General features: G+C 35.5%; 11 protein-coding genes across 21 annotated transcripts; 9 read left to right on the plus strand and 2 right to left on the minus strand.

Moving 5' to 3' along the window:
- Positions 1-1,503: 1,503 nt before the first annotated feature.
- LOC126699460 (probable pectinesterase 48) lies at positions 1,504-3,584 on the plus strand. Its single transcript, XM_050397293.1, has 4 exons — positions 1,504-2,004; positions 2,262-2,465; positions 2,926-3,170; positions 3,417-3,584. Exons 1-4 carry the CDS (start codon positions 1,504-1,506, stop codon positions 3,574-3,576), a joined length of 1,110 nt encoding a protein of 369 aa, XP_050253250.1. The 3' UTR covers positions 3,577-3,584.
- Positions 3,585-6,756: 3,172 nt separating this feature from the next.
- On the plus strand, positions 6,757-44,706 carry LOC126700246 (uncharacterized protein At5g08430-like). Of its 8 annotated transcripts, none has more exons than XM_050398292.1 (11): positions 6,757-6,913; positions 7,325-7,439; positions 9,303-9,382; positions 9,801-9,988; positions 11,108-11,927; positions 12,165-12,259; positions 16,144-16,203; positions 16,288-16,338; positions 16,539-16,609; positions 17,136-17,566; positions 44,697-44,706. In XM_050398292.1, exons 2-10 carry the CDS (start codon positions 7,336-7,338, stop codon positions 17,269-17,271), a joined length of 1,605 nt encoding a protein of 534 aa, XP_050254249.1. In that variant the 5' UTR covers positions 6,757-6,913; positions 7,325-7,335; the 3' UTR covers positions 17,272-17,566; positions 44,697-44,706. The 8 variants fall into 8 exon arrangements, with proteins under 8 accessions (XP_050254249.1, XP_050254254.1, XP_050254253.1 ...); XM_050398297.1 differs by lacking the exon at positions 44,697-44,706 and adding an exon at positions 16,845-16,961 and having other exon boundaries at positions 16,539-16,624; positions 17,153-17,243; XM_050398296.1 differs by lacking the exon at positions 44,697-44,706 and having other exon boundaries at positions 16,539-16,624; positions 17,153-17,600.
- On the minus strand, positions 23,005-27,062 carry LOC126700248 (uncharacterized). Of its 2 annotated transcripts, XR_007647090.1 has the most exons (5): positions 26,933-27,008; positions 25,398-25,525; positions 23,844-24,516; positions 23,648-23,735; positions 23,005-23,265 (listed from the first exon to the last, which is right to left on the minus strand). XR_007647090.1 is itself a non-coding variant. In XM_050398300.1 (4 exons), the coding sequence occupies exons 2-4, from the start codon at positions 24,207-24,209 to the stop codon at positions 23,249-23,251; spliced, it is 471 nt and encodes a 156-aa protein (XP_050254257.1). In that variant the 5' UTR covers positions 24,210-24,516; positions 26,933-27,062; the 3' UTR covers positions 23,005-23,248. The 2 variants fall into 2 exon arrangements, 1 of the variants encoding a protein (XP_050254257.1); XM_050398300.1 differs by lacking the exon at positions 25,398-25,525 and having other exon boundaries at positions 26,933-27,062.
- A 1,545-nt stretch (positions 44,707-46,251) lies between the features above and the next one.
- LOC126700247 (metacaspase-1-like) lies at positions 46,252-51,555 on the plus strand. Its single transcript, XM_050398299.1, has 5 exons — positions 46,252-46,954; positions 47,857-48,187; positions 48,416-48,536; positions 48,618-48,827; positions 51,191-51,555. Exons 1-5 carry the CDS (start codon positions 46,615-46,617, stop codon positions 51,248-51,250), a joined length of 1,062 nt encoding a protein of 353 aa, XP_050254256.1. The 5' UTR covers positions 46,252-46,614; the 3' UTR covers positions 51,251-51,555.
- Positions 51,556-58,358: 6,803 nt separating this feature from the next.
- Positions 58,359-60,190, plus strand: LOC126700249 (probable pterin-4-alpha-carbinolamine dehydratase, chloroplastic). Its single transcript, XM_050398301.1, has 3 exons — positions 58,359-58,837; positions 59,406-59,598; positions 59,752-60,190. The coding sequence occupies exons 1-3, from the start codon at positions 58,484-58,486 to the stop codon at positions 59,841-59,843; spliced, it is 639 nt and encodes a 212-aa protein (XP_050254258.1). The 5' UTR covers positions 58,359-58,483; the 3' UTR covers positions 59,844-60,190.
- A 2,469-nt stretch (positions 60,191-62,659) lies between these two features.
- On the plus strand, positions 62,660-67,756 carry LOC126700250 (superoxide dismutase [Fe], chloroplastic). Of its 2 annotated transcripts, none has more exons than XM_050398302.1 (9): positions 62,660-63,031; positions 63,117-63,169; positions 63,902-63,973; positions 65,855-66,043; positions 66,481-66,652; positions 66,778-66,896; positions 67,058-67,084; positions 67,203-67,226; positions 67,352-67,756. In XM_050398302.1, the coding sequence occupies exons 1-9, from the start codon at positions 62,959-62,961 to the stop codon at positions 67,559-67,561; spliced, it is 939 nt and encodes a 312-aa protein (XP_050254259.1). In that variant the 5' UTR covers positions 62,660-62,958; the 3' UTR covers positions 67,562-67,756. The 2 variants fall into 2 exon arrangements, with proteins under 2 accessions (XP_050254259.1, XP_050254260.1); XM_050398303.1 differs by having other exon boundaries at positions 62,667-63,028.
- A 5,690-nt stretch (positions 67,757-73,446) lies between these two features.
- Positions 73,447-74,849, plus strand: LOC126700252 (protein PLASTID TRANSCRIPTIONALLY ACTIVE 14-like). 2 transcript variants are annotated; one of them, XM_050398304.1, is made up of 3 exons: positions 73,447-73,633; positions 73,722-73,880; positions 74,377-74,849. In XM_050398304.1, exons 1-3 carry the CDS (start codon positions 73,577-73,579, stop codon positions 74,575-74,577), a joined length of 417 nt encoding a protein of 138 aa, XP_050254261.1. In that variant the 5' UTR covers positions 73,447-73,576; the 3' UTR covers positions 74,578-74,849. The 2 variants fall into 2 exon arrangements, with proteins under 2 accessions (XP_050254261.1, XP_050254262.1); XM_050398305.1 differs by having other exon boundaries at positions 73,458-73,633; positions 73,725-73,880.
- Positions 74,850-78,244: 3,395 nt separating this feature from the next.
- On the plus strand, positions 78,245-79,809 carry LOC126700254 (histone-lysine N-methyltransferase, H3 lysine-9 specific SUVH5-like). Its single transcript, XM_050398309.1, has 2 exons — positions 78,245-78,410; positions 78,594-79,809. Exon 2 carries the CDS (start codon positions 78,637-78,639, stop codon positions 79,693-79,695), a length of 1,059 nt encoding a protein of 352 aa, XP_050254266.1. The 5' UTR covers positions 78,245-78,410; positions 78,594-78,636; the 3' UTR covers positions 79,696-79,809.
- A 906-nt stretch (positions 79,810-80,715) lies between these two features.
- Positions 80,716-85,360, minus strand: LOC126700255 (cell division cycle 20.5, cofactor of APC complex-like). Its single transcript, XM_050398310.1, has 8 exons — positions 84,846-85,360; positions 84,633-84,731; positions 84,021-84,212; positions 82,492-82,758; positions 82,292-82,394; positions 81,861-82,177; positions 81,437-81,598; positions 80,716-81,069 (listed from the first exon to the last, which is right to left on the minus strand). The coding sequence occupies exons 1-8, from the start codon at positions 84,918-84,920 to the stop codon at positions 80,926-80,928; spliced, it is 1,359 nt and encodes a 452-aa protein (XP_050254267.1). The 5' UTR covers positions 84,921-85,360; the 3' UTR covers positions 80,716-80,925.
- Positions 85,361-120,970: 35,610 nt separating this feature from the next.
- On the plus strand, positions 120,971-121,634 carry LOC126700917 (uncharacterized). The gene is made up of 2 exons (XM_050399081.1): positions 120,971-121,284; positions 121,502-121,634. Exons 1-2 carry the CDS (start codon positions 120,971-120,973, stop codon positions 121,632-121,634), a joined length of 447 nt encoding a protein of 148 aa, XP_050255038.1.
- Positions 121,635-131,237: 9,603 nt separating this feature from the next.
- On the plus strand, positions 131,238-133,236 carry LOC126700260 (uncharacterized). Its single transcript, XM_050398325.1, has 2 exons — positions 131,238-131,896; positions 132,757-133,236. The coding sequence occupies exons 1-2, from the start codon at positions 131,510-131,512 to the stop codon at positions 132,781-132,783; spliced, it is 414 nt and encodes a 137-aa protein (XP_050254282.1). The 5' UTR covers positions 131,238-131,509; the 3' UTR covers positions 132,784-133,236.
- Positions 133,237-143,221: the final 9,985 nt, after the last annotated feature.

A 143,221-nucleotide genomic window follows, 5' to 3' on the forward strand; every position in this document is an offset into this window, starting at 1 on the left:
AGTTTGTATGCAATGGTTTCACAATAGAAGAATCCACGGATTCGGAGCTACGTGTGATCATGTCATTAAGTACTACACAAAATAACAGTTGATTTAAGGTTAAGTCTATTGTACAAACTTCAAACCTGTTAGTAAAATATTGCATTGATTGTTTAGATTAAATCCTCCTTAGATTTTTTACTTTGAAATAATAATTTTAAAAGTTTTCTTGAGTCATCATTCTTGGTGCTCATGTGATCTATGCTTGTTTAATGTTTAATTGATTCAGATGCATAATTAATCTAATTAATTATTCGGCTAAGGTTTGGTAAAATTTGGGACAACTGGGTCTAAAACCCTAACATCTCCAATTGGTGCATTCACGTCTCTTGTTTCTTGCATGCCAATATGAAGTGAACTTGTGAGATAGAGCAATATTGAGGCATGCATGCTAGATTTACAAACATGAAATTTTTATCACTATATACACCACGTAAAAATAGTAGGGTAAACTATGTATTTGGTCCCTATTTTTTACATCATATTTTAATTTGGTCAATAACCTTTCAATTGTGTCAATTTAGTCTCTAACCTTTCAGTAATGTTATATTAATTTAATCCTTGCCGTTATCTTTTAAATGAAAATTGTTGATGTGACAAACGGTCAAAATAAAAAAATTAGTTTATTGTCATATCAACGGAAAATAATTTTTTATTTTGGCTGTTAACCACGTCAGTAATTTCCATCCAAAAGATAACAGTAAAAACTAAATTAACACAGCACTGAAATGTGAGAGACTAAATTGAAATATAGTGTAAATTATTTGGACTAAATACATAATTTACCCAAAATAGTAAATTACCGTCACAAATTTCAACCTGAGTTACAAGAAGTGCATTAACGATTGAATTGAAGAGATTAAATCAAGACTTTATGGTCAAATGTCATTTTGTGTTTGAAACCTATAATTTGAATAAATTCATCATTTCACCAAATAGCTAAAAGTCAGATATGCTTCAAGTAATATTATCTTTTGTGTTAACATAGTTGATCGGGTTCTACAATAGTTAAATTTACATTGTGTTATGACTGCCTGACTTGTGAACATTATCCCAACTTGGTGGAGATTTGAGATACCTATTAACCGTTATTATTTTAGGTCTAAAGATTAGGTAGCTATATATATATATATACATATATACACATACATATTACCTCTTTTTTGTGAAGACAGCACTGTCCGTACAAGACCTTGGTATATCGATCCAATGGTTTAGGAGTGTGTACGTAATTATCTCACAATGAGCCCTTGTTATATTTGCCCAATTTCCATCTTAAGGATTCAGATTCCTGGTGCATACATGCTACATATGTATAGACAGGAAATTTCTAACTAAAACCACAAAAGAAAGCGAGGAACTCTCTAAGTCTCACATGTATTTAAGATTCTCTTACCTCAACTGAGGCTTATAAATTAAACATACGCTAGCTTATCTTCACAAAAAAAGCAATCAAACACAAACATGGCTGGAAAAATGGTATCACGCATTGCCGTACATGCTGCTCTGGTGACATTCTATCTCCTTGTTTCTACCTTTGTCATCGCGAATGATAATACCCCAGTTCCCGGTGACAGTTCACAAATAAGCAATTGGTTTCAAAACAATGTGAAGCCGTTTCAGCAGCGTAAGGGTTCTCTAGACTCAGAACTTGTTCAAGCTGAGGAAGGTGTTAAAATCATCAAGGTTAATATACATGGAGGAGGAGATTTCACCACCATCACCGACGCCATTAAAAGTATTCCGGCTGGGAATACCAAACGTGTCATTGTGCATATTGGACATGGAGTATACAAAGAGAAAATAATAATTAAACGTACCCAGCCGTTTGTTACCTTACACGGAAACCCTAAAAGCATGCCAACTTTGACATATGATGGCACAGCTGCGAAATACGGAACTGTAGATAGTGCCAGTTTGATTGTGGAATCTGATTACTTTGTTGCCGCAAATCTTATTATTCAGGTGCATATATATATATATATATATATATATATATATGTGTGTGTGTGCGCGTGCTTCTACAAACTCGTTCATTTTATATATGTGTATGTTTTTACACTTGTTTACGTACAATATTTCACATCAATATCTACAATTGACGTAGAAACGTTCACATTTTAACACATGAAAATAAAAAAAACATATACGAGAAAACGAGTACAAGAGTATAAACGCTCTATACATATCTTTGATAACATGTTGTGGATTTCTTATTACAGAACTCTGCCCCAAGGCCTCATGGGCAATCCGGAGCTCAGGCATCTGCATTGAGGATCTCCGGCGACAAGGCAGCCTTCTTTAACTGCAAAATAAAAGGATATCAAGACACTGTCTGTGATGACAAGGGCAACCATTTCTTCAAGGACTGCTACATTGAAGGCACCGTTGATTTCATTTTTGGAAGTGGAACCTCTATTTATTTGGTATGTCCAAACTTTTTCTAGTTATCATGTTAATGACACAAATTATTTCACAAATTTTTCTATACATTTCAACAGGGCATAAAGATTCGAATCATACATTTTAATTAGAAGCATGCATGTACCATTTGACCTAAAGTTCAATGGCAAAAATATTTCATAGTTTATTAAGTTTCTATAACATCATTTTTATATGGACACACTTGCTAACACAACTTTTATTAAAACAAAAAATAGTTTAATATTTTAGATTAAATATTATAAATTTAAAAATGTGCAAACTATTACGTCATTTAAAATTTCAATAAATAAAATCTTAATCAAGAAATAGATTATTATCACATCAACAATTTTGAAATTTTCATTGAGTCTTATTTTGTTTGTTTTATTTATTTATTTATTTATTGTCAATCTTGGTGATAAAAAGAATAATAATGGACAAATATTGTTTTGGTGCATGCAGAACACTCAGTTATACGTACTCGGGAAAGGTAATGAAGTCTCGTTCATCACAGCACATGCAAGGGACTTTCCCTCGGAAACTACTGGATACTTATTTATACATTGCCATATTATTGGCACTGGACATAGTACATACTTAGGCAGAGCATGGAGGGCGAGGCCAAGAGTGGTCTTTTCCTACACCGACATGAGCGGCGAAGTTAATCCTCTTGGATGGAGCGATAACATCCACCCCGAACGTGACAGGTTGAGCCATCTTTTTTCTATTTGTTTTCAGTTAGTAGTATTCATCAGAATAATGATTATTACATATTCGCTACTGCACACTCACCATACACATACTCCCGTCACATGGGTTAAAATCCTGAAGTGTGTACGGAATGTATACTGCTTTGATACTATAACAAATTATCAATTATCTCAAAAATTTAAATTGTTCGAAAATGGTAAATTTAATCATTGAATCTAACACAGTGATTATTGGCATTGCAGCACTGTTTTCTTTGCAGAATACAAGTGCACCGGACCAGGTGCAGACCCTGCTAAACGAGCCAAGTTCGCCAAGCAGTTGAGTGATGCTGAAGCTAAACCATTCCTCTCCCTTGGCTTTATCAAGGGTTCCTCGTGGTTGCTTCCTCGTCCAAATGTGTAGCTTCATTGTTTAGGGAGTAATATCGTGCAATCAAAGCTAGCTGGCATGAATGCGCAGGATCGCTCATGCAAATTAAAGTCGTTTTTGTTTTATACTTTATTTTTCGATTTGTAATAGGATGATTTCAAACTAATGGTTAAGGATTTGGTCATTTGAAATAGTATTGAGAATTTATTACCACATAACAAATGGAAGCTAAAAACAAGTGGAAAATTGTTAGTTATTATTAGAGTAAGAGTATACTGGTATTCCATTTTCTTATGTGAATTATCTCACTCTAAATTTAATTAAGGGTTCTATTAACGAATGTCTTTAAAACATATGTTAATAGATAATTTTAGAAAAATTTTAATGTCACTTTCTTAAAAAATATAAAAAGATGTTAAAAATTTTAATTACTTTTTTTACCATATAAAAAGTTTTTAAACATAGTTCTTAGATCAATACCCTTAAAGTAGTTAACTTTTCCTTTTAATTAATAGTCAAAAATGCAAAACTGACCCTCTAACTTTCACATTTTTCATTTCAATCTTCTAACTTTCAATTTTGTCAATTTAGTCCTCTAACTTTCAATTTTTGTCAATATAGGGCTCCGTTACATTTCTGTTTTTAATTTGAAAAAAAAAAAAAAAAAAAAACATTTTGTTCAAAAGACCCAAATTCCTAACCCATCACCGATTCAAAATCCTACACCTATTGCTGCTACCACTCCTCCACACAATCCCAATCCTCTCCTCCTCGCCTTAACAACAACAACAACATCATCAGAATCCTCCAGCAACGCGGCCTCATCAAATCCCTAACCAACCCTGACCTCCACGACACTACCATCGTCGTTTCCTCCTCCTACGGCCTCAAAGTTTACTGCGATTTCGACCCCACCGCTCAATCTCTCCACCTCGACAACCTCCTTGGCCTCATCGTCCTCTCCTGGGTCCATCGCTTCAGCCACCAACCCGTGAAACTCATCGGCGGTGCCACCGCTCGCGTCGGCAACCCCTTTGGCAAGTCCCTCGAGCGTCCCGACCTCGACCTCGACTCTCTCTGCCGCAACACCCTCAACATTCAGTCCACCATCGCTAGAATCCTCTCCGAGAACTCCGTCATCCTCAAGAACTATGATTGGTTTTTTTTTTTTAATTTCGAATTAAAAAATAAAAAAATAAAATGCAAAACGGCGTCGTTTAAGTGGGTTTAACGGCAGCCACTAACAGAAATGTAACGGAATCCTACATTGACAAAAATTGAAAGTTAGAGGACTGAATTAACAAAACTGAAAGTTAGAGAACTGAAATGAAAAAATGTGAAAGTTAGAGGGTCAATTTTGCATTTTTGCCTAATTAAATAAGATCAGCTAACCATTATTAATAAGAAGAAGGATTACTTCATTGTACTTTTGGAGTATTAAATAATTACTCATCATAATAAATTCTTAAAACAAATAAAATTATAAATGTTGGAATATTACCCCATTTGAAAAAGTTAAATATTTCAATTTGAAAACAATTATGTATATTATATATTTCCCTATAAAACTTTCACTCACATTGCATACCTAACAAACTAAAGTAATAAACATAGGAAAAAGAAATAATCCAAATGATACATTTAGTACAGATCTTTCAATTGCTTATTAAACTACATCAAATTTAGCTACTATTTTTGCGGTTGCTAAAATAGATGTTTACAGTGAATAGTCCTAAAACCTAATAATATTATTGTAGAATGTCTTTTAGATCACACGATGATGGAATGGTTTAACTTGCACCTTGATTGAACAAAGGAAAAAAAATCCCACGTCATTCTTTACCAATATTTTACAAAATACATTTGCAAAGTATTTTCTTTCAATATTTGCAAGATAGTCATGCAAAAAAAAAAAAAAAAAGAAGAAGAAAGAAAAAGATACTCGTACAACAAATGCCTAGAACTTGTGATCGTAATAGGGGTGGAATCTTAATTAGCGAGGAACTTTTGAGTTCATGCCAGGATGAGCGATACGGATTAAGGACTGATGAAGGGAAATATTGTTGGTGACAACTGAATTTTTATGTTATGCTTGAATCTAATATTTTTGAAAACTATAGTTCAAATATATCTCCCTACCCATGGTTGTATTATACCAATCGGATTATTATTAAAAAAAGAAAGTAATATTACAATATTTGGCAAACTTCTATGATTCTTTTTTATTTTTTGACAATTTGATAATTAAGGAAGGAAAATTTGAACCTTAGACATCATTTTTTGAAACATTATGAGATACTAGTTGAGTTACTAGACTCTTATTCCTCTAACGGAATTTTAATACAAAAGACTTACAATTAATTGGTATGATAACGAAAATAATTAGTTGCACTTCTAAAATTATGGGTTCTAATAACTACATCACTTATGATCAAATAAAAAATTTAAGGTCAAATTCCGTCATTTCAAAAATCCAATCGATATCTTCCCTAATAATAATTTCTTGCAATCACATATAATTCTTTTTAGTACAAAAACAATGGATGTGATAGAATTGCATGTAAGTTAAGTGTTATGTCCCTTCTGTCAGGGAAAATTTTCTTCATGAAGTGCCTTCCCACAGGCACGTGTGGAGCCCACATGTCGGTGAGAGAGGCATTCTCCACACGTCGGTGAGAGAGGCATTTCATACACATGACGCACAAAATACCAGCTCCTCCTATCAAATCTCATTTTGATTGAGGTTAACCCAATCCAAATCCCAAAAAACACCCAATAAATTTGTAATAAAATATTCAAAGATTTTAGACAATAATGAAAAAATTTATAATCACAACTTTTCTATTTTTTACAATTGTGACCTGACAAATTATAAATAAGAAAAATATAATAAATTTATATAAATGTGATGTAAAATTACTCACAATTTTCATTATAATTGTGACAAAATTGTGACAAAACAGGTCGGTCTTCTAGAACAGACAACTATGTACTTGGCTGGTTGAATATGAAAGTTGAAAGGAACCCGTGGAACACGGTGTCCTGTACTGTTGTACACATCACATATGGGACGAGGTAGCATGCAACAGGTGCGCAAGTTAATGCACAAGATTATTTCTCCGGAGTGACGGTAGAACAGTGAGGAGAGACTTGTGCGGACGAGAAGAAAATGCCAAAGTCAATGCAATCTAAGTTAGTTCAAAATTAACGAGTTTTTTCCAACATAATCAAACAAAGCACTATGTGACATGATATAAATAAGAGCACCAGTGGAATATGCAATAATGTTTCAACAATTGTTTAGACTTCTCTGCTGTCCAAACCATGCATGTTACAGTAATCTAAACCAATCCCCAAAAAGAAGAGCCAGGTTATTTTTTTTTTTCCCTTCATGTAATTCTTAGTGTCAAACAATGCTTTTAGTTATGTTTTGCTTCTGAACCCCATTTTGGGTCTGGGCCAGTTTCTTCAAAAATCAATTTTCTCTAGTGGGTGTTAATTGCTTTTTTTCTTTTTTTTAATTCTGTACTGGGTTTTTGTGTGTGTGTGTGTGTGTTTTTTTTTTAAACCTTGCTAGGCTATGCTTTAAGCAGTAATATATCTTCTGTCTATGCAATGGTAGTTCTTGATCATAGCTTTGTTGAAGACCGAGTGAAAGTACTTGCATTTTGTTTATAATTTTTTTTTAACCAGTGATCAAATCTTTAGTGGGTTTTTTATTCTGGGTTTTAGTTCAAGAAATAGTCTGTAAGTTTTCAATTTTTATTTGAAATTTTTTTAGACATAATCATCATGAAGAAGCAAAGGAAGCAAAAAAAGATAATCAAAGACAGGGATTCAGAAGACTGGTGTTTTGAGTGCAAAGATGGTGGAAAACTAATGATCTGTGACTACAGGTGAGTTGACTTGCTCAGTAATTCATTCTTGAAGTGTGGGTGAGTCAGTGTTTTCTTTTTTTTTTTTTATTCTGATGAAAATAGACAACATTCATTATCTTTCCTTGCGATCAAGGGCATTTTGGTCTTTTCATTGTTGTTGGTCTTTGAAAATGTAGTTCTTAACTCATTGGTCTGGCTTTGCATGTGCTTCCATTTCTGTTTGGCTATGTTTTGTTGTTGATGTATTCTTGGGAATAGTATATAGTAAGAATGTTTTTGTAGCATGGAAAGGACAGGACAGGAGGGTGAACCTACTTTTTGGCGTTTTGTAAAAGATTCTAGTACAAGATTCTGTAAGAAATTGGTTTTCTTTCTGAAAGCACCCTTAAAAATTCAAAAAAAAAAAAATCCAAAAAAAAAATCTCCTTTTGTTGTCATTTTCCCCTTTTTTATTGCTATGGTCTGAATCATAAAAATTTGAAATTCAGGAAAAGGATACCTGTTGACCAAAAAGTCGAGATTGTAAGTGTATGTGTGGCTTTGGCTGTTCATGTACTTGTACACTCCCTTTGTTTCCACAGAATATTTTTTTCCAGAGAAAAAGTTTGCAATGGAAAACATTTTCCGGAAAAAATGACTTGTTTTCCTGTGTTTGGTTACGGCTTTGAAAATGTTCTTAGGAATATTTTATAACGTTTGGCTTGTACAGAAAATCATTAATATTAAATGTATGCAAGATGGTGGTGGTGATGGAGGCTATGGTCGAGGTGGATTGGTGGTAGTGGTGGTGGTAGTGATGGCAGTGGTGTTAGTGGCACATAGGAATATAGGAGATGAGGTGAGGACACAAGGGAATGGTGGAAAATGATTTCCAGATTTTGTGTTATTTTCCCTTGACTTCGAAATTTTTTTTCCATTGACTATGATTTTTTGTCTATAAAAGTGCCAAACATCAGTCCTTCCTTACTGATACTTGATTGTTGGTACTTTTTATTGTAAAATTTGGACTGATGTTTTAGGTATTTTTGTAGCTAATAACATATGAAGTGATACATCAACTGTCTCCAAAAAAAATTATCACTTTTAGTGTTGATCAATGAACACTCAAGAAAGGAGCTCTCCATTCATTGGTACCATCAACTGTTATGGATGTGTAGAAAAAGGCTATCTGGGGAAGCAATTGGAGGGATCATTTGTAGAAGTTCTTTGTGGATTCTGTCCTTGGAAAAGGTCAAATGTCAGTTTAAATAAGTATTTTGGGGCTCATAGATGGATCATGTTTGTGGAGTTTCTCTATCTATAGACAGTTTAAATTATTTTCTTTTTTATAAGTAGCAAATAATCTCCAGTTTAGAAATTTCCTTTTGGTCCAAAGTCCCACTGATTTTGAAATTGCCTCACTTTCTATCAAGTCTGCTGATTTTGTAACCTTCGTGGGGGTGCAAAGGGGTTCACAGCTATTAAAGATGATTGAGGATAAAAGCGAGTCTTGAATTCTAATAGTGAGGCCCCCTTTTATTGACTGTGCTATTTTATCTTCTGCATTAAAGAATGTGACTCTTAATGAAGCATGTTGTTTGTCAATCTCTTGTATAAATGAGCATGTACACTTGGATTGTTTCCATATCTGCTTGTAGATGCTAAGCATATACTTTTGTGATTTTAATGATATAGCATTTTTAATTATTGCGACTTAATTTGATAAGAAGATTGAGGGTTTACAGTTGGTAGGGTTCAATTCTTAGATCCATGCCTCCCAAAACACTCATGTGTGCTTTGTACATCTGTTCAAGGTTTTTTACAACTAAATTTAGCATTTCTCTGTGCACCAAATTAGGATTTTATCTACCTTATTCTGGTAACGTATTTACTCGATTTCAGGGATTGCCTAAAAGTTTATCATCCAGAATGTGTGGGAAAGGATGATTCATTCATGGAGAATGAAGAGCCCTGGAATTGTAGTAAGTCAATCATAACTATCATGATGATATTTAGTCCACTTGTTAATAATCTGTCAGAATGCTTTATAATCAAGAGAACACAACATAAAAGGGGGAACTTTATTTCTCTGAAAGGTCCAACCAGAGGACTCACTCAAAATCATACCCTAAACTTCTCTGGAAAGCTCTTGAGAAGGCAAAAGGCCTGTCCTATACAGTTACATGCCCAAGAATTGATAAGCAAAATGGTTTGTTTTCATAAATAACTCTTTGCAAGTATAAGCAATATACTGCCAGGAAGCTATATGATTACAGCAATCAAAGTTCTGACCTTGCAATCGACATCAAAGTTCTGCCATTAATTTTCCTCTTCATGTTTGTTTTGCATTGGAGAATTTATATACACCAGATTAAATAATTATAAAGATTTATGTTTCAGATAGACATTCTTGCTTAATATGCCAAAACACAGCAAAATTTTATTGTGTTTGCTGTCCAAATGCGGTATGTGGATGTTGCATTGGTGAAGTTGAGTTTGCACCTGTTAAAGGGAAGAAAGGATTCTGTGACAACTGTTTGGAGCTTCTTCTTCTTGCTGAACAAAATGCCGATTATGATTCTGATGGGGTATGTATAGGAATTTTACAACTTCCATTAGAAAGTTCTGGAAGTCTTATTATTGCAATATGTTCTATACCAATACCACCTGGATGTTATCTCTCTACAGTTTTAATTTGTCTTTGTGCCTTTTGTTTTCTTAGTTTTTAATACAGACCCCCACCATATGTAGTCCCAGAATGTTTGTGTTGTGAGTGTTGAGTCCCACACAGAGGAAAAAGTAAAGAAAGTGAGTAGATGATATACATATTGGGCATAACCCTTTGGCTTATGCTTTTGGGTTGGTGAGTGGTATCCCAACATGTGTATCAACACACTTTTAGTGGACTCCTTAGGCATTGCTCTTCCCCAACATTATGGCTGCTTGTACCTTACCTCATGATTGATGACACATTATAGAATATAGTGCTGTCAGCTTAGTAAATCATAAAGAAAGGGAAGAAAAGTAAGCGTATTAACTATCTAATTGCATGTATTTATTTCACTGCAAAATAATTACATGTTTATTTGAGGGATAAGGATAATTCATCGATGAAATTAGAAAAACAAGAGGAAAAAAGGGGAGAAAAACTGCATCAGAAGTTAATTTGATGCAGGCGACGTAAGAAGATTTTTATTTAGTATTATTTATGTTTGCAAGCCAATTGTATTTTTATGTTTTAGGTCCTAGTAGTTTATTAGACTATTAATATTTTAATTTGGAAGTAAGGTTATTTTCGTAATAAGGCAATTAGGGTTTCCTAGCCAATTAGAATTAGGGTTTAGCAATCCTTTATAAACAACCTATTGTACTCCTTGAGGAGTTAGTTGATATTTTGATGAATGAAAAAATGGCTGTTTGGTCTTTCTTTAGTCTAGTGCTGACTCTAGGTCTACCCTAAGTGTTGACTCTTAGTGGTTTTCTTGCTTGGTGCTGACTCCAAGCAAGGCCTAGGTGCTGACTCCTAGGTCATATCCCTTTATTTTATTGTTGTTTTCAGTTTTGTTCTGGTTGTCCTGCGTCATAATTACCTCTTGTTGTGTAGTTGTTCATTTTGAGGGGCTTTTTTTTCTTTAAAATTTTCATTCCCCCTTTTTTTAGTTTGGGGAGCATATGCTTGTTTTGATGTTTGTTTCTTATGATTGCAGGAAAAGGTGGATTTCAATGACCGAGAAACATATGAATGTCTATTTAAGGAATATTGGGATATAATAAAAGGAAGAGAAGGCTTGACTGTCGACAATGTGTATTCTGCAGATGCCCAGTTAAAGAAGAGAGGACGCTGCTCTGATTCAGTTAGAATAGGCAAGGCCAAAGAATGTAAAAAACTGAAAATCTCTGAGAAGGCATTAGGAAAAAAGAAGGTGTCTAAAGCAATAGAATTTATAGGATGGGGATCAAGCCCTCTCATTAAGTTCCTCACATCCATTGGTAAAGATACAACCAAACAATTATCACAATATGATGTGGAGTCTATCATCTCTGGATATATTCAAGAGAAAAACCTTTTTCACCCAAAAAAGAAGAGGAGGATACTTTGTGACCCAATGCTGTATTCTCTCTTCAGAAGGAAATCAGTGGATAAGAACCAAATATATAGTCTCCTGGACATCCATTTTGTTGCTAACTTGGAGCAATCAGAAGACGATGAAAGTGAGGATGAAGATGAAATCATTTTAGGAGAGAAAAAGAACGAAAATATTACAGCTGCATTTAAGAAACAGAAAACATTGAGCTCAAACAGAACATGTCAGGAAGAGGAAGTGAATCGTACTGTGAAAGAGAGTGGTTTTGCATCTATGGTTGCTGAAAATTTCAAACTTGTCTACTTAAGGAAGAGCTTGGTGGAAAGGCTACTGAAGCAGCCTGAAAGTTTTGATTGCAAGGTAGTGGGAAGTTTTGTGAGAACAAAAACAGACCCCACAGATTATCAGCGACGCACGTCTCATCAGCTCTTACAAGTTAGAGGTAATTGTAGCAGGCAATTTAGTCTTAGCAATTTTTTGATAACGGCAGATAAAATAGTGGTTTCTATGTACTTTGGACCATTTAGATTCTCTTTAAAGTAAATCTCTTTTTTATTTATTTGATGATGCAGTAATATGTTCTTCAAGTCATTTTAGTACAGTTTCATCAAAAAGTGTTCTCTTTCCAAGTTTCTGTTTTCTTTTATATTAAGTTATGTTTTTCTCTTTATCCCGTTAGGCATAAAGAAAAACGCAAGTGAAGTTCTACTGCAAGTCTCTAATATGCCAATAGACCTTAACATCGCTATGCTTTCTGACTGTGACTTCACTAAGGTAACAGAACTGTTTGGAAGTAATCTTTCTTAAAGTTATGATATGATTTGTAAAATCCTATTTTAAAATCAAAGATTGTTGTTTTTCTGTCACTCTTCACATGCATCATTTGATCTACTTAAACTTAAATGCAACTCTTGCTGGCTTAGTGTTGATCACATTGACTACAATCAGAAAAATAAAGAACAAATTTCTAGGAGTTGTGTTTTGAATTTTTAGGTTGGTTGATTAGGTTCTTCTAGGACATGGTGTCTTCTGATGGTTGGATTTGCTTGTTATTGATCTCTTGATCCACATTTATTTTATCACAAATTCTTGTTGACAATGGCATACTGGCCTCCTTATCACTTATCAGATTTGTTTCTTAGACATATGCTTATGCATCCCTAAAATAAAAGTCAGGGAGAGAGAGAAAGTTACTTCTATGTTTTGCATGCAAGCGTGCTTAAACAAGCACAAAGTTGAGAGATTTCAATTTTGTACGTTAGGGAATATCTATTAATTTCACAATAGTAGGAGAGCAGAATGATCTTGAGTTAACATACTGCCGTCTCACTGTCAGTTTTCTGTTTGGATTCATCATAATTGTCATGAGGCTCCCTTTTTGTCCTCCAAAAAGCCCTAGTAGGATTTTATTTTCAACTGAAATTTACACCAAAGAATTCCATTTAACAAAATATTGGACTTGGTTTAAACTAATATGTAACGCCCCAAAATCATAAGTAATAAAAGCCTATTTAATCTGAATAATCCATAAAAATATTAAATAAAAGAAACTAGCAACCTTGAATCTGATCACAAGAGTCAGAGCTCTAATTCACCAAATACAAAACATCCTCAAAGATAATTCTCCAATACAATACTTAATGCCATAAAATAATAATAAAAGCCTCAGTTCCACAAAAATAGTTTGTAACTTCTGTCTCTCAAGAATCTCTACTCTAGTAATCCATCTAATGTATCTGTAATGGGAAATAAAGGGGGGTGAGATAACTCAATAAGTGGAATTCACTAACATTGGGGTGGGAGAACAAACTTTTTAAATAAATAATTCTTTCAACAAATTCACAACTTGTAACTCATCAATATTTTGTCATCAAATATTTCATGTAAAAGAAAATAATATCTTTATATTGTGAGCCATCATAATATATACCGTCATATAAACATTTTCCTAGGCTTTTCTCATGGTCAACGTTTACGCCCCGTTAACAGGGTTGTGCTGTCTCCTTTTTGGGACTGGAACCTCCTTTTCATCCCATTTCTTAAGGATGGTTCCTTTGAAACTTAAAGATGCACTCCCTTGCTAAGGAGCTTCCTTTTTGGATCCTCAATAGTATATTCCCTTGCTAAGGAGCTATCAAATGTGCATTGTCCCCTTTTGGGACCATCCCTTGCTAAGGACTAGCTGCAGTATGATTGTTCCTTGCTAAGGACTAAATACCATACTGAGCTTCTAATCACGACTTGCCATAGGTTTTCAAAACATATACAAGATGCTCACATAAATAATCTATTCAAGATACTCACAAAAATAATCCATTCATAATTCTCGAAAATATAAGGATATATTCACACATACAAATTTAAATAAATTTAGGTTGTTCCACAAGTTTTTCCCTTGCTAAAGACTAAATACCATACTGAGCTTCTAATCACGACTTGCCATAGGTTTTCAAAACATATACAAGATGCTCACATAAATAATCTATTCAAGATACTCACAAAAATAATCCATTCATAATTCTCGAAAATATAAGGATATATTCACACATACAAATTTAAATAAATTTAGGTTGTTCCACAAGTTTTTCATAAAATGAATAATTAATGTGCACATCAAGAAATTATAAAATATCCATTTATATGTATAAAATAACAATATATTTCTTATATATATATAATAGCTTAATAACCAACACTGTTTTGGTCCCAAAATTAGTAAACACCACTTACCTCTTAGTTGCAAAAATAAAGGAAATCAACCTCCCTTGAATCACAACAATTCAGTAGAATTAGAACCTAGCAACACCAAAAATAGATTCATCAATACACAATTTCCCACTTCAAAACTTATTTTCACACTTAAACAGTTTTATCCTAGACAATAATGATATATCTAAAATTCTCCATTTATTCACGTAACTATCTAATTTACTATTGGAAGCCACGTATTGCCTTAAGTTATTGCTTAGCATTCCCTCTTGATGCACGGGATGTCCATTGACTTTAACATTATATATATAACTATATATATTCAACTTAACACCGAAGGCCACATGAGATTGCTTTAATCCATCAATCTAGTGCTAGAATGCTCTCTTGATGCCGCTGGATATCTACTGACCTTAATATTATATATATATATATATATATATATTAAACAAAAGTAAAAGCTATATAATCAATAAAAGCTTGGACCATACTTTGTAGGGAATAGCATGGCAATACGTGATGTAGCATGGCAATAGCATGACAATTAGTTAGAATGTATTCAGTATTCATAGTTTTTCAGCCTCAATGTTGGACTTAGAACTACTATTCCACTGCGGCTATATAAACAATTGCTATTATAATATTGTAATCATCACTCCAAAGACCCAAAATCTATTACACGGTTGAACTAGTGTGAATGCATATAAACCGGTCGACAATTGAGGCTTAGTGTGAAAGCAAATAAACCACAATTGAGGCTTAGTGTGAAAGCAAAATTAACCACAATTGAGGCTTAGTGTGAAAGCAAATTAACCACAAACTCTATTGGTTCAATTCAAAGACTTCCTGACATACGGCCATGATACAATTCTTAATCAAATATAATAACAATTCTAGGAGCCTTTTCTCTATTAGTATAATCATAAAAACCGTACCTGTAATCTCTACTTACAGCCACAGTGAAGAGAAGCAAAGTTCAGTAGTCTAATGCGGCTGAAGCAAAAAGGAAGCCTTATAAGAATATGCACGTGTAGCTTAAGGGGTAAAAGACTAGGGTTTTCAAGGCCCATATATGTACTTATGTCACCTCACTTGGGCTTCATATTCCATAGTATTTATCTTCTTTTTAATACCTTAGGTCCAAATTAATTTAATCCATTTTAATTATAGGCCTCCATTAAAAATTTACGTATAATAATTTAATTAGTATCAAAATTATGGGGTGTTACATAATACATCGTTGTTAATCTAATAATTTCATACTTTATTACTTTCTTTGGATATCTTTAAGGATTCTTTTACTGGACTTGCAAATTGACATATCTACTTTTCTTTGTATTGCCTTGATAGGATAAATTTTCAGACAGGATGTTTGCCAGTATTTAGGTTATCTTTTGGAGTTGCTGACACCAAAATTTAGACTAGAGTGGGCTTGGTTTTTGTTATCTTGATGCTTGCTATTTTAGCTCCAACAGATTTCTAATAAGTTCTAATCAAATATTTATGGCGGTTCAATATGATGTTTTCCTGTTGTGAACAGCTTAAGTCTTTAATGACCCTTAGTAATAATGTAGCCCTTATTGACTTGTTGTGACGAACGAAAAAAACCCATAGGGCATGATGTATAACTTACCAATAAAAAAACATTCCTTTAATTTCCCCAATATTTACGTTGATAGACCTTCACACAATGCAAAAATGTGAATGTAGGCATGCATAGACGCACAAAGATGTGTTCGTGTATGTAACTCATCAAGAAGTAAAATTCTTCATCAACTACCTGATTTATCACATTTACATTAATAAAATATGAATACCTCATGACCATATGTACTAGATATTGCAAATTTTCCCTGCCATTTTTTATCTGCTTAATTGCTCCATTCATATGAGCAGCACCCTCTTCCCCAACAACATTGTTTTCTTTAATGCATGGTACTTTTTTGCAGGAAGAATGCGAAGATTTGCAACAAATGGTTGAAAATGGCCTTCTAAAGAAACCTACTGTTGTAAGTTCTTTCATGCATAAATTCTGTTTTTTCTTATACAGTTGGAATTTGAAAGGTTTTAAACCCATATGTATCATTTGATAGGTGGAGCTCGAACAGAAGGCAAGGAGTCTGCATGAGGATATAACAAAACATGTAAATTATCCTGATTAGTGCTATTTTTTACATCTCAAAATACATTCTATTATTCCTAGAGTACTATACTTCGCACTCCCCACCCCCCCCCCCCCCCCTGCGCAACAAAAAAAAGGATTAGTTACTATAATCATCTACAGCTATTACTGTCTCTTCATTCATGTCATCTTTCCTGAATTATTTGGAAATACTTTTGTTAGTGGATTGAGATGGAGCTGGTCAAATTACAAAAATGCATTGATCGGGCAAATGAGAAGGGCTGGAGAGCAGAATATCCTTTCATGGAGTAAGCTATGTTATAACTCATAAGTCAGAACTAGTAATGTATGCCAAATATTGATGAATCTGTAACAGATTGTTGTACTTCAAATACTCATCCATTATAAACTAGGGAATCACTCTTGAACCAGCTGAAAATTCATATTCTTAAAAGGAAAATGGGATTTCCCATGTGATCTAAAAAATTTTTATTTATTAATGTTATGCTATCTTCTCCCACTATGTAGGTTAAAGTATTGAATTCAACCTGTCCATCTAATCAGACCTTCTATGAATTGGGAAATGCCAATTTTTTGGTTACCTTAACTTAAGAACATTTCAATTTCATTTATTCATTCATCATCGTAAGTCTATTTTTCTTGTTTTGTTTCTGCATGCATCATTGAAAATCTAATTGTTGTGTGCACTTACACATGCGTAAATGAGCAAGCAAGTGTTCAAGCCTCTTTGTGCATGTTTCAAGGTGCTTTTTTCTTTTTATCAAATTGGAGTGGACCTTAACCAATTCTTTTGTGAACATTATTTCAATATTTAGACAAAATAGAACTTCTCAAGAAACCGTCAGAACAGGAACGATTATTAAATCAGGAGCCAAAGGTAATTGCAGAGATGGTAGAGCTCAGATCTGATTCTTCAGACTCCTCTGGAGATTGATGAACAATAAAGTTTTTGCTGCAGTCAATCCTCATTGGCAATATCAAAACATTCCAGCAAGTAACTAAAAATATGATGGAGCTTTTCTTGCGCCTTATTGATCTGTACATAAACACTGTAGGGCGCGAGATTTGAAAACTCTTTCGGTTGTTAGAGGTATCAAAAAGCAACCATCCATTTCATTTTGAATGTCTGATCCCTTTTGTTTCTGATCAGCCAAATGTGTAGTAGTTGAAGGTCTGTACCATGTAATGTAAAGATGGAGGTGTACTTAGCTTTTCCTTACAAAACATGTGTTATAAAACCAATGGAAATTTTCATTTGCATAATGTTTGTTTGCTTATATCCTTGCAAGATTTGAAGAATGCCTTCGTTGTTATTTGTAGAAATTTAAGTATATTGGTTTCTCAGGCGCACATTGAGGGGCTTTATAAAAATTTAAGTATCTTGTGCCTTTGCAATATCTGAAGAATATATGCTTGCACGGTTGCACCAAAGCATTAGCTGTTAGATATTTTATATGATATGACCTCACTAGTTGCTACAATTTTTTTTGTTGAGAATCAAAAGTGATGTTTTAATACTAACTAGATCTATTTGGAATACAACCCTCAAAATGCTTCCTAAGATTCTTCATGCTTCAGAGCTAGCTAGTAATCATTGGCGGGATACAGACTTCATAATGCAGTCAAATCTTAAACATACTAATCTATAAATTAGGAGCAATTCCGAGATATAATAACATGATAATCTTTTCACTCACGTAATAGTGAATTTAATTAATGTAGTGTAGTAGTGTCTCTTTTCACCTAGAATATTCGCTAATTAAATTCATGAAAAAATTCAAAATTTTTTTTTTAATACTTTGATTAACATAAGACCAAGGCAAATAACCCAGGTTTACAAAATTGCTGGTTGAGCCGATCGAGCTGTGGTGAATTGGCATCATAGTAGCAAGAGAAGCCACGTTAATAACATTTAGATTTGGTTTGGGAACAGCAATGAACTGGAAAGTCATTCCCTGCTGTTGGAGAAAGTGAAGATCAGTTAACATAGCTAGATCACTCCGCTTCTTCTTGTTGCGAATTTGTTCCAAGTTCTTGCTAGCTTCTTCCAGTGATTATGATGATGTGATGAAAGACTCAATTTTTAATGCTTCCTGAACTGCTAAGTTAGTAGTACGAGCTCCAACTTTACAAACATTGTTGTTCTTAGCTTCATAAGCATATATTATTCTCTTCTCCTAGGTTCTTTTGTTTCTCTTCTAGGTAAATAACCGGACAGGACTCTCCACCAGAAACTGCTCGAATTCACGAAACCACTTACAGTTCGGAGTTGTTTTTGGGTGCGTGTTTTAGGATCATCATTTCTTGGCCCATGACGAATTTCAATCCCTTTCTTTTTATACATCATTGTAAGTCTATTTTTCTTCGTTTTGCTTCTTCATGCATCATTGAAAATCTAGTTGTTCCATACGTGCGCTTTGTAGGGAATTTAATCAAAAATCTCAACCTGTGAGAAACAAAACAAATAGAGAAAACACACGCTAAAGAAAACAATCACACGCAAAAGACAATATTTACGTGATTTGGCAATTTGCCTACGTCTACAGAGTTGCAGGGATTTCACTATTATCAGGGAAAGAATAAAGAGTACAACTTGCGGCTATAATATTTCTCTCTTACCCACAAGACAAGAAAATACTATTCTTTCTTCTTATGCGGCTGCTAGGTTATTAGGAATTATCTATCACAACTACACTTAGAGCATGTTTGGATCCACGGCTGCATTTTTGGATCTGCATTTTTGTTTTGTTTTTTTTTTGTTTTCACGCGTTTTTGGAGTATTGCGGTTACTGTTCATTGAACAGTAACCGCAAATCTTGACTTTCTGCAGTGAATAGTGCACATGTGCACTGTTCATGGACCCACAAATTTCATTTTTTATCAATTTTTTCATTAAAAATTGGTCCCACAGCACTATTCACACATTTAAAATTTATTTTGCTACAGTGTTTTCAGTTTTCAGTTTTCAGTTTCAGCAAAATAAGTTCTATCCAAACACACACTTACTTCTCAAACCTAATATATATATGTCAAAGTCGGCTGGAGCATTCCCTTTACAACTAGAATTCTATCAACTTATGTTGACTTGGGCTTGGCAATTCAAGTCACACACACGGCCCATTTCAACACGCTTGTATATATTGTATGTGCGTAAATGAGCAAGCAAGTGTTGAAGCCTCTTTGTGCACGCAATTCAAGGTGCTCTATATATGTTCAACTACTTCAATTCAACAAATTGAAGTGGACCTTACTAACAAGATTTATTGAGAGCATTATTAGAGCGGTTGTTGCTGGAACCATTTTTCTGCTCGAGCCTCGGCCAAGACGGTTGGAACTTGGAACGGGCGTTGAGGTACGGTTTTTCATTTCCTTTGTTTGGAGTTTGAGGTATAAGCGGTCACGTTCTGACCGGTTCAACACTTAACTTTAAACTCTGTTCCCTTCAAATCGCTTTGGTTCGAATGCTAAGATAATCAAAGTTTTTTTTTTTTTTTTTTGATAGAAAAATCTATGTATATTTTTATTTTAGGCTACGGGTCATGGTTGGACCAAACCATGTAATCAGAGACTTTACCAATTGAGTTAACTAGAATTCAAATCTTTAATACACCAATCTATAAATTAGGAGCAATTTAAATTGAACTTGATAAGGCAGAGTCAGTGACTGACTGGGACTAGGACTTTGAATGAGAAGCAAAAACTCGTAATTGTTTAAATTGTAATACTAATGCTCGTGAAAAGATAAGGGTAAGGTTTGACCGGTCAAGAGGTTCAACTGTGGGTCAAGAATCAAGGTGGTTGTTATTTGATTCTTTTTCTTGGGTTTGAAGGAGTGCGATCAAACCGTTTTAATGTAAGATAGGTGTGGCGGTTGAACCAGTTCATCGCTTCCATGGCTTCAACGGTCAAACTTTTTCCGGGATTTACATTAACTAGCCAAAGACTTAAGACTCTCTCAAGTTGAGATTATACATTATAATGTGCCTCATCCAATCTAGAATTCAGAAATCGCTTGGGATAGAGCAATCCATTTTTTTATTAATTCAAAATCATGGTTTTAAAAATCAGACCGAACTAGTTGGTTTAATAAAAAACCAAACACCAATCTAGTTTGATTATCATAAAAAATTAAAACAAAAGTATAAAAAAAAAAAAATGCTAGTTCAATTGAAAAAACCAAGAACCTGTGCGGCAATTAAACCAATGGTAAGTGGTAACATGGGGGGAGAGATTTAAGGGGGGGAAAGTAAATGTGTCATTGGGAATCGAATGACCCCTTTTTTTTTTTTGGAGGGAATGGAATGACTTGTCTAGTTATTCTGATGTTTTAGACCTTTGACGATTTATTTTTTTGAATAAACAGTTATAATTTAAAATTTAAAGTTAAACTTGTGGGTGCTCGAGGACCGAGAATGAAGTTGAAGGGTTGTAGCATTGGCCCGAGGACCGAAGATGAAGTCAAAAGGTTGCAGTATTGACGTGGTAATGCTGCAAGCCACAGGCCCGAGGGAGGAAGCTGCCCGGGGAAGAGAAGAAATGAATCATGGTGCTCTGTGGTATTCTAAGTGGGAGCTAGGATCTGAAGAGAGTGGAAGTTAGTGGCCAGTAGGGAAGTTTTTGGCCTGGTGTAGCCTGTTGCATCCCCATTAAATGATAGACAATAGCTTTATCAAACGCATTGATGAGGAAGTGACCTGAACAGTATAAGCCACAGCTAAAAAAATTCCTTCCACCATCTTCTTCAGATGTGAAAGGTAACAAATGTCAAAAAATGAGGGAGGTTAGGTAGAAATGAATGGTGAAGATGTGATGGAGGTAAAGGTATATAAGGAAAGGAGAGAGCATTGGAATTGGAGAGGAAAAAAAGAGAAAAGAAACAGAAGGAAGAATATTAAGAGAAGAAAGTGAACAGTACTACTTTTTATACAAACTCAGTCTCCTCGGGAGCACTTGTGTAGAGCCTGATACTCATTTGCTTCTGAATACAAACCTGATTCTTCCTTGTAGCTGTTCTCGGGTAGAGCCCATTGTTGTTATTCTTTCCCTCCTCTTACAAATTTTATTGATTTGAGCCAGGTTTGAAAGGCACAACCCATTACTCTAAGTGGGCTTGGGCTACAAACTTTTAGGTCCTTACAAAACTATTAAACTATTATTTATAAAAATAAAAATATAGAACTTAAATAGCAAATTATACTTTGTCAACAATTACAAATTAAAAAAATAAAATCTATTTTCTATGTTTTCATAATATAATTTATAAATATTCAAAATTAACCTATTTGGTGGACACACACACACACACACACTAAATTAACCTATTTGGACCACCCTGATAAAAATAATACACACATACACACTAAATTAACCTATTTAACGCACACACACACACACTAAATTAACCTATTTGGACCACCCTGATAAAAATATTGACTACCCTAACTTGAAAATTATAAGAATTTTAGTTCAATAAAAATAAGAGTGATGCTACATTCACAGCATTTTTACAATAATTTCACAACAAATCTTATATATTAAGCAGAAAGCGGTTACTAATTCTAATTTTGTAGATGTAGTATTACTCAAAAAATAATTCTATCCCCACAAACATAATCCTTAACCCCTTAAACCCAAAAAAAAAAAAAAACAAAAAAAAAACACAAAAAAAAAAGACTAAACCAAACAAAAATGAGTTAACAAATTATTCAACAAAAAACCCTCTTCAAAAAGAAAAATAAAAATAAAAATTCAAATTTGTAACTCTTTCAACTTATTACATAAAAATAATCTCTAATTTCATTTTTCTTTGAAAAATGGACTCAAGAATAATATTATAGTTCATGAGTTTTCCTTGGCAGTGCCGGTAATTATGCTCTTTTTGGCTTTACAGTTTCAATAATTTTGCTTTCCTTAATGACTCAACTCGTAGTTACAGCAAATATCATCGGTTTTTCCTTCTCTTTTATATTATTATTTCAATTCTCTTACTTTATTACTCTTATTTCAGCATTCTCAAATCCTAATTTATCTCTTATCAGTCAATTTTCTTTTTCTCTTTGCTAGTAAAAAAAACTTGTAATACTTTTTTTTTTTGGTGATGTTGATATATTTAAGTTATCTCTTTATTAAATTTTATATAATTTAAGTTTCTTAGTGACCACCCTAAAAAATATTCTTGGAGCCGCCACGGCTAGTAAGCAGTTTCATTTTCAGTTCTTTGGTCTTCCCGGTTTTTAAAATCATGTCTAAAAAAAAAATAAAATAAAATAAAATAAAATAATCTTGGGGTTGGATTTGGAAGACCAACTAAGGGACTGACCAGTTGTTGAGAGTTGACCCTTGATAACGGTGCGACCTGCGAATGGTTCCACGGGTCGAACCAGGCAAATTTGGACGACTTTTGTGTGCAACAGTGTAGAATAAGTTTTAGGGGTTGATCTATGTATTATAATTTATGCAATGGGTCAAAAACAATTGTTTTTAAACCGATCCAAAATTATTGTTTTTAAACAAAAATCTTGATTGATCACTGTATATATAGTTATTAAACCTAAACTGAATATATATATATATATATATATATATATTTATTTATTTATTTTTTATGTGATTTCTAAATATATTTCTTATTAATCATATTATCATATATATGAAATCCATATCACAATAGCATAAAGTAGCATATATTACAGAAATGAAATCCATAAAGTCGCATTACACTTTCCAAGTATCAAGATACTTCAGCGTACTAAGTTAATAATAACTAACAACAATTTCCAAATTGTTTGTTTAAAAAGTTCGACATTTGATTCACCACACTAAATATCTACAATAACAGGGGAATAAAAAAAGACTTGTTCCTACATTCATCAAAAAAGGACTTGTTCTTTGACTGATCCATCTTCATTCCTCTAGATTGTCTTATTACCTGCAACAACAACAACAAAATCTAAAATTACTATTTTTGTAGAAATTAATTAAACATGCCAAAATACATATCCAATCTCACCCGAGAATAGTAGCATCATTATCTCTACTTTCATATATGACTGTACAGATCACAAGTATTGCAAAACCAATGTCACCAATACTTCTCAACATCATACAAACAAAATATAAACTACAAACAACATATCACATGCATAACACTCCCAATGTCACCAACACATTTCAATATCTAAACAAATCAATTTGAATACCTCAGCTATTGTTGTCATTACACAAGCATATATAATACACCAATACTTCTTCATATATATTAAAATTAAGTACATTTCAAATTATTGATGAACATAAAGAAAAAATCTTACCCTGCTGCTCATTTTCATGACTAGCAACTGATGATCCTTGTGTGTGTGGATGTTGTTTATCCTGAGCATCACTACCCACGTCTATGCCCTAAATGATGAAGTAAAAAAGTTAGTGTACTAAACATATTCAATAATAAATTAAGAATAACTAAAAATATAGATTAAATTAATTTATAAACTATTAAATATTAATAACCTGGAAACCAGTACGAGATTGTTGTTGCATTCCTTGAATGAAGCTAGCCATTTGTTCCATCATATTAGACAATCCAGCCTTCGGCTCACATATCTCTTCTTCCTTTCTTTGTCTGTATTCTTCAGAACTTATTTGTATCCCTCGCAATGAACTATTACTCCTGCCACTTTTGTTAGAAGAGGTTGATCCATGTAAGATCTTTGCAGCCTTCTTTTTTTTTTTTGTTGGACAAAGCATTAGTATCACTCTGAACATCATCCCTATTTGTTGCCCAATTTGAAAAGCCACACGCTGAACAAGCTTCATCATTGGAATTCCCCTTCTCCAATAACATACAACCACTGGGACAAGCATGACTCTTCTCATTACTCAAACCTAAATCCTTAACGATCTTTTCAAACTCATAAGAGTCTTTTGGCACCTTAGCATCAGAAGGAAGCATATCTTGCAGAAGTTGAAGCAACATGGTAAATGACTCGTCGCACCAACCATTAAGACACTTCAAGTGGTACAACTGCCTAATGAATGATAATATGCTAAAATTCTTGCAGCCTTTATATACAGGCTGCTCAGCATCTTTCATCAAGTTGTCAACCGATTTTGTACCTTCATTGGGACCTTGTATAGATTGTTGTACACTGGGACCTTCTTCTCGTGGTTTTGATGCCATATCCTGCACGGGAAACAAAACATGCAACATGGCATGAATATCACTGCATTCATTAGAGATTTTTTGAAAATAACTTGAATTAGTTCCACTAGAAGTTGTTGGAGACAGTTGTTCCCCATGAAAAATCCAAGTCCCATAACTCTTCTAAATCCAAATGATATTATGTGATCATGTACAACATCTAGAGTCAACATAGCTGAGTTCACACAATTTAAAGATGGACATAAAATCATCCCATCCTTAGTCACTTTTTGCGATGCAAATTTCATGAAAGTGCACATAAAGGGTTAGCCATTATTTCAATTATTTAGTTTCACATTTATGCATTCAAACTTATGTAAGTGACGGTTTTTACAGTTTCAATGTTAATTCCCATCTAAAATAATCTCATTTTATAATTACCATCCAAACAAAACTTTACAATTCAATTCCCAAAAGGACGTGAGCAAACAAATATACACAAAGCAAACAACACTCCTAATGGAGACCTAAACCACTAAATTTAAAAATTGATGTGACAACGGGTGTAATCGGTTGATGTTAATAACATAATAAATTAATGTCAAAATTACTTTTCTATGATTTAACTGATTGGTGAAACATTAATTTATATAAGTTATGTAGTAAAATTTGTACTTTGCTAACATCACTAATTTATTAATTTTGAGTAGTAGGCTATATATTTAGTACTAAAAGCTAGTTCAAAATCCCTAATCATGAGTGCTAAGGCAGTAAGGCATACTTATCAAAAAAAAAAATGATGAGTGCTAAGACATTTATTAAGGTTGAATGGTATATTTGTTGCGAAGTCCATCTATCCACATAACAATCCGCCATTTTGTAACAAATGGAAAACATTTGACTTAACAAAATGGTCTATGTACCTCCAAGTTTGGACTTTGGGCCAAGAGAAATAACAATTGGATCAGTGGACACCAATAATGCTTCTTCAAAAATCTCTATTGCCTTGTGCGCATCTTTAAGATGGCCCCACTTAGTTTGTCTAAGAAGTCTTGCATTGCACATGGAAATTTATAGTAACGCAAAAAGTTATAGGACTCAGTCCATTTAGTTCAATCCTAGCAAAATATATACTGAAGCAATCTAAAAAAAATAATAATCAATAAAAGAACCAAAGAATCATTCTTGTTTTTAACTTTTTATAATGTGAGAACTCAAACCAAGAATGTGAACCTTTGGAACTCCATAAATTTCTAGAGACAAAAACTCGCAGTCAGTAATAGAATTAGCACTTCAATTGCAACAGGTCATATTGCAATCACTAGTTTATAGTGACAATCAAGGTTATATTACGAAACAAACAAGATAGTGAGCCTCTAAGATAACAACCATCATGGGAGAACAAGAAACTTCCCTCCTTTACCTGAGTTTTCTTACATTGCCACAAAATTCATGCACTTTAAATGCATACTCATGATTATTTAAGTTTGTCTTAGTGGTGGGAAGTCTTTGTTTATATTCATTATTGTAATGAGCAAATCATAGTTCAAATTTTAGCATCTACAAGGCTAATTATGTCAAAGAAACTCCAAATCAGTTACATAAATCATAACCAATGTCATAAGTGTTAGCACATGCACACGTTTCATATGACTTAGTGTCTGTTTGGGAGAAAAAACGAGGTTTTAAAAAGCTGTACATAAAAGCTAAAAGCTGATTCTCAAAAAAAAAAAATAATAAAAATAAAAAGAAGCTAAAAGCTAAAAATTAAGCTTATAAGCTGATGCCAAACAGACAAATAATGTGTCTGCCCTATAAGCTTTATTGTGTACATATCTTAGTCAAGACCCTTTATTATGCTCTGAATCAAGGCATATCAACTATCCTTATATTGGGTTATTGTAATACCAAATTCAAAATAGAAAATGTAGCCACTAAGAGCTTTACATTGTGATCGTAGGCCATCAGGCAAAAGCCACAAAACCACGCAAACCCTTCATATGCTCTCTTCTCCTCTCTCTCTCTAAACCTTTTAATTTACTTGCCATCTATTTTAACAACAATCATGCTTAAACATTGATAAAAAAAAAAAAAAAATTGTCATTCCAAATACCCTTTTCAAAAGACAGCTACTTATGATTGAGACCCATGTCAGTGAAGTAGTAGCATCCTAGTACAGTAATGAGGAATTGGGTTCAAGCCTAACTCTAAATCAGGAAAAGCATAGCCATCCATAAAAAATTCTATGAATTTAACAACACAAAAAGAGTAATAAAATGTAAGAAATAAAAAATTATATAGCTTGATAAACAGTATTTAATCATCACTAGGGAACAATAATATATATAAAAATAAAAATCTAAATCTAAGTGCATAGTAGAGACTAGAGACAATGTTACAAAATAGCATCAAAAGATAGAAGCAGCAAAATTCATTAAACAAAATAGATGATACTCACGAGCAAGAGAGCAAGCTTTCTGTACTGTGAGAGAGAGAGAGAGAGAGCGTGTGTGATCGTGTATATGGGAATTGGGAATTGGGAGGGAAATGAAAGTATTAGGGTAAAGATGTAGCGGGAAAAAAACAATGTGGAAAACGATGCCGTTTAAGAAAAACAAAAAAGGTGTTATAGCGGCGGTTCACATAAACCGTCGCTGCAAATATTCTAAGTTGTCTCCATTCTATTGTGGCGGTTTCAGGTTTGGTTCCGCGATAACAGTTTATAGTGGTGGTTGACCCCACTAAAAATAATGTCCTTTTTTTTGGGGGGTAAAAGGGAGATTCATTAAACGAATTAGATGAATAAAAAAATAAAAAAGTCTGGCAAATAATACCATGCAATGCAAGTCCACAAGCGGATTATCATAAAAATTAAAATTTTAATTTTAATTAGATCTCATCTTGGTAGAACCGTCCACACACGAATTAGCTTTGCAGTAGCAACGCTTAAAATGAATTTGGTGAAATCAGGAGTCTAACTCCCTGCAATCATCCAAAATAAGGGACACCATTAAAAATAATGTCACTACAAAATTAATTATTTGTACTCAAAAGAAACCTCCTTGCAGATTTTGTTGCAGTGAACGTCACTAAAAGGAGAATTACATGGTATCAATCTCTCCAACACAGCCTCTTTGGGACCAATGAGTGGGTAAATAAATAAATAAATAAAATTTATGAAGCATAAGGAGAAGAGATATAATATTTTCTCTCTTATTAACATAGGGCAAGTGAGATTGTATTTTCTCTAAATAAAATAAATTTATGATAACGGGTACCTTTAGGACAATTGTTAATACACCATTATAAGAAAGTTTTAACACTACTTTCATGAGAAATATTAAAAACTGTTAAAAAATTAATTATTTTTTATTTTTTCATAAAAAAATTATAAATTAATGCTCTTAGAGCATTAGTTAACTTTTTCCATAAAACAATCATGCTTTATATAGTTGTACAAAAAAAAAAAACCGGGGGAAATTCTAGTTCAAATAGGATTAGACAACATTTTCTACAATTTCGCTCAAGCAAGCCTCGAACAAAGGTGTAGGCGAAGTATCGGAATCCATTATTGATTCATTTGGGTGACATTTCTCGATTGTTTGAGCAAGAGCCACTTTTGCTGGAGCAAAAATTTTCAAACACCAATTCTTTGAGGCTTTGAGCAGCCTCAAAGGTTACAAAGCATGAAGTATTCCCAAATCATGATATTTGATCACAACTATTGCCAATGGAATTAACCAACATTAAAATTAGAAAACTCCCAATAGTTAAAATGACGAAAAAAATTTATGCACTGTGTGAATTACATGTAGATTGGTGTGACATATAGATATGTATTATCATAAAGAGAACCGAAAAATATGGATCTTAATTGGTAGCAAGCCAACCAATCACATCCTCTCGTTGTGGGTCTTCTTGACCTTGAAGAGGGGAAAACAATAGTAACAAAGCTCTTTTTTTTCCCCTAGCAGTCAAGTTAAATATATATATATATATATATTGAATAAAATACTATGATCATATAGACACATACCTTTGGTGGATTACAAATCACCAAATTGATGGATCTTATTCTTCACTTGCTTCACTAACTCCTCACGATTAAGTCGTCGAAGAGACTACTAGAGTCTATCCTAATTTTCACACTCCAAATTCTAGGGAACAATACATGGTATCCCTTTTGAGAGAGCACTCAAAAACTATACTTATATTCACTCACTGTAACTCTTCATCTAATGTAGGAGTACTTTAAATACCAGTAGAACTCACCTACTATTAGATATATGTTATCTCTAAAAGTTCTCAACTGCTAAGTTTAAATTACTCCACTACTGATCTTGACAACTCATATCAATATTAGTTAGTTTAAAGTTAAACTTACTTATCAAATAACCCATGTGGACGATCAATGGGCCATGGTTTATGGGCTAGGTCAAAACCAACCCAATTTCTAACAATATATATATATATATATATATATAAACTATATCTATAGTATGTTTTAATATATGTTATCTTGTCACATATAACAAAACAAAATTTACTTCAAATTGATGTTTAAGTAACCCAAAACAATTTTTTTCATTGAATCAGATTGTAAACTATCACTACATTTTAGATCGTATATCTAACCAAAATGGTCCATTGTTTCTCAAAAAAAAAAAAAAAAAAAAAAAAAAACAAAAGAAGAAGAATTAAAATGGTCCATTGAAAAACACACACACATACATGATAGGGTTTGAATTGAATATATAATGTCTAGTCCATAATAATTACTTTTTATTGTCAGATTAAAACACTTATTTTTAATTTTTTGGTATGTTGAATTCAATTCACAATCACTTAATTGGTGATAAAAAATTTTACCAATTAAGCTAGTTGGAATCTACCACACATCATCTATCTTCCTTTTACAATAAAATTATTCAATTTGGAATTGATGTAAATCCTTATGTTTCAGTTGCATTATTGGTTTGAATAGACAAATTGATATAGGAGATATAAAATAGTGTAAGAAGACATTGTTTCAATTAATAGTCTTTTTTGTGGGGGGGGGGGGGGGGGGGGGGGGGGAACTCTTGACGTTTGTGTTGGAAAAATCTAGAAATGCCATTTGAGGCTTAAGACTCTTGACATTAATAATTAAGTTGATAATTGAAACATGAGAAAAAATGGTTCTTTAATGTTGAATATATTAGTGTTTTGTAGGTTTCAATTAATTCAACTAGTAAAATCTCTTATCATCGAATAAGAAATTAAATATTCGAACACCACTTACACACAAAAAACCAACTAGTATCTTGGTATAATAACATAAAAAGCAATTATCATGAAGCATACATTATATATTGAAATTTGATTGTGTGTGTAAATATATCACTATTTTCATGTAATATGATAATAAGATGGGCTACAATTTCATTTTTAATTTAAAATTAAATCTTTGTTTTTGAGAAACTAAATAAATCATTTTCAAGTGTAACAATTAAAGTATAGTATTATTAGTTTCGTCATTTTTTTAGAGCGTTTCAACCTATGGCATCTACTCTTTATAATAGTTTTTTATCATCAGACCAAGAGATAAATCAGTTTTTTATGTAGGCGGAGATTGAACTCCAGATATATTTCAATGATGTTGGTCTGTAACAATAGTTCATGATGCCATACTTGTCTTTATTAATAGCATAAATAAATAGACTAATGCTCCTAATTGATACTACTTGCTTTGAATGTGTACAAATCGTATTTACTCAATTCACAAATAAAGTAATTGGGAAAAGTTTCATATAAGGATTTTATATAAGTTTTGTATCTACCACTGCACACCCTTGGTGTAATAGCCATTCCACAAGTATAAGTACTTGTAGAGTGTGGGAGGTAAGGGCCGAGGTTCAAGTCTCTAAAAGGGAGCTTCACACACATATACACTTAGATTAAATTAGAGTAGAATTTCTATTTTGTATTAAAAAAAAAAAAAACCATATAAGTTTTGTATCTCGAAAATTAATGCAATGTACTCTTTCATCTAGAGTGAAAGTTCAAATTTGTGTGAAAACACAAGAGCTATTTAGACCCCTAAATTAAAATTACGGCTCGGTTGATTTTACTCTAACTTAAACTAAGTGCGGAATAGAGTAAATGCAAGCAAATAAACAATAAACTACTCTAAGTCATATTCATCACATATCAACAGTAAAATGAAAGTTAAAAGAGTAGGGAAGAAGAATGCAAATACAAGATAACATGCCGATGTGTTATCGAAAAGGAAACCGAAGAACTTAGCGAAAAACCTCTCCACCGCTTTCCAAGTGGTAAATCGATCCACTAGAGAATGAGTTGGAGTACACAAATAACAAAAGACCCTCCAAGTCTAGTCTACTCCATGTACTTGAGCCCTTCAAGTTCCTGCTACCAACTGACTTAATGAAGCCTTGTCTTCTCTAGCTTTCTGGATCACGTAATTCAGCCCGATTGCATCCACCAAACAAATGGCTTCTTCTAATGTTTTCCAGCAGCACCAAAACCTCATTTTACACTCAAGATGGGTGTGGTAAGTGTTTAGGCTATTAATCTCTCAAGGATTTGGATATGGAGAGGTAGGTGATGTTACAAAGTAAAATCAGTAGATCGAATGCTTCGGGCTTTAATGGTAAGAAAATCACTTAGGAAACTTGAAAGGATGAACACACAATCAAAGGTGATCGGGGAGGACCGACCAAGAACCCTCTGATGGTAAAGTCAGTATTTCTCTTAAATTCTGGAATTCCAATCTCTTTGGAAATGTTTGAAAAACTTACTTTATTTTGGCGTAAATGAGTGCTTATATAGTATACACTTGAAGCGGTTACTTGTTTGATAACTTCCGCTATCGAGGAAGTCGTAAGATTCGGAGTTAACTTCCGTAACTTCCATGGAAGTTATATTGTTTGGTCTCATTTTCCATAACTGTCATTGGAAGCGGTTTGTAGCAATGAACCCCGATTTTTACTTGTGCTCTAAAATAGGAATGTGGAGGTCGTCTAGAACATGTATAGAGGAGCACGCTCGAAATGTATGAACGTCGTCCAAGCATCTTTTGGATGGACGACCTTGTCACGAACGAGGGTTCTATAAGTCCATTTTTATATTCTTGCCCTGGATGACCCTTATGGATGAGCTTGGAGTTGGTCTATTTTATAATACACCATCAGTTGCCCCCTTGTCCATGGGTCGTCTAGGGTAATGTACAACTTGATACCATTCTTTGGATGCATGTATTTATCTTAGTGATTAGGTGTGCCACGTGTCACGACCTTATTGGTGACCGGTCACGTCGATTCATTTTTTCAATGAGCATGCCACGTGTCACCTTTTGGTTGGTCATGTCGTTTCAGATGCTAAAGTCCACTGCATATAAATAGTGGAATTCCTCTGCTACCCTTTACATTTCTGAAATTTCCTTCTTTGACAACCCTCGTCTTAGCGCCTCGCCTAGAAATTTCCTGTGTCTATAGTCTCCCTTCATCTAGATCCAGGTATTTTCCTCATTCTCTTCCTCAGGTTTTAAGTTTTCTTAAAAAATGTCTAAGATTGTCCTTTCCTCATCTAGCAATAGTGTTGATAAGGCCATAGACGAGTATCACAACCCTAGTAGTTTTAGTGGTTGCAGTGATAGTAGTAGTAGTGGTAGCAATAGTAGCAGTGGGGAAAACACCACGGACGACTACATGTTTGGTGTCCCTGGGGTTCCCTTAGAGGTTCTTCAGGAAGAACTTAGGACGAGGGCTGAGTCCAAGTCTAGGGCTAGTACAAGTGCTCCCTCGTCTACTTTTCAAGACGAGGTTGAGATTGTTTATAGTTGTGCTATAGGGGTTGCTTCTAAGACAAGAGTGAAAAGGTTAGACCCCCTTAGGACTTGGTACCAAATTCTTGATGACCTAAACCCCAGGTTACTTGTGCGTGGGGAGTGGTGTTGCCAACCTCGTTTTGGTGTTGGCATTTATGAGGCTTATCTCTTGGGGGGTTTGAGGTTGCCTTTTAATGCTTTTGCTAGGGAGTTGCTCACTAGGTTAGGTTTAGGTATATGTCAGTTCAATCCTAACGCATAGAGGCTAGTTGTCTCTATGCAAGTTTTGTGGAGAGAGGTGTTTGAAGGGGATCATCCTTTTACCGTGGACGAGTTCCTTTACTGCTACAAACCCTCCGAGATTAACCAATCCCTTGGCTTTTATCAATTCACAACCAGAGGGAAAGATTGTAGGCTAATAAAGTCCTTAGTCACATCAGATAGGAATTGGAAGACGGAGTTCTTCTTCGTCTCCGGTTTTTGGGTTAAACACCTTGTTGAGGTTGACAAGGACCCATTTGCTCCGTATATAGGAGAGTTAGGGAACCTTCGTCTTGAAGGTACGCTTATGGTTGTCATTTTATTATTGGTTATATTTATTCTCGATTGTAGTTGTCTAACAACTCTACTTTTTTTTTTTCTTTTTTTTTACAGGTTTTAGATGACCTCATTTGAGCAAGTTTTATATTGAACAAGTCCAAAAGGCTTGTCTATACTTTGATAGGACTTTCCATTCTTTGGTAAGTCTTCAACGTCTTGCCACTTGGGGGATAGGCCTTAAGCCGTCTGCTGAAGCAATTGTCCACGAGCTTACTGTCCGTAGACGTAAGTTCTCTTTTCTCTTCTCTCTCTCTCTCTCTCTCTCTCTCTTTTTTCTTTTTTCTTTTTAGGGTGACTAAGATCTTTCTTTTCAGGGATGGCAACAATGAAAGAGAACAAAGGCAAAAAAGTGATGGACGAGGTAGTTAGGCAGGGGGTGCAATCCCAATCTCGTCCATTTGTAGGTGAAAAAAGGAAAAGTCTATCAAAAGGAATTGACTTAAGAAACCTCCCAAATAGGTGTAGGGAGAAAAAGGCCAAGGACAAGTCATCTCAATCTGGGGGGGGGGGGGGTCAAGCCCTGTCCTCCCTGTTCAGGATCCCTCCGTCCAGATTCTCAATATTGACTCAGAGCCTAGAGATCCTTCATTTGTGCAGATCCCGTCCAAAATCAATGCGCCTGCCTCGTCTCAACCTTCTCGATGAGTACCTCAAAACCTTGTTGAAAATGAAGACTTAGCCTGCGAAAGGTTTGAGAAGGTTGTGACAGACAAGGACGTGGCAGCATGCTATGACATGTCTTTGAAGGACTTTGAGCACTCTAGTGTTCATGGCCTTTTCAAGGTATGTGAACCCTTTTTTTTATATCTCGTCCTACCAGTAATGTATACATGTGTATTTTGTCTAACCAAGTTTTAATTTATGTAGGCAATGTCTAAGTTCATCGCCGCGTCTAGGCAGGCAATAGAGCTGGACAGGACGAGTGCAAGAAGTGGGCTGAGGTGGAGGCTAAGGCCAAGGACGATGCCAAAGAGCTTCAAAACCATATTGAGGAGTTGAAAGCTGATGCCATAGAGAAGGATACTCATCTTGATCACCTCCAAAAGAGGAATGACAAGTTGAGTACCCTTCTTGAAAAAGCAAAAGGAGACGCAATTGCAGAGTTCAAGGTGTCCAAGCAATATACTGACTTATTGGACACCAACTATGTAGCCGAGTTTGAAGATTTTAGGATGGACGCTATGGAAAACTTTCCTGAGGTTGACTTTAGCTCCATCAAACTCAACCTTGGTGGTGCTGCTACAAGCTCCCTCCTCCAAACGAGCTCAAAAGACATCAACATAGAGGACAATGCCATCACCCAGCCAACTCAGGACGACCCTAATGCTGACGCCCCTCCTTCATGAAGACGAGATTTGGATTTTTTGTTTACCCTTGTATTTTTTCTTCTCTTTTCCTTTTGTTTGGTCTGTTGTTTTGGACCTTTTAATGTAACTCAAGTACATTTATCTCGTCCACAGTTTTAGGACAAGTTCTCAAACAATTACTTTGTTAAGCTTACTTTTTATAAGGGTTTTTGGACGTAGGTCGTCCACCCTTTAATTGGTGAATGAATGTTTATTTCCTTCATTTTTTCTTTTACTTACTAAACATGTTGAATGGACGAATGTTTTTGTACCCAAGATATTGATTTCACCTTGGCTCGTCCTTGATAAGAGTATTCATGTTCAATATTTTTCATTGTTCAAATTTTTGCAAGTATAACTCGTCCATGAATGATGTTTCTTTTGTTAGCCTTATATAGGCTTAATACAGCATTACCCCTCGTCTATAGGTTTGACAATTCTTTACTTGTCTTTGGGTAAATTCAGTTTTTTGCTCGTCCATAAGTTGGACTTTTGGTTTGTCAAATTCCTTTTAAGGATTTTGAATATTTCTTTTGCGTGCACGTTTTTTTTCTTGTCCATTGGTTGGGCGAATGTATTAGGTTTTACCTCATCCATTGATTAGATGAATACACCTTAGGTCCATTATCCTTATTAAGGAAAGCTTATAGATGTTACAACCCTATGTCCAGAGAATTTACTCATCTTGGGCCTTAGCCTTTTTGTGAATTAATCTGGATGAAATCAATAGGAAAACTAGGAATTCACACAACATTATGTACATAACATAAATATCGTCCATAAGTGAGGCACATGCTCATAAGCTAATGCCTTTAGGGAATTTTAAAGATACAAACACATACTCCGTCCATGACTTCGTCCGTACATCACAGTTTAAAAACTAACATACTTCTGAGGAGTTAACACAATATATAATGCTAATAACACGTAGGTAAATAGAACATTCTTTGGCTCGTCCAGGATGATGCTTGTCTAGGCTAGTACCTTACTAATAATACCTTCTTAAGTGTTCAACATTCCAAGGATGCTCCAACTTCCTCCCGTCCAAGGTTTCCAAGTAGTAGGACCCTTGTCTTTTGCAATTGATAACCCTGTAGGGTCCTTCCCAATTAGGTCCCAACTTCCCGTGAGCTAAGTTTCTGGTTGCCAAGGAAACCCTTTTTAAGACGAGGTCCCCAATGTTGAAACGCCTAGGTTTTACCATTGTGTCGTATTGCCTAACCATGAGGTTTTTATACCTTGTTGTCCTTTGCTCTGCATCCATCCTCACCTCATCTATTAGATCAAGGTTTAGGCGGAGTTACTCCTCATTGTCTTCGTCTTAATACTTATTACCCTGTGATTGGCCATATGCACTTCTGCAGGTATGATTGCTTCACTTCCATAAGCCAGCTTAAAAGGAGTTTCCCTTGTAAGGGTTCTCGCAGTCGTCCTGTAGGCCCACGTACACCTGCTAGCTCATCTGGCCATACTCCCTTTGCCCCTTCAAGCCAAGTCTTGATGATCTTCAACAAAGATCGGTTTGCCACTTCTACTTGACCGTTTGCTTGAGGGTGGGCGGGTGAGGAGTAATGATTCTGAATTCCGAAGTGTTCGTAGAAGTCTTTGAAAAATGCATTATCAAATTGTCGTCCGTTGTCCGATATCAATACCCTAGGCACCCCAAACCTGCACACAATGTTCTTCCAGACGAAATTCTTGACGTTCTGTTGTGTGATCTTTTCTAGGGGTTCTGCTTACACCCACTTAGTGAAATAGTCAATCCCAACCACCAAAAACTTCATTTGCTTGGTTCCAAGTGGGAAGGGACCCAAGATATCTATTCCCCATTGTGCAAAAGGCCATGGGGCTGTCATCGGAGTGAGATACTCTGATGGTTGCCTGGGAATATTGCTAAAGCGTTGACATTGGTCACACACCTTGACATAGGTCACACACCTTGACATAAGCCTTTGCGACTGCTTGAATAGTTGGCCAATAATAACTTGCATGGATGACTTTACGAACCAATGCTCTTGCTTCTGAGTGCCCATATACCCCTTCATGAATCTCTCTCAATACATAGTTTGACTCATCCGGGGCTAAGCACCTTAAGTAGGACTGAGAAAAACCTTGTTTATACAACACCTTGTCTATGAGAACATACTTGGCAGCTCGGATCCTCAATTTTCTGAACTCGTCCTTGTCCTCTGGAAGTCTTTCGTCCCTGAGGTAGATGACTATTGGAGTCATCCAATTTTCTTCTCTTCCAACTTGCTGTATCTCTGGAAGATCTATACTTGGCATATATTGGACTTTGTCAAATTCGTCCATAGCCTCCCCTGCCGAGGCTGCTTTTGCCAAAGCATCTGCCTCCATGTTCTCCTCTCTAGGAAGTTGAACAAAACTTGCTTCTTTGAACTTCTTAACGAGCTGCCTTACCTTGTTTAGATACTTCTTCATCCGGCCTTCTTTAGCTTCACACATTCCATTCACTTTATTAATGACTAACTGAGAATCTCCTTGGACTATTACTGACTCCACCACTAGAGACTTAGCCAATTCTAGTCCTTTAAGGAGAGCTTCATATTCGGCCTCATTGTTGGTGGTTTGATATTTTAGACGAGCTGCGTACCTCAACTTGTCTCCTTTCGGGGATTTGAGTATGACTCCAATTCCTCATGCATATAATGTGGATGAGCCCTCCACATTGATGACCTATTTTTGAGCTTCGTCTAGTTCGTCTAGTTCTCCTTGACTCGGGGTAAACTCCGCAATGAAATCTGCCAGTACTTGTGTTTTTATCGCATTTCTTGGCTAGTACTTGACATCAAACTCACTAAGTTCTATGGCCCATTGGATCAGTTGTCCAGCGGCTTCCAACTTGTTCATTGCCTTCTTTAATGAATGATCTATCAAGACATTGATGACGTGAGCTTGGAAATAATGCCTTAACTTCCTTGAAGTTGTGACCAAAGTGAAGGCTAGTTTTTCCATCATTGGATATCGTCCTTCCGCCCTTCTCAGCGCTCGGCTTGTATAGTAGACCAACTTCTACACCCTTCCTTCTTCTCTAATCAAAGTTGAGCTCACTGCATCTGGGGACACTGCTAAATACAAATACAACTCTTCGCCAAGCACAGACGAACTCAACAAGGGAGCCATAGTGAGGTAGGTCTTCAGGTCATGGAAAGCTTTCTGACAACTCGTCCGTCCATTCAAACGTTTTTTTAAGAACCTTGAAAAACAGTAAACATTTGTTAGTAGCTTTGGAGACAAACTTGTTAAGGGCAGCAACTTGTCCGTAGGAATGGCAATGGGTCGAGTTTGGGCTGGGTTTCTTTATATCCAGACCTGACCCGCGGGTCAGGACTCACGACCCAGACCCGCCTCGATTATTAATCAGATTTTTTTTCGGGGCCCAGACCCGCTCCGTCGGGCCCCGGCCCAAAATCATACACCCATAAATCAGAACAATCCCAAAATCACAAATAACAGAATATATATGTAATTTTCTTGGCAATCACAGCATTTTCTTGCCATCCAAACGGATGCCAAGATCTAACAAACCAATCTGTACAATAAATCCAACAAATCCCATAAATTTTTGCAAACCTAGAAATAAACTCAGCAAATATGAAAATCTTAGCAACGAAACACCAAAAAAAACCCAACAAATTTAGCTCCCAAAAAAAAGCCCAAACCCAGATTTTGCTCACAAAAACATGAAAAGAACCTTCGAATCAGGTCCTCTAATTCCCCTAATCACATAAAACTTCTCATCCATGAACACACCAGAACACATCTTCCTCGGCTTCTTCATCGGCGGCAGAGTCTCCTAAGACTTCGTCTCCAAATTGTACAACTTCGCCAAATCCAATATGTTTGATCGCTTGAGGGATTGAGAGTGCTTGAGGAAGGGCGGAGACAGCGCCGGCAGTGAGATTGAGAGTGAGTGAGAGTGGGAGAGGAGAGTGGCGGCTGGTGAGTGTGTTGTGAAATGAGAGAGGATTAGTTTTAGGGTTTATAAGTGTATATATATATATATATATATATATAGGAGGGGTTTTTTTTTTTTAATTTTCTTAACTTGTAATCGGGTCGGGTTGGGTCCGGGTTCGGGTCAGGTTTTACAAAAAACCCGGACCCGCTTCGGGTTTTTTTTAAAAAACCCAAACCCGACCCTATTCTTTATCGGGCCGGGTAAAACCTGACCCATTAGGGTCGGGCCGGACCGGGTACCCGCTGATCGGGCCACAATTGCCATCCCTACTCGTCCGATAAGAGACTGGACTTCTTTGATACTTCGGGAAGGCTTCATATCCAATATTGCTCAAATCTTATCAGGATTTGCCTCAATTCCCCTATGCGAAACCATGAATCCGAGGAATTTTCCTGATGAAACTCCGAAAGCACACTTTCTAGGATTCAAATTCATGTTGTACTGCCTAAGCGTATCAAAGGTTTCTTGTAGGTCATCCAAGTGTTTCCCCTCGACCAGACTCTTCACCAGCATATCATCTACATAGACTTCTACATTTCGTCCGATCTGTGGACAAAACATATGGTTAACTAACCTTTGGTATGTTGCCCTTGTGTTCTTTAGACCGAAGGGCATCACCTTGTAACAAAACAAGCCTTGACTGGTGATAAAGGATGTCTTCTTTTGGTCTGCCTCGTCCATCCTTATCTGATTGTATCCAGAGAAAGCATCCATGAAACTTAGCAATCTATGACCTGCAGTCGAGTCCACCAACTGATCAATACACGACAATGGATAGCTATCCTTGGGGCAGACTTTGTTTAGATCGGTGAAGCCCACACACATCCTCCATTTGCCATTAGCCTTCTTGACCATTACTACATTGGCCAACTAGTCTGGATAATAAGGGCCTGTTTGGGTAAGGATTTTTCATCACTCAATTTCCATCACTCAATTTCCATCACTCAATTTCCATCACTCATCACTCATCACTCATAACTCATCACTCATCACTCATCACTCAATTTTTCACATCCGTTTGCCTTCATCACTCAGTTTTCATCACTCACTATTTTTCACACTATTTAGAGGGCCCACACCTGTCACGGTACAGTGTTTTTTTTTTTTTTTTAACTAGCAGCTTTTTTTTTTTTTTTTTCCCTCCTGGGTTGGCTGTTCGGTCTGGGTTTTTTTTTTTTTTTTTTTTTTTTTTCACTAAGTTTGGTGAGTCTAGGTACTTAAAAAAAAAAAAAAAAAAAAAAAAAAAAAAAAAAAAGGCCAACGCCAACCCAGAAAAGAAAAAAAAAAAAAAAAAAAAAGACAAACAAAACAAACAGCCAACGCCAACCCAGAAAAGAAAAAGAAAAAGGAAAAAAAAAAAATCCAACGCCAACCCAGAAAAGAAAAAAAAAAAAAAAAAAAAAAAAAAAAAAAAAAAAAAAAAAAGACAAACAAAACAAACAGCCAACGCCAACCCAGAAAAGAAAAAGAAAAAGGAAAAAAAAAAAAAAAAAAAAAAACAGCCAACGCCAACCCCGAAAAAAAAAAAAAAAAAAAAAAAAAAAAAAGTCAAAAGGTGGTCAAAAGTTGCGGCTGTGGGTCCCTCATGTGTGTTTATTTACGGAAATGCCATTGAGTTATGAGTTATGAAAACTGAAAACAGCCTTTTGTTGTTTTCAGTTTCCATAACTCATAACTCAAAAATCAGAGAATTGAGTGATGGAAACAGAGTTATGGAAACAGAGTTATCATTTGGCCAAACAACCTTTTTGCTATGGGTCCCACCATTTTTGAGTTATGAGTTATGGAAACTGAGAATTGAGTTACGGAAACACCTTACCCAAACAGGCTCTAAATCTCTCGAATAAACTTTGCTACAGTCAACTTTTGAACTTCTTCTTTAATGACATTGTCTCTCTCAGGGGCAAACACTCTTTTCTTCTGTCATACAGGCTTAGAGGAAGGATATACATTTAAACGATGGGTAATGACACTAGGGTTTATACCCGGCATATCCTCATGACTCCATGCAAACACATCAATGCTTTTCTTTAAAAACTGGACAAGATCTTGCTTTGTCTTCTTTTCCATATCCACTCTAATCCTTGTATACCTCTCAGGGTTATTCTCGTCCAAAGGAATGTCTTCCAACGCTTCAGTGGGCTCTGCCACAACTCTTCTTTCCTCAATGTTCATCGTTTGAACTTGTTCATCCATGGCCAACATGGCCAAATAGCATTCTTTTGCTGCTAGTTGATCTCCCTGCATTTGTCCTACTCCATACTCTATAGGGAACTTGACTGATAGGTGGTAAGTAGACGTGACTGCCTTTTAACTATTTAAAGTTGGTCTTCCGATTATGGCATTAAGAGGATGAGCAATCTACTACAAGGAAATTCACGTCCTTGGTTATCTGTTGTGGGTATGCCCCCACCACCACAAGTAATGTAATGGTGCCTACAGGCTGCACTTTCATTCCTCTAAACCCTACTAAGGGCGAATTCACTGGACGACGTTGATCTTGTCCAAGCCTCATTTGCTGAAAAGCATGATAATACAAGATATTTGCCAAACTTCCATTGTCCACCAGCACCCTTCTGGTCGTGTAGCCAGCAATAAGCAAAGTGATGACGATGGCATCGTTATAGGGGTGGTGAACCCTTTCAACATCCTCGTCTATGAATGTGATGGCTTGTTCGTCTGTTGCCCTCGTCCTTGGCGATCATCCAAAGAGTTGGACGTTCTGCACTACCTTCAAGTATGTCTTCCTTGACTTTAAGGATTGCCCTGTTGAGGTTCCTCCTATGATATATCTTATTTCTCTAAGCGGGGGTCGTGATGACTCTTCTACTTTTCCCTTCAACTTCTTGTCCTTGTGATCTCGTCCAAGGAAATTTCTCAATTTCCCCTGTCTGATAAGATTTTTCAATCTGCTGCTTCAAATCGAAACACTCGTCCGTGTCATGCCCATGGTCTTTGTGGAAGCGGAAATACTTGTTCCTATTGCACTTGTTGAGATCTCCTTTCATTTTCTCTAGCCACTTCAAAGAAGGATCGTCCTTGATTTGCATAAGAACCTATTCAAGTGGCATGTTCAAGGGCGTATATTGTTGACTCCGTACCAACAAGCCTACCTTCTTGTTGTCTCGGTCTTTCTTTTCTACCATCCATCCCTTCTTTGGGTGAGGACCTTGCTCAGAATGACGCGAGAGATCAATTTCCATACTCTCAGCTCTCTTCCTCTTCTTGGCTACAATCGCATCTTCTGCATTCATAAAATTTTGGGCCGAATGGACGAATTCAGCCATGGTTTGAGGCTTTTTTCGTAAAGCTTGTGGATGAATAAGTCAGAGTTAACTCCATTATGGAAGGCCACCAATAATAACTTGTCGTCCATCTCATCCACTGTTAAGGCTTCCCTGTTGAAGCGAGTAATGAAGGACCGCAAACTTTCATTCTCTCCTTGCTCTATGGTTAATAGGTTGGACGAGAAATGTTTGTGCCTTTGCCCTTTGATGAAATTATTGACAAACAACTTACTCAATTCTTCGAAAGAACTCACTGTATTTAGAAGTATCTTACTGAACCACACTCTTACTAGCCTTTTAAGAGTAGTAGGGAATGCTCTACACATAATCTCGTCTGGAACCCCTTGAAGGTGCATTGTAGTCTTAAAAGTAGCAATATGATCGAAAGGGTTACGTGTCCCATCATACGAATCCAAGGAAGGCATCTTGAACTTCGGAGGCAAGGGGTGACTGTTGATGGAAGCTGTGAAAGGGGAGACTGTTCGGTGAACTAAATCCTCTACGGGATTCGCCCTTCTCATGTTCTCCCTTATCTCATCCATAACCTTCCTCATCTGGTCCATCTCCCTCTCCAAGTATGGCACCCTTCGTGAAGTGGTACCCCTTGACTGGGTTTCGGGTTCAGCATTCACTTTATCTTCTTGACTTTGCGCTTGTCCTTCAACGCATCCTTCGTGTCGTTGCCTCCTTAGGTTAATCTCTCTGGTCAACTCTTGGTTCTGACGGGTTAACTCCGCCATGGCAACTGCCATGGACTGCACATGTTGAACAGAGGACGGTTGCATAACAGGCTTTGACTGACGATCACGGTGGGGATTACTAGAGGCATCCCTACTCTCTTCATGGCCTGGGCTAATGGCCCTTGATCTTGTCCGAATCATGCAGTCTTTTTGTTGAATAAAGATTAATTGCACAAACAAAATCTCTTTCCCACATATGGTGCCAACTGATATTACAAAGTAAAATCAGTAGATTGAATGCTTCGGGCTTCAATGGTAAGAAAATCACTTAGGAAACCTAAAAGGATGAACACACAATCAAAGGTGACTAGGGAGGACCGGCCAAGAACCCTCCAATGGTAAAGTCAGTATTTCTCTCAAATTCTGGATTTCCAATCTCTTTGAAAATGTTCGAAAAACTTACTTTATTTTTGCGTAGATGAGTGCTTATATAGTATACACTTGAAGCAATTACTTGTCTGATAACTTCCCCTATCGAGGAGGTCGTAAGGTTCGGAGTTAACTTTCATAACTGCCATGGAAGTTATATTGTTTGGTCTCATTTTCCATAACCGTCATTGGAAGCGATTTGTAGCAATGAACCCTGATTTTTACTTGTGCTCTAAAATAGGAATGTGGAGGCCGTCCAGAACATGTATAGAGAAGCACGCTCGAAATGTATGGAGGTCGTCCAAGCATCTTTTGGATGAAGGACCTTGTCACGGATAAGGGTTCTATAAGTCCATTTTTCTATTCTTGCCCTGGACGACCCTTATGGACGAACTTGGAGTTGGTCTATTTTATAATACACCATTAGTAGGAGTTGAGGATAAATCGTGTAGAGGATTGTGGGTGTGACAATATCTAACTCTTAAGGGTTATGGCTAGGGTTTTCTCTTTGAAAACTCTCTTCACAATATGTGGGTAATATGAGTATATATAGTGTGAGTAGAGACATGGTGTATTAGATATGACAAAATAGCAAAATAGAATGTTTTGCGAGTATCTCGCGGGAAGGCCTTACTCGCGAAATATTCGCGAAAACCTCAAATTTGGCACGAAATTAAAATCAATACAAAATAGTTGCAAATAACAACTTTACATGGAGAATTGATAAGTCATGGAAAATTATTAATTCATAATTAATTACAAAGGAGTTACATTTTTCCTCAATTCATATGGAGAATTGACAAGTCATGAGAAATTATCAATTCACAATTAATTACAAAGGGATTACATTTTTCCTCTTCCATCTGGAGAATTGAGAAGTCATGGGAAATCATTAATTAGGTAAATTGTAAATTATATCACTAAAGTTTGGAGGTGTTTGGATTTTACACCCTGAAATTTCAAATTTTGGATTTTACCTCTTGAAGTTTGGGAGTGTTTGGATTTTACACCCTAACGTTTTAGAATTTGAATTTTACCTTCTAAATTTTAGGGGTGTTTGGATTTTACACCCTAACATTTTAAAATTTGGATTTTACCTCCTAAATTTTAGGGGTGTTTGGATTTTACTATTTAAATTTGGGGGTGTTTGGATTTTACATCCTAAAATTTTATAATTTAAGGGTGTAAAATCCATGCAACATTTAGGGAGTAAAATCTAAATTATGAAATTTCAAGGTGTAAAATCCAAACACCCTTAAACTTCAAGGAGAAAAATCCAAATTCTAGAATTTCAAGATGTAAAATTCAAACACTCCCAAATTTTAGTGGTGTAATTTGCAATTTACCCTTATTAATTCATAATTAATTACAAAGGAGTTAAATTTTTCTTTAAAAACATGCATTAATATTTATGGCTATATATTTAATGGATAAAGTTTTACTCCAAACTAAGTTTAAATGAATCTCATTCAACCCATTATGTGATGATTTATAAAACTATTCACTTGTACATTTAATCATAGAGTCATGCTGTATATCCAAGAGTTAGACCATTTTGGATATACACCATTATTAGTTTCTTTAAGATCTTCTCTTCTCTTCTCATGTATGTGTGTTAAAATACCTAGTATTCTCAAAAGAAAAAATAGTGGGTTAATCCCACATCGGAAATTGGAAAATGAGCATGAATTAAAGAGGTTTAAAGCCTAAACTGTGTATCCAAGAGTTAGACCCTTTTGGATATACATCACTGTCAATTTCTTTAAGACCTTATTCCCTCTCCTTTATGTGTGTGTGTGTGTGTGTTAAAATACTTCGTATTCTAAAAAAAAAAATTTACAGAGTTTGAATTTGGTAAAGATGGAGTGTAAAATTCATTTTTTACACAATTTAATAAGAGATTATCATATTAGCTTTTTACTTAAAACTCAGTGCATTCTATCACAGTTAATAACATTTTAATAAACTCCCAATTTTGTTGAATTTTTAGATGGGTATTAGAATTGATTGGGTGTGGTTGTACTTATTCTTTAATATATAATAAGATGATGTGGCATGTTGAAATTGGAGATTATAAAACTTGAGTTTTACACCACATCCTTATATAATTTAATCTCTTAATCATATAGCTTATTTAGTGAGTCATGTGATTTGTGATTAAAATTATATGTAGATAATTTTATCAAGGGAAATGCTAACGAGTGCCCTAAGGGTACTGGTTAATAATCAATTTAAAAAAAGTTTTTATGGGAAGTGAAAAAAAAGTAATTATTATTTTGACAGTTTTTTTCATTTTCCACAAAAATTGTATCAAAACTTTCCTAAAATAGATTATTAATGAGTGTCCTAAGAGCACTCGTTAGCATGACCCTTTTATCAATTGCCACATAATGGGTTGAAGGTAAACTTCTTCCAATTTTAATTTTAAATTTTAAACTATAACATTCTTATTTGCTTTAAAAAAAAACATTCTTATTTAGTGTTCGCTATCAGTTGGTTCTAATTATAAAGTGCATGTATATTTAGATATCTTTCACAATCAGTTTGGTGACAATAAATTTTTCATTTTTTTCATTATTGCCAAGGTGGCATATTATATTTAGTACGTAATAAAAATTGTGTTAATTGTATGTCTATGTAAAAGTGATGTTGCTCCAATAATAATCTACAAATGTAGTAAATTATGAACAAAAATTATGAAAAAAAAGATGTGTTTCATTCTTCAATTTGGAAACTTAATACCAAATAATTGAATCAATATCTTTATAGCATTTACTTTAAAAGCTTGCATTTGATTGGTAACGTAAGTGATAAAATTTTCATTTTTTTAATCCAAGATAACAAGTTGTGAACCACTTTAGAATTTGTTTCCCTTTTTATTTTGTGTGGAAATAACACCACCCTCAGTTGTAAACTTGTAATAGTCAATAAATTACGTAATTATAATGAGAAAGTCTTTTTTTTTTTTAGAAGTCTCTTATTAGAGTGTCTATATATATATATATATATATATAATAGAGCTAACATAATATAAATTTCTCTCAATAAAAAATTTGACAACATTTTTCATACCAGTTGAGTTGATAAGTTTTTTTTTGTTTTTATCTAGATTTATCATTGACATTATATTTTTTACTTTCCACTAATAATCTGGCACATAGGAGGTATCATATGTCAAATTATTTGTCTCTAGAATTTTTCATTAAATAATGACAATTTAAGAAAAGAGAGAAGTTTGCTCTAAAAAGAGAGAGAGAGAGAGAGAGAGAGAGAAAAAGAAGAATCATCCATTCGTAGTAGTAGTTTAATTTAAACAACTTGTCTGCTATCAAATTAACAATCATATCATCAAAATGTAGCCCTCCCCTAGAAAGTTAGGATTGCACGCCTAATCTGAGCAGCCACTAGAACCATCCTATGATATGTTTAATTGCCAAACCAAAAAGAATAATTTTCTATATATATATATATATATATATATATATTTATGTACTCTTTTCATAAACAAATAATCAATTGGTGCAAACCATAAAGCGTGTGGACAAATAAATCCGTGTAATTCACGGGTAGTAGTAGTCGAGTTGGATGTGGAGTAGTTGTTTGCTTCGTTAATTTCCTTGGCTTTTCTTCCAAATCCAACATTTCTACACCATTTCCCACGTCGTCTGCAACTTGCAAACTCTTTTAATACATTGCAGACCAAACCTACAAGTCAACGAGTCTGTGTATCGTATCATGAATCTCCTCGCTCTTTCCTACCCTTTTCTTTCAAAGTTCAAAATTTTTTTTTTCTTTTTCTTTCTTTCTTATAAACGCATCATAACAACAACCCCCATCTTCTCTGTACCTTTCATTTCATGAAAAAAAGTTAAAAAGACTTTTCAAGTTTTCATCATCATTAACATACAGTACATATATTCTCGATCTCCATCAAAAGCTAGCTTTGATCTCTCTAAACTCTCTTTCTATCATCATCATCATAATCAACATGTTGCTTGTAGATTGTTCAAACTGCCGTAGAGCTTTAGAGCTTCCACCAGGTGCTCATTCAATCCGGTGTGCTATTTGCCATGCTGTGACTCGCATAGCTGACTCTCGTAGCCTCCAACCACCACCACCACCACCCTTCACTGCTCCGTCTCCTTACAACCACGCGCCACGAGGGCCGCCTCCGGCCGTGCACGGCCGCAAGCGTGCTGTCATTTGTGGGATATCTTATAGGAACTCACGGCATGAGCTGAAGGGTTGTATTAATGATGCTAAGTGCATGAAGTACTTGTTGGTCAACAAGTTCAACTTCCCTGAGTCTGCCATTCTCATGCTTAATGGTACTCTCTTCCTCATCTTTGATCTCTCCCTTTCATTGTTTATGTTGGATTTTTTGTGTATTTGTTTTGTCTGCTGTCTTATTTGGGCTGAGAGAGAGAGAGAGAGAGAGAGAGAGAGAGAGAGAGAGAGAGAGATTTCTTTTTCCCTTTTTGCTCATATGTTGCTGTTGTTTTATTCACCTGTTTCTGAATTCAGATTGTTGCTGAACAAGTCCTAATGCTTATTTGCTCGCATATGCATTATTTGCAATACTTGCTATGTCTTTTCTGTGTTTGGTCTCAATTTTTTGTCAATTTAATTGTATACCTACTATGTTATGTGTCTTATTTCTTTGATTACAATTGATAAGCAGTCCCCACTCATTTGTTTCTAATCAGAGCATCAAGAAGGGCAACTTGGTTCTACCTGACTATAGGAAAGTTAATTTTGATCCCAAGTTCATTATTTGATGGCAAGAGAATTAATTGAACCCATATTTATCTTCATCTAGTTGGAAGTGTATGTATGAATTCAGATGCGGTCCATATTTCCCTAAAAGCAAAAACTTATTCTTTTAAAACCAACAAACTGACCATCACTCAATCCTTACTTTATAGCATGTAACAATTTAGAACCAATAGTCTCCTCTCCTTTATAAAGGGATTCAGGGTTCGAATCCCCCTCCCCTGTTGTTGTAACTATCAAATTATCAAAGGTGTTTTAGAAATGCTTTTTTAAGTGTAAACATACAAAGTTTTAATTGATTACAAGTTACTAGATAATTATATGTAGAGCCACAATCTAAAAAGATCCGTCCTTTTAATCTGAATTCAATTTTTTTTTTTTTTTTGGTACTTTTTGATGTCCCTGTATTTTTCTTCCATGCCATAATCTGAGTCTCCTTGTGAAAGTTACTTCGCAGAAGAAGAAGCTGATCCTTACAGACATCCCGTTAAAAGCAACATTAGAATGGCACTGTATTGGCTTGTGCAAGGTTGTCAACCAGGAGACTCCTTGGTTTTTCATTATTCTGGTCATGGTTCACAGAAAAGGAACTACACTGGAGATGAGATAGATGGATATGATGAAACACTCTGCCCCTTAGATTTTCAAACTCAGGGAATGATTATTGATGATGAGATCAATGAAACCATTGTCCGGCCTCTTCCTCGTGGAGTTAAGCTCCATGCAATCATAGATGCTTGCCATAGTGGCACCGTTTTAGATTTACCATTTCTATGTAGAATGGATAGGTGAGTCCCTTTTTTTCAGTGGATATTATTGTCACACAAAATATTATGTTACATAGCTTTGATAATACAATGTGATAAGTTTACAAGACAATTTCCAAAACCTTATTAAGTCTCTGCCAGTGTATATTATCCATTGATGGGTACTAGTCTAGTTTTTCTACTATGTCCTTTCATTGTCCTTTCTTGCTTACACTTTCTTTATATATCTGTCTGTGTGTGTGGATGTAGGACTGGGAGGTATGTATGGGAGGACCATCGCCCTAGATCAGGTGTGTGGAAAGGAACAAGTGGTGGGGAGGTCATATCCTTCAGTGGCTGTGATGATAATCAGACCTCAGCAGATACTGACGTAAAGTTTTGGGCATCAGTTTATCATTCAAGTAAAATATAGTGGTGATTTAAGATCTGAGCTAATGTTTTATGTGGACAGGCTCTATCAAGGATCACTTCAACTGGTGCAATGACTTATTCTTTCATCCAAGCCATTGAGCGTGGACAGGCGACTACATATGGAGCCATGCTAAATGCAATGCGGTCAACCATTCGTAACACAGATGATGATCTAGGTGGTGGTGGTGGTATAGTGACATCTCTTCTCACCATGCTTTTGACAGGAGGGAGTGGTAGCGGGTTGAGACAGGTATGGTTGTCCTTGCAATCACATTGATTTGGACACATGTATTGTGAAAAGAGACAATTGTGCTGATGTTAGTGAGTTTTTTTTCATTGGCACATAGTGCAAACTGCATATGCTGCCTGAGCAAAATTTAGGGGGAGAAAAAAAAAGCTAAACTATACTTTTAGTTCCTGAAATATTGGGTTAAGTTTTAATTTGATATACATAGATTTCATGAAGTTTCAATTTTATCCCTGAAAATTTTGATTTTGAGCAATGTGGTCACATGAGAATAACAATGCCAAACAGAAATCAATGAGGTTGCACACCTTAATTTTTGCCATGTCATAATTTTTGTGACAACATCATTCCCATTTTGGTTGGAACAGACTAGATTGCTCAACGTTAAAATATTTTCAAATGCAAATTCAGAACTTAAAAAAAATTTAGGGACCAAATTAAAATTCACTTTGTTTATCAAGGGCCAAAGTATGGTTTAGCCTATAAATCCAAAACGCTAAAAATTAGGAGGAAATATAGGATTATAATTCTCTAGTTATTTGAATTATAAATAAAAATATAAGCACTGATCGTTATCTTGGTTTTTGTCTGCATTGTGTCTTTCACTAAGTTAATATTGTCATCATTTACGCATGGAAAAACTGAAAACTAGTTTTATATACAGACGACACTTGATTAGACAATGTTAGGGATTTTCTATTTTAGTGATTTAGAATTTGTTGGATTTGGGATTAGGGTGGCTTTTTTGAGGTAGCCAGGCCTCCTAAGAAATGAGAGAGACTAGAAAAGTATAGAAGATTAGAAAGAGAGAAATTGGTTATTCCTTAGTTGTTCATTCCATTACAGCAAGTACAATCTTTAAAGAGCTAGCTGATTGTAACTGCCATAACAACTAACTGTTAGTAACTAACTTCACTTTAACGATTCACATGCCAATTCTTGATCACATACATGCTGGAATTACAATAAGCACATGGCTAATTGGTCATGATCTGATCCTACTGCCAGTACATACCACTCAACCTAGGTTTCTGCTAACTATAACCTAGCTTGATGCTTTCAAAGACTTCACTCTCAGTCCAGCAGTACTTGTGAGGAATGGCAGCAACAAGGCAAGCCATTGAGACTCTAACAGACAAGAACTGAATTTCTAGTTCAGAATATAGCATAAACGGTTCATCAACCTCTGAAAAGTAAAAAATTTTACAAGACAAAAACTCATCTTGGGGGTGGCATAGTATTTTCAAGGCTAAAGTCGAAACTAAATAAATATGCTGAAATTTTGCTCTCTTTCTCTCTCACATACAAATAAAAATCATCTTTGTTGAATTGTAGACTACCTAAATATATTGAAATGAGAGTTTGACATACAAAAATTCAATACAAGCTTTTAGTCTCAACCATAATATAAGAATTTTAACAAAGGAAGCAGATTTGAGTCATCTGTCTCTGTTATCAATATTTTATCACGGTTATATACTTATATGAGACATTTTAAATCAACTTATGTTCTTCACATTACTCCTCTCCTGTTGGATAAAAAACAGCATATGAATTCTCTCCTGTCATGGCCAAAACGTTATTTACCCATGGTTTCTGATGCTAGAGGGATTCCCTTGAAATGCTTCTAAGGTGGTGAATGATTTTTAGGATTCAGTAGGTGATTTATGGTGTCTTTTTGCAGCTCTAAGAAGTGAATTTCTTTATTTTGAGTATTATCTATCCAGTGTTCTCTCATCCAACACATGAAATTGACTTAAAAAAGTCTGCATCTGTGCCATCAACGAACTTTCTAAGAAGTGAGTTTCTTCATTTTGAGTATTATATTCTCTCATCCAACCCATGGAATTGACTCAAAAAAGGTCTGCATCTATGCCATCAACAAACTTTCTAGGCAGCTCCTATGATTCCAACATGGTATTTGAGGCCTAATATTTGCTGTAACACCCAATGTTAGAAAGCATGATGACTCATCTATACATATGATTTTTTAGAAAAGTAATTGTTTGTTTATCTCTTTGAATATGTCTGATAGTGTACTCAAAATTGTAGTAGGATGGTATATGCTTTTCCATTGCACCAAGAACTACCTTTAATTCTTAAGTTTCAACAAGACATATGTTGTCTCCCTTTTCTTCGGTAACATTTATTAGAAGGCCTTAAAGATGCACTATAGCTAGATAAATTGTATGCCTTCAAATTATATCTAATAAATTGAAATTTGATCACATGCCTTTCTGTCTTTTTGTATTACTTATATATTTATCATTTGTGCTGATGTAAGGAATGCTTTGCTGATGTAAGGAATGCTTTGCTGATTTTCGATTAGTATCTTCTAACTTTTTCCGGTTTGTATTTTGCTACAGGAACCACAGCTTACTGCAAATGAACCGTTTGATGTGTATGCAAAGCCTTTCTCCATATAACTATCAGAGCAATATATTTTGTCCCTTGAGTGTGTACAGATAACAGGGAAAACCCATTTCTTGTTTCATTGTTTTCTAATGGTTTTTTTTTTCTTTCTTTCTTTCATTTTTGTTGTTCCCCTGAATTCTTCAAAGAAGGGTATTATGCATGGCTTACCTAACCTTTATGTAACATTTCAAGATTCAGAGGATGAGGATTGATGAATTCAACAAACCTTTTAGTCCCAAAGCCCAAATGGGGATTGAGTTCTTGAATATGCTGAACACTGTTTCACTGATCAATTAAATTTTCATTTTTCAATCAACACTTCATCTGAGTAGTCATCCTTTGTCATTTGGTGTAGTTCTTGAGTTTGACTCAAAGATCAGAGTTGCGTATTAAATTGAATAAAGGAAGTAAAAAGTGGGGATTATGCCATTGCCTTCGAAAGAAAAGGTTACTAATTGGAATTCTTCTCTCTTCATAGTCAGTCAGTCATTCCAAAATATTATAAATTAATAATAAAAAATAAAAAATAAAGTCAAATGAGAACAACTGGTAAAGAATAATACAAGATGTGAATGAGAGAAGACTCGTGAATTGGGAAAATGCTATCTCCAAACTCCAAAGGATAACCTGATCCAAGAAAAAAGACACTAGCTACACCTGAACCTGCATATTACTGTAATTTTCAACTGGCCTTTTATCATAAATTGAATGTAACTAAAATTTGATTAGAGTTTAGATTTAATATATAGTGTTAAATAATTTAGAAAAGTTACAACCATTCAATTTCATTTTCTCGTAAATCTTATAAAAATTCAAATTTTTTTGATTTACTTGGCATAAAGAAACACTGGTTACCACTTACCACTTACATTTTAATTTTATCTACCAGAACAATTAATTAGAAAATAAATCACATAAAATTAATTAGAAAATTTTATTTATTGGTATTGAATTATTAAAGCAATTAAAAAAAAAGTCATATTTTAAGCTCAAATCATGAGATGTCTTTAATTTGATTAAGATATCTTTGCAAAAAAATACAATTATCTTTTCTCTAAATCTTTCTCTCAAAAAAAAAAAAAAAAAACTCATTAGCCACGTGGACGGATGGACCACAATAGACTACACAATGTAACCGCTAACCGCTAACTATTGTTTCAAAACCGGTCATTGTCATTGTGATTCATCATTGTTCATTAGCTAAGGTCCTACGGAATTGACAACAGGAACCGGTTCATCCGGTTTTGACACTTTCGTACTTTCAAAAAACTCTGGAAAAATCATAATTAGAAGAGCATTCACGTTAAGTGATGGTTTGGATTTACGTTTGCATTTAAAGTTTGCGTTTTTTTTTTTTTTCAGTGTGTGAACAGTAATATCATATGAGTTTACAGGAGACAAAATGTACTGTTCAAGCACTGTTTACACATTATTCATGGGTCCCACGGTACTATTCACATATTAAAAAATTATTTTACGACAGTGTTTTCAGTTTTCAGTTTCAGCAAAATAAGTTGAATCCAAACGGATTGATGTAGTGTGTATTAAAAAGTAAAGTGTTAAAATTGATAAAGTAATTTTTTGAGGTGTTAAATGCTAAAATTTATAGCACCTTTGATATGAATGCTCTAAAGAGACATAAATAATACGCGAAACTACATTGTTAGTCCCTAAAATTGACCCTATGAGAGCAATCGGTCTCTCAAGTTTCAAATTAGTATTATTGATCTCTCAAGTTTTAAAAATGAGTTGCATTAGTATTTTTGTTAATGGCTATTAGTGGTGTAATTTATGTAACTAATAGAATAGTGACCTAGCATTTTTTTTTTTAATGATGAGGAAATTTTTTTAATAAAATAGTTACAATATTTTTTATACGTAAGAACCACAGAGACCCAATTCCAAATTAAATTTGAAAATTGAAATCCCAACTCGAATCCAAATTAAATCCCCATTTGTATCTAATTCTGAAACTGAAACTAAGTGCTCGTTTGGATAGGGCGTTTTCTTTGCTGCGTTTTCGTTGCTGCGTTTCACTCCTTTTTTTTTTTTTTTTTTTTCTTTTACATTTCACGCGTTTTGCAGAACCGGGGGACAAACGGCACTGTAGCTGCACTGTAGCGGTACTGTAGCGGTATTGTAGCAGTACTGTTTATGGAACCCACAGCCACTTTATTCATTAAAAAAATATTAAAAATGGGTCCCACGGTACTATTTACACATTTAAAAATTATTTTGCTACAGTGTTTTCAGTTTTCAGTTTCAGCAATAATAAGTTCAATCCAAACACACCCTAAAACGCACGAGAAGGTGGCCTAGCCTGCAACATTGCCTCCCTCCGCCGGTGATAGTGGCTTCCTCACTCCACTTGGGCCCTAGCTTTTCTCTTCAAGTTTCCATTTGTCACTCAAATCATAGTACTGATTAATTGAATGCAGCTCATATGTGGTTTAACAAGGTGATTAGTAAAGAAGAACCTTATGACTTAATTTCCAATCCCAATACTGGTTTTTGGGTGAAACTTATTAACTTTCCAAGAACAAATAAACACCAACTACCATAGAAATAGCAAAACTACTAAACTAAGGACACCAATTAAATTGAACCCAAAACAGATTTTGCCACACAAAAAATTAAAGCTTTAATATTATCAGCAACCAAATATTAAATTGTATACACATACACTTGGTCCCAAAAGTGTCCAACCTGTCAAAGACACAAACACAAACACAAAAAGAAATTCGTACACACATTGGGCCTAATTGGGTTGCACAACCACGAAGAGAGAAGAAAAAGTGTAATACTTGAGATGAGTTGGCTAGAGATGGGAGGAGGGAGTGGTGATGAGTGCGTGGGTAAGTCTTTGCCAATAGTGGCAATGGTTGTTGCTTAGAGGGCAAGGCCACCATCTCCAACAGAGGGAGGTAGCGTCGCGGGCTAGACCACCTTCTCTCTTGTGAGTTTCAGTTTCAAAATTCAATTAGGGATGGGGATTTTTTTTTTTTTTTTTTGATAAAAGACATAAACTTCATTAAACACAAACAGATAACGATAATACATCATGGAAAAGAGTTTGTTTAAGAAAATAAGGACTCTCTTCAATCCAAGCAACATAGTCATCAATGCCTAAAGCATTTTTAGCTAAATGATGGGCAGGCCTATTGCCTTGCCATTGAAGATGGGAAAAATTTACACATTGTGATCCATAGGTTGCAGCTATCATTCCATATACTAGAGGAGCAACTGACAAAAGTGCTAGAGAAACATCACAAAGAGCTTGAACAATAACCAAACAGTCACCCTCCACCACAAAATTCTGAATGCCAACATCACCTGCAAAAACTATACCCTCTTCAAAAGCTTTGGCTTCAGCATCAATGCTTAAAGCATTTTTAGCTAAAAGATGGGCAAGCCTATTGTCTTGCCGTTGAACATGGGAAAAATTTACACATTGTGATCCATAGGTTGCAGCTATCATTCCATATACTAGATGAGCAACTGATGAAGGTGCTGGAGAAACATCATGAAGAGCCTAAACAATAGCCAAACAGTCACCTTCCACCGCAAAGTTCTAAATGCCAACATCACCTGCAAAAACTATACCCTCTTCAAAAGCTTTGGCTTCAGCTTCAATGGCTCCCAAAGGTGTGTTCAGCTTCTTGCTTAAACCAACAATGAAATTTCCTTGGCTATCTCTTATAATCACACCGATCCCAGCTTGTTTCTGACTTAAGAAAACTGTCCCATCCACATTAACCTTGTAGACTAAATCAACTAGAGGCACCCATCTCGACTCCAAAGGCAGATTATATTAATTGGAATAGCCGTGGCAGCCCAATACTCATCAAGATACTATGTACACCAATGAAAAATCTGTTTTCCATTCTTTCTCAAACCACCATGGTGAATATTATTCCTGTTAGTCCAAAGAGCCCACACCATAGTAATGGCCAAAGTTGACTCTTCTTCTTGCCACCTTTCCTCCATTAAAACAAACCATAATAAATCCATGAAGCTTCGAAAATGTAATGATGACATAGAATGAAAGAGTTTTGAAGCTAGCCAAGTCTCATGAGCTTTCGGGGATTCCTAAGACAAATGAAACAAAGATTCAGAATTTATGCCTCACTCTTCACACGTGCCATCCCCCAATACATGCCTTTGAACTAAATTTGCTTTTGTTGGTAAAATATCCTTTGCAGCTCTCCATGCAAAATGTTTGACTTTATGAGGGACTCTCACCTTCCAAAGTTTTTTCCAAAAAGATCTCATATGACTTTCATCAAATATAGAGCCCCTATCATCATGTTTATCCAACTCCAAAGCAATCTTATAAGCACTCCTAACAGAAAAATATCCATTAGACGCTTCAGCCCATATTTGTTTGTCTTCAGGTAACCGAATACTCAGTGGAATTTCTCCAATATTCTCCACTTCAAACGGCATAAAAACCTGTTTGAGCAAATCCATTTTCCAAGATTTTCTATCCACATCAATAAGATCACTCACCAAAGAAATCTGTGGGTGAGAAACTCTAGGAGAAAGTTAGTATGAAGGTGATTTTGGAATCTATTTATCATCCCAAACCCGTATACTCTGTCCATTCCCCACACGCCATCTCATCCCCTTCCTCACAACTTCTTGAGCAGCAACTAGACTTCTCCAAATATATGATGGTTTCCAACCCAATGAAGCATTAATGAAATCACATTTAGGAAAATATCTTGCCTTGAAGACCCTATACATGAGAATTTTGACCTTGTTGTAATAACCATCCTTGCTTCACTAACAAAGCCAAATTAAAAGGTTTCCGAAGTTTAAAACCCATCCCACAACATGATTTAGGCACACACAATTTTTCCCAACTCAACCATGCCATTTTCTTTTCATCCTATTTTTGTCCCCACCAAAATTTTTGAATCATGCTAGTCAATTCATCACAAAGGGAATCAAAAATTTTAAAACAGCTCGTAGAATATGTTGGAATAGCCTGTGCAACTGCCTTAATCAAAACCTCTTTGCCAGCCTTTGATAATAATTTCTCCTTCCACCCAGAAAGCTTTTTAGCCAAATTTTCCTTAACCTCATTAAAAGTATTTCTCCTATTTTGTCCAACCAATGAAGGAAGACCAAGATACTTTTCATGCTGTTTGATAATTTGAGCTCCAAACCTTGTCTTAATTTCATTTTGAATACTTCTATCAGTATTGCTGCTGAAAAATAATGATGTCTTTGCCCTATTCAACTTGACCAGATGCTTCTTCATACACTTTCAAAACATGCTGCGAAGAATTACATTCCTCTAGAGAAGCTTTACAGAAGATTAAGCTATCATCTGCAAAGAATAAATGGGAAAGACTAGGAGCATCTTGACAAACAGCCACCCCCTCCATATCACCATCTTAAACTGATTTTTTGGTTAAAGTAGAGAGACCTTTTGCACAAATCAAAAAAAGATAAGGAGAAAGAGGATCCCCTTGGCGTAAGCCCCTTGTAGGGGTGATATTGCCTCGGGGACACCCATTAATATGAACAGAATAGGAAATAGAGGATATACATTGCATCATAAGACCTCTCCATCTGGAATTAAAGCCTAATTTCTCCATTATTTTTTCTAAACACACCCATTCAACCCTATCATAAGCTTTACTCATATCCAATTTAAGAGCCATCTCCCCAATTTTTCCAATTTTCTTTTGATTTATGTGATGCATAATTTCAAATGCTACCAAGACATTATCCGTGATTAATCTATCATGCACAAAAGCACTTTGAGTATCACTAATAATTTTTGGTAGGATTTTTTTGAGTCTATTAGCAAGAGTTTTTTATACTAATTTATAAATCACAGTACACAGGCTAATAGGATGATAATCTGTGATCCTTTTTGGATCCTTAATCTTAGGTATTAAGACAATATGAGTTTCATTAAATTTAGGAGGAATAATACCAAGATTAAGGAAATCCAATACAGTTTTAGTCACCACACCAGTAGTAATAGGCCAAAAATGTTGAAAAAATAAAGGAGGTATACCATCAAGACTTGGAGACTTCAATGGATACATTTGTTTCAGTGCCCTACTCACTTCAAATTCTTTGAACTCATCCGTAAGCATGATATTCATTTCCACAATTACCTTTGGTTGGACAGCTTGTAGCAACTCTGTAAACTCCATTGGATTTGAAGATTTAAATAGATTAGAATAATAGTCTAGCACTATATTCTCAATATCTCTCAAATCCTCCTTCCAAACATCGTTTTGGTCCAGCAATCCATCAATATTATTCTTCTGAAAACGGCTAGTGGCCTTTGAATGGAAGTAAGCAGTGTTTTGATCTCCACCTTGGAACCAATTCAGCCTAGACCTCTGATACCACATTGAGTCTTGCTTATCCAGCCAACAATTAAGTTCAATCTGTGTTTCCCTCAAAGAGACAATATTTTCAGGAGTTCCAACTTGCATCTCTAACCACTCTAATTTCCTTCTCAGTCTAGCAATATTATTTGGAACCGGGTTGGGATTTTAATTTCCAAATTTGATTTTTAACCTGGTCTATATGGTTTTTATGTGTAAAAATATTGCAACTTTTTTATTTTAAAAAATTGTCACGTTATTAAAAGAAATGCTAAGTCACTATTCCGTTAGTTATATAAATAACACCACTAATAGCAGTTAACAAAAAGACTAATACAACTCATTTTTAAAACTTGAGGGACTAATAGTACTTACTTAATACTTCAAGGACCGATTGAGCTCACATGGTAAATTTTAGGGACCAATAATATAGTAATTAAATGAATCTTAATTAAATAAATCATAAGTGAATTTTTTTTCTTAATTAAGATTCTTTTAATTACTATTCTAAAAAAATCATTTAATTTCAAGTAAAATTGAGAGATTTTTATTTTTATTTATTTATTTTTAAACAATGGGAGAATTTATTTTAAAGCAAGATTTTTGTTTTTAATTTAAGAAAACATCATCGTTTTAAAAATCAAATCTCATTTTAACCAGTTTTAAATTTATAAACTCTTTAACCAAAAAAAAAAAAAAATTTATAAACTCAAATCTCAGCCATGAATAGGTAAAGGAGCATCGTAGTCCAATTTGTAGCGAACCACCACATCCACGAGCTGCAGCGCCGGCTGGACCCAATAAAATCCTCACCACTCACCACACAAAAAGAGCTCTCTTTGTTTCGTTTCCAACTCCAACAAAAGTCACATAACAAATAACTATTCTATGGCTACCATCACCACCACCCACCTCTCCTTCCCTCTTCTCCTCTCCCCTTATCCTCACCACCAACAACAACAACACTACCTCAAACCCATTCCAACAGTGTCTTTCAGAAGTAGTATTAGAGTGAGGGCTCAAGGTGGTGTTGACAAGTTAGGTGATTTTGGAGCCAGGGACCCATTCCCTGCTGAGGTAGCGAGCGGTTTTGCAGACAAGGTATTAGGCAACGGAGACACTGAGCACAAGATTCTCATCCCAAATATCTCTGCTCTTTCTCTTTCTCAGCAGCAGTGTACTCCTCTTTCTCCTTTCCAATCCCCCATGTCCACTACTGATGCTCAAAAACTCTTGAAGAAGGTCCTTCTTTTTCTGACACCCATTTGCTTATTTTCACGCCTTAGACACTGATGATGGTCTACAAAGCTGTCATTTTTCATATGATGAATTGGGTTTTATCTAATTGCTTTCTTGTACTTGGTGTCAGCTGAATGAAGTTACAATTTTGATTGATTTTCCTTTCTTTTTCTGATACCCATTAGCTTATTTTCATGCATTTGACACTATTGACAGTCTACAAAGCTGTCATCTTTCATGTTATGAATTGGGTTATCTTATTGCTTTCTTGTACTTGGGGTCAGCCAAATGAAGTTACAATTTTGATTGATTTCCTTTCTTTTTCTGATACCCATTAACTTATTTTTATGCATTAGACACTGATAAACTACAAAGCTATCATCTCTCATATGACAATGGAATTGTTTTCTAGAATGAATTGGGTTATCTACTAGAAAAATTTTTTTATGGCCTTAGAGTAACTTTGTTTGATAAAGTTGAATTGGCAAATTCTGTTTCGATAAAGTAGTTGTTTTTCTTCTTGGGACCCTTTTTCTTATTAAAAACATGATTTTTATGAATTTGTCAGTAGGTAGTAGGTTGGAGACTATTGGAAGGAGAAGGTGGGCTTAAACTACAATGTTTGTGGAAATTGAGAGATTTTAAATGCGGGGTTGAACTCATCAATAGGATTTATAAGGTTGTGGAAGCTGCAGGGCATTACCCAAATATCCACTTGGAAGCACCCAATCAAGTTAGAGCTGAAATTTGGACAGCTGCCATCGGTAAAACTTCTATATTTGAAAATTATTTTTGTGCCAAGTGGAAAAGTTTTGTACCTAATATACCACATTATAAGTTAATTTCCTGATTTTAATTTCTGTAGGTAGAAATTAATTTTCTACATGGCCATTGAAAAGTTTCCACTTGAATTGCAGGAGGATTAAGTATGAATGATTTCATTGTGGCTGCCAAAATAGATGACATAAAAACATCAGATCTCGTGCCTAGAAAAAGAGTTTGGGCCTAGTTGAAGCTTATGTTGCTCACTGGTTGCTTGAAGAAGCTCCCAAAACCATCTTGCCATAAGGTTTTCCCAGTGACTGTAATGGCTTATTTTGTTATGAGAAAAGATGTACTTTTTTTCTAGGTGTGTCCCTCGTGTATAATTATCATTTGTTTATTTTATTGCCTTTTAAAACCTTGAGGGAGAGACTTTGTGTCACTCCCAAAAAGGACAATATCTTGCCAATGAATAGCTGGGGCATTACAATTTCACTTCAATAATTAGTGTGGCTTTTGGTGACAAGATATTGAAATGCAATTTTGATGTATGTAATTTAGTGGTATAGTCCTAGATTATACTCTTTTGGCTGACATTATGCGTTCATGGGCCTTTTCTCAAGTCCTGTAAATTATTCACACAATTTCACATTGATGCCTTGTTTTGATTTGTACTAGTCAGCTAGTGTCAGTTTATCTAGAGATTATGTTCTCCAACTCCCATTTGTTGTGCTCTGCATCAAACTATCTCTAGTATAAGTATAAGACATACTATAACAATTCTGTGCTTTAGTGTATGTGTGCGTGTGGCTCTGGGCACGTATCTGTGTATGTTTGTGTGTATTACAGTAGAACATACCTCTGTTGGAAAATAAAGTGCAAGCCTTTGGTTGAGGGGGCCTGAAATGGAAGATTGATCATAAAGGAGAAATTACGTAATTATTCAAATGAGTGTAACTAGGAAGAGACTGGGGAAAAACAAAAAGATTAATAGAAAGAAGGCATATAAGATAAGTTAATATTAAGCATCAGCCTAAAAAGGCAACTTGTGTGTGAACAAGTTTGTATCTGCAACTCTAGAATTTGCATATTAACCTACAATTTGCCTACTTAAATAAAAATCATCCTACAATTTATGTATAAATAATGTCTCTTTATAAGATATGCATAAATTTTTTTTCACCATTTTAATTATTGTGGAATGGTAACATTACTTTTTGGTTTGTCTATGATAGGTTTTATATTATTGGAAGGGGAAAAATGCTATTGAATGCCTTTTGTTGAACTTCTTACTTGATATAGACTCGAGTATGTCCTTGAATCACTTGTATTGACTCATTTCACTGTATGGTACGATGATTTGAGGTCTCCTTGGAAACACAAAGTTTGATTAAAAAGTGCAAGATATGTAGAAGATCCTACTATAGTGTTATAGGATATGTATGCATAAAAGTTGCTTTGAAATGTGAACGTTACCATTTTACCATTACTGTTATCTATTCTGTTGGAGATTACATTGAAAGAACACCCATTTATCTCACAGTTTTGATGTGTAAATTGGAGACATCTTTGGCATTATTTACCTGTACAATTATTTGTTGTCATATTTTTTGAGATGTAAATCTCAGAATACTATATAATTCTTTGTGAATATTATAGCTTTATAATAATGCTAAGACAACAATTTTCGCAACTGTTGAGTTGGGAAATTTTTATTGATTGTACATACACTACTTTATTATCTATTATTAACAACTTGCAATCTTGACAATTGTAAAATTTGTTAAAAATATGTTGACTCTAGACTTACTGTTGTAGAGTTGTCTTAAAGAGTACCACTTTATTGGAGAGGATTTTATAACATCCTAAGATTTTGCAAATTTCCTTGTCAATTACGAAGGAGCGTTTGCATTTTTTTTGTAAAAAATTTGGTCTACTCTATTCATCTCTTTGTATATATGTCATGATAAGTTTCTTGAACTGCACTTGTTAAGCATTGGCAATGGTTAAACTATGGATTGAAAATGTTGTAAACAAATGAGTACCATGCTTTGTGCTCTTGTGATTATGAACAACTCAAGGGTGAAACCAAAGGGGTGCAGAGAGTGGTGCCTCTTGAAAACATCAAAAAATTTCCTCAAGTGTGTCCTTTTAAGCAGCATGTTATGGACTGGGTCATTAGTAGGTAGGGTGTGAATTACAATTTAGCTTGTTTAAAAGGATAAAGATTTCTCCATTTCAAGGAACAATTAGCGTTCGAACATTATATCTTGTCATCAAAAATTTATTTATTTATTTTTGAAAAGGCACCAATAGTTTAATTATATACAGAAAAAGTGCTGCTTGCTTAAATGACGAGGATATGAGAAAATGCAGTTCACTGAAAATCTTTAATAGAATTACCTTAAAAACTCTAAAATCATAATACATGTTTCTAAAATAATTAGTCCTACAGAAAATCATACGTTACATCACAAAAATTGTAAATACACTTAAAAAAAAAAAAAAATTAATGATTCCAATAATTACAATAATGGGGAGAGAGAATCTGAATTCTAATTTCTAAAGGCCTGTTTCATTTTCAATACTTTGTTCTCATTTTTTGTTCTCAAGTGGGGCCCAACACCAATTGAGTTGCGTTTTATTATGAGAATGCCTCTCATGAATCTGAAAACTCCAAAATATTGCTCTAATTCTCACATTTTTGGGTACTGAATTCGGAAATTAAGAACAAAAAATGGAACCAAACATATTTTGAGGTGATGTGGAACCAAATAGGGCCTAAACGTATACGTCGAAAATACCAATAAAAGCTACAAGGTTTGGCTACTATCTCAATCTTTTATATACAAGTACAATCGTATTTTTTTTATTAAAAAAAAAAAAAACAATAATAGTTGCCTTTTTAAATCGCTTTTCTCATTTTGGGCCAAAGGGCTTAAAAGAACACTTTGATAAAAGAATAACAATAATATATATATCAGAGCGGTACCCAAATATGTCCAACTAAATTGGTTGAGCCCAAGAGCCAGCCCAATATCCAAAACAGAAACAGAAGTAGTGAGTATAGACTGTACTCTTATTTTTTTCTTCTTCTTCAGAGCTTGGAACTGGGAAGTAGTTTTTATTTTTTTGATAAGCTGGGAAGTACTAGTAGTTAGTACTAGTTCTAGTACTGTTTTTTTTTTTTTTTTTTTTTTTTTGAGAAGAGACTAGTCTAGTACATAGTACTGCTACACTGTTCTCTTCTTCTTTGTTCTTGAGAGTAAGGAAGTTTAAAATTTAGCTCGTGCTTAAGGGAGGGAAACAAAGAAAGAAACCAAAACACTAGCACTAAAGATAACGTTTGAGTTTTTTGAGATATGGTGGTAGCTGTAGCTGCAGCTGCAGCATCCTCTACTTGGCTAACGTGCGCACTTCTTCCTCGCCAAGGTTGTTGTAGCCTACAATGTCTTTCTTACACCACTCAGGTACTCTCTCTATATATATCTCTCTAACATGGGTTTGGGTTAATTTACAGGGCTACATGGAATTCAAGAACCAACTCCTAGTCTCCAATGGACAAACAAAAAGGTCTTCACTAACTCTGCTTTCATTTCCATATTTATAGCTTTTTTCTAAATTCAAATTTCTGCTGCGGCTAATCTAATATACAATAGAATTTGGGTGGTGTTGCTTTTTGAACAATTCTTGCTGTGGAGCTCTTTTTTGGGATTTCAGTTCAGCCCAATTACCCCAATGGAACATTGGTTGATTGTTGAAAATTTTGCAGTGCACTGCACATAATCTAGGCTATGAGAATTTGAATGAATATATTAGAAACAATTGTTTGCATCAGGAAAACAACCATGTATTGATTAGTTTTTGTTAAAGTAGAAAATTTGGTAATCAAGCCGTAGGACAGCTGGCTATAGAACATAGATAAATCTCTTTGGGGTATAAGCTCTCTTGATTAGATGTTAACAAAAAAGAAACAGAAGAAAGCTTTTGTTCAATGTAGTTGTAGACCTGCATATCCTGCTATCTTAAAGATTCCAAATGCTTGTTAGTAATATTATGGCCTAATTGTGAATTATCTGTTCCAGATTTAGACATTTTGATTTTTGAGTTCCTAATTAATAAGACAATTTTCGATTAACATGTCATTTTTTCGTGTCCCAGAACAACAGAATCCTTTATATATTTGTTTATTGGGAGTTTATACTGTCATTATTCCTGAATTTTTAGGACTGAGCATCTATATAAACCCGGTTTCTCTTATTCTTTATTTAATTATGAGAAACATTTGATGTTGTGTGGCAACAGAGATGTTGTACCAGAAAAACTGGTTCGACAATTACTGCAAAATTGGAGCTGAAGCCTCCTCCATATCCACTGGTAAGATTTGAAGATCCCCTCTGTATAACTTTCGGTGTAGGACAAGCTATTATTTAACTGATACGTCCTCATAATTGTTAGATATACAAGTGTGAGTGAAATCCCACATTGAATAATAATGACAAAGGTAAGTGGTTAATATAACATAATGGTGTTCTTATGTTATATTACATGTGTTCTCTCCCTAACAATAATAATATGATAGGGAGTGAGGTCAAGGTTTCAAAACATACTAGGTTCAAGACCTACTAGGTACACATGTAACTTACCATTAAAAAAAATTATTATAACACATCATTTTACGGGTTTGATAAACACATTTTTTTCCCTCACATATGCTTAAATTGTGACTTTATATGCTAACTGAGAGCTTTTGGGATTTTCATGATTATCATCTTGATTCCTGTTTTATAGAGTATTTCTCTGGCATATCATTCCAGTTACCTTTTATATGCATTCTGTGTATAGGCTTCCTTTGGCACACCGCAAAGGAAGTGGGCACAGATTTCTTGATGATCATTCTGACAATTAAGGGCTGAAATTTTTAACTAAGTTCTATTTTTAATAGAGAAATGATGGGTTATTTTATGTGTGTGTGATATAAGAAGATGCATAGGTATTATATTGCGTTGAACTTGACACTGCCATGCCGAGCACATTGCTTTGTTAAAATGTGAGTGGTTCCTTGAAAAGAAATTGAGTGATTATATTGTCTATTTTTCTCAGGCTTGCCTTGATTACCTTTTGCATTACTAGTAAGTTATGTGCTTGCCAAATGTATCATGCATACTAGCATTCATTATTACATAAATACCCATATCTTCAGCTTTGATGGCTACTTTACATCATTTTTTTGGGCTGTACTTGTCAGCTTTCTTTAGAGCTTATTAATTTAATTAAATTTTAAATGAGAACCATGACAGGACAATTACCTATATCTTCCATATCCTATTTGTACTCAAGGAACATCTACATGCGTCAATTGCTTCTTCCCTTTTTTTACTTCAAAGATTGTAACCACTAATTTTCCTGTCTATCACAAACCTTTTTGTCCCCCCCCCCCCCCAAATTTTCTCTCAACTACCAAAAGTTAATTAAATAAACTTTATGATAACCTCTTTTAACAAGAATTTTTTTTTTTTTTTGAAATGATGGTAAATCTAATAAATGTATGATTTTACTTTTAAAATGATAATACGTATTGCACATTCATCTTGTGTGCCCCAACTTCTAGCATCCTGATTTACAGTCCAATATATGATATTGAATCAGATGTGTTATTAGAGCAATCTGTTCTATGTCATGAAGCCTGGCCTGGCAATGAGTTGCTCTTTGTTCATCATTCCACCCCATTGTCATTGCTAAATCTGTGACAAACAAGCTGTTTATATCAACTTAATTTCTTGTTTATTCGGCCAACTCTCCATCATCTTTCTTTGGCTGAGTGGCATGAATTTCCATGGTGCTCATTTTTCCAATTATGAAGTATGGTTAAGTGATCCTATTCACATTGGACCTAGTTCCAAGGTGGTTTGACCAATAGTGGGCCAAGAAATATTGAATGGTGATGTAGGCAGGGGTTTCCAAGGAATACAAATAACCTCCGGTTTTTTTCAGATTTGGCAAGCATCTGGAATAACTAGTGAATTACAACTCTATTGTACCGCAATTGGTGTATTGATCTTCGCAGCTTTAATGCCTTTTGCTGGTTGTTCACGGCGAATAAACTTTATGATGAGAGAAATATTAACATTTCCATGCAACTTAAACCACAAGTGAAATTGGTGAAAATTTTCATTGAGTGCTTGTTGAAATTTTTGGACAAGTTTGAGTCCATATCAATTAGTGATTATTATACACTTTGTTTAATGTATGTGACAGAATGCTCTGGAGCCACATATGAGCCAGGAGACATTGGAGTATCATTGGGGGAAGCACCATAGGGGCTATGTGGATAACCTAAACAAGCAAATTATAGGAACAGAGCTAGATGAAATGCCGTTAGAAGATATTATAATCACTACATACAACAAGGGTGATATTCTTCCACCTTTCAACAACGCGGCCCAGGTATGCTATTTTAAACTGTTTTGAGGGATAATTTTGCAAGGCTGATGTCATATATTTAGTTTTGAATTATATAATTGTAATGAAACCTGGTTCAAATTGCTTCCGGTAATTTCTTTTGTTGTTGCTGTTGTTATAAGCATCATGTCTGATGATTACTATTGGAGCATAATAATAGATATTTAAGGAAAAATTCTCTTGATGTCCTATAAAGTGATTTCTTTACTTGATTCTTTCCTATGTTATTAACAACTCTTTATCTGGCATATAGTTTATTTATCTGCAAATTCATACAAGCAATGGATGTTTTAAATGTTATTGGGATTTTATGTTAGGTAATTTCATGATAACAGTAATGATATTGGATTGATTACACCCTGGTCTTTCACATTGGTTTTCTTGGCTAAAGTTTTCTGACTAGTGTATTTACCTGTTTTCAGATTTGGAACCATGATTTCTTTTGGGAATCCATGAAACCAGGTGGTGGAGGAAAGCCTTTTGGGGAGCTTCTACAACTGATAGAAAGGGACTTTGGTTCTTTTGAAAAATTTGTGGAACAGTTCAGGTCAGCTGCATCTACACAATTTGGTTCTGGTTGGGCGTGGCTTGCATGTGAGTAGTTTCTTCCACTCGAACATGTCAATTCTTACATACTGTTCAGAATTTTCTTTGAGTTCACCTCTAATATTGTTAGCTGAATTGGTATGGTGTAATGTTGCCTGTTCTTATTTTTCTAGATAAAGCAAATAGACTAGATGTTGGAAATGCTGAAAATCCCCGTCCATCAGATGAAGACAAAAAGCTTGTGGTAGTGAAGAGTCCCAATGCTATAAATCCACTTGTTTGGGATTATTCTGTAAGTATTTTGAAGGACTACAACCTTCCTAATTCATGTTCAGATATTGTATATATCATAAAAAATGTTTATATATTGTGGCGTCCAGTATTATGGAAAGATTATATTCACATTATAACAGTTCATTGTTGTATCTGATGATATTTGTCGATTTCTTGCAGCCACTTCTTACCATCGATGTTTGGGAGGTATTTAACATATTTAAATTTTGCTCCTAGTTCAATGAGTTAACCTTGCATGCTTCGTTTTGGAAACAATCATTATTACCTGAGAACTGATTTTTCTAAATTTGATTTGTCTCCACAGCATGCTTACTATCTTGACTTTCAGGTGAGGAAACCTTGTTAATAAAACATGAAATACACCTTGCTTCCATTTTATGGTAATGTCCATATGTTTATAACAGACTCATGTTGGTAAGAGAGCCTAAAAACTGTGTTATTTTCATTTTACAGATCCGTCGACCTGATTACATATCAATCTTCATGGAGAAGCTTGTATCATGGGAAGCGGTCAGTTCTAGACTTGAAATTGCAAAGGCTCGAGCTACTGAACGAGAGGAAGAAGAAAAGAGGAAAAAAGAGGATAAGGAGGTGGGAAATTCAGACAACGAAGCTGTTGAGATGTACGTGGACAGTAAATCTGATGATTCAGAGGCTGAATGAATGAATTGTGTTTGTTTGTTGTCGAGTTAAAAGTATCTTTAGGGTGTTGTACTTATAAAAAATATATATAGAGAGAGAGGTCAGTTTGAGCGGATCTACACTAGATGGAATTTTTGAGGTAAACTTTGCTTTCATTAAAATAAGGAACAACATAGATGACATTTCAAACAAAATGAAAGGTACAACTCTGCTTTATTGGGTGGTTGTTTATGGGGTTGGGTGAGAGAGGAGGAGGGAGTGTTTGTGCAAGGGGAGGAAAATAAAAAGAACCAAATAAGAGAAACTGAGAAGGGAAGAGAATGAAGAGAGAACACGGAGAATAGAAAGAACTAAATTAGAGAAACCGAGAAGGGAAGAACATGAAGAGAGAACACACATTGATGAGCTATCAATTTTCTTGATCCTTGGATTAAATCAATGGTCATGATATCTCAGTCCTAGTTGAAATATATATTTCAAGTTTCACTGGTTAAAAAGAAAAAAAAAAAAACTATTATGTTATTAATAATTATTAAAAATAGGGCTATGAAGTTTTACAAATAATAATAATAATAATAATAAGGCTATGAAAAAAATATCTTGGAAAATAGCTGTAAATTAACTACTGAAATCTTGTTTTTAAAATATGGTTTCACCTAAAATTATGTTGTTGTGGCAGGAGTTGATGGGGCAAGTGTACATGAAGAGTTGCCTCGTCAGTCATCAGTTCACATCAGTAAAATTTATTTTAAGTGGGAAATTGTGTTTTCAAAACATGATTTTAAGATGAGTTTATTCTCCAAAATACTTTTCTTAGAGGGGCTAATTTTAATAATAAACAATAAATAATATCACTTATAGGTTGTCTTTTCTATTGACGTATAACCTAAATAGCTCATCCAATAACAGATCATCATGATTGATTCCGTATTGTCACCAAAGTTTCAAACGACATTATTGATTTTGTGTCATTCTTACCCAGTTTCAAACAATAGCTTGGAAATTTTTATTCTATGTGATATGTAATATTTCTCTCACACGAGAAAAAAGTTATGGTACGTATATGGGTGAGAGATTAAATATCACAATTATGCATAATATTAGCTCTAATTGTTGGCCAAGTTTGGCTAAAATACATCGTTGGTCTCTTTTTTTTTTTGGATCAACAATGTATATGGCCAAATCCACCACAAGATCCTTTTGTGTGTGTGTGTGTGTGTGTGTGTGTGTGTGTGTGGAGAAGTTGTGAGGAAGAAGGATTCAATTTGATGTGGTATTCTTGAAGCTTAGTTGGAATCCCTAAATCTTTCACTTCCTTATAAAATATAAACACCAAAATCAAACAAAAATTCTATAAAACCCTAATCCACAATTTCCAAATCAAACACAAAAATTTCCCTATCCTTTATTTATTTGTTTATAATTTTATTTTACTTTTTTTTAATAAAGAACAACACAAAAAGAAATGAAAAAATTACAAGGTGAAACCCTAAATCCAAAAAAACTCAAATCCAAAACAATTAAATGATAATAAACTAGTGAAAGAAAAAAGTTACTTACACCATCAATCCTTTCATGCTATTCGAAGAGGAGGTGAGTGTTGGTTTGAGAGAGAGAGAGAGAGAAAGCCCTAAATTGAGAGATATAAATGCAAAGAGAAAAAGGGAAAGAAAGAGAGAGTGATGGGCTTTGGGTTCTCATTGAGTTGTTGACATAGGAATTGTTATATATTGAAATGGGTTATGTTTTGTTGTCTAAAATTTTAGTGGGATATCTCAATTTTTTTATGAAATTTTGTGGTGTTTTTGAACCAAAGCCTCAATTTTCTTACAAATAGCCTTTCTAGATCTTGATTAAAAATTTATATATATATATATATATATATATATAAAATGATGGAAGTGATGAGTTGGGTAATGGTAAATGGTAATAGACCAAACGGCTACATAAGAGCACTAACAATGGAAGATGTAAAAAAACACCTATTTTACATTCTCAAACACTACTTTATCTATTTTACCAACCCATCCAACAATACACCCAACATCCCAATTTTTATTTTTACATACAACCCAATAAAATAATATAAACTGCCTAATAAAAAAATAAAAAGTAAGAAGAGAGAGAGAGAGAGAGAGAGAGGGTGTGAGAGGAAGAGTGTGTGAGAGATAAAAAAAAAAGTAGTTTTTTCTTTACAACCACATGAATAGTAAGGTTGCAAATATATTGTAGCTAGGATGGATAATTTTTTGGGTATACATACTCGGATGGAGCTTGCTTTTAAGGGTCTAGTTGTTAAAATAGCAACTGGGGGGGTTTTTACACCCCTAGTGCAAGTGCTCTAAAGGAGCTAATTTTGGGTGGGCAAAATGATATTTTTCAAACTAGCAATTTGAAATCAAGTCTAACCATATATGGGTAAACTATAATTAAACCAATTTATTAGGTTAAGTATACAAAATGATGTAATGTCGTCACTCACAAAACCCAGACTCCAATACACCCAATGCTTCTCTCTAACAAATACAAAATTAACAAAGAGAAGTTATTTTCCTTCACTGCAATTGCAACGCAACACCACTTTCTCTTGCACCCTTCTTTGAATAACATTTAGGGTGTGTTTGTTTGGAGGTGAAATAGGGTGGATACAAAATTTTGGAGAGAAAATGGAAATGAAAACTTTTTGGAGTGTATTTGGTTAGGTGAGGAGGAATGAAAATAAATGATGGAACCCAGATATTTTCTCACTGGGCTCACCAAAAAGTTTTCTCTCCAAAATGGAGAGAAAATTGAAGAGAAAAATTGGACATTATTTTTGGACAAAAATGCCCATGTGCAATTGTACATGGGCTTGTCCATGACTCCATGTTGCTCATCTTCATTTTTTCTTTTCTCTTGGACACGGCTTTTTTTTTTTACTAGGTAGGCTTCGAACTACATGTCCAGATATATATATATATATATATATATATATATATTTTTTAACATGATTTTTTTTAATAATAAATTTAGGTGATTGATTTTTTTTTTTTTTTTGTTGATAGACATAGAGCAAGGAAATCAGCAAAGTAATGTGAAGGCAAGAATATATGTAACAAGGAAGTCAACAACTTCAACAAGCACGCATGCTGCGCACCTAGACTATCTATGTAGGCGTGTTACAAGAATCAGGTTTGTGTTGACAATGCATGCAAAAGAGAGAATGAATTTAAGGCTTGAGAAAAAAATCAAGCCAACCTTCTGACGATTAATATAACAGGAACTATGGACAAAATGTCTCTCTGACAACGGGATGTGAAGATTGACTAAATAGAATAGTGCTTCTTTGGGCTGTGGAGAAAAAGTGACCAAAGGAAAAGTTGTTGGGGGGAAGTTGGAGGCAGGCCCGGCCTAAGGCCTAGGCAACTTAGGCTATTGCCTAGGCCCCTACTACAGAATGCTCCTAAATTTTGGGCAAAAATTAATATATTTTAATTTTTTTTGGTAATAGAAAAAAAAGTTTTACATTTTTTTTTCTTTTAAGAAATACTAAAGTATTACATGAGTTTTATAAATATGTGCCATTAATTATAAGAATTAATTCAGATAGAAAAAAGTTAGAAATATTATAAAATTCATTACTACATAGTTTATTATTTTCTTGAAATTTCACTAATCAAATTCATTGTTACATTGTTTGTAAGTGTTTTTGTAGTAAAATTTGTTATAATTTTAGCAATTCCTCCCTCCCTCCAAAAAAAAAAAGAATTTACAAAATAAAAAGAATTATTTTTTTAATAAAAAATTATGATATTAAACATTATTTAAATATTATTTAAACGATAACAAAAAAGGCCATTTAAATATATCATCTTAGACTTCCCAATTTATTGGGCCGCCAAGGTGTCAATGACTTGAGGCATTAACTTTCGTTAAGATTAGGCTTTTCTGTTAGTTTGAGAAAGGAAAAAAGAAAAAAGAAAAAAAAAAAAAATGGACGTGTGTCATTTATTAACTAGTGGTGCAGGGAGTGGAGCATATTTTGTGGGACAAAGGAATTGAACTTCTTTTTTTTTTTTTTTTTGAAACAGGAGTTGAACTCTTTTAATATTTGGTTATAAAAACATTGGAATGTTCAAAATTAAATAGGTATGAAATATATAAGAGTAAATTAACACTTACAATATCTTTCATCAAAAAAGAAAAGAAAAAAAAGAAGAAACACTTACAATATCAAGATATAACCAAATTAGACTTGTTATACCTAATTTTCAATAAATGATCAAAATAATTGACATTCCACCTTACTTTTGAATTATTTTGGGGATGTAGTAATGTTAATTATTTGGGAGTGAAAAAGGGGTGAAAAAATGACAATTATTTTGATCATATGGAGGAAAGAGGGTTACTTATTGAAAATTAAATATAATTACTTTAATTGCGCTATACTTTTGACTTCCAAGGTCTTGTTGTAATATAAGGTCTATATTTTATTTAAATATTTTAATAATGAGTTACGTTAATGGATGTCTGGAAAATTATTGAATATTCTGGAAATATTATAAATGCATTTCTCTCTCACATGAATTGTGAGTCTCACTATAAATTTAACTAGTCGCTAACCCATGCGATGCACGAGATAGTTGGTTAAATAACAATTACAAATAATCACACAAAGGGTGCAAAATATGTTCTTTGATTATAAATTTAGGGTGTTTCACATAACACATAAAGATCACACCTTGGTTTCTCTATGTCGATGAAAAAATTATAGCCAACATTCCAATAGCTCATACACAAATTTGGGCATAATATGAATTCACATAATGCTCAATTGCAAATCAATTTATAGTCTACCACCAATATAAATCATATAAAAAAATTTATTGATAAAATGAATACTTAAATGTATAAATAATCTCATGACAACATTAGCAAGACCATGCATTTATTGCCAGGGAATAATATGCCACATAAACACATGGGGCCCTATCCCACTATCTCTTATAAGAAGCAACTCATAAACACAATATTCAAAACTTTGAAAAGAAACAGCTAATAAATAGTCTAAGTATCTCTGCTTATCTATTCTTTATGGCCCCCAATTTTGATTATGTTGGCTTCTTGGAAACTATTGAGGAGATCATTTACAGCAACATATATTTGTGTCAGATGCATCTAATTTCCTTTAGATACATCTTAAGTATATGCAAATGCCTATATATTTGAAAGAGTGTCTATTTGAAAGGAATCAAACGAAATGCCTATTTCAGTTTCAACTATCTCTATAAACAATTAGAACCAAATTTCATAAACTCTTTGGATACATCTTAAGTAAGACATACAATCAATTTCAAAAACACCAAATGTTGGGTTGAAAGTAATACACAATTATTTGAAGTAGTGCTATTAGGGTCAGCCAAGCCACTCTCTATGGAAAAAATTTAAAATATTGCATTTAAATAGAGACAATGCAATAATGTATTAATAGCTATTTCTATGAGCAAGAAAATAAAAATATTTGAAGCAATTGCTTGAAATCATTTAAGTACATGCCATCAATGAAGTTGCTTGAAATCATTTGAAGTACATACCATCAATGAAGCTACAACATTAACATTGTTCATAACATTATTTTATTATTTGTAGCACACAATGTGGGCATGTATGATAACGACTTCTATAGAATAGAAAGTGAAACAAAGATGACATTCGAGTTGATCAAATAGATGTCAAGAGGTATTTGGATGTGCAGAGTGATAAGAGAACTAATTCTCACATTAATGGCTTTTGCAAGGTTTTTTATTTTTGGTGGTAATGTAGGAAGGGGATAAGTGGAGTGGCCTGAAGATTTGGAATTGCTACTACACTTTTTACATTGGAATTTACAATATAAAGTTATAAACAAAGAACTTTCCTATATATTATTCTGAGTGAAGTGGATAATGTTTCTCTGAAATTCATACTGGGTACTTGTGTTACAGCATATCACAAAACACGCTGAACCGGAGTATTTGAAATTTTAACTTCTTCAGTAGTATTTCTCATCTCTCTTCAATGGCTTCCACCCTCCCTCTTCACCATCCCACCCACTGGTTCCTCTCCACTCCTAAGGTTTCAACTCTCTCTCTCTCTCTCTCTCTCTCTCTCTGTGTATTTATTTAGCTTGTTTTCTCTATCTAATTTTAGAAATTATGTAAAGCAGTTGAAGAGTTTCCACCATGGCTGGTCACCACTGCGACCCAGTTGCTCTTTTCTTGCTGACACCCAAAATCAGATTAGACCCATTAGAGCAACCACTGAGATTTCTCAATATCCCATATTCCAACCTCCCCAAGTTGAAGAAGAATCATCCTCTAAGGTAAACATCACTCACTTTTCTTTCTTCATTTACTTGCTGTTTAATTTCTGAGAAAACTTAGGGACAAGAAAGTTGAATTTGTGAGCGCCAATATTGCATTGTTTTTAGCTCACATTTTTTGCACCACCAGTGAATTTTCATGTTCATTGCAAACAAAGAACATATGCTATACAACAATGACAAAGCCTTAGTCATAAAATTTTTGGGTTAGTGACTAAATTTTATGCTGACAAACCCCTCATTTTTTCGGGTTGGGACTAGTTATGAACAAAATATATGACACTAAGCAGAGACACAGGTTGAGTTGAGACAAAGAACATATTTTATTGAAAAATTCAGTGTTTTTCTTTACATCTGTTTAGTTTTCCCCAATTTTCTGTAAAAAAACAACAGTGCAGTTGTTTAGATATTTTGTTTTGATCATACCCTTTTGATGTCTGGGTTTTTCTTCGTTTGTTATTTCATTGCTAAACATGTGATTTTGTATTTCACACAGTTGGAGTCAGCAGACCCTGGTTTTTATAAGATAGGGTATGTAAGGAGCATGAGAGCTTATGGAGTAGACTTTAAAGAAGGGCCAGAACAGGTGAAAATATTTACCATCGGATCCCCAGATTTCTCAGCCCTCAAATCCATAGCTCCCTCCACTAATTCAAGAGTAAATAACCTATACACTTGCATTGCAGGCATAACCTAACCTCACATACTAATTAAATCAATTACTTATTACTTCACAACTCATAGACAGTTCATTGAAGCATTTCATCAAATACATAATTTGCATTCCACAAACGAAAATAGAAATAGAAAATAAAGACAAACCCAAAACAAATATTTCAGTCATATATCAATATTCAACAATACCCACAAAAAGAAATTTTGATTTTTGGGGTTATACCATCCTCCTTTCCTCTCATCCTAATAATTCCAATTCTCCAACACTACCAACCATGAACGGTTAAATAAATTTTTTTTTTAAAAAAATCTCAAGAAAATTCCAAAACCTGCTTCAGAGGCTGCGTTAGATTGCTCATAGCTTCCTCGATGACATCGGCGGCACCTGAGTTTTGGTTTTTTTGGGTTTTGATTTTGGGGAAGGAGAGGGTTTTTGCTCATAGCTTCCTCGATGACACCGGCGGCATATGAGTTTTGGGTTTTTGGGTTTTGATTTTGGGGAAGGAGAGGGTTTTGATTTTCGGGGAAGGAGAGGGTTGCATGAAAGAATCTGAAAAGAGAGTGGAGGGCATCGGGTATTTTGGGAGAAAAAAAGAGTACCAGATTTAGAAAAAATATATATATTACCGGTAGCGGTTTAGGCGGCTTGATGTTGATGAGCAACTAGCTTGCCGGTGGATGATAGTCTGACGCTCCGACGATTCTTTCTCAATCTCATTTTTTCTGTCTCTGTTCTGAGGAAGAAGATGTTTTGGTGAAAGAAAGGGTAGCGCATCGTGAAAGAGAAGGCAGAGCATTGGGGGTTTTAGAAAGGTTTTATTATATTTTTATTTTTATTTTTATTTTTTAATATTATGTTGATGTGGAAAATTGTGGGAGTTTTAAAAGTTTCGGTTTTATATATATATATATATATATATATATATAGATTAGTGGGACTCATAATTATGTGAGAGAAGAGAGTACAGATTTATGGTATTCTGAAAGTATTCAATAATTCTTCTGGATGTCTTTATGACAATTGTTAATATATTAATTTAGTAAAATTTTTATAATACTTTTATAGAAAATTATAAAAACTATCAAAATATTAATGGTTTTTTTTTTCTTTCTTCAGAAAATTTTTCTAAAAATAGTTTATTAATTAATATCTTTAAAGCATCAGCATATCTATTGAGAAGAAAAAAACATCCATGTAAAGGATGACTTCCCTCCCTGTTCACCCTTTTCATATTTATCAAATTTTCTCTCAAACGGATATAAAATTACTAGCCTCTAAGCACGCGCTCACGTGCGTGCTTAGAGGCTCTTCTATTTTTTTGATAAGGATTAATTTAGAGCATTTATTATAATTTAGGATTACTATATTTTCTAATTACAAAATACTTAGAGGTGTGATGAAACTTGGAGGCTAGTATGACTTTGTGTGGATAGATTTTTGAATTCAAAATCTAATATTTATCAATGATAAAATTTATGAAATCAAAAGCTCAAGATATAAATAAGCACCATCATAAGGTTTTTTTTTTTTGGGTGTAGAAAACTATACTTAAATATATATATATATATAGAGAGAGAGAGAGAGAGAGAGAGAGAGAGAGAGAGAGAGAGAGAGAGAGAGAGAGAGAGAGAGAGAGAGAGAGAGAGAGAGAGAGAGAGAGAGAGAATAAAAAAAATATATTTAAAAGCACTTATCTTTTTTTTTTTTTTTTTGGAGTCACTATCCTTTGGTTTAATGGTATTTGAAAAAACAAAAATAAAAAGTACAAAATACCTTTTTCGATTATGTATTTTACTTTATTACTATCCAAATCCTCAGAATTATAGATATAAGAAAGAAAGAAAAATAATAATAATCCTCTTTCTATTTTTTTTTTTTTGATTGGTTGGATGAAAATTTAAATTACAACATTTTATCCAACTAATAAAGGGCTAAGATAGCCTTCTTTTCGTGTTCCTCAACTTGAGATACAATCATACCCATACACACACCACCAAAAAAAAAAAAAAAAAAGAGTTAATAAAACAGAAACATTAAAGTTATTTTTTATGATGTTTATTTGAAGTGCAAGATAATGGGTAACGAAATCAAACTCACTCTCAATCATCACTCTCCAATAAATAGTTATCTAATTCCTTTATGCGGTTTTCCTAATTTTTCTGTGAGATCTGTAATTGTTTCATGTTTGACTCTTCCACAATTTTTACCAAATTCTAATAGGTCCAACCACAGGCTCTCCAAGAACCATAATATCTTCAAGTGCAACCATTGCCTAACACCCCAAGTACTAAGACCTGAAAACAATAGTATTAGTTCATGGGCAGAAATATTCATCTAATCCGATTACCTGAGATTAAGTAAGCAACCATTGCCTAACACCCCAAGTACTAAGACCTGAAAACAATTGTATTAGTTCATGGGCAGAAATATTCATCTAACCCGATTAACTGAGATTAAGTAAAATAATTAAATAAAAAAATGGTTGAGAATCACATCGATCAAGACGCAATACATCAGTAATTAACCCGGATTATTTATGCAAAAAAACAATTGTCATTGGAAACATAAATACCCAAAAGGAAAAAAAAAAAACGAAATTGGAGAAATAAGTAGAGTACCCCTCTTACCTAGTAGTGAAATTATGGAGAACTGCAAAAACAGATTTAAGAGTTGTTAAAGGCAAAATCATCGTGGTTTTAAGTCTGGAATATGGAGTGAAACCGCTGGTTAGTGGATAAGATTTGAGTTCAGGTAACTGCTTGGGAATGTATTTGAATTTAGAAGTGCAATGCAGTTTTTTTTTTTTAATAGTCAGTGATCCTATTTTGTAGTGTTTTTTTATTCTATATATATATAATTTTTATTTTGAAAATCTAATTTATAAGTGGATAAAGTAATTTGAAAATGAACAGAAAAGTTGCCCTTTTTTTTAGGCAATGTTTTAGTGGGAGTTAGAGTTGCATTTTTACCAGATTGTCCTGTAATTTTATCTCTACTTAAACATATAGGTATAGAGATTTTTTTGAACTAAAAAATAAGGAATCCAAACAGAGAAAACCCCTTAAATAATAATATAGATAATAGTATAGATAAATGCAACATCCCTCACGTGAAATGGCTTTATAATGAGTGATTAGTGCTGTTAAGTAATGCAAGAGACGTTTTAAGTAACTGTTTATTATAAAAGAAAACACAATTTTTTTGGGTAGAAATCTAAATTGCGGGTTTTGTTTATTAGAAAATCAAAGGTCACGCAAATCCATAAAGGTAATGGTCTCGCAAAAAGAGAGAAAAACAAAAAACGATAAAGCTTTTACGCATGAACAATAATTTCTGACACAAAGTACTTTATTGGCTCCTGCTCCAAAAAAAAGTACTTTATTGGCTCAATGCCAGCTCATTCAATGTGCTTGACCGCACACAAGCAAGAGTAGGGCTCACAAGTCAGAACTCTGAAGCCAAATTGTCTTTTCACTCACTATCTTTTTTGTCCGTTACATTGATTGAGTGACGCCAAAATATCAAAATTTGAATTTATTTAAAATTTAATGCATTACAAATCATTATGAGATTTAAATTGGAATAATGTTATAGATGTAAATTATTTTAAAAAAGTTTAAAAAGAAATTATTTTAAGAAAATTGTAATGGGTAATTATTAATAAATAAAAAAATGTTATTTATGGTGAAGTTAAATAAAAACTAATAAAAAATTGGACGTTTACAAATGATTTGTATATGTCTCCTTGAGTATAATCTTGTCCGTTAAAGGTTCCACTTCTTCACTTTCCCTTGCCCATTCACTCGCTCTGTGAAGTAGCAAGCAAGTGGACTTGGCCATTGAACAAGTTTCTTGTAAGTGTTTATTCTCTCTTAATATATAGATTTCTATGTGTTTCTATTTTTAATATTTCGTTTATAATATATAGAGATTTCTTTTTGTGATTATGTGATATGTTTCTATTAAACATGCTTTACCATCTTATGGATATGAATCTTTGTCTGATATATGGTTCTTTCTTCTGCTTTTCTAAACAGGTGTTTCTTCAATTTTTTTTGAAAAATCAAACAATAACCAATAATGGGTTTGTTTGATTCACCCACATCTACAAAACAACGAGGTTTTGTATTTTCTTCCAACTCTAATAGAGTGTGTAATGTGACTGTAATGGGTGCTAAAAGTGATGCTGAATCTAATAAGCTTAATGTTCCTAGTAGCAGTGTTAAGGAGATGCACAAAAAGCCAAGGGTTTTGAGGGACTTCCCTGTTAAACGGGATTTCCCTATTGGCTTTGGTCCATCAGTTTCTGCTTCTTCTAAGTCTAACACCAGTGTTTTAGTTAAGAGGAAGTCCATGGAAGAAACCAAACCTTTGGTTTTTTCAGATGATAAATGTGGTGGAACTTCCAAAAGAACTAACATGATGTATAGAAATGAAGAAAATGAGGATGTTGTGAAAAAAAGGTTAAGTGTTGTGTCTAAGTATTTGAAACCTATTGATAATCGCAAGAAAGTGGAGGAGTCTTTGATTCTATTCAGAGAGTTATTGAACAAGCGCATGAGAGAATTGAAAGCAGAGTCAGGAATAAAAAATGGGGCAACCAGGCTTGCTTATATAGCAGCAGCAACAGATCTTCGATGGGAGCGAAAATGGGTTAACGTAGACAAACGGATAGGAGCTGTTCCTGGAGTTGAAGTTGGTGACAAGTTTGAGTGTGCAACTGAACTGAATGTTGTTGGCCTTCATCGTCAGTTTCAAGGTGGCATTGATTACATGGTGAAGGGTGGACAAAAATTGGCGACGAGTATTGTTGCTTCCGGTCGTTATGTCAATGACATTATATCATCTGAGGTCTTGATTTATTCAGGTCAAGGTGGGAATCCAAGTGTTGGAAGAAGTGAGCCAAAAGATCAGAAGCTTGAACGTGGAAACCTTGCTTTGAAGAATAGTATGGAAGCTAGAACTCCTGTAAGGGTAATTCGCGGCTCTGAAGTTTCCAAGGCTTCAAAAACCATAGTATACATCTATGATGGCTTGTATCTTGTGGATAAATGTATGCAAGAAAGAGGAGCATTTGGAAAACTTGTATTCAAGTTTGAGTTAAGAAGGATTCCGGGGCAACCGAAGCTTACCATGTAGAAGTTTTTATTTATTTTTAGAATCAGTTAAGATTTCTTTGTTTTGTAGACATAGCTTTGTACAATTGAAGTGCTTTCTTTAGGTTTTTAATAAATGCTGTTAAACTCTTGTTAATGTTTGGATATCATGGGATGTTTGGGGAAATTATCAAGGATTATCATGCAAACTTTGAACAAAATACCATCAAAGATTCAAAGTAATTAATTAGACCAAGGACATACTGCAGTTTTGAAAAATATTGGCTCGTATCTCATAGATTGCCGACCAGCTATTGTAGCCAAGTGATGGTGATAATGTTTACCATCGCAAATTCTGAAATCTATTCAGAAATTCCTTAAACTCTTCCCTAAATCCAAAGTAGTAAAAACCAAATAGATAAGTGCAAGTCTTACTCTAGCGTGTGAATTGAATGTCATACTGGATATTACCATGTTATCAATAATTTAAACAAACATTTATTAACTCTATCTTGGTATTTATATAAGTTATTGATATATGGCAAAATCCTGTTCACTCATTTCATAATAAATTAATAGGATTTTAAGCACTAAATAGAATATTGCAAGGACCTATTCAAGGCTTATTCTTCATAAAGCATCACAAGCACTGATCCTGGCATAACGTCTCTCCTTGGTATACCAAAGAACTCAGTTCTACATTTTTGTGAATTAATACAATAATCCAAACCACAAGAAGATACATCTCAACACCAATATGGACCTCAACTTGGTCTGCATAGAACATGAAAGGGAAGGAAATTTTTAAGCAGTAAGATTTCAACAAAAACTCGCCAGATATAACCCATCAGATCTCAGAGTTTCACTAGTTACTGTCTCAAACCCAGATCATAACCATTAAGTATTCATTTGTATGCATTCTCTGCCAAGATTTTCTATTAAACAAACATGCTAATGGGATTAAATCACAAATTAGCAATAAGTGCGAAAAAGAGGAAAATAAATGAAAGATTTTGTAACAAATTTTTGCACAATAAGCAGAATTGACTAGATTTTTCTTCAACAAAATTTTCTGTGCTTTCATCTTCTCATTTACATAACAGTGATAGTAAAATATACATGTTGATCTGTAAAGGAACTAAAAAGATCAATGTGCATTTTTTGTTTTAAAAAAAGGAGTAAAAGATCATGATGCTATTTTGTACAATAATTAAATGTAAATAACAAGAAGAGACAGAACCAAGCATGAGGAAACCAATTGTTTCAGTTCTCATCATCTTAATGGGGATGTCTTCAGAGACAAAAAACTGTCCAGATCTGAGATTCTCGAATTGTCAACAGTAGGTGGTCCAAAAACCTCCCAAAAGCGAAGAGTCTCATCTGCCCCAGCTGATACCGCAGTTATACCATCAGGGCTCTGCATTAAATCAGCAAAGGAACTAATTTCATGTATTTTGAAGATACACTCTATAGTCTACCTGCCAGTTTGGCTGTTCTTTGAAATTCTAACAGCCTCATTGATACCTTGTATGGTATCTAATGCACAAATATGTCATCTTGCATAGGGCCACTTAAATGAGTTGAAGACAGCACCATAATAAATAGATTAGTCATATTTAGGAATTTTTACTTCATTCAAACTGATTAGAGTGATGGCTGCCATTCTTGAACTGCCCCATATTTAGTAATGGAGTCAGTACACTAGATGCTATATAAAGCACAAATGGAGCCATTCAAATTCTCTGAGAATAAATTTTTAACTTAAAACTCTTATAGGGTCAAACCTGGCAGAGGTGGAGGACTCTGGATGCATGGCGCCTGAAATCTCCTACTTTAGTCATGGATGGATACCTCCATAAGCATAGCTGGTTCCGATGCTCAATTGTGCCGAAGCCATGGCCACTCAAGATCTCTTTGTGATGCCTATTCCACTCAAGTCCACAAATCTAGATAAATAACACCAAAGGGTGTTAGAATAATAGTTAGATGATTAAATTCATTAGTTCATAGTTCATATTAGTTTATGCTTTTGAGATAAACAGTAGTTTGTCATGGTATAAGAGCATATAGCCTGAGTTCGAACCACTATACATTCTGGTATAATGCATTTATTCCTTTGAACTGATTAACACCATGAGTTGACTAATTAGAAAATTGTAGATACTACGGAAAACTTATTAAAACAGAAGAGCAAATTCTATAACTTGCCTGAGCTTTGGTATCTATGCTGCTGATGCAGGTCCCCTTTTGTGTATTCCATATCTTAATACAACCATCTTTTGTGCCTCCTCCAGAGGCCAGTACATCGGACTGATATGGGCACCACGCAAGGGCCTTGACTGCAGCACAATGGTCATTGAAGCGATACAAGAAATTGGATGAGCTCATTTTGGAAGCTTCCCATATGTATATCAAATTTTCATTGCCTCCACTTGCCAATGTATTGCCTCTACTTGACCATTTCAAGCCACACACTTCTTCAGTATGTATTTTTATACGGGAAGTCAAATTGTTTGGGGCTCGAACTGCCAAATAAAACATGTATGCCAGATCGTAAACGTATAAATTATCTCATTCTATCAATTACTTATTACTCGCAGAACAGAATAAGTAAAGGTAATAGCATATAATCAAATTACCATCATGATTAATGATGGATTTGTCCTCACTTCCTGATGTTAGAATGTGACCATTCCATCCAGTGGCTGCTACTCTGCCATTATGACCTTCTAGGCTTCTAATCTGTGGGTTAAGCATACAAGTAATCCGAACCTTTAAATCCAAAACAAATGAATAGTATATCAAAAAAGGCAGAAAACATACACAGATAGTGCTTTACAAGTTTAGAGGTCTCGGCATCCCAGATTTGAAGTCTGGAATTTATATACCCAACTGCCATTGTCTTGGCGTCCCCAGACCATGCCAGACTTGTAGGGTAATCATTGGCACCGACTTGCAACAGCTTTTGTACGTCTCCGTTCTCCGAGTTCCACAGGTACAATTCTGAGCCCAGAGCAATGGCAAGAATGTTGTTTTTCCCCCAATCCATGACATTCAAGTAGTAGTCATTTTTTATGTTTGGAGCATCTAGAATCCTAGTTTCTCTCTGCAAACAAAAATACAAGTTACCTGTGAATGAACAGTATAAAATGTAAATAATGAATGGAGTAAATATGCAGCCTTTACAAACATGAATCTGAACAAGGGCACAACATACTTTCATGAAGCCCAAGCCACATATCTGATTGTCCAGCTTAGCATACATCTACATATATGGCTTCATGAAAGTAACCTAGACTGTCAAAATTAAGGGCTGCCAGTTCTCCATAAAATTCCGAATGACGAGAAGAATGATCCATGCAATCCATACAATACCCCTTCCACAGGGGCAGATCTTGAGTTTGTGGCCTCCCCCACATTGCAAGCCATAGAATGAAAGTGGCAATTTGAATCTAATACTTTCCTAAAATCAAATGCCTCCAAGAAACTTCACCCCTCTTATCCTGATTGACGTTTCTTTTATGGAATCAAAAAAGATTTTGACTTCACAACCCATTGAATATAGTGTCTTAACTCTTAACCAGTGGCCACATGCTGAACAGTTGATCAGCAGCAATTGGAAATATCTAGATGGAATCACTTGTATTATTTAGCCATCTTGGCATTTCTACCCACCACCCTACAAAACCTAGTTCCCAAAAATAACCACTAAGGCTCCATTAGAAAGCCAATTATCAAACCAAAATAAATTTCAGTCTGGTACAAACATCCTTAAAGTTCATGCGTGATTTGACTGCTTCCTATGTTTTGTGTTTGTTTGATCAACAACCTCATCTGTACTTATTTTCTTCAACTCTCAACTTCACATGTGATATTTGATGTGCAATGGTCTCAGTTCTATAAAATTTCTGTACATAGAAAGGTTCAAAAAAAAACCCTTAAATCACATCCTAAAATTTAATTTAATCCTAAAGAAGCTAAAATGATGTGCACTGCTGACAACACTATAACGAATATGCAGTCCTCTATCGTGTCTGAAACTCCAAAGCAAGACATAGAATTTGAATACTGTCATGATAAAATACCAAACAGGTCTTGATTTGGTCCTATAACTCTAGATAAGGCCACAGAATTAAAAGCACTATCATGATTGTCCAAAAGCACTATCATTTGCAGTTATCTCTTCGCCTTCATGGTGCTAAGAACTCTCAGCATATCCTATTAATAAAAATCTAAATGAACATATATATACAAGCAAAACAGAAATATACATGAATTAATATGAAGTTATGTATTCAAACTCATAAAATATGGTCAAAACCACACAGGAGTTAGAAGAAAATAAGAAAAGAACAATAAAGTGACTACATTGGGCAATTTCCGAAACTGATACTGCTTTGTACTATAATCCAATGCCTCAACCTCTTCCCGTTGCATCTCATCAATATGGCGAATAGATCTTCTACTCGATTTTGGGCTTCCCCTAAAAACCAACATTCTAAACGGTCTCCCTTCCGAATCCAAGGTCAGCTTGTCCTTCAATTTCTGTCGGTATACTTCCTGCCTCAAAGAAATGAATAGAGATTACCAAAAAAGAAAAGAAAAGATTCCCACTTCCTAAATTGCAACAAGTTCATCAATTACCCAACTCAAATTTCAAGATATTCTATAAACCCAATAACTCCCAAGAACTTAAATACCCATTTGAAGTTGTCAAGATATTCTATAACTTTTGAGTCACCAACATGAAAAGACCCTTGAATCTAACTCATCCGTTCAACAACTTCAAGAACACCAATTCAATAGAAATAAAAAACCCATATAACTACCTAAGCAGTCAATCACAAAATACTAATTTCAAATACAAACATAGCACCCAAGAACGTAAATAACTCAATAAAAAAAAAAACCCAAGTAACATTTTCACACATTTAAAAAAAAGAAAAGCAAGAAAGCAGTGAGAAGAATGATGAAACGTACATTAAAGTTGGGATTGAAAACTTTCTTGGTGGTGGTTGTCAACAAACAGTGGGCTTGATCAAGATCCATCAAACTCCTATTCGGTATGAACCGGTCTCCCTTCATGAAATACCAAAGAAAGAAGATAAATTCAAATTAGGAGACGGCAAAGAAACAAAGAAAAAGAAAAAAAGGGTTGTGGTTTGATTTGTAAGTAGTAGAGTGAGAGTGTACCGGAAAGTCGTATTGGGTGGTGGGGTCGCTGGGGAGGCGAGTCGGGGAGTACCAATCTGGTTTAAGTTCCCACATGTTTTGGTTGCTATTTGCTAAGAAGAAGAAGAAGACGAAGAAAGTTAACCGAGGACAACAAGGGGCTTTGGGTTTGGGTTTTTGCTAAGGTATATCTATCTCCCGCCAATTAGTAACTCAACCGTTATTACTTGTTAGTTGGTTTGTGGTGGTAAGGTACATCTATCTCCCGCCAATTAGTATTTTTGTGTTGGGTCTGATCGGGTTAGTTCGGTTTGGGGTTACCCACGGTAAACTAACTAATCAGTTTTAAATCGATGGGAGTCATATAAAAACATTTATCTCATTAGTGATAGAGCCACTTAATTTAGGATGGCAAGATACCTCCATCCTACACATACCTCAATTTTCCTTGCTCTAATCTTGTGTGTGGCTGTTCCTTGCCATGAAGATGGGAATGGGGTGGCGACGAGAATCCCATGATATGACCTTGTCCTACGTTGTTGCTATCGCTCCCCCACCTCCTCCTCCCCAACCCCCAAATTAAGCATTATTATATATACTTCTCACATATTATGAGGGGTTGATTTAGGAGTTTTCAAGATCTCATGAGATCTATGAGGTACTTCCTGTATAATATAGCTTTAAATATGTTTTTAGTTCACAATTTTTTGGGTTTTTATTTATTTATTTATTTAAAATTTTCGGACCTTAATAAATTTATTGTTTCATTTTAGTCATTTATTTAAACTGTGTTTCATTCTCATCCTTTACTATCACATAATTGACAAAAATTGCTGACATGACTAACAAAATGTGTTTGTTTATGTTTAGACCCCTTAAAACCAGATTAGTTTAACCTAATGAATTAACCAACTAGTTACTTAGGTTAATTATGAGATCTAGGTTAAACAGATGCAAACATATTACTTAGTGTAGAAAATTAAAGAAGATGGTAATATGATGACTCAAGAAAAGCAATGAAACCAATCGTTTCAAGGTTAAAACTTGGCTAGGATTTAACCTAGCTATTCTCAAAGTAAACAAATCTACTATGATAGAATGGAAGATTAAAATAGATTTAAACAGTAAATCTAAAGCTACATCTTGTAAAACTTACTAATACGACCAAGTGTAGCTCCAACTCCGTGAACTTTTCTATCTTAGATTTGCTGAACACAAACTCCCACGGTTGTGATTTTAAGATCCTACTCAAAGGTTTAACAACAAAAACTCTCCAGTTTGTGACTCTAAGACCACCCTTGAAATTTTAAATCATCAGCTATATATGATCTTGTTGCAGCAACTTCAGATTTACCAATTCCAATAATATGTAGAAGGAATTCCGGTAGTGACTTTTAAAGGAGAAGACACAGTACCTTTTAAATCTCAAAAGAGCACCTCCAAAGTCATTACAAAATGTGCCTTAGCATTTCCTTTAAATACTAGGAGAATTAGATTTGAAACCTTAATCACTTAATGGGTTTAACAGGCTGATGGGCTTTAATTAAATTTTGCAAAACCCGTCTTCCGATCGGTCAAACCTGGCATGTATCGAATTCTTGAACCTACATCTTCCTTTTTCTTGTATTCTAACTTGGAGCACCTTGAGCATTGTCTAATATATCTTATAGACTATAAGATCTATATTTAGATAAGTTTGTGCTCATAGTTTGCCAATTGTTCTAAACTTTTAAAACCTAACAAAATGATTTTGTGTCAGTGTGGACGACTAAATTTCTAGTTTGAAATGAGTCAAACAAGTAAAATAGTTTCACAAATGTGAATTTGTATTGATGAATGTGTGGTACAATTCTCTGTGATTACAAAAGAGTAATCCTTTGATTCGATCTCCTTGAAAGATTTGTTGATTGGAGTTGTGGTAATGTGATTTTGATTCAAACACAAGATATCCTTCAATTTGGCTGAGGAATGGATCGAAGATCTTTGAAACGGAATTATGGAGTTGTGGTAATGTGATTTTGATTCAAACACAAGATATCCTTCAATTTGGCTGAGGAATGGATCGAAGATCTTTGAAACGGAATTACATCGCTTACATGTGCTGGGCTGCATATGTCATCGCTTACATGTGCTGGGCTGCATATGTCATCGCTTACATGTGCTGGGCTGCATATGTCATCGCTTACATGTGCTGGACTGCTTATGTCATTGCTTACATGTACTAATGTGTGATTGGTTCTTGCATGACACTTAGCAAATTTTTGTTAGTTTCTGAGTAGTGATAGCAAAACCGTGCAGCAACATGTGGCGCTTTGTAATTGGTTGTATTTTGTGGACTTGGTAGTATGACATGTCAGCTTGTGATAGGTTGGGAATTTTCTCTCTCTAGAAATGCCCCCTCGAGACTCGTTCAAGCACACAATTTCGGAGTGTGCTGTGGGAATGAGTTTTGAAAAATGGATTTTTACACTTGACTCTTCAAATGAAGTAGTTGAAGGTGGTGGAGCTTTCAGCAGGATGAGATAATTTCCGAAGAGTAGACCCACCCATATGAAAGGCTTTGATGAGACTGAAAAGGGGTTTGCGAGTATTTGAATGTATTTGCGTGATGGAGCCTTCTTAGTAGAGGTTAAGTTGAAGTAATTTCAAAAGAGTGTTCCATGGTACTTGGAGTGGGTTGGTGAGGTTGAAAGTTATTTTCAAGAAGTTGGATGTGTTAGTTTTTAGACCCCTTAAAACACAATTGGATTAACCTAGTTAATTAGCCAAGTTGTTACTTAGTCCAAATTCCAAGTCTAGGTTATCACAATCAAACAATCATATCATGCATAGCAGCAGAAAATAAATAAGACAATGATATGATCACCCAGGAAAACCAAACCGGTAAAAACCTGGGGATGATTTGACCTAGCTATCCTCAAGGTAAAAAGTAAATCCACTAGAAAGAATCGAAGTTCATACAAAAGGACTTACAAACACCCCCGCTTGACTTCCTAATGCTACCAACCAGTAGAACTTACTGACACGACCACGTGCAAGCTCCGAATCCACGGACTCCTTCTTTCTTTGGCCTTTGCAAAACACAAACACCCCCATTTGTGACTTTGAGATCCCACTCAAAGGTTTAGCAACACAAACTCTCCTGTTTGTGACTCCAAGACCACCCTTGAAGGTTTAGATCATCAACACCTTTGATGACAAGAGAAGACAGCAACTTCTATAATATCGGATCTTGAAATTCTTCAAGGAATAATATCGGTAGAAGACATAAGAGAGCTTTTTAGGAACTAAACCCTAAATACAAAAGAGGTACACTCTTTTCTCTCTGAAAAGCCACATAAAAACGTGCTTAGGGTTTCCTTTATATACTGGGAGAAGTAGATTAGAAACCCTAATCCTAAATGGGCTTGAACTGTTGTTTGGGCTTAATTAAAATTCTGCAGATACGACTTTCGATTGGTCGAGCCTGTCTTTTGATCGATCGAACCAGACAGATTATGAAATCTTCTTCCTGCAGCTTGTATGTTCTTGAATCTTGACTTGAATCACCTTGAGTATTGTCTAATAATACCTATAGACTCTAAGATTTATATCTAGACAAGTTTGTGTTCATGATTTGCCAATTGTTCTAAACATTTAGAACGTAACAGGATGTACTTGCAAGATTGAATCATTTTAGTAGAGGTTAAGTTGAGGTAATTTCAGAAGAGTATTCTGGATTGTTGGCGGCGATCACAGGGTGTAGAAGATGGGGAAGAGTTGAAGATGTTGGTTGGGTATAGCATGTAGAGTCATGGGGCTAGCCTCGTGTTTTTAAGAACTTCTGGTGAATTTATTTCGGAAGAATATGCTTTGGATTACAGCGAGGACATGTGGGAAAGTGGTTGAATGTGCATGTGTTATTGTATCACTTAGGTTAAGTTGAGGTAATTTAAGAAGCTTATGGATTTTGGGTATGTTGGTGATGGTGTGAAGAAGATGGAAATGAAGCAAAGTGAATGGGTGAAACATACGCCACCATGGTGCTGGCCTTGTACATTGGGGACCCTCTGGTGTAGATGTTTCTGGGAAGTACACCTTTGGATATGTGACTGACTGCATGTTGAATGAGGTCCGATGGCGAGTTGTTGAATGTGCATGCATGATGGGACCATGTTGATGGACGTTAAGTTGAAGTAATTTCAGAAGAGTACTTTCTGAAATACTTCAAGCTGAATTTAAGTTGGAGTAATTCCAGAAAATGTGTTTTGAGGTATCAGCAATGATGACCTTTGGGTCCCATGCTGGTGGGAACATGGAATGAGGCTTTGTCGACCATTTACTGACACCAAAGGCTGATTTCTAATGAGTTGGTACCTTGGAGGTCATTGTAAGTGTTGGATGAAAGACAATTTGTAGGATACCCCAACATTTTTTCCCAACTTCACCTAATGCCACTTGTTGGAAAAGCACAGAAAAATGAAAGGTGGAGCTAACTTGTGATCCTTGTTTTAGAAACCGGCCAAGTTGCTGTTTGTTCTGAACTGTTGCCTCAACTGGAAGACCAAGCAATTGGAGAGAGACTACAGGAGCCTTGAGCTTAGGAACAGGTGTCTCTGCTGGACTTGGATTTCCTGGCCAACCAAGTCCGAGGAAGCATGGAACGACAACACCAGCATTGTTATGAGTAATTTTATGGACAAATGTGGTCGTTAAAGGGAGAAACAAAATTTGTTTGGATCTCAAAACTACAATGATGTTGTGAAGAGGGTTTCTACTGAACCATGGGAGGGTTGATTTCAAACTGATTATGAAGTAATATTGGTTGCTAGGTGTTGAGAATGATGAGGCTATAGTGAGAAATGGTTGTGAGAAGGAGGACTTGAAAATTTGAAAGAAGCAAATCTTCATTTCATGATTTAGTGTGTTTTTCTTGATGAGTTCTTGATGAATCTGACCCTTTTATTTATAGCGGAGAGATGAAGAACAGTAGATGGGTAGTTGAGAATGGCGGTTGAGAATTTTTGGTGAGAATGGTGGATGAAAACGGTAGATGGGAATAGTAGGTATCGAACGGGAATGGTAGGTTGGAGACTGGCAGGCACCGAACGAGAATCCTAGGTTGAACTAGTGACCTAGTGTAATTTCAAGTTCAAGACACACTTGTGAGAGTTCATTTGTACTTTGGAAGGGAAGCCTTGATGAAGTCTGGAGAATAACCTTGAAGGAATCTAGACCAAGTGGATGAATCTCAAATTTTGATCTTGGGAGCTTAAGTTTTGGAGATTGCTAGTACTTCGGAGAAGTGGGTCACATAGTTGGTTTCCAAGTCCAAAACAAATAGGCAGATTTCAAAATCAGAATCTATGTGAAAATCATAATAGGACATGCTTTGCTCGAACATCTTGATTCTTGGTCAAAGTTCACATTAAAGCCAATAGCTATAGAATCACACTATTTGAGCAATTTCGGATTCTCAAATGAATAAATAGACCCCAAAATGGAATCTATGTGAAAAATTGGGCAAAACAAGTCCTTTTTGAAAATTTTGACTTTTGGTCAGGATTTGTGCAAAAGTCAACTTTCTAGAACTTGGACGGTTTGCACAATTTTTGAGTCTCAAACAAAGAAACGGATTCCAAAATTGGAATGTACGCGAAAAACTGAGTGGGACAGGTCTCTTTTGAAAATTTTGACATTTTGGTCAAAGTCAAAGTTCAACTTAGTCAAATCTTTTTCTTTTTTTTGCAGGTGGTTCGGACCGGGTCAACCAAGTCGGCCTGGACAAACGGGTCAGACCGTAGTGGAGAATGATGTCATAGCACTGGAGGGGCTAGTGTGAGCGCGTGGCGTGTATGCGCGCGTGAGGTAAGAGCCGGAGTGTGTGAGCGCGTGAGTACTGATGGAGGCGCGTGTTTCGTTGAGGCAGCGTTTGTCGGAGATTCTAGAGGTGCGTGGCTCATGTTTTGGACCTGAAATTTTCAGGTTTTGTAGATTGGAGGCTATGGTGTCAATTTTGTAAAATTGTGAACAGATTTGCATAGTTTTGAGGGACTAAACTGTTGGTTATTGAGAGTTTGTGGCAGCACGTGGTGGCGTGTTGATGATGATCTTTCTGGGCTTTGTAGATCGAAGTCCTCTGGATCGAGTGGTAATGCCATTTCCTTGAAATGAATTCTGGATTTATATGAATATGAAGGAGTAGGTCGCGATCCTCTGAAGCTTTTGGTGGCGCGTGGCCGGGAATCTAGACTTGGACTTTTCAGGTTAGGTAGATAAGAGCCGGAGTGTGTGAGCGCATGAGTACTGATGGAGGCGCGTGTTTCATTGAGGCAGCATTTGTCGGAGATTCTAGAGGCGCGTGGCTCATGTTTTGGACCTGAAATTTTCACGTTTTGTAGATTGGAGGCTATGGTGTCAGTTTTGTAAAATTGTGAACATATTTGCACAGTTTTGAGGGACTAAACCGTTGGTCATTGAGAGTTTGTGGCAACGCGTGGTGGCATGTTGATGATGATCTTTCTGGGCTTTGTAGATCGAAGTCCTCTGGATCGAGTGGTAATGCCATTTCGTTGAAATGAATTCTGGATTTATATGAATATGAAGGAGTAGGCCGCGATCCTCTGAAGCTTTTGGCAGCGCGTGGCCGGGAATTTGGACCTGGACTTTTTAGGTTAGGTAGATCGAAGGTCGTAGAAGATTTCTGTGGGTTGAATTTTGTGAAATCCTGTCAGAAGTTTTAGAAATCACGAAGAGGAGACAGCAGGCATTGTCAAACTTGTTGCCATTTTAGTCTTCATTGTGGTTCTGACAGTGTTTGACATTGGTTAATCAGCAAGTGTTTCTGCTTTCAAGGTCGGCAGCACAATCAATTTGAACAATACATGGCCTAGAAGTTCATCCCAGGTCTTGTGCAGTAAATTTTTAGATGACATGTGTATTTTTGTAGGCCTATAATCCATTTTTCTGAGGTCTAGTGTAATAGTTTCTTTATGATGCATTTATGGGCACCCCCTTTTTTTTTCAAGGTTTGGTGCAGTATCTTTTGAAAATATGGTATTTTAACTATTTACACACCTTTTTCCTTTTGGCCATTAGCTTCCAAGGATCCCTATATAAAGGCATCCGGAGCATGCACTAAGCTTGTACATGCATTGTCTTCAGTGGAGTGGGTAGCACAATACTCTTTAGTGTAGAGAAACTCTGACTTTTTTCTTTATATTTATTTATTTATTTAATGTTTAGCCTGTACTAATCTCTCTCTCTTTTTTTTTTTTTATTTTTTATTTTTTAATGTTTTGTCTGTACTAATCTTTTATTTATTTTATTTTATTTAGTTATCATGATGCTCTTTTTCAAGGATTCAAAGATTGGTTAAGAGAAAGATGACAAGGATGCAAAGGCTACAACTTTGATTGTTCATCCGCCCATAATTGGAAGATTTTCGGAAAGATGGGGCCATAACTCTTATCCTCTTAATTTGCTGAAATGGTCACAGGTTGTTCCCCCTGATGGTGGCTCCAACTTGGAGACAATTATCCCTCTTGCTTTGCATCACAAAATTGTTGCTAAATCAAAGTCGTACAACACTTTGGGACGAGAGATAATTGCAAAGTGTGCCAATTGGGATTTTTCCTTTAGCGTGAACAGAGGGTTTTCCTACTTCTCCCTTTATTGGGATTAGCTAGAAGATGTGCTCGGTCGGTGTAAACACCTCCTTGATGTGACCCACCTCTACAGTGCTGTCTTTGCCTCCTTGTTCACATACGATTATGATGAGAACCTCATGAAAGCATTTTGTGAGTGTTGGAGTCCGTCGACCAATACCCTTCATACCTCAGTTGGGGAAATTTTCATCACACCATGGGATCTTTCCATTCATGGTGGACTTCCTTGCACAGGTGTATTTTATGATGAAGTAGTACCCAATGTGCAAGAGCTAGATGGAATCAATGACCAAGGACAACCTTATTTGCTGTACAGTTGTTGCTACCTCTTTATGGCGTATCATCACCTTCAAAACCGACTGAAGAGACAAGGGAAAGTGAGTGTTCGTGACTGGATTACTTTTTGGTATAGAGGAAATGGCAGGTACCCGGCTCCTAGAAAACCAGTGAGACGGACAACCATTCCCAAGTGTAGACAGAATCCCTTGGGCGAGATAAACGAGCATGGACCATGGTCTGATAAAGAACACGGGGTCTTTGCGGATCTTCAAGTTGAGGGTGACTTAAAGGAGGAGACTTACCTATCTGCACTTCTTTCCTGTTGGCTGTTCATATTTGTCTTTCCTATCAAGGATCATAATAGCATCCATCTTGGCACTTTCAAGATCGCTATTTCCATAGCTAATGGTTGCTCATTTGGCCTTGCTCCCCCAATATTGGCTAGCATTTATCATGGACTTAACACCATTTCTTCCTCTCCTACTCCGAGCAAGTCTGGAGCTAGTTTTGCCATTCATTATGTTTATGCCTAGGTAGGTCATTTCTTCAGAAGCAATCGCATCACCCATGATAAACCATCTGATCCTTTGATGACTAAATATTCCGGTGTAGGCTACGTCTCTTCATTCAACGAATTCTCTGCACGAAAGCACATACGAATCACCACCAACTTTCTTTGGCACCGGATTGCTTTCAAGAAAAGCTATGACCAGACTTTTATCGACAATGATCACTTATCCATTCAGAAGTTTGACTACTTTATGAGCCTTCGCTTGGGGTACTTGTCACTTCGATGTGAAGACCAACATATTGTAGAAGCATATAGTCCTCACAGATTTAGTCGGCGATTTGGATTTCATCAAGACATTCAAAGTGATTTGAAGGAAGAAATTCATACAGACTCTTTAAAAGATCTATACCAATTCTACCAATCTTTCACTCGCTGCAACACAAATTCCAAGGTACTCATTTTAGCTTTTACCGCAGACTTTGGAAGCCGGGTCAGACATAGCTACAAACAATGGTGGCAAGGAGATTGTTGGAATGATTTTACCAAAGGAACAGATTTTCTAGTTGACATCGCCTCCTTCCATGTTAAGCCACCGACATCCAACAAACTCCTTCCCACCATTGTTTGTAGCTATGTCTGACCCGGCTTCCAAAGTCTGTGGCAAAAGCTGAACTGAGTACCTTGGAATCTGTGTTGCAGCAAGTGAAAGATTGGTAGAATTGGTATAGATCTTTTAAAGAGCCTGTATGAATTTCTTCCTTCAAATCACTTGGAATGTCTTGATGAAATGCAAAGCACCGACTGAATCTGTGAGGACTATAAGCTTCTACAATGTGTTGGTCTTCACATCGAAGTGACAAGTACCTCAAGCGAAGGCTCATAAAGTAGTCAAACTTCTAAATGGATAAGTGATCATTGTCGATAAAAGTCTGGTTATAGCTTTTCATGAAAGCAGTCTGGTGCCAAAGAAAGTTGGTGGTGGTTCATATGTGCTTTTGTGTAGAGAATTCGTTGAACAGAGAGGCATAGCCTACACTAGAATATTTAGTCATCAAAGGATCAGATGGTTTATCATGGGTGATGCGATTGCTTTTGAAGAAATGACCTACCCAGGCATAAACATAATGAATGGCAAAACTAGCTCTAGACTTGCTCGGAGTAGGAGAGGAGGAAATGGTGTTAAGTCCATGATAAATGCTAGCCAATACTGGGGGAGCAAGGCCAAATGAACGACCATTAGCTATGGAACTAGCGATCTTGAAAGTGCCTGGACGGATGCTATTCTGATCCTTGATAGGAAAGACAAATATGCATAACCAACAGGAAAGAAGTGTCGATAAGTAAGTCTCCTCCTTTAAGTTACCCTCAACTTGAAGATCTGTAAAGAACCCATGTTCTTTATCAGACCATGGTCCATGCTCATTTATCTTGCCCAAGGGATTCTGACTACACTTAGGAATGGTTGTTCGTCTCACTGGTTTTCTAGGAGCCTGGCACCATGCCTCGCAAAATGCACGAATAATGTCATTGTTTCGATCATATGTGTATAAATATGCAAGGACCGCTTGAGGATGGCTGTCCTGCAAATCGAGCTCGTTCAATTAGAGCAATCATTGTCTCAAATTGAAACTCATCAAGTTGAATAAGATGATGTTGTGCAAACCTTAGAAGAACAGCTTGAAGAAGTCAATTCCACTCCCGTTCTTGAAGACCAGGATATGGAGGCATTAGAGAAGATACGAACCCTTCTGGAAGATAACCGTTCTAGTTTGAAAGACTTGAAATGGATGTCGTAATCTTTTTGTTTTAACTCTCTTCATACATGTCATCATGATTTCCCCTATACTATTTTCCTTTTGTCAATCAATAAAGAAGACTTTATTCTCTATTCCTTCATTTTTTTTTTGTCATGATTTGATAATAATTTTTTTAGTGCGTGACTGAACTTAGCAAAAGATACTAAGTTGCCTAAGTACCCTCGAGAGGGATCAAGTCATTACATAGTTCAATAGATTTTTTTTTCTTTGTTTTGTTTTGTTTTTTGTTTTTTGTTTTTTGTTTTTTGTTTTTTGTTTTTTGTTTTTGTTTAAGGGCTCATGTGTGTAATCCTCGCCCTACACCCCACGGCATTTCATGGGTATGAATTGTGCAACAGTGGGTATCACCACTAATCGAACCTGAGACCTCGGACTCAAGGGTGACATGGGCATCCAACCACTACGCCACACTCACAATTGGTGACATAGAGGGGGATTAATTTCTCTTTATTGGTACGCTTTCAAAAGTAATGGGAAGACATCATGTACCCTTGCAGCATTGCAGTGGGCAGTTTAAACTCTTACCAAGGAGCTATCCTCGATTTTCAAGTGTAGAAGTGTTGCAAGAACTTCCCATTGATAGGATTGATTCTTGCATCATCATTGTCAATTAGCTTGTAAGCTCTAATGGTGTTTGCCCCCTGCTTGAGAGTTGGAAGCACATCACAAGCCGGTCACATGGTTTGACCCAACAATTTCATCAAAGTCTAGATCAATCTTGTTTTCTTTGGCAAGCTTCATGATTTGTTCTTTGAAGACAAAGCATTTTTGGATTGAGTGGCCAATGATGCGATGATATTTGTAGTAGTTAGGGTCATTTACTTTCCCCATGTCTTTTGGCCACTTGCATTCTGGCAATTCGATTAGCTTCAACTGCAATAGTTGTTGTAAGATGTTTGGCACATCTTCATCAAGGAACGTATATACTTCTTGCTCACATTCCTTAAAAGTTAGACAACGCACTTCATTCTTTTGCCATGCTTCAAGCTGTTTTTCATTTGCATTTGCTCCTCTTCTTGGAATCTTAACTTTGGCAGTGTTAGCAGCCATTGGGCCTTTGAGGCTGACTTTGGCATTCCTATCATTCTTCCTTACTTCATTTTTGCTTTCAAGTATAGGAGGGTTTGTATTTCCATGGCTAGAGATACTCAATTCCATGTCATGCGCATGAGTTGCTAACTCTTGAAATGTTCAAGGCTTTATCCCTTGAAGGATGTAAAGAAGTCCCCAATGCATGCCTTTGATGCACATCTCTACAGCAGATATTTCAAAAAGTCTATCCTTGCAATCTAGACTCAAAGAATACCATCGATTGATATAATCAACGACGGGCTCATCCTTCCACTGTTTAGTATTGGTAAGCTCCATCATGCCTACCGTGCGTCGTGTGCTGTAGAATCGATTGAGAAACTTCCTTTCAAGTACTTCCCAACTTTCAATTGACTCGGGTTTTAAGTCTGTATACCAATCAAAGGCATTCACCTTTAGTGAACAGACAAACTATTTTACAAAGAGGCCTCCTAGAGGCCCTGCATTCTCACAAGTTTCTACAAAGTGAGCAACGTGTTGCTTAGGGTTTCCTTTGCCATCAAATTGCAAGAACTTGGGGGGTTGATACCCATTTGGCATTCTCATGTTATCGATGCATTTTGTATAGGGTTTTGAATATCTGAGAGAACTTATAGAAGAACCTCCATATTGTGCTTGAATGGTATTTGTTATCATGTCTTGTAATTTTTGGATTGACAACAAAGCAACCGAAGTAGATTGTTCTCGTCGGGGAGTGTTTTCAATTTCTCTCCCTTCGTCATCCTTCGGAGATGTGAATTTATGACCATGGCTTGATTCACCAAGATCTTGTACTTTGAGTTTGTTCATGAAAGTTGCAATTTGGAGGTCCTTATCTTCAAGTGCTTTTGTGAGAAGGACAACCCTTTGTTCCATTTCAGCCATCTTTTCTTCCACGGTAGAGGTGTTAGTCATCATGACTGACACAACTTCCTAAGATGATGGAGAAGAAAGTGATTTGAAGTGAACACGTGGAATCTTATCTTTTGGGTTCCCTTTGATGGGAGAGAAATCGTGCGACCAACTTCTTGTGAAGGAAGAAGGGGATTTGCCCCCATGCTTGAGGTGTTCCAAGGTGGAGATGTCCTTGTTGACGACCTTGTTTCTTGTGAGAGGGTCTAAAGAGATGATTTTCTGGACCTTGGCTTCCTTGGTTGATTGAAATTGAAGTTGATTGTTTGCTTTAGGTTGGCTACAATTGATTGCATCAATGTAATTGGTGGTGGTAGTCGTACCAAGTCTAATTGAAGTAGCTATTGCTAAAGCTTGAATGTTCTTGCTAGAGGCCATTTGAGCTGGTAGCAAGATGATGAATATTTCTTTCTTTGAAGGAGAATGAGATGAGAGGCAAAGAGATCCCACCGGGCGTGCTAGAATTTGTAGACAACTAAATTTCTCGGTTTGAAATAAGTCAAGCAAGTGAAATAGTGTCATAAATGTGAATTTGTATTGATAAATGTGTGGTACAATTCTCTGTGATTACAAAAGAGTTATCTTCTGATTCGATCTCCTTAAAAGACTTGTTGATTGGATTTATAGTAATGTGATTTTGATTTGAACACCCAATATACTTCAATTTGGCTGAAGAATGGATTGAAGATCTTTGGAACAGAATTACAATGAATCTCTGGCTATGAGCGTGTTAGAAATCCTTTGTTCTTCAAGTTCTTCGTTTTTGAAGGTTTGTGGTGAAAGTTCTTTGGGCCTTTAGAGGCTTGAATCCGTAGAGCTGCACTGATTTGTGGTTTGTTGAGGTTTCTGGAGGCTTTTGAGCTTGATTCCAGTGACTTTTGAGATCTAGGAATATGATTTGGATGATTCCTCTTCGAATGTTCTTTGATGATTCCTCTTCAGATGTTCTTTGTATTTGAAGATTTGTGGTGGAAGTTCTTCGGGGCTTTGGAGGCTTCAATCTGTTGAGCTTCACTAATTTGTGGTTTGTTGAGATTTTTAGAGGCTTTTGAGCTTGATTCTAGTGACCTTTAAGATCTAAGAAGGTAGTTTAGATGATTCTGCTTTGAATGTTCCTTGCATTTGAGGTCTAAGTTCTTGAAGTTGCTAGAGGCTTCAGGTTTTGATTCTAGCAGAGCTTCAGTACTTCTGAATCTTCTTTGATGCTGCTTGTGCTCTAGATGGCTTGATTTTTTTTCAAATGCCTTAGGAAGGCTTCTATTTATAGGAGTTTGGAGGTGGGTGAGTGACACGTGGCGGAGTATGATTGGTGACACATGTCACAGCCTGATTGGTTCGCGTATGTCATCACTTACATGTGCTAGGTTGCATATGTCATTGCTTACACGTGCTGGACTGCTTATGTCATCACTTACATGTACTGATGCGTGATTGGTTCTTGCATGACACTTGGCAAAATTTTGTTGGTTTCTGAGTAGTGATAGCCAAACCTAGCAGTAACACGTGGTGCTTTGTAATTAGCTGTATTTTGTGGACTTGGTAGTATGACATGTTAGCTTATAATAGGTCGGGAATTTTCCCTCTCAACAAATGCCCTCTCAAGACTCGTTCACGCACACGGTTTCAGAGTGTGGTGTGGGAATGAGTTTTGAAAAATGGATTTTTACACTTAACTCTTCAAATGAACTAGTTAAAGGTGGTGGAGCTTTCAGCAGGATGAGATAATTTTCGAAGAGTAGACCCACCCATATGAAAGACTTTGATGGGGGTTTGCAAGTATTTGAATGTACTTGTGTGATGGAGCCTTCTCAGCAGAGGTTAAGTTAAAGTAATTTCAAAAGAGTGTTCCATGGTACTTGGAGTGGGTGGCCAATGATGCGATGATATTTGCAATAGTTAGGGTCATCAACTTTCCCCATGTCTTCTAGCCGCTTTCATTCTGGCAATTCGATTAGCTTCAACTGCAATAATTGTTGTAAGATGCTTGGCACATCTTCATCAGGGAACAAATATACTTCTTGCTAACGTTCCTTAAAAGTCAGACGCTGCACTTCGTTCTTTTGCCATCCTTCAAGCTGTTTTTCATTTGCGTTTGCTCTTCTTCTTGGAACCTTAATTTCGGCAGTGTTAGCAGCCTTTGGGTCTTTGAGGCCAACTTTTGCATTCCTATCATTCTTCCTAAATGCGAATTTGTGTTGATGAATGTGTGGTACAATTCTCTGTGATTACAAAAGAGTGATCCTCTGATTCGATCTCCTTGAAAGATTTGTTGATTGGAGTTGTGGTAATGTGATTTTGATTCAAACACAAGATATCCTTCAATTTGGCTGAGGAATGGATCGAAGATCTTTAAAACAGAATTACAATGAATCTTTGGCTATAAGCTTGTTAGAAATTCTTTTTTCTTCATGTTTTTTGTGTGTTCTTCATGTTCTTTGTGTTCGAGGGTTTGTGGTGGAAGTTCTTCGGGGCTTTAGAGGCTTGAATCCTTAGAGCTTCACTGATTTGTGGTTTCTTGAGGTTTCTGGAGGCTTTTGAGCTTGATTCCAATGAACTTTAAGATCTAGGAATATGATTTGGATGATTCCTCTTCGAATGTTCTTTGTATTCGAACTTTTGTGGTGGAAGTTATTTGGGGCTTTGGAGGCTTGAATCTGTAGAGCTTCGCTTATTTGTGGTTTCTTGGAGTTTCTAGAGGCTTTTGAGCTTGATTCCAATGACCTTTAAGATCTAGAAAGATGAATCGGATGATTTATCTTCAAACATGCTTTGTATTCGAAGGTTTGTGGTGGAAGTTCTTTGGGGCTTTAGAGGCTTGAATCCATGGAGTTTCACTAATTTGTGGTTGTTTAAGGTTTCTGGAGGCTTTTGAGCTTGATTTTAGTGAACTTTGAGATTTGGGAATATGATTTGGATGATTCCACTTTGAATGTTCTTTGTATTCAAATTTGAAGTTCTTGAAGTTCCTGGAGGCCTCAGGGCTTGGTTCCAGTAGAGCTTCTGGACTTTTGAACTCAGGATCTCTTCCTAGTGTCTTGGTGTCTAGATGGCTTGGTCCTTTAAATGCCTTAGGAAGGCCTCTATTTATAGGAGTTTGGGGGTGGGTGAGCGACACGTGGCGGAGTCTGATTGGTGATACATGTCATAGCCTGATTGGTCCGCTTATGTCATCGCTTACACGCGCTGATGTGTAATTGGTTTTTGCATGACACTTGGCAAATTTCTGTTGGTTTCTGAGTACTGATAGCTAAACCTAGCAACAATATGTGACGCTTTGTAATTGGTTGTATTTTGTGGAATTGGCTAGTATAGACGACTAAATTTCTAGTTTGAAATAAATCAAATAAGTAAAATAGTTGTACAAATGCAAATTTGTATTGATGAATGTGTGGTACAATTCTCTGAAATTAAAAAAAAGTGATCCTCTGATTCAATCTCCTTGCAAGACTTATTGATTGGAATTGTGGTAATGTGATTTTGATTTGAACACAAGATATCCTTCAATTTGGTTGAGGAATGGATCAAAGATTGCTGAAACGGAATTACAATGAATCTCTAGCTATGAGCTTGTTAGAAATCCTTTGTTCTTCATGTTCTTCGTGTTCTTCGTGTGTTCTTCATCTTCGAAGGTTTGTGGTGGAAGTTCTTTGGGGTTTTAGAGGCTTGAATCCATAGAACTTCACTGATTTATGATTTGTTGAGGTTTCTGGAGGTTTTTGAGCTTGATTCCAGCAAACTTTAGGATCTAGGTAGATAGTTTGGATGATTTTGTTTCGAGTGTTCTTCGATTTTGAGGTCGAAGTTCTTGGAGGCTTTAAGGCTTGATTCCTGCAAAGCTTTTGTACTTCTGATGCTTCTGAATCTTCTCCAATGCTGCTTGTGCCCTAGATGGCTTGGTGTCCTTAAATGTTTTAGGGAGGCTTCTATTTATAGGAGTTTGGAGGTGGGTGAGCGACACGTGGCAGAGTCGGATTGGTGACACAAATCAGAGCCTGATTGGTCTGCTTATGTCATCGTGCTGGGTTGCATATGTTATCACTTACACGTGTCGGACTGCTTATGTCATCACTTACACGCACTGATGTGTGATTGGTTTTTGTATTACGCTTGGCAAATTTCTGTTGATTTTTGAATAGTGATAACAAAACCTAGCAACAATACATGGCGCTTTGTAATTGGTTGTATTTTGTGGACTTGGTAGTATGATGTGTCAGCTTGTGATAGGTCGGGAATTTTCCCTCTCTACAAATGCCCCCTCGAGACTTGTTCACGCACACAGTTTTGGAGTGTGGTGTGGGAATGAGTTTCAAAAAACAGATTTTTACACTTGACTTTTCAAGTGAAGTAGTTGAAGGTGGTGGAGCTTTCAGTAGGATGAAATAATTTTCGAAGAGTAGACCCACCCATATGAAAGACTTTGATGAGACCGAAAAGGGGTCTGCGAGTATTTGAATGGACTTGTGTGACCGAGCCTTCTCAGCAGAGGTTAAGTTGAAGTAATTTCAAAAGAGTGTTCTGTGGCACTTCGAAGTGGGTTGGTGAGGCTAAAAGTTATTTACAAGAAGTTGGATGTACTTGCAAGATTGGATCATTTCAGTCGAGGTTAAGTTGAGGTAATTTCAGAAGAGTATTTGGATTGTTGGGATCACAGGGTGTAGAAGATGGGGAAGAGGCGATGATGGTGGCTAGGTATAGCATGCAAAGTCATGGTGCTAGCCTCGCGTTTTTAAGAACTGCTGGTGAAGTTATCCCGGAAGAATATACTTCGGATTACGTAGAGGTCATGTGGGAAAGTGGTTGAGTGCGCATGTGTTTTTGTATCACTCAGGTTAAGTTGATGTAATTTCAACAGTTTATGGATTTTGGGTATGTTGGTGGTGGTGTGAAGAAGAGAAATGAAGCAAAGTGAATGGGTGAAACATATGCCACCACGGTGCTAGCCCTATATGTTGGGGAACCTTTGGTGTAGATGTTTTTGGGAAGTACACCTTAGGATATGGGACTGACTGCATGCTGAATGAGGACCGGCGGTGAGTCATTGAATATGCATGCGTGATGGGACCATGTTGACGGACGTTAAGTTAAAGTAATTTTAGAAGAGTACTTTCTGAAATACTTCAAGCTGAATTTAAGTAGGAGTAATTCTAGAAAGTGTGTTTGGAGGTACCAGCAACGATGACCTTTGGGTCCCACATTGGTAGGAACATGGAATGAGGCTTTGGCAACCATTTACCGACACCAAAGGCTGATTTCTGATGAGTTGGTATCTTGGAGGTCATCGTAAGTGTTGGATGAAAGACAATTTGTAGGATACCCCAACATTTTTTACCACCTTCACCTACTGCCACTTGTTGGAAAAGCATAGAAAAATGAAAGATGGAGCTAACTTGTGATTCTAGTCTTAGAAATCAGCCAAATTGTTGTTTGTTTCGAATCACTGCTTCTGCTGGAAGACCAAGCAATTGGAGAGAGACTACGGGAGTCCTGAGCTTAAGAACATGTGTCTTTGCTAGACTTGGATTTCTTGGCCAACCAAGTCCAAGGAAGCATGGAACGACAACACCAGCTTTGTTATGAGTAATTTTATGGACAGATGTGGTCGTTAAGGGGAGAAACAAAATTTGTTTGGATCTCAAAACTGCAATGATGTTGTGAAGAGGGTTTCTACTGAACCGTGGAAGGGTTGATTTCAAACTAATTATGAAGTAATATTGGTTGCTAGGTGTTGAGAATGATGAGGCCATAGTGAGAAATGGCTGTGAGAAGGAGGATTGAAAATTTGAAAGAAATAAATCTTCATTTCATGATTCAGTGTGTTTTCCTTGATGAGTTCTTGATGAATCCGACCTTTCTATTTATAGCGGAGAGATGAAGAAAGGTAGATGGGTAGTTGAGAATGGTGGATGATAATTTTTGGTGAGAATGGTGGATGAGAATGGTAGATGGGAACGGTAGGCACCGAACAGGAATGGTAGGTTGGAGACTGGTAGGCATCAAACGAGAATCGTAGGTTGAACTAGTGACCTAGTGTTATTTCAAGTTCAAGACACACTTGTAAGAGTTCATTTGTACTTTGAAAGAGAAGCCTTCGTGAAGTCTGGAGAATAACCTTAAGGGAATCTAGACCAAATGGACGAATCTCAAAGCCTTTCATATGGGTGGGTCTACTTTTCGAAAATTATCTCATCCTGCTAAAAGCTCCAGCACCTTTAACTACTCCACTTAAAGAGTCAACTGTAAAAAATCCGTTTCGAAACTCATTCCCACACCACACTCTGAAACTGTGTGTGTGAACGAGTCTTGAGGGGGAATTTGTAGAGAGGGAAAATTCTCGACCTATCACAAGTTGACACATCATATTACCAAGTCCACAAAATATAGCCAATTACAAAGCACCACGTGTTGCTGCTAGGTTTTGCTATCACTACTCAGAAGCCAACATAAATTTTCCAAGTGTCATGTAAGAACCAATCATGCATCAGCACATGTAAGCGATGACATAAGCAGTCCAACACATGTAAGCGATGGCATATGCAACTCAGCACGTGTAAGCGATGACATATATGGACCAATCAGGCTGTGACATGTGTCACCAACCAGACTCCGCCACATGTCGCTTACCCACCCTTAAACTCCTTTAAATAGAAGCCTTCTTAAGGCATTTAGAGGAGATCAAGCCATCTAGAGCACAAGCAGCATCAAAGAAGATTCAAAGTACTGAAGCTCTGTTAGAATCAAGCCCTGAAGCCTCTAGCAACTTCAAGAACTTCGACCTCAATTGCAAGGAACATTCAAAGCAGAATCATCTAAACTACCTGCCTAGATCTCAAAGGTCACTGAAATCAATCTCAAAAGCTTCTAGAAACCTCAACAAACCATAAATCAGCGAAGCTCTACTGATTCAAGCCTCCAAAGCCTCGAAGAACTTCCACCACAAACCTTCAAATACAAAGAACATTTGAAGAGGAATCATCCAAATCATATTACTAGATCTCAAAATTCACTGGAATCAAGCTTATAAGCCTCCGGAAACCTCAACAAACCACAAATCAGTGCAGCTCTACGGATTGAAGCCTCTTAAGCCCCGAAGAACTTCCACCACAAACCTTCAAAGACGAAGAACACACAAAGAACACAAAGAACGTGAAGAACAAAGGATTTCTAACAAGCTCATAGCTAGAGATTCATTGTAATTCTGTTCCAAAGATCTTCAATCCATTCTTCAACCAAATTGAAGTATATTGGGTGTTCAAATCAAAATCACGTTACTATAAATCCAATCAACAAGTCTTTTAAGGAGATCGAATTAGAAGATAACTCTTTTGTAATCACAGAGAATTGTACCACATATTTATCAATACAAATTCACATTTGTGACACTATTTCACTTGCTTGACTTATTTCGAACCGAGAAATTTAGTTGTCCACAAATATTGGCTATGAGCTTATTAGAAATTCTTTGTTCTTCACGTTCTTTGTGTTTTCTTTGTGTTCTTTGTGTTCGAGGGTTTGTGGTGGAAGTTCTTCGGGGCTTCAAAGACTTGAATCCTTAGAGCTTCACTAATTTGTGGTTTGTTGAGGTTTTTGGAGGCTTTTGAGCTTGATTCCAGTGAACTTTGAGATCTTTGCCATGAAGCAATATTTGCACTTGCATCTACTATGAAGTCGCACCATCATTTGCACTGAAGTTGTGTCAACATTCATCTTTGCCATAAAGCCATGACAACACTCCACATTAGCATTGAAGTCATGCCAATACTCGTCTACACTCCACATTAGCATTGAAGTCATGCCAATATTCGTCTTTGCCATGAAACCACGTCAATACTTCATTTGCGCTGAAGCCAGGCCAACGTTCATCTTTGTCATGAAGCCACAAAAACACTTCACTTTAGCACTTGCACTCGCATTGAAGTTGCACCAATATTGACCTTTATAATAAAGCTATAATAGCACAAATTTTCAGAGGCAACATAGCTCATACATCGAGGGTGCATTTCACTGTAGCCAGACAACAAGATTTCAGAGGTGCCAACAAGACGTTGAAGATGCAAGGAGTCCCTATCAAGACTTTGAAGATGCAAGGAAATGCCAGCAATACTTCGAAGATGTTAGAACATGCCACTAAGAATTTGACATTGTATGAACATGCCCATAGAAGTAAGGTGATGCAACACCGACTTCAAATACTTGATCTATTATCGTTTTGGAGGAAGTTGACGTCGTCTAGATTTCAAAGACATGATGTGAAACGACACCACTCAGAAGGGAGATGATGTGGTCCAAATTTCAGAGCTATGAAGCGGCACAACCTAGAAGAGAGACGATGTAGCTTAGACTTGCAAGGTATAAGAAGATGCCCCCAAGAGATAAGTGATGCAAAGCATACTTCAGAAACGTGGGAGAATGTCCATAGAAGATGGGCAATGCCATGAAGACTTCATTTTTTGCAAAAGAAGTTGGAGATTTTATTTTACTCCACAACCAAGCATCAAAGCCTTTCATATGGGTGGGTCTACTCTTCGGAAATTATCTTATCCTACTAAAAGCTCCACCACCTTCAACTACTTCATTTGAAGAGTCAAGTGTAAAAATCCATTTTTCGAAATGCATTCCCACACCACACTCCGAATTCGTGTGCGTGAACGAGTCTCGAGGGGGCATTTGTAGAGAGGGAAAATTCTTGACCTATCACAAGCTGACACGTCATACTACCAAATCCACAAAATACAACCAATTACAAAGCGCCACGTGTTGCTACTAGGTTTTGCTATCACTACTCAGAAGCCAATAGAAATTTTCCAAGTGTCATGCAAGAATCAATTACACATCAGCACATGTAAGCGATGACATAAATAGTCCAACATGTGTAAGTGATGACATATGCAACCCAATAAGTGTAAGTGATGACATACGCGGACCAATCAGGTTATGACATGTGTCACCAAACAGACTCCACAACGTGTCGCCCACCCACCTCCAAACTCCTATAAATAGAAGCCTTCCTAAGGCATTTGAAGAAAACATCAAGCCATCTAGAGCACAAGCAGCATCAAAGAAGATTCAGAAGTACTGAAGCTCTGCTAGAATCAAACCCTGAAGCCTCCAACAACTTGAAGAACTTTAACCTCAAATGCAAGGAACATTCAAAACAGAATCATCTAAACTACTTTCCTAGATCTCAAAGGTCACTGGAATCAAGCTCAAAAGCCTCTAGAAACCTCAACAAACCACAAATCAGCGAAGCTCTACGGATTCAAGCCTCCAAAGCCCGAAGAACTTCCGCCACAAACCTTCAAATACAAAGAACATTCGAAGAGGAATCATCCAAATCATATTCCTAGATCTCAAAATTCACTAGAATCAAGCTTAAAAGCCTCCAGAAACCTTAACAAACCATAAATTAGTGAAGCTCTAAGGATTCAAGCCTCTAAAGCCCCGAAGAACTTCCACCACAACCCTCGAACATAAAGAATGCGATGAACACACAAAGAACGTGAAGAACAAAGAATTTCTAACAAGATCATAGCCAGAGATTCATTGTAATTCCGTTTCAAAGATCTTTGATCCATTCCTCAGCCAAATTGAAGGATATCTTGTGTTTGAATCAAAATCACATTACCACAACTCCAATCAACAAATCTTTCAAGGAGATCAAATTAGAGGATCACTCTTTTGTAATCACAGAGAATTGTACCACACTTCTCTCACCCTTACAACAGACTAATCCTCCGGAAGTCTCTATGTTTCAGGCCAAGGTGCATGTTTCTTTCGTGTGTAGGAAATGGGCTTCTATGCTGGGAGATGTTCTTCTAAATAGGCTTTCGAATCTTTCTGTAGACAACATCCACAAGCTGAAATACATGAAATTTATAGTGGGGTTGAAAGTCTTAGAGTGGACCCTCAACACTTGTGCGGAAATGTTGACAAATATTGCGAGGGTATCGCAAACTATTTAAAGATGAAAGAATCTCTGAACAAATGACCAAGTCTTGTTATCTTAATTTGACCTGAGGCTAAAGTTGAATTCCTCCTTTTTGAAGCATCGCATGAGAAAGCATCTTTAAAGACCGAGCTTGAAACTGTTAGATCAAGGATGGCTGTCTTGCAAACCGAGCTCGTTCAATTAAAGCAATCAATGTCTCAAATTGAAACTCATCAAGTTGAATAAGGCGATGTTGTGCAAGCCTTAGAAGAATAGCTTGAAGAAGTCAATTCCACTCCCGTTCTTGAAGACCAGGATATGGAGGCTTTGGAGAAGATATGAGCCCTTCTGGAAGATAATAGTTCTAGTTTGAAAGACTTGAAATGGATGTCGTAATCTTTTTGTTTTAACTCTCTTCATACATGTCATCATGCTTTCCTCTGTACTATTTTCCTTTTGTCAATCAATAAAGAAGACTTTATTCTCTGCTCCTTCATTTTTTTTTTTTTTTCATGATTTGATAATAATTTCTTTAGTGCGTGACTGAACGTAGCAAAAGATACTAAGTTGCCTACGTACCCTTGAGAGGGATCAAGTCATTACGTAGTTCAATAGATTTTTTTTTCTTGGATGGTTTTTTTCTTTGTTTTTGTTTTTGTTTTTTTGTTTTTGCAAAAAGGAGGGCTCACGTGTGTAATAGTGGGTATCACCATTAATCGAATCCAAGACCTCGGCCTCAAGGGCGACAAAGGAATCCGGCCACTACGCCACACTAGTCATTGGTGACATAGAGGGGGATTAATTTCTCTTTATTGGTACACTTTCAAAGGTAATGGGAAGACAGCATGTACTATTGCAGTGCTACAGTGGGCAGTTTAAACTCTTACCAAGGAACAATCCCCGATTTTCAAGTGTAGAAGTGTTGTAAGAACTTCCCATTGATAGGATTGATTCTTGCATCATCATTGTCAATTTGCTTGTAAGCTCTAATGGTGTTTGCCCCCTGCCTGAGAGTTGGAAATACATCACAAGCAATGGTCACACGGTTTGACCCAACAACTTCACCAAAGTCTAGATCAATCTTGTTTTCTTTGGCGAGCTTCATGATTTGTTCTTTGAAGACGAAGCATTTTCGAATTGGGTGGCCAATGATGCGATGGTATTTACAGTAGTTAGGGTCATCAACTTTCCCTATGTCTTCTGGCTGCTTGCGTTCTGGCAGTTCAATCAATTTCAATTGCATTAGTTGTTCTAAGATGTTTGGCACATCTTCATCGGGGAATAGATATACTCTTTGCTCACGTTCCTTAAAAGTCAGACGACGTACCTCGTTCTTTTGCCATCCTTCAAGTTGTTTTTTATTTGCATTTGCTCCTCTTCTTGGAACCTTGACTTTGGCAGTGTTAACAACCATTGGGTCTTTGAGGCTGGCTTTTGCTTTCCTATCATTCTTCCTTACTTCCTTTTTGCTTTCCTCAGGTATGGGAGGGTTTGAACATCCATGGCTAGAGATACTCAATTCCATGTTATGCGCACAAGTTACTAACTCTTAAAATGTTCGGGGTTTTATCCCTTGAAGGATGTAAAGAAGTCCCTAATGCATGCCTTGGATGCACATTTCTACAACAGATATTTCAGAAAGTCTATCCTTGCAATCTAGACTCAAAGAATGCCATCGATTGATATAATCAACGACGGGCTCATCCTTCCACTATTTAGTGTTGGTAAGCTCCATCATGCCTACCGTGTGACGTGTGCTATAAAATTGGTCAAGAAATTCTCTTTCTAGTTGTTCCCAACTATCGATTGACTCAGGTTCTAAGTCTGTATACCAATCAAAGGCATTTCCCATGAGAGAACGGACAAATTGCTTTACAAGGAGGCCTCCTTGAGTCCCTGCATTCTCACAAGTTTCTACAAAGTGAGCAATGTGTTGCTTAGGATTTCCTTTGCCATCAAATTGCAAGAACTTGGGGGGTTGATACCCATTTGACATTCTCATGTTGTCGATGCGCTTTGTGGGTTTTGAATATGTGAGAGAACTTGTAGAAGAACCTCCATATTGTGCTCGGATGGTGTTTGTTATCATGTCTTGTAATTGTTGGACTGACAACGAAGCAACCGAAGTAGATTGTTCTCGTCAGGGAGTGTTTTCAATTTCTCTCCCTTTGTCATCCTTCGCAGATGTGAATTTATGACCATGGCTTGATTCACCAAGATCTTGTACTTTGAGTTTGTTCATTAAAGTTGCAATTTGGAGGTCCTTATCTTTAAGTGCTTTTGTGAGAAGGACAACCCTTTGTTTCATTTCAGCCATCTTTTCTTCCATGGTAGAAGGACAACCCTTTGTGTCAGTCATCATAACTGATACAACTTCCCAAGATGATGGAGAAGAAAGTGATTTAAAGTGAGCATATAAAATCTCATCTTTTGGGTTCCCTTTGATGGGAAAGAAATAGTACGACCAACTTCTTGTGAAGGAAGAAGGGGATTTGCCCCCACACTTGAGGTGTTCCAAGGTGGAGATGTCCTTATTGATGACCTTGTTTCTTGTGAGAGGGTCTAAGGAGATGATTGTCTGGACCTTGGATTCCTTGGTTGATTGAGCTTAAAGTTGATTGTGAGCTTTAGGCTGGCTACAATTGATTGCACCAATGCAATTGTTGGTGGTAGTCGTACCAAGTCTAATTGAAGTAGCTATTGTTGAAGCTTGAATGTTCTTGCTAGAGGCCATTGAAGTTGGTAGCAAGATGACGAAGATTTCTTTCTTTGAAGGAGAAGGAGATGAGAGGCAGAAATGTCCCACCGGGCGTGCCAGAATTTGTGGACGGCTAAATTTCTAGTTTGAAATGAGTTAAACAAGTAAAATAGTTTCACAAATGTGAATTTGTATTGATGTATATGTGGTACAATTCTCTGTGATTACAAAAGAGTGATCCTTTGGTTCGATCTCCTTGAAATATTTGTTGATTGGAGTTGTGGAAATGTGATTTTGATTCAAACACAAGATATCCTTCAATTTGGCTGAGGAATGGATCGAAGATCTTTGAAACGGAATTACAATGAATCTCTGGCTATGAGCTTATTAGAAATTCTTTGTTCTTCACATTCTTTGTGTTCGAGGGTTTGTGGTGGAAGTTTTTCGGGGCTTTAGAGGCTTGAATCCTTAGAGTTTCACTAATTTGTGGTTTGTTGAGGATTCTGGAGGCTTTTGAGCTTGATTCTAGTGAACTTTGAGATCTAGGAATATGATTTGGATGATTGCTTTTCGAATGTTCTTTGTATTCGAAGGTTTGTGGTGGAAGTTCTTCGGTGCTTTGGAGGCTTGAATTCGTAGAGCTTCGCTGATTTCTAAACTCAAGATCTCTTCCCAGTGTCTTGGTGTCTTAATGGCTTGGTCCTCTTAAATGCCTTAGAAAGGCTTCTATTTATAGGAGTTTGGGGGTGGGTGAGCGACATGTGGTAGAGTCTGATTGGTGACACATGTCACAGCCTGATTGGTCTGCGTATGTCATTGCTTACACATGTTGGGTTGCATATGTCATCGCTTACATGTGCTGGACTGCTAATGTTATCGCTTACATGTGCTGATATGTGATTGGTTCTTGCATGACACTTGGCAAATTTCTGTTGGTTTCTAAGTAGTGATAGCAAAACCTTGCAGCAACACGTGGCGCTTTGTAATTGGCTATATTTTGTGGACTTAGTAGTATGACGTGTCAGCTTGTGATAGGTCGGGAATTTTCCCTCTCTACAGTCACTTAGTTATAATAAAAAAATTAGTTATTAAACAAGTTACATGTAAATGGGTCTTTAAAAAGAAATATAAAGTTGACAGAAGTCTGGAAAAAATATAACGAAAGATTAGTTTCAAAACTGTTCACTTAACAGTCTGGTGTTTTAAATCGGTCCTATTTTCGTGTGTGTTCGAATAAGTATTACTGTTTACTCAAAAAAAAAAAAAAAAAATCTGGTGTAGACTTCGTTGATTCATATTCATTTATGGTAAAATTTTCCTAAGTTTGTAGAATTATATTCGTTGTAGCCGGACTAAATTTGAAATTGCATCAGTTAGATCTCAAAACGACGTTTCTCAATTAATAAAGAATTAAAGGAAGATATCTACATGGATTACTTTAGGTTAAGGGACATAAAGACAGTCCACAGGTTAAAAAAAAAAAAAAAAATTCTTTGTATTGATAAAACAATTTTCGAGGTAATGGTATTTAACATTCCATTAGGCGATATTAGAAATAGGCTTCAAAATGAGCTTTCTGGACCACTGTTTTAATACATGGAGGTATGAAGATAAACTAAAATTGTTATGTAGACGATATATTATTAGCCAGTAATTTTCCATATATGATAAACAAAACCAAGCTATGTTTTGGATCCAGAAAAATATCCGGAAAAAATACTTCGACAGTTTTAGCAGGGAAGACTATAATAGACTAGTGAGATACCTATTTTTCAAAGGAACAATACTCAACCAAAAACATGTTTCCAACACATGAGGCTAATATTGAAGAAATGAAAACTGTTTCCTATGCACAAGCTGTGGGTGGCCCGTAGCCTTTTTTAACTGTGATACCACATATTTCCTTTGAAGTAGAAAGGAGCAACCTAATTGACTTGCTGCAAGTTGCCCAATCAAAGTGTCAGGTTGAAGCCTTCTTCAGCTTTCCTTTTCTGTATAGAATATATTCCATTATGCTCAGCTAATTGATGCAGTTGACAATTAGAAGAAACTAATCAAGACTAAGAAAAGGACAAGGCAATTTAGTCAGAGGGATGTAAAATTTTGTAGCGGTCCTAATTGGATTCTTTCATTTCCTATAAATAGAGACTCTAAGTTGTTGTATTTGCTCATCCAACATTGGGTTTATGAAATATTTGAGATGAAGAGAGATCTAACATTAGGATAAGAGTCTTGTTTGGTAGCCAAGGATGACTTACCTACTCCCCCAACGGGTTTCAACAGTCAAGTATTGAGACTAGATACTCTTGTGTGGTTCGTAGGCAGTCTCTTTGGCTAATCTGACAGGCTCTTCTTTCTCATGCTGGGCCTTCTCTTCTTCTAATTAGCAATTGTTAACACCATTTTGCATGCATAATTCATAAATAAGAAGAAAGGTACATGAAAATGAAATTTCTTGTTGATGCTTGCCTTCTCTCCCCCAAATAGGTTTGAGTGTATGTATTATTTTTTTTCCTCTCTAATTAATTATTCCTAAACTCTTGTTTGGTTTTCAGACAGTCATTTTGGCTAAGCTGATCATAGGCTCTTCTCGATCTATATTGTTAGGCCTTCTTTCGCAAGCCCTTGACCTTAATGTGTGATGCGCTCGGAAAGCATTTGCATGGTAAATATATGTGAAGAATTGGCAGACAAATGCAGAAAAAAGTTGTCCAAGGACTATGGTTCTAGTTCTCGTTTGTTTGTTTTTTCTTAATTAATATTCGCCGTTGCTAGTACTTAGTGACTGGAATGTATAACCTTCAAGAGGTCTCACTACTGCTAATACTTAATTTATAATTTATCTTTGCCTTTGGCTTAATTTTCTAACACTTTGCAATGTTTGTGGGACTGGAAGAGAGAGAGAGAGAGAGAGAAAGGGGGAAAGAGAATAAACTACATTCAATTATTTATAGTCCTATTCATGACAGAACGAAAATATGTATGACCTAGATCCATTTTTATTTTTTATTTTTTTTATGATTGCTTGTTCACTAGATTTTCAACATTTCAAATAGAATTTTTAGTGTTTCAATACATTTTGGTCCATTATGGTCTACTTTGGTCCAATTTCGTTCACTTCGGTCCATTAGGTCCACTTCGGTATTTATAAAAAAAAGTCCACTTCAGTCTACTTTGCTCCATACGGTCCATTTAGGTCTGCTTTGATCCATTCAATTTATATTGGTCCAATTTGATCACTTTAGTCCAATTCGGTCCAATTTACTCCATTTAGGTCCACTTTGATCCACTGTGGTCTAATTTGGTTTATTTCGGCACACTTAAGAATAGGAAAAGATATGTTTGGGTTGAGAGTTCCTATTCTAAATTTGAATTTATTAAAAAATATAAATCTCAAACTTGTTCAAAATTCTATTAAATTTTAGCAATTTAATCTGTAGGGACACGATTATTTAGCGACCCAAGAATGACATTGGCCTCGTAAGTAAAGGGCCCTAACAATATGATTTGTAGAGAGTGGGTTTGAAAGACAGGACCTTAGTCACAGGTTAACGGTTTAATCGGGGTTTCTGTGGAAGCTTATCTATGGGTGGCCTTGGCTTGACTAGCTAAGTCTTCCATTAGTGCGGGTTGTAGGATTTAAGTCCTCGGACAGCGTCCGAGGAGCATTGTATCCTTCATTTTCCCCCTTTTGCAGGATTTTTTCTCCTCCTAGGGATCCCTTTCTCCTTCGCTTTCTTTTCCTTTTATACTAGTGTTCATTTCCCCTTTTAGTGTCCACGTGTAAGTTTTACTTTCTGGGGTGCAGACCTGTCCTGTCAATCCATACCTAGAGTGGTTGGAGGTTGTTGGAAAAGTTAAATGGCATGGTTGGGAGCATGGGCTTGTCAGATGCAAGGTTCTGTATTACGATGTTGGCAGCTTTCTCCCTTGTCCTGCCCTTATACTGAGTTTGCCATTTTCTTCAGGCGTTTTGTGAGGTGCTGAGCATGAGGTCGTCCTCGGCAATATCCTTATGCTTCTTTTGGGATTTCATTATGCATCCTCGGCAATGGCTCTCCTCGACTTAGGCCTTGGGCCCTAATGTAGAGTGGGCCTGGGCCACGAATTCTCTGACCCCACATAATCTTTAAAAAAAAAAAATCTCAAATTTGTTTCACATATATATACTTAATAAATCCAAACTTATTTCAAACCCATCTATTTATTTATTTTATTTTTCTCAAAAAGAGACAAATTAACATTAATACTTCGTGTTAAGTTCTGAAACACTATTATATTATATCACATTCAAATCTTAGAGCCACTATATTTACTCTTGAGGTCTGGCATATATTGAGTAATATTAATCTATAAATATTTGTTGAATGTTATGTGATTATGTCTACCAATTACTATTACCATTAGTAATATTTAAACCATCTAATAATATTAATAATTTCAAAGAGCATTCAAATTATACCGTATAGTGGCACTTAATTGGGATGAATAGAAAGTACTTTGAATGGTTATTTTCAAAGTACTCTATAGTGGCACTTAATTTGACAAAAAATAATGGTTAGTTAAACAAAAATAATTGAAAGTGACATATTTTAGGTTTTGCAATTAGATTTTGATTATTGTCTTTTTTATAATAATTTTTATAATTATTCATATAAAAGCTTAATCATTGTTGAGTAAAAATTTGTGGTGGCATTCTGTGTTTTGTTTGAAAAACATTTTCATATAGGTATATTTTGATTTGACAGCTATTTAAGAATGTATCAAGATAAGCAATGTATTTAGTAAGAAATATCGTGATCATACTTTTGTATACTTTGCAAGAGATAATACTATAATATAACATTAGATGACAATGTAGTGGTTTGGATTAAAGACAACATTAAAATAGAGGGCTACAAGTTGAAGTTTTTGAATTGTGAGAAAACTCTATTTTTCTCTTTCCTTTACTACTATCATGATTGAAAAAAGTTAATCCCAACTATATTATCATTAACAAATTAGCTCATAATAGTAGGGGATGAAAATATTAAACAAAAAAAAAAAAAGTAAATGAAAAAAAAATATTTTTTCAATTATAGAGAATACAAAATTTTCATTAGTTGGCAAAGAAAGCAATATGATATGACTTATTTAATATTCATTACTTTTCAATTTTGTTAAAAGCTCTTTCTTTTTTCACCTCCATAAATAAGTTAAGACATGGGTTTAATTAGTTAATTCAACTCATAAAGTCTCACTTATCATAAAAATAAAGGACCTAAATTCAAATCCTACCGATATATCTTGGTTTGATGGTAAATAGCGATCATCATGAAACTGATCTCATATGTTTTAAATCCTATTATATTTATAAAGACAAGCCGTTTTAATTCTAGGGATGGACCCAGGTGGGGGTCTGGCCCGCCTTGGGTCCAATTTTTATTTTTTTATATAGTTATTATATATTTCATTTTTGTAGTTAGGCCTCCCTTCAAAAACCTTAAACTCCCTTCTCCTCAATAAGCCTAACTAGTCTCACCCAAATAACAACTATTCAACCTAAATACTTAACAAAACCAATAAAAACATTCACAATGGTGATTGTATTTTAGTAGAAAAACTATTTCTCCACTAAGGATTCAAAAAAATCATGTGTTATTAGAGAAGCTAAAACTAAATATTTTGCAACTACAATAAACTAGTATAAATACTGGTTGACTATAGCAAGTTGTTAAAAATAAAATACAATATTTTATCAAGATTATATCTCTTCCTTCAATTAAAAAATTCAAATTATCTCTCTTCCTTTATTATTTTAATGAGTTGTTTATATTATTTTAAATGAAGAGATAAAAAAAAAAGAACATTTGATATTTGGTGTATTGTAAAGTAAGGTGATAAAATAGATAAAGTAGTTTTTTGAGGTGTTAAAAGCTAAAATTTTTAGTACAACTACTGTGAATGCTCTAACTTCAACCAAAAAAAAAAAAAAAAAAAAAATTCTAACCAGCCTAGTATTAAAAAAAAACATTATTTTGTTTTTGTTTTTGTCTTTGTTGTTAAATGATTACATTTTAATGTATTTAGAAACAACGATTTTGTGTATTTATAATTTTTTAATACTATATGGATGCCTATTTGGAGTTTTTTTATTTTTATTTTTTATTTTTTTTATTTTTTTATTTTTTATATTCTAGCCCCTGCAAGCTTAATTAAAATCTTGGGTCCGTCCCTGTTTAATTTCATGCTACTATCGTAACAACTTAACACATAATTTTCACAATAAATTATAATGAGCAGCGATGGATTCCAGTTAGTTTAACTGTTAGAGTCTCTAATGGTTTAATAGAAGATTTAGGATTCAATCTTCGTCTACATCAAAAATTATCTTAGTTTAATGATAAAGAGCATAATAAAAAAAAAAAAAAAATTGTAGTGCAATATTATTAATTATACCAAACCACACAGGCAAATCTTTAACTGTGACACCCCATATTTCCTTTTTTTTTTTTTTTTGGTTGCTAAAAACTCCCCTTATTTCCTTTAAAGCAAAAAAGGTGCGTCCAAATTGACTTGGTGCAAGTTGTCCAACCCAAGTGTCAGGTTGAAGCCTTCATCAGATTTCCTTTTTTGAATAGAATATATTCCATTATGGTCAGCTAATTGATGCAGTTCACAAATGGAAGAAACAAAGCAAGACCAAGATAAGGACAGGGCAATTTAGTCAGAGGGATGTAAATTTATATAGCGGTCCAAATTTGATTCTTTCATTTCCTATAAATAGAGACTCTACGATGTAGTATTTGCGTCATGCATTGGTCTTATGAAATATTATTTGAGAGAAAGATAGATCTAACATGAGGACAAGAGTCTTGTTTGGTAGCCAAGGATGATTTGCCTGCTCCTCCAAGGAGTTTCAAGTATTGAGTCTTGGAGCTCATCTTGTGTGGTTTGTAGGCAGTCTCCTTTGGCTAATCTGATAGGCTCTTCTTTTTCATGCTGGGCCTTCTTTTCTTCTAGCAAGCCCTCAACATTAGTTTGCATGCATAATTCGTAGAGAATGTTGGAATATCCTAGTTGGGCATGAGTTTAAGATCATGAAGAAAGGTACATGCATGAGTTTAAGATCATGAAAAAAGGTACATGCATGAAAATAAAATTCTTGTTGATGCTTGCTCCTTCTCCTTTAAATAGGTTTGAGTGTATGTATTTCTCTCTCTCTCTCTCTCATTAATTATTCCTAAACTCTTGTTTGGTTTTCAGCCAGTAACCTCGGCTGAGCTGATCACAAGCTCTTCTCGATCTCTAATGTTAGGCCTACTTTCACAAGCCCTTGACCTTAACTATGGATGATGCGCTGGAAAAGAATTTGCATCGTAAATTTATGTGAAGAATTGGTAGACAAACGCATAAAATAGTGGTCGATGGTTCTAGTCCTCGTTTGTTTGTTTTTTCTTAATTATTATTCATTGTTACTACTACTTTGTGACTGGAATGTACAACCTTCAAGAGGTCTCAGTACTGCTCATATTTAGTAACCGTTGGATTCAGATTATAACGTTTGCATTTTTTTTTTTTAATTTTTTTTAATTTTTAATTTTATTTTTAGAAGCACGTTCTATGGCTGTGGTGGCTTTTCCAGTGGGTACCATGCACTATTCATGGGACCCACAAATCTTTTTTGTCAACAAAACTTTTATTAAAAATGGATCCTACGACATTATTCACACATTTAAAAATTATTTTGTTATAGTATTTTTAATTTTCAGCAAAATAAGCGGTATCCAAACACACCCTTAATTTATCATTTATTTTTACCCTTGGCTTTATTTTCTAACCCTTGGCAATGTTAGAGAGAGAGAGAGAGAGAGAGAGAGAGAGAGAGTATCCCTTCAAGCGTTGCCAAGCATGTGAAAGATATAACCCTGATGATGCATTTGCAAGGTTCTACCTATATTTGATTATTTATAGACCTATCTACCACACGACGAAAATATGTATGACCTTGATCCATTTTTCACGATATCTTGTTCACTAGATTTCAAACATTTTAAATAATAATTTTAATGTTTTCAATCAAGATATTTAGGTTCAAATTCTCCACTTATAAAATATATGTAAAAAAAAAAAAATTAATTTTTTCTTTAGCCAATCTATTTGTAAGAATTATGGACTTGGAGGGTCAACCCTACATTTGATTTCCGAATATATGATGTAGGAAAGTTAACTTTAATATATATTGTAAGGACACGATTTGGTTCCCAAGCTCAGAAAGTAAAAGGACTTAGGCCCAAAGAGCCCAATACAATGAATTTGTAGAGACTGAGCTAAAAATTGGACTTTAATGAGTTGGAAAATAAGAATAAATGATTTTAGACAAGGAAATTCCTCCTCGGCAAGGTCTAAGGGAAGCAATTCTTATATATTTCTCTTAGACTTAAGGACAATTACAGTTCTTGAATGTATAGTGTTTCTCTCTTCTACAGATTATCTCCCCCCCTGTAATGGGGTCTTTCTTCTTTATATTCTCCTTCTTTACTTCATCTCAGCCATCCACGTGTAGATCAAATTGCTGGTTCTGATCCTTGTCCCATCAGTCCCTTCTTGAAGTCTTTGGGGGTAGCTGTAAGGTTGAACATTACTATTCATGTATCATCTCCACATAAATACGGCTAGGGAGTTAGCTGTAGAGCATTTAATGTGGTGGTAGTAGCTTTCTCTTAGATATTTCTTAGCTTCCCTTTGTCCTATTCTCTCTTAATGCTTATCCTTACTAGTGAAATTGTCTGGTGTGTTGTTCTTAATGGTAGGTCGAACCTTTGACATCTACTTTGCTTAGCCGAGGAGGCATTTCTCATCGGACTACTTTCCCAAACATTTATGATCAAAATCCTTCCATAACTTACTAATTTGTACGTCTTCGTTAAGGTCTAACCGTCCTTGGACAACTAAATGTCCTTGGATAAGGTTGACGGCCCAATATACCTTTCCAGGCCCTTCATCCCTACAATAGCCCCTCAAAATTCCACCCTCTTACTCTCTAAAAAAAAGGGGGTTTCGAGATTACGACAATTATTCTGCTTTGCTCTTACGTCATCTCCGTTTGTGTAGGTTTCTTTTCAACTACCCAAAAGCACGCTCCTAACGTTTCAGCATTTGGGATGCGCTTGCATTTATTTTCTGTGGCTCCATGTTCCCCACATTCTACTGTATGATGGAGATCCAACGGTGGAAGATTTTATGGGGACTTGGGTGGGAATTCTCCCGCTTGCTTTTCCCTCTCATATATATATATGTATATATGTGGCCTGAAGACTTTGACTGTTTCACTTTTTGCATTTTCAAATCTTAAGAATTAGTCTGAGGAGCCCTTCTTTCCTTCCGTAAGTTGTCCTTAGTATTTTCTTCTTCTCTTCTTCTCTTTTTTATTTAGAGCCTTTTTTTCCTTGGCCCTTTTAATTTCAGCTCGTCTTCCTACCACTTTCAATTCTTTTTCATATGGGTAGATTTACTCATCTAGTAGACACCCCAGAGGGCATAGAGAGTTTTAAAACTCAATATCGTATCCTACCTAGGGTTTCTATTAGGTATTTCCACCGGGGGGGAGTGGCACGCCATGAGGTAGGAGGGAGAAGTAGTAATCCCTATGATCGCCTTTATAGAGGGAGGAATGAGAATCCCTGTGGGTAGAGTAACTAGGGATTATCTTATTGCTCACAGGGTTTTCCCTACTCAGTGTGTCCCCAATATGTTTAGTATTTTAGGTAGTGTAGATGCCCTCAATGAGAAGATAGGTGTGAACCTTACCCACCATGACATAAATTGGATTTACAATCGTCACAAACTAACAGGGTAGGGGTATTACTTAAAAACTAGAGTTCCTGTGGTTTGGCTCATATCGTGTCTCCCTGAGTCCAACAAGTGTATGGATAAAGATTATCTAATCATCTCAGGGGAGTGGCATGATGGGCTTCACTGTCTGACATGAGAAGAGACACCAGGTGGGGTATTTTAGGTCTAGATCTCTTATTCTAACATCCTTTTGCTTACTAACCTTTCCTGTATTTATCCTTTTTTATTGTTATTTACAACTTGTTTCTTATTCTACCTGTATTGTTTTCTAATAATGTTTTTGATTTTTGATGAATTTGCAGATAGATATTCTGCTATCCCGAACTTGAATCTCGTCAATGAGCTTGATTTAACAAAAATACTCAAGGCTGAGATCTTTGTCCACAAAGATGGATAATTAAGAGCAACCCACCTCATCCTCGGCTACGATCCCATATCGTCCAGCTTCTAGGTGCCCAAGTATGTGATTAAAGCAACAGACATTTGTCTACACCAAATCAACATCGCTGTATCAGGTTTTCTTTACGCGGGCCTTGTTCTAGAAGGCGTACAACAAAAAAAACTACCCTTTTAGCACACGGCTGAGGAAGAAGCGACTCCTTTCCAACCAGCTATCAAGGAAGAAGAACAAGTGGATGACGTCCAAGCTGGTGATTTTCAACTAGCCTCAATCCCCAGAAGCTCCAGCTGGTGATTTTGGCCATCTTCTCTCAGCTTAAGTAAGTAACCTCTTGGAAACTTCAAGTGTTCCCGACGCAATGGTGCTACAATGCAAAACTAGAACAAGCCTTTTGGATCTCTTGGAGTCCCATGCAGGGGGCAATATGCCCAAGGTGGCCATCCAGGCCAAACCCCCCACCGTTCTACCTTCCCAAGCTTCTTAGCCTGACCTTGCTGATAAAAAGAGAAAGCGGGACTAGAAGGGCAAGGAGGTTGTGGAGGAAGGAAAGGGTCTTCCTGCTAGAGAAGCCGAGCCACAGAAAGGGGCCAAAGAGGCTAGGACTGCTCAGACGAGGTCCTCAAGCGAAGGATCCGTTGTGGAGAGGGGGCATGATCATTGCACCAAGGTTCAGGCCTGGAACCCCACTTTGGTGTTGAACAGATCTTCCCTCCCTATGGATTCCTCTATTAGGGATTTCCAACAACGCAAGGCTAGGTACGTAGCCAATGCCTTGGAATAGCCCATCCTGCCGCCTGATGACATGGCCGACCTCCAGACTATGAAGAAACACAACGGATGAAGAAATACCTTGAGCAAGTGAAGAATAGAGTAAATGACCTTCAAACAAAGTTTGTTTAGATCCCAAGGAAGGAGAACGAGCATGCTGACCATCTTGCCAAGGCTGCATCAGCAGAACATATGCCCATTCCCAATAAAGTACTGTCCTTTGTTCAGCTATCATTGTTAATAGATAGTATCAATATGCATGAGATAGGCTCGTAGAGTGATTGGATGATGCCAATAAACTCCTATTTGAAGGACAACGTGCTACTTGATGACAAAGAGGCTGCAAGGAAACTGAAGGTTCAAGCAACACGGTTCGTGCTAATTAAAGATGTACTATACAAAAGGGGTTTCTCCCGCCCGTACCTAAGCTGTCTTATCTTTGAAGAGGCAGATTACACCATGTGGGAAGTACATAAAGGAGTCTACGGAAACCATTCTGGATCACGGTCATTAGTGCACATACTGATCCGGGCGGGATACTATTGGCCTACCAATCAGAAAGATGTCATTGCATATGTCAAAGTTTGTGACAAGTGTCAAAGGTTTGGCAACCTCATTTGGTAGCCAACAGAGGAACTCAATCTAATGACGGCCCCATGGCCTTTCGTTTAATGGGGATTGGACATTATAGGTCCGTTCCCAATAGCAATTTGATAGCTAAAATATAGACTACTTCACCAAATGGGTAGAAGCCGAAGCTCTGGCTACTATCATGGAGAAGAATGTGCTAAGCTTTGTATGGACAAACATCATCTGTAGGTACGGTATACCTAGAGTACTAGTCTCAGACAATGGGAAGCAGTTTGACAATGACGCGTTGAGAGACTTTTGTTCACAGTTAGGGATCAAGAATCACTACTCATCACCCGCCCATCCTCAGGCCAACGGATAAGTTGAGGTCACGAATTGATCCTTGCTCAAAATCATGAAGACTCGGCTTGAGGAGGCAAAGGGTATATGGCCTGAAGAATTACCAAGCGTTTTATAGGCTTACAGGACGATAGCAAGGACGCCTACAGGAGAGACATCGTTTCGTCTAGCGTATGGAAGCAAGGCAATCATATTGGCCGAAGTAGGACTTACAAGCTACAGAGTGGGAAACTATGACTAAAGTAGGAACGATGAAGTTATGCGCCTGCAACTTGATCTGGTGAAAGAGGTCAGAGTAATGGCTGTGTAAAGATTAGCACAATACCAGGACCTTATGGCCAAGCACTACAACTCCAAAGTCAGATACAAGGACTTCCAAGTTGGAGATCTTGTATTAAGAAAGGTGATGGATGCCACAAAAGACACCTCCCAAGGGAAGCTTGGACCTAATGGGGAAGGACCGTACAAAATTGTATCATGGCATAGGAAGGGAACCTACCACCTGGAGACATTGGACGGGCAAAATTTGCATCACCCATGGAACACAGAGCACCTGAAGAAGTACTACCAGTAGATAGTGGCATGAAAAACAACACTCCTCATTTCCAATTTATTTCCTTTTAGTTAATTTTTACTATTTACAGTACTTTTATACCCAAACGATAGTTTTTAAATTTTTTATTTTTGAAGAACAGTATCTACACATATTTATCACATAATAAGAGGAGTTTATTCAGAAATATCATATGTGCATCTCTACAAAACCATGTCTACAACCAATTTCTTACGTGAACAGGCATTGCAACTTGTTAGAATCCCTAAGCAGACAAGTTCACCAAGGAGTAGGCTGAAAATTATTAGGTTTGCAAGTAGACGGATTCATCCCAAGAGGTGATAAAAAAACAAGTCCATTAGTGGACAGGTTCATCCCAAGGGATGAGTTAAAATTATAAGTCCACAAGTGGACGGGTTCATCATAAGGGATGAATCTAAAGAAAACAAGTCCATTAGTAGAAAGAAAACAAGTTCATTAGTGGACGGTTCATCCCAAGGGATGATTTAAAATTATAGGTCCACAAGTGGATGGACTCATCATAAGGGATAAATCTAAAGAAAACAAGCCCACGAGCAGACGGGTTCATCCCAAGGGATGAGTTAAAACTATAAGTCCACAAGTGGACAAGTTCATTATAAGCGATGAATCTAAAGAATACAAGTTCACAAGTGGACGGGTTCATCCCAAAGGATGATAAAAAAATCATGATGTCCATAGGAGGACGAGGTCATCCTATGGACATCATGCCCACAAGTGGATGGGCCCACCCCAGGTGGTAACATAACTATTATGAAGTCCATAAGTAAATAGGTGGATGGGTTCATCACAATAATAGGAAATTTTCAAAGATACCACGTGTGCTGTCTATATTTCTACTTAAAAGTCCAAAAATAGATGGATCTATTCCATGGTATCATTTAGAAATACCAAACTGGACGGGTATATCAAGTTCTCGAATAAATGGTTCCTTAAATGGACGAACAAGAACATGTTTCAGAAATTGGAAACAGAAAGTAACATATGAATGAACAAACATAAGCGACGGATAAATAAAGATAATGAATAAAAGCTCACAAAATGGAAAATGTTTACATCTAAAGTCAATGGAAGAAATGGATACAGTTCTCTCAAGTGATCAAAAATTAATAATTTACAAGAAAGAATAAAAAAACTATTGTTGAACGGCAGTGGTCTTTTAATTTTTCTCCTCCACTGACTAATCCCCTTCAAAATGACGGGTAACGTCCTTAACAGATTTTTCTTGATCAACTTAAGCAGCATCCCTGTCACCTTGAGGGTTGGGATTGGTCTTATCGGCAAGGGGCTCATCGATTCCTTCGGAGTAGACGGGCTGAGCTGGAGTCTGAGCCTGGGCATTGATAGAAACGTGTGAAAGGTCCAGGTTAAGGAAAGAGGCTTTAACCTGATGGAAGCAGTCATCCAAACCATCGGTAAAGGGGCCACCAAGCTCCTTTAAGAGGGTGTCGAAGTTGAGATACTCTCGTACCGCATCCTCCTTAGCCTGACGAGGGTGATCTTTTGCCTCCGAGATCTCTGCCTCCTTGTCCTTAAGGATCTTCTTCAGGGCATCTACTTGCACCTCTGACTCCTTCAAAAGCTACTTTGTTAGGTTAAGCTTGTTGACTTGGACCTCTTTCCAAGCCATTAGCTCCCTTATCTCCGACTCCCTTGCCTCTACCTTCTCCTTCAAATGGCTGATCACTGTCTTGTGGGGCACACAATGGTCCATAAGACCTTTTATCATGATGATCCCCTGTGAGAATTAGACACGAATGTTGGAATGAGACAACAATAGGATGGAATAGATGAAAGGTGATGGATAAACATACTTGTGCCAAATTAAATAGGCTCGTCTCCCCTATGGCCTTAGTAGCATGATTGCCAAAGTCTTTATAGTTGTCGTCCTTGATGATGGATGACAATTGCTTGAGCGCATACCCTGAGTCTTCACGGAGAAGGACAGGGCATTTCTTTGTGACGGGAACAACACCCTTCATCAAGCCTTTCCCCTTCCCCAGACCAAGTTTAGGGGGCAACTTATTGGTGGCAAGTGTCTCACCAACCACTGACCCCATCGTCACCTTGGGCTTCTTAGGCTAACGGTCCACTTTTTTAGATGGCTTCCTTTTCATGGATGGGTTAGCCATACCCATCACCTTAGGAGGCAGGCTTCCCTCCTGTTTCTTCTTTGCAGCAGCTTGCTACTTGATGTAAGCCCTCCTCCTGCTATCTTTCATTTCTACATATAGATGGATGAATAAGAGTTATACAAACTACTAAATGTTAGAAAAGAAAGCAAGGGTGACGGACTTAGGTTTGTGCACTTGGTTGTTGTAGCGACGAGCAGTTGTTGTGGGTTTGGGATTGTCATAATATCAATGGAGAGTGTCCAAGGTAACTAGCTATGCCCATGTTCTTTCCGACAACTTGATCTTGAATATTTGCTCAAGGAAACTCCATTGCTTAAGAGTAACCTCTGGATGGTTCCAAGCTGCAATAAGAGACAGTTAGAACATTATGTGAAAAAATGAAATGAGATTTCAATTAGACGGACACCTACCAGACAGGGGCATTATGCCCCAAGTCTTGTCCACTGGCATGTATTCTTGGTCGTTGGGGTGACACATCCAATTGCCCCCTTGGAGGAAGTAGTACCGACTCTTCCAGTTTCTATTGGAGTCGAGGGTCTCGCACACTAACCTAAGGATCGGCTTCCTTGGTAAAAAGATATACATGCCCTTGGATTGGACTATTTTGAATGGATGGTATTAGTGGAAGAACTCCTCCACCGTCATCCTGCATGCCCCATTAGATAACACGCCGTATAAAACTTTAGCACCTAGGAAGACTCTCTGAGTGTTCGGAGAGATTTGGATGACAGCCAGTGCTAGGTACTAAAGAAGACGACAATGAAGAGCACTTAAAGGGAATCTAAGCCCTACCTTCAGCATTTGCTCATACACACTGACGTCCTCAACATCTTGGTAGCAGCACTTTTCAAATTTGAAAGGTAGACGGATAGGGATGCCAACAGAAATCTGATATTTCTCCTTAAGGGTTTCAAAATGTTTTTTCTTTATGGTAGAGTTAAAATCATTCACTGTCCACAACGGAAGGAGTATGAACTACTTAAGACCGTAAGGGCCTATGACGGACTGGATTGGGGGCTCATCATTGCCTATGTCTTCGTCATCATTTGAGTCACTTTCTGATTCATCTACGTCCAAATCATCATCCTCCTTCGTGGAAGGTGAGTTGGTGGATGGGACCTTTTCATCAGAAGAGGTGCTGAGGTTGTCTTGACCTAATAGATACACCATATTATAGCCTGCTCCATTGCGGACACACGATTGTTCACTCGACGCACTAGACATCTGTCACCTACATGTGACAGATAAACCCTAAGACTCTAATGGGACTACGTAGACGACAGGTATGCAAAATTTAAATAAATGACAAAGGAATTCAACATAAGGTAAAGGATACTTACCGATTGAACAAAGTGGAAAGGGCAATAAAGAAGGTGTGGCTGACGATTGCACCAAGTAGACGGTATGCTGGTTTGATAAAGAGGACGGTAGCGCTTTGGTTTAAATTCGTTGTGGAAAGTGAAAATGAAAGGTAAAGAAGCATGTATATATAGAGGGAACAGCATGGAAGACGAAGGGACGCTTCAGTTCGGGTGATTAATCACTAAAACGTGCCACATGCCCCTACAGCATTTATGGCCCTAGGCTAGCTTGTCAATCAAAGCACGTTTCTTAGGGGCTGAGTTAGACCATCACTCCACGGGTCCGTCTATGAAAGAAGGTGACGGACCCATAGAGTGAGGGGGCAACTGTAGAAGATAAAATTAAAGAAGATGGGTTCATTTACTTAAGCCTTCCATAAGCGACGATACTGAAATAATAAATAATCAAAATGAAAGGGGCAAGACGACAGATCAATATACCGGACAAAAAATAAATGAGATAGGTGGATCGTCAATTGTGGACGAATTTTGGATGGATGGACACAAGAAGATAGATATTGAGGCAATGTGGCATCTACATGGCTTAAGTAATCTCTAAGAAACCCTAAATGGGAATGTCTTGCCCCCCACGACTAACCCTAGTCAATGGAATCCCAACATGGAAAGAATCCAGTAAAATACGGGTGTTTATAAGGATCTTCCTCATAAGGAAACATCTTCCTAAGCAAGAAACGAAGGTCGGTTCCACACTACTATAAAAACCCAAAGCCCTCAGAAAATAAGGTATGCATAATTTACCCCAGTTTTGGCACTCTAGAGTTGTGAAAGAGTTCTTTAACTTAACCTACGGAGGGTATTTGGCCGGTACCATACCGATACTCTCTGTAAGGTCTTCTTCTATTTCTGTGTTACGTAGGTTTTGTCTAGAGCACGTGAGGATTATGCGGCTTATTGACGATTTTGGCATCATCAACCATGTTATAATTATAGAAGAAGAGAATACTAGAGATTGTAGGTAGAAGAAGAGAAGAATAGCACAAAAGAACCGTATGATGGGTATTAGTTATGAATTATTGATACACACACACACACACACACTCCACTTTGAAGAATTTTATACGAACAAAAAGTCTAAAGCTAATTAAACCACCATGTGATATGCCAATTATTGGGTCTTTTAATATTTAGCAAATATTTAATTTTGTTTTGATTTGGTTTAATATTTAGCACCATGTGACCCAACTACTGCTGGGTCTTTTTAGCACCACGTGAAGTAATGAACATAACCACTTGATGCACAGCTTTTCATTGTTATGATTTTTGTTTTTATCCACTTAGAAATACAACAAGTGTAATTTAACTTTAATAAATTAAGATTTTTATCCACTTAGAAATTATAGTTGAAGAAATGGAACAACATATATTTTTGGAGTGCGTGTGTACATATGATTTTTTTCAAAGGTGATTTTGAACAGAACAAATTAAACACTACGTTGCTGTATTTTTATCCACTTAGAAATACGAAAAGTATAATTCAACTTTAATCTAATTAAGATTTTTATCTACTTAGAAATTATAGTTGAAGAAAAATTATATCTACTTAGAAATTATAGTTAAAAAAACTTATATATATTTTTTCCTTAAAATCTAAAAATCTAAGAAAATTTCTACAATTTGTTATCGTCACTTGACGCAACCATGGCGTTTAAGTTCAATTTTTATTATATATAATATGATATTGATTAGCTAGGATAAAATAAGTATGATTATCAAAGACTTTTATCTTTCACAAAAGGTCACGATACTTTATAGAAATATAATAAAAATAGAAGGGTCCATGTCGCATGGCCCATGGCCCACGTGGGCTTAAAGCAGTAAGCTCTTTTTCCTTTTTCTTTTTTTGGGGTTATTTTTTGTTTTCGGAGTATTTTAGGCTTTCTATTGTTTAAGGCTTTTAGTAGCAGAGCACGAAAAAATAACAACACAAAACAAAAGAGGTTCATGCAGAAAATATGGAAATCTATTTTTTAATCTATTATTTGATTTATTATAAAAACTATTTAAATTTGGGAAGAGAAGTGTACGGATAGGGTAAAGGAAAACAAACCTATATAAATTTGATATTAATAATTTTTTCGAGTAGGGGGACAGAGACGAGGCATATGACAACAAATTATTAAATATTTATTATTAAAAGAATTTAAACATCAAAAAGGGGGTGGGGTTTGGGTGTTGGGGAACGTGGCTCGTCTCTGCTTGTGTTTGTTGAATTATGTTAGGAGTGGACACAATTTTGTGTCATAACTCACCACATGATAAGTTGTAATTGGTAAGAGTATGTTTTTACATGGTTCACTGATATATCTTTATCAATTATAACTTACTATATGGTACGTTGTGGCATAAAAATGTGTCAAAAGTTGTCCCTAATGTATTTCATGTTTGTCACAGTAGAATATAGTCAAAGTAGACCACAAGTGACTAGTCGTCATTGACGCCATGCATTTCACGTACTTCTTATGTTGGGAAAACAACAAAACAAAACAAAATGTGTTCGAAGCAAGTCGGTTGGAAAATAATGAAAGTTATAAGTTGAATATATAGTAAAGATTAAAGGCATTTTTGTCTCTACGTAAAATACAAATGTAGGCTTATTTTCCTAATCTCAAAAGTCAAAACAATTGGAATATATTCAGGGCCGGCTCAACGAATTTGGGGCCTAGGCGAAAGCTTTAAACGGGGCCTTTTATTATATGTAATTATAAATTTATATATTTTTTTAATTAGTTATTCTCTTGTCTTTTTTTCTTTTGGTTTTGTTTTTCATATTCAGATAGATATTTTCTAGTAGACATTTATAATTAAAAAATATTTATGAATAAATGAAACACAATCTATAATAAAAAAAATTACAATTTAACTAGAATAATATAAATTTAATGTATAAAACAATAGAACCTGTTTTATCAAAAGCACAATTGCAGCTTTACTTAATATGATCACTTTATACTTTAAACCTGCACAAAAAAATTAAAATTAATACTAATACAAAGTAAATTATTCTAAATTTATAATTTTGTCATTAATACTCTTTTTTTTTTTGTGTAGCAGTAAACCCTTTTTTTTAGCATAATGTGTAGGACTCAACTTGATTGGATCCACTAACACTAACACTAGCCCACTAGTAAAATGTGTAGGACTCAACTTGATCCACTAAGATTAAGACCAGCTCATTATCCCTCTAAATCTGATTTCTTAAAAAAAAAAAAAAAAAAAAAGAGAATGTGACCTTAACTTCCATACCACTAATCTGATTTCTTAGAAAAGAAAAAAAAAAAAAAAAAAAAAAATAAAAACGTGTAAGACTAGAACTTCTTAGAATCAATACTTTAACTCTTTTCTCTTTAAGTGGGTCTATTGACTATTCAGAACATTCAAAAGGCTTCTAGAGAAATCTAAAGGAATCTAAAGAAATCTAAATTTAAGAGAACAAACAAAAAAAGTTACTAGTACAACAACCAAACTAAAGTTCAGCCAAAAAGAAAAAAAAAAAAACCCAGACACCCGTGAGCAAACTCCTCTTCAAAAGAAAAAAAAAAACCTAGACACCCATGAAAAAAAAAAACCGAGACACCCAGCAGCAAACATGAAGAAGATGAAAGAGACAAAGGAAGAGAAAACAAAAAACGAACCTTCAATGAACACACCAAGTTTATTGCCAACACTAGTTGATGAGTAAGCCAACTAATGAGTGTTTTTTTTAGAATCAAGATAGATAGAGTCAGAGAGTAAGTGTTTTTTTTGTTCATTCTTTTTTCTTTCTTTTCTTATTTGTCTCTTCTTTCTGCCTTTTGTAATCTTTTCTTCTGTAAGCTAAACATTTCTGCCGTTTGTAATCTTTTCTTTTGCAAGCTAAAGATTTGGTGATGGTCTGATGGGATTAGCCTTCATGTCACATTGTCACTTCAGCTTTTTTCTGTGTGAGAAACGGGCCTTCATGGCCTGATGGGATTTGGTGATGGCCGTTTGAAATCTTCTTCTATATATATTTTTTTTTTTGGGTGAGAAACAGGCCTCTGTGAGAAACGGGCCTTCACGGCCTGTTGGGATTTGGTGATGGCTGTTTGTAAATTTTTTTTCTCAAATAAAAAAGTAATATTATATAATATATTATTATTATTTGGGGGCCCTCTTAGAAGTGGGGCCTTAGACGGTGGCCTAAATGGCCTATAGCTTTAGTCGGCCCTGAATATATTAAGGATGTTTGGTTGGAAGGAGAAGAGGAAAAAAAAATGCAGATTCTTCTAGGAAGTTTTCTTCCTAAAATGGGAAGAAAATTGAGAGTAGGTGAGGTGGGAAGAAAACATGTGCACTTGGGTTGACTTGCACACGGGCATTAAATAAATTTTCCTCTCGTTTTTCTTCTCAACCAAACAAATAAATTTTACATCTCTTTACTTTTTCATTCTTCTAGCTATACACAAATAGGAGAAAACTAAATCTTTTCTATTCTTCCATTTTTCTACTCCCACTTTTTACTTCATAATGATTTTTGGTGTATGCAAGATATGAACCTAAAATCTCTTATTTAACAACGAAAGTCCTTATCAGTTAAGTTAACTAAAAACATCAAATCTTAAATCTCTTTAGGTAGCTAACATGGTTGTTTTTGTAGGTTCATCTTTGTAGTAATAATATGTATTAGAATATATATATATATATATATATATGATTATCATTGATTTATATTGAACCTTGTTTTTTTAGAAGAGATTTATATTAGATCTAGAGGTGGAAATAAACTCTTAAGTGAATGTCATAATTGTTTTCTAGAAATTTGTAATTAGTGTGTTTGGTTTAGGCAAAATTATCACTTAAAACTTAATTCTCTCTTCATTCAATTCTTAACACTCATAACTCAATATATTGAGAATGGTTAATGAGACTTGAGAAGTATTTGTCGGATGTTGAGTTATTAGTTCAATGGCATTTTGGAAATAAAACATGAGTTATGGGACCTAGCAGCCAGTGTCGTCACACTCACAAAGAGTACCTACAGCTTCTGTTATTTGTTTTTTTGTTCTCTCTCTCTTTCTTAGCTGGTGGTTCTTTTTTTTTTTTTTTTTTTTTTCGTCTCTTTCTTCCTTTCTTAAAAGAAAAAGTTCACATTACACATTCGCACAAAATACAACACAACTGTAAATCAACTACCGGAAACACTACACTATCAGGACCACCACACATGACAACTGACAAGTTAACAACCATTAGGTACAGGGCGAAGCACAAAACAGGTTTGTGAGAAACCCATCATGAATAGGTATAGACAATTCAACAGGAATGTGGGGCATGTATCATATAAGATCTGTCTCTCATGTAGAGATGTTCCCCACTTCGCCAAAAGATTGGCATGCACATGAATTTGCTTTTCTCCATATATGTCTAGGATGGATCTGCCATTGCCGGGCTAGAAGAGACCTACAATCCAAAACCAATAATAAAAGCATTAAAAAAAAAAAATCAAAAAACAAAACAAAAGAGCTTCATGCAAATAATAATAATAATAATAAAACACTACAGTGTAAAACAAGACGGAGAAGCCCACATGGGAAGAGCAAGGTTGGTGAAGTCTAGATCTGAGACTGCCTGAGAGTATCTAGCAAACGATGGTTATCCAAACAACTATATAAAAAAAGCATGGAGGTTGGTGAAGTTTGAGACTGCCTGAGACTATCTAGCAAAAGATGGTTATCCAAACAACTATATAAAAAAAGCATGGCTTTGGCTTTATGGCTATTTCGGAGTAGACGAGCTTCACCTCCAACTCCAAAATCCAAATATTGCAACCATGTTTGCCCTGTTCATGTTGTTTACTACTATCATCGCACCACTAATTCCAACCCTCTCTTCACAACCACCACCACTAATTCCAACCCTCTCTTCAGAACCACCACCACTAATTCCAACCCTCTCTTCAGAACCACCACCACTAATTCCAACCCTCTCTTCAGAACCACCACCAAGTCAAGAACAATCAATACCACTGTCGGTCGTGCTGGAGATTACCTTCGGTCTAACAATATCAATCACCTTAACCGTCACAGTGACAGTTGCCATTACCCGGGGAAAAGAGGACAAGGGGGAGCCAGGGAAGACAGGAAAGGAAGGGCCGAAAGGGGAGAAAGGGGATCCAGGGTCGCCATGCAGGCCAAGGTGTCCACCGCCGCCAAAAAAGGTAACAGTAATTTTTTTCCTATCTGTTTGGATTTTTATATTTTCTTCCCCCAGTTTTTACCTTTTGGTTCGGTCTTGAGTATTTGGGTGTTGAGTTTCTGTCATGGGCATTTTTTTTTTTTTTTTGGGAATTTTATTTTGGAGTGGTTGCATTTGGGTGTTAGAAATGTTTCTTATCTCTGTTGTATATGGGTTTGACAAGTTGTGTAGACATTGGATGGTCTTTTATGTCGTTAAGTTGGATCTTTCTTGAGAATTACTATTCAATCTGTATATGCTGGTAGGTCTTTCTAAGGAGAAATTATTAGGACCTAGGTCTCGAGTAGTCCCAACCAATAATAAAAGGTCACACATTTAAAACAACTTTGATTCAACTTCCTAAATGAAAAACAAAACAAAACCACATAAATTTAACTCTAGTTTAAAAAAAAAAAAAAATTAATTGGAAAAACTCAAATAAATTTAATTTATAAACAGCCAAGATTCAAAAACTTGAAATAAATTTGGAATCCAAAAGCTCAATTTCATTAGTTTGTATTTAGTTTTAGTGACCTTATAAGTCTCTCCATAGAGGTCTTTTTCTCTCAAAACTCTAGATTAGTTTCCCTCTTCCACTCCACAACCATCATTGATCTGTCTCAGAATTCTATGGCAAAGAATATGGCCAACGAGTATAGGTGCTTACGTGGTCCATAGATGTGCATTTTAAAAGAATGATGAAAATGAAGGCATGACGAATTTTTGTCAAAGCTGCAGAGCAATTTTTTCTTTTTCATCAAGATTTTATTCCTGTGTGTATTTTTTTTCCCAAATAACTATTTAACCATTGACTTTCTTTTAAATTTATTTTTATGTTAACAGTGTGACCATGATGGTTGGTATTGCTAACTGATATGCATGTGCGAATATTGTGGAATCAACTATCATCTAATAGCAAAGATTGATGTCAAAGTTTTGAATTGAAGATTGCAAATGTTATATTCGGTCGTGGGTTTGCTGTGAGCTTTGAACATTGGTTTTGATGTGATGTACTTGTGTGGTTTGGAATAGTTGTTTTAATTTGGAATTGTAATAAAGAAGGTTAGTAGTATTTGTGGAAGTTTGGAGGTTAGTATTTGCAAATGTTTTGCATTTGTTTTGGTGTTTAGATTTCATTGTAAATTGTGTTTGTTTTGATAATAAAATTTCTCCTTTATCCAAACAAATAGGAAAAAGCTTGTCAATGGCATGTGTTGCCTATAAAATACTTTTAACAGGGCAGTTTGTTGTGCTTGGCCATATCCTTAGCTATATTCGAAAAGTGACTCTCTCATTGAATAAAATGGATTGTATTGAATATGAGATCCAGCAAAACTCTTGTATGTACTTGGCGCATGAGATATCTTTTTGGGATTTGGGGATTAAAGTTAGTTTGTGTTGTAAATGAATAAGCTCTTGCAAAAATAAACTTTTTTTTTTTTTATAGATAAAATGTTGGCTTTTTTCCTTTTAAACAATTATTGTTTTACATTGATAGTATAATGTAAACTAATAATTTTCTTTTCATTTTTATGAGCTATTAGAACCCAAGATTGCCAACCAATGGTAACCACCACGTATTGAACTCAACTAAGCTTTGATTATTTTTGGGTCTATCATTTGATTTGGGATTTGGTTGATAGCCAGGGTTTTTTTTTTTTTTTTGGTTTTTTTTTTTGGTTTTTTTTTTGAATTTTTAAATGTAAAATTAGCTTTAAAAAAATGATTATGTAATAGACCCAATTTTGTATTGGGTGCTTCGTGGGATACTTTAAGAGTTTCAATTCCTCCAAGTTAGACTAGTTAACAATTTGCAACTCAAAAATTCATGATTATTATTTATTCATTGTCAATTTCTAAGTTTATACGTTGATTCTTTCTCAAAAAAAAAAAAAAAAAAAGTTTATACGCTGATAAATAATACAAGATAGACTTCCAAATATATATATAATAATAAAAAAAAAAAAAAAAAAAAAAAATGACTTAACCGAAAAGCAAGTACCAGCAGTTTTTAGCCACATAATCACTTTGGAGACAAACTGACATCTAATGTAAAATTGACACTTATGTAATAGGATATATCTGAACCAGAGAAACCTTCTGTTTCGAAAGCTAAAGAGTAAAGACTCCAAATTATCATCATCAATCAGGTCATTATGATTTTTCCCAATCCGAACCTACTCAAATAAAAACCTAGAGGATATTAAACAAGACATAAACTACAAAAGCATTATTCACAATGGGATTATACGTTAATTGCTTGGGTTATATTAACTGGTATCCTTAGGGCAATTGTTAAGAAGCTATATTAGAAAAGTTTTAACATAACTTTTATGGAAAATGTAAAAAACTGTCAACACAACTAATTGCTTTATTATTTTCCCATAAAAATATTTCTAAAAATAATTCCTAAAACAATGCTCTTAGGGTATTCGTTAACATTTCTCTTATTGTTTTGATTCTCCAAATGCATTGCATTACAAAAATTGAAATACCGCTTAAATATGCGTTTCCTTGCCTCGAAATCTGGGAGAGGGATATAGATTCGCACGTCAAAATGCCTCCTTATGGCCTACGTTAACTTTGCATTAGCCTCAACTCTTAAAGCAATGTAGATCATAAAATCTTTTCTATCCATGGCCATAGGTTAGAAGGATGGTATTTTTTCTCACCTGATCCAAAGCATAAGGAGTATTTGTGGCTGCTAGAATCAGAACATTTTACACACCGTCGCATACAGCCTGAAATGTATTGAAGAAAATTTCTATTTTAAGGTTACATGTGGATAAGTGGAAGGAAACAATTAATGATAATGCCATGTACTAACTATTTAATAAAATATAAAGTTATTATGAACAGCATTGCAAACTAGCCTGCCATTTTAAGGCCAACAAGGAAATGGCTGGTCATCTTCTCATCTATTGTATGTTAATGATTCCCCTTTAAAAAAAAAAAAATCACAAATAATAGCACAACCCTATACAACATGAATAGAAACAACAACTACAAAAAGAGGTCTTAGTCCTAATTCTTTTTGTGGCCAACTATAGAATATAGATCCTCAGTAAATTAGTTTGGGTCGGCTATTGATTTAGTGAGCCCATCATTCATTAGTGCAAAGATATACGAACTAAATATTGATCCTTGATGCAAATATATAGCGATAGGATCTCACTTGTGATATCTCCACTTGTTTTCATAGTAGTTATTGTTAGAAAGACCACAATTTGATTCCCTAAAACCACTCTAAAAATAAGCTTACGTGGCATGATGTCAATTGCCATAAAAAATTTGAGTGTGCCTTACTCATTACCAATTAGTTTTGTGGTGGAATGACATAGCTCACAATTCGATTGTTGTTTTATGTCTTAACCTATGTTCAATCACTCTTTTCCAAAGTTTTAGAGTGTGACTCATAAGTTTAATTCCACGGCAATTTGAACAGTTTTGAATATTATCGTTGTTCTTGCAAATAGGTATTAAAGTAATTCTTCTCCACTCATTAGGCAAATACAAGAGTAAAAACCAAAAAGAAAAATTAAAACCTAAAATTCAAAAGAAAGCATAGCCTTCTTTGGACCACACATGATTTCAAGTTACTTAAGTTTACATATAGCTCACCCATATTAAACATATCGGTTCAAAATTTTCATCAAATCCCTAAATTCCATTTTAAAAGTATAAAAATGTTCAATGAGATGTCGTGCAACTCATATCATAAAATGTAAAAAATTCATACCGAACAAAACAGGATAGTAATAAACTAAAATAAAGTTATTGACAAACTACTTACCCCGATGTTAGTCGAAGCATGTCAATTATAATCATATACTATATATAATAGCAGAAGCCTTTTCCTATAATTAAGGAGGTGCAGCCATGTAGGAAAAATGCCCATCTAAAATTTTTCCATGTTTACAATTAAAAAGAGATAAAATATATCATTTCACTACATTAAAACACTGTTTCAAAGCCTCTCAGTATAAAAAGAAAACTAACTGCTTAAATTAGTAAATTACGTTCAAAAGGCTTGCACCTATACGAAGAAAGAGAGAGAATAGAAATTCTGATTCTGATTTTCTCTTTTTCTAAAAGCCATAATACATAAAACCCTATAATACTACAAACTAAATACTGATTTTCTATTTCTCCCGTTCCTCTTCTCCTTCCCTGTTCCACTTCTCCATCTTCCAAAACACACTCCACAAGACACTTCACGGCCAAACCCCTTCTTCATCGTCCAAAACCCACACCATAAAGGTAGACGGTTTGGTGAAAGAGAAAAAACACAAGAGAACAGAGAGATACAAAGAGAGATTTCGTAAACTGTAGAAGAATAGAGATCGAAAGATAGATCAATAACGTTACAAAAGAGAGATTGAAAGTTCCTTCAGTCAAGATAATGATCTCGTTAAAACAGATGAAGAATATAGATCGATAGAGAGATGAATTTTAGGGCAGCCACCACCGTCATGCAGTTGGAATTGTTACCCGTTAAGGTTTTCTTTATTCTTTTTAAAATTACAAGATAACTATGATTTATGTTTGAGTGTTTCGATTTAGCCATTTGGTTCAGATTTTGTTTGGATTAATTATACGATTAGATTTGGTTTATGGTTAGGGTATATGTGTTGCTTTGGTTTGGTTTTGGATTTTTGAGTTAAAATTGTTTTGGATAATTTGTGGATTACAAAGCAGAGAGTATTTTTGGTCTCTTCAATTTCTTTACACTTTATGAATTAGCATTCTTGGCAAAGAGTTTCCAATTTTTTCATTTATCAAGTACAAATTTAGATTTATTTAACTCTCTCTTGGATTCAATTGTAGATTTCATTTGTCATTGATTGATTTCAATTTCAAATCTATGTAATAAAAAATTAAAAGGTTTTTCTTTAGGTTTTCTTTTTCTAGATTTGTAGGTGGAAAGGCAAATCCTTGGAAGCAATCCAAGTTTGAGTAGAAGCAATACTAGTAGCTATAGTTCCCACTTTATTGGAACCATCAACAATAATTTTTTTTTTTTAATTGAATGTTAAATATGCTTTATGTTTGGATATTTGGTTGGATTGGTTTGATTTTTTGGTATTTGTGTTAGAGTTTATTTTGCTTTCATTTAGGTATTTGGGTTAGGATTTTTTATTATTTGTTTTTGGTTTCAAATATTAGGATAAAAAGTGATAAATTATAATATTTCACTACGTTAAAACACCGTTTTATAGTTTTCCCAATTAAAAAAAAAAAAAAACTAACTGCTTGAAATATATGGCAAAGGCTTGCAATACCCAATTTTCTGGTCTCTACATTAATAATGTTTGGGTAATGGTTTTGTTAAAATTTTACCCAATTTTCCTTGGAATTGGGAATTTAGAGGAATATATTTAGTGTGATTCAAGTGTGTAAATTAATCCTCTGCAAATTGGTTCAGAAAGCTTGTCAAGAACAACACCAGTTGTTGAAGAAGCTATGGCCATATTTGCCCACTTGTGAGAATGGGAATTTCTGCATACCAAGAAGGATGCAAATGAAGCTGACTATTTTGAATGCCTAATGTATTAGGCAAGCAATACAAAATGTTTTAATGCTGTTGTGGTTTTGCTCTATTATTATTCTGTTTCATCATTGATAGCTATAAAGATATTTTTTTTTTTTTTTTGGTGGCATATTGAGTTTCTGTTGGGTTTTCATTGTTGGTGGGAAAGTAACTTTTTCCATTTTCTTTTATGAGAAGAGTTTTTGAGAAATTCACAGTTTATTGATCACTGAATTTTTGATATCTATGTCTCTCATTGTTCCCTTTTATTTGATATTTGTGGCTCAGTTGATCCATTTTAATGTCTGGCTTATAAAAAACTTCTTCAAAGATAACGTTTTTAATCTCTCTCAAAGATTCAAAAAAAAAAAAAATGTAGCCAAATATTTTCAAAACTCCAGTGTGAATGTTCAGTTATTTATTTGTAGTTTTGGTTGTATTTTGATTAGTACAATGGTTATTAGTTCATCTCACACACACAATTGTGCAGTAGTATTTTCCATTTTTATTATATATATATATATATATATATTTTTTTTTTTACATTTTAATTTTAAAACCAACCTTTCACGATTTGCATTTATTCATATGCTATGCATAACCTATCCCCTCTCTCATTCGTCTTTCTTCCCACTATCACTCTCTATTCTTTTTTGGTTGAAGTCAAGGAAGCACCCTAGAAGTCCAAATACTACCACCTGAGTTGTTATTAGGGTATGGGTTTTGTAAAGCGTGGAGAGATAGAACAGAGGGCTGTCTCCACCAGCCTATAACCACCGTTAGATAGTGGAATATTCTCTTCTGTGATAAGAGTTCATAACCAAGTAAGTATGATATTCATAAATTACCATTGTTTCTTTCCTTTCTTATATATATATATATATTTATTTATTTATTTATTAAAGTTTAGAAAGTTTCTCTTTACCTATGTGCTTGAGATTTTCTTTCTTAGTCTTCTTCTTCTATTTTGTTTAGAACTGGTTTTTGTGGAATTGCATAATTTGGTTTATTCAATATTCTTTTCGATTGCCAACATTAATGTTGAAGTAGTTTAAGAAACCAAAAGGCAAAGAAAAATATATGGAGGTATCCCCTAGAATTTTGATATTTTTCTTATGGGTTTTAATTTCGTATTCTTTGAGGATTTTCAATTTAGTTGGATATAAAGTTTCATATTTTTATATTCTTCTTATCGGTTTTAATTTTGTGTATTCTTTGAGAGATGAATGGCCCTTGACGTAAATTATACTAAATTTGCTTAAAAATTTAGCCGACATTTAAAGTAGAATTATAAGTTTAGTTGTTTGATGCAAGGTGTTTTACTTTGCCATCTGTCATTTTTTATGTTTGCAGTATTAGGTGAAGCATATCAAGTTTTAAATGATCCATTGCATCTTCTCAAAAAAAAAAAAATGATCAATTGATTGAGATAGAAAATTTTTGCATATCTAGGCATGATTTTATGCTTGCAGTTAGGGAAAGATTTGTGAGTTTCATATTACCATTAAGGTAGAGTGAGGATTCTACAAATAGAACAATATTTGAATTTCAAATCCATTTCCTCTACTTTAGGTTTATGGGAAATTGGGATGACTTTATTTACACGCAAATTTTGGCTTCAGTTCTATAGAGTTCGTCTCATAATGAATTGTTAGACCAAAAAATCCCACTCATCTTGCTAGACCTAATAGTCAAACACAACATAGAATTGTCATAAACTTAATTATGATTGCATATTATTAAAGAAATGTGACCGGAAACACTTTTTTTTTTATAAGACGACTGGAAACACTTATAATATAAACAAGATGTTAGTTTTATGAATGTCTCTAGCTACTTGAATTCTATCAAATGCAAACTTACAATTAAAACATACTTGGTATATTGTTGAAATAATTAAGGTGGAAGTTTGATTTTGGGTTTGAGACACAGTTCGACTTATGCAGGTCTTTGACTCTAATTCCCCCCCCCCCCCTCCCCTCTAATAATAAAGCAACATTTTTGCATGTGTAAATTTTAGGTTATTTATAAGTTTGCTATGAGTGGGAGGTTTAAAATTTTAGAACTTTTACTCTAGTCTTTTCATAATTTTTCTTGGAGTCAAAGTGGTATGTGGTTAGTTTTGAGGATAAATTATGATGGATAAGGATTTAGATTAGTGTTTGTATCACCCTTCATTAGCTCAGTTAGTAAACTTAGGGATGATTAACACATTTTCTAAATTAGTGTTTGTGTAAGGTTGAATTTAATCAACCATCTTGTTGCCTTTATTCCGTGCCAAATTTGCTTGTATTTCAGCATTTAGTAACCTTGTATTTAGGTGGGATTGTTGTAAAGGTAGTGAGTGAGATAGAGTGTTGAAATGCTCAAGAGTGTGCAAGAAAACAAAGACTCGTGACCTGATCTCGCGGGTGACTCGCGGCTTCAAGCCGCTAGAAACAACACACGTTCCAAGCATGCCAGAAGTTGAAGCGTCATGCTAGCTAGAGCACTACAGGACAAAATAGGAGAACTGGCCGTTCTGTTATCTCGCGGCTAGATCTCGCGACTCAGTCAAGTCGCAAGCTAGCCCTGTTTTGAAAATCCTGACTCTTCATATTCCATTCTCACCCCAGTATAAATACCCCTTATACCCACAAAAGAAAGAGAGTTTCTAGAGAGAATTTTGAGAGAGAAACCCTAGTGTTATACAAGATTGATTCATCCACAATCTTCACATAAGAGACTCTTTAAATTCCTCAACTCTCTTCCTCTCCATTGTTAAACCCTTGAGAGGTTTTTTTACCAAAACCTTTTCTCACCATATCCATTACTGTGAGAGGGCTGTTTGGTGTTCTGGGAAGCAGTTAGGAAGGAACCAATTTACATTGGTTGATGCTATGGTCAAGTAGCGGAATCTGGGAAGTTAGAAAAGAAATAGGTTCGGTGCAACCTCGTTGGAGCAAGAAGCTTGGAGGGCTTAGATACACTGGGTAGATTAGGCTTGGAGGGTCTATTGTTGTTCATGTATCCCAACTACATTTTCTAGTAGATTACTTACCGCTTGGAGGGCGGCGGAGAGGTTTTACGCCGAGGGCTTCGGTTTCCTCTTTAATAACACATCGTGTGTTGTCCTTGTGTTTGCACATTTCTTCTCTTTTATCTTTGCCTTTTATTATCTGCTGTGATTGTGATTTTAATTGGCTTAGATTGTTTACCAATTCTGTTTATAGCTTTTGTTCATTTTCCACACACTAGTTGTTTGTCATAAAGCTTGAATTGGTTATTTTGTAATTGGGGGTTTAAACATTCAAGGATGTTTTATACACTATTTGAATTTTCAGTTTGGATGGTTAACACATTTTTCAGGTTCCATTATTTCAGAGGATTTTATATTGATGTGCCCATTTTGACCTTTAGAGGGATCATAAAATAATTAGTCAAAGAAGGAAAAGAATTGAGTGTAGACAGTATAGAAAGAGAGTGCCTTCCAGTTTTCTTTTCTCCTATTTATTTTCATGTCTCTTTCTTGGGGAAAAAAAGTGTGAGGAAATTCTAGGAATTGCACATTCAATTTAGTGACACTACATTAGTTATTTAGACATTCAAAGATAGAAAAATGCTAAAGCTACTACCAATTTTCCGCAAAAGCTTACAACTGACATGGCAATAAATGTGTTTGGAGTCACATCAATAACATAATAAATTCTTAAATTGCTTAGTTGTTTGTTTAAAAGTTGGCACATCAGTTTGTAAGGACTATATAATAAAATTTGCAATAGTTGTAAGATCATTCTAAGGGATACATTATTAGTGGGTAGCAGGAGTGAAACCACATTCCTTAGTTCAAATCTTCCCTTCGCCCTCCACCTGGTGCCAAACATATCAAAAAAAAAAAAATATATTTCTAATCCAATATTAATAGCTTTTTCTTCGATAAAATCTTCTAAGGTTAATGAGCCATGGTCTTTCCTCTCTTAGGGAATTCATTTATAAGTAAGCATTTATAATCACATGTACATTGTTTCCTTCCCACCAAGAGAGTTTTCTGAAATAAGTGAAAATGCTACCACATGCTAGTATAAATTAATTTTTTTGTAGTCTGACTCTTTTATATCCTTTTGTAGGGGACTTCATATGAAGTTGTTGATTGCTCCCATGGAAAGCAACTCTGGGAACTGTGTAAAGAGAAGTATGAACCACTACGGCTTAAAGGGGGAAACCACTGTGATTTGGAGTTCAGATTGAGCACAAGATTCTTTCGTCAATATTTGTGCTTAATTTTGGTAGAATCTTACTTTAGCCACTTATAGTAAAGAATTAAGAAATCATTTTTGTAACTGAACATGCATTTGAATAGAAACTAAAAGTGTTCATATATAATTTCTCAGCAAAATCTTAAAATTAGCATTTTCTTTGTCCATTAACATACAGCTAATAATTTGGTTTATAAAAAATATGTTTTGTGTAGTTTTTTGGTTGGTATGTATGTCATGTGTTAAAAAAATGTATATATGTTTAGACTTCAATAGGATTTTTTTTTTTCTTTTTTAGTTAGTATGGTTTAGCAGGAGTTGTGAAATTGAATTAATCATCTATTGAATGGATAGAGTATGGAGAATATGTGTCTTAAATTAATGAGGTTGAGAAAATTTATGTCCTAAGGTAGCTTAAACAAAACATAGTTTCTTATCAAACTTTGTGGTCTATATGCATTTATGATTTTTTTTTTAGTTTCTTATCAAGCTTCTACTATACATTTACTTTGTGCAGTATATAAATGTTGGGGTTGAACAAAATCTACAAAGGTCTATATTCATTCCTCGCGAAAGGGACATGATAGGCAAAAAATAAGAAGGGGAAAAATTTTTTGGCTGATTGGAAGATAGCAGGAACAAATCTCACATCATTTAAATTCTTCGTTTCTCTTTGTCTCTCACTCTCTATCTCAAAAGGGGGATATTTATTCATCTACCTTAAAATATCAACTGAGATATGAAATGAGCACATAACTACACAAAAAGCAATGTAGAGACACATTGGAATTCAGAAGAAAAAAAAGTTAGCTGATGTTGAATCAGCATCTTCAAGTGCACTTGGTTGGATTATTTTAGATTTAGATATTTGAGTTAGATTGGTTTTAATTATGGTATTGGGTTTAAAATAAATTTTGTATTGGCAATTTGTATTAGATTTGGTTTTGTTTTAAATAATTGGGTTAAATTAGTTTTTGGTATCTGCCTATGGTGTTTGTAATTAGATTTGTAAATGAAGATATGTGTTGGGTGTTTAGCATGTGGTAAAAGTGTATTTAAATATTATTAAAACAAAATTCTAATAAATGTAAATAAAAAGGTTCCCACACATAGTGCGAGTTAAAAGCTAGTATATATAAAAATGAAACTTGTAACAAAGCACTCTAAATATATTTCCAGGGAAAACAAAATATCTGCATATGTACAAGAAATTCTGATTTGGTTCTCGAGATGGTTCATTTTCATGGATTTCTAATAAATGTAAATAAAAAGGTTACCACACATAGTGCGAGTTAAAAGCTAGTATATATAAAAATGAAACTTGTAACAAAGCACTCTAAATATATTTCCAGGGAAAACAAAATATCTGCATATGTACAAGAAATTCTGATTTGGTTCGTCGAGATGGTTCATTTTCATGGATTTCATCTCTTCGGCCACATAAGGAATCAATTTTGTCAATAAAAATAATGGACGAAGCTTTTTTACGAGCCTTTTGGAAAAGATCTGAGACTTGCTTTTCATTCTCTCCCATCCATTTAGA

The sequence above is a fragment of the Quercus robur genome, chromosome 9 (genome assembly GCF_932294415.1).
Source record: "Quercus robur chromosome 9, dhQueRobu3.1, whole genome shotgun sequence".
Taxonomy (NCBI): Eukaryota; Viridiplantae; Streptophyta; class Magnoliopsida; order Fagales; family Fagaceae; genus Quercus; species Quercus robur.

Excerpts from the sequence above, each read along its gene's own strand:
- LOC126700246 (XM_050398292.1), top strand. The coding sequence starts at position 7,336 with ATGAAGAAGCAAAGGAAGCAAAAAAAGATAATCAAAGACAGGGATTCA. Across the intron at positions 7,440-9,302 it reads CTAATGATCTGTGACTACAG|GGATTGCCTAAAAGTTTATC; the intron begins GTGAGTTGACTT and ends ACTCGATTTCAG. Across the intron at positions 16,339-16,538 it reads ATGAGGATATAACAAAACAT|TGGATTGAGATGGAGCTGGT; the intron begins GTAAATTATCCT and ends TACTTTTGTTAG.
- LOC126700255 (XM_050398310.1), bottom strand. The coding sequence starts at position 84,920 with ATGTGGGAACTTAAACCAGATTGGTACTCCCCGACTCGCCTCCCCAGC. Across the intron at positions 82,178-82,291 it reads ATCCATCATTAATCATGATG|TTCGAGCCCCAAACAATTTG; the intron begins GTAATTTGATTA and ends TTTATTTGGCAG. Across the intron at positions 81,599-81,860 it reads GCATAGATACCAAAGCTCAG|ATTTGTGGACTTGAGTGGAA; the intron begins GCAAGTTATAGA and ends TTATTTATCTAG.
- LOC126700248 (XM_050398300.1), bottom strand. The coding sequence starts at position 24,209 with ATGAGAAGAGTCATGCTTGTCCCAGTGGTTGTATGTTATTGGAGAAGG. Across the intron at positions 23,736-23,843 it reads AATCTCGTACTGGTTTCCAG|GGCATAGACGTGGGTAGTGA; the intron begins GTTATTAATATT and ends TTCATCATTTAG.
- LOC126700917 (XM_050399081.1), top strand. The coding sequence starts at position 120,971 with ATGCCAATAAACTCCTATTTGAAGGACAACGTGCTACTTGATGACAAA. Across the intron at positions 121,285-121,501 it reads GTTTGTGACAAGTGTCAAAG|GTACGGTATACCTAGAGTAC; the intron begins GTTTGGCAACCT and ends CATCATCTGTAG.
- LOC126699460 (XM_050397293.1), top strand. The coding sequence starts at position 1,504 with ATGGCTGGAAAAATGGTATCACGCATTGCCGTACATGCTGCTCTGGTG. Across the intron at positions 2,466-2,925 it reads GTGGAACCTCTATTTATTTG|AACACTCAGTTATACGTACT; the intron begins GTATGTCCAAAC and ends TGGTGCATGCAG. Across the intron at positions 3,171-3,416 it reads ATCCACCCCGAACGTGACAG|CACTGTTTTCTTTGCAGAAT; the intron begins GTTGAGCCATCT and ends TTGGCATTGCAG.
- LOC126700252 (XM_050398304.1), top strand. The coding sequence starts at position 73,577 with ATGGCTTCCACCCTCCCTCTTCACCATCCCACCCACTGGTTCCTCTCC. Across the intron at positions 73,634-73,721 it reads GGTTCCTCTCCACTCCTAAG|CAGTTGAAGAGTTTCCACCA; the intron begins GTTTCAACTCTC and ends AATTATGTAAAG. Across the intron at positions 73,881-74,376 it reads AAGAAGAATCATCCTCTAAG|TTGGAGTCAGCAGACCCTGG; the intron begins GTAAACATCACT and ends TATTTCACACAG.
- LOC126700254 (XM_050398309.1), top strand. The coding sequence starts at position 78,637 with ATGGGTTTGTTTGATTCACCCACATCTACAAAACAACGAGGTTTTGTA.
- LOC126700247 (XM_050398299.1), top strand. The coding sequence starts at position 46,615 with ATGTTGCTTGTAGATTGTTCAAACTGCCGTAGAGCTTTAGAGCTTCCA. Across the intron at positions 48,188-48,415 it reads TTTCTATGTAGAATGGATAG|GACTGGGAGGTATGTATGGG; the intron begins GTGAGTCCCTTT and ends GTGTGGATGTAG. Across the intron at positions 48,828-51,190 it reads GTGGTAGCGGGTTGAGACAG|GAACCACAGCTTACTGCAAA; the intron begins GTATGGTTGTCC and ends ATTTTGCTACAG.
- LOC126700249 (XM_050398301.1), top strand. The coding sequence starts at position 58,484 with ATGGCTACCATCACCACCACCCACCTCTCCTTCCCTCTTCTCCTCTCC. Across the intron at positions 58,838-59,405 it reads CTCAAAAACTCTTGAAGAAG|GTAGTAGGTTGGAGACTATT; the intron begins GTCCTTCTTTTT and ends ATTTGTCAGTAG. Across the intron at positions 59,599-59,751 it reads AATTTGGACAGCTGCCATCG|GAGGATTAAGTATGAATGAT; the intron begins GTAAAACTTCTA and ends CTTGAATTGCAG.
- LOC126700260 (XM_050398325.1), top strand. The coding sequence starts at position 131,510 with ATGTTTGCCCTGTTCATGTTGTTTACTACTATCATCGCACCACTAATT. Across the intron at positions 131,897-132,756 it reads GTCCACCGCCGCCAAAAAAG|TGTGACCATGATGGTTGGTA; the intron begins GTAACAGTAATT and ends TTATGTTAACAG.
- LOC126700250 (XM_050398302.1), top strand. The coding sequence starts at position 62,959 with ATGGTGGTAGCTGTAGCTGCAGCTGCAGCATCCTCTACTTGGCTAACG. Across the intron at positions 63,032-63,116 it reads ACTTCTTCCTCGCCAAGGTT|GGCTACATGGAATTCAAGAA; the intron begins GTTGTAGCCTAC and ends GTTAATTTACAG. Across the intron at positions 63,974-65,854 it reads AGCCTCCTCCATATCCACTG|AATGCTCTGGAGCCACATAT; the intron begins GTAAGATTTGAA and ends TGTATGTGACAG.